The 135,998-nt window shown below is 37.1% G+C and overlaps 1 protein-coding gene across 5 annotated transcripts; it reads left to right on the forward strand.

Annotated features, from left to right (window-relative positions):
• The first annotated feature begins 33,060 nt into the window (after positions 1-33,060).
• Positions 33,061-107,564, forward strand: SHPRH (SNF2 histone linker PHD RING helicase). Of its 5 annotated transcripts, none has more exons than XR_013993095.1 (30): positions 33,061-33,302; positions 41,042-41,712; positions 44,027-44,153; positions 45,993-46,211; positions 48,786-48,864; positions 49,606-49,756; positions 50,867-50,975; positions 51,601-51,857; positions 53,345-54,004; positions 55,212-55,463; positions 56,210-56,288; positions 60,269-60,432; positions 60,543-60,799; positions 61,355-61,476; positions 69,639-69,727; positions 72,062-72,154; positions 74,174-74,281; positions 75,243-75,385; positions 77,691-77,864; positions 78,170-78,232; positions 79,237-79,462; positions 81,402-81,545; positions 82,792-82,893; positions 83,502-83,573; positions 86,345-86,533; positions 97,551-97,638; positions 98,344-98,430; positions 99,167-99,345; positions 104,499-104,579; positions 105,734-106,966. XR_013993095.1 is itself a non-coding variant. In XM_081044610.1 (30 exons), the coding sequence occupies exons 2-30, from the start codon at positions 41,074-41,076 to the stop codon at positions 105,828-105,830; spliced, it is 5,055 nt and encodes a 1,684-aa protein (XP_080900736.1). In that variant the 5' UTR covers positions 33,061-33,302; positions 41,042-41,073; the 3' UTR covers positions 105,831-107,564. The 5 variants fall into 5 exon arrangements, 3 of the variants coding, with proteins under 3 accessions (XP_080900736.1, XP_080900737.1, XP_080900738.1); XR_013993096.1 differs by having other exon boundaries at positions 97,546-97,638; positions 99,231-99,345; positions 105,734-106,534; XM_081044610.1 differs by having other exon boundaries at positions 97,546-97,638; positions 105,734-107,564.
• Positions 107,565-135,998: the final 28,434 nt, after the last annotated feature.

Here is a 135,998-nt window from a genome sequence, read left to right on the forward strand (position 1 = left end):
AAAGGACACAAACTCTATAACTGGGCCCCCACCCCTCACTCTTCCAATCCTACCCCACCCTTCCAGGGACTTAAACTGGCCCCTGAACTGGGGAGTAATGTCAGATTACAGAGAAGCCTCAGTGCTCAGGCTCTGGGAAGACCGGCATGCAGCTCTGACCCAGGGAAGAGGCTGGGAAGAGTGTGATTTTTGCTGGGCTAGGAGAGAAGAGACTCCTCCACCCCCAGCCACCACCTTTTCTGACCTGTGCGGGAAGAGTGTGACACGGCTGAGCTGGGAGAGAGAAGACACCTCTATCCCCAGCCCCTACCCTTTCTGGCCTGCCTAGGCAATTACAACTGTGGAGGCACTCCCAGGGATCAGCAGTAGGTGGCAGTCGCAGCTCTGGGCTTTCAGCAGCTCAGAAATCTCCCGCCCGCCACACACACACACACACACACACACACACACACACAAGAAGTGCCCTAAGACTCAGGAGAACTGGACACAGGGCTGGTGGTGCTACCCTCAGTGTGCATAGCTGCAGGCAGGGGCAGAAACTACAGTTACTTTGTAGAAACTACCATCCAGACCCCTCAGCCCCACGCATCTAAATCTACAGTCCCAATGTCACTCTGGGCACCAGGTGACCGGCTCTGCCTGCCCAATCCGCAGAGGACTCTTTGGTACAGAAGAGGACAACCTGGAGATTACTTGATGGGTTTAAGCCAAGACTGGCGCCTCATTTTTTGTTTTGTTTTGTTTTGTTTTGTCTTTATATCTTTGATATCTTTGCCTGTGCTGAGTGTGGGTTGTCGGTTGTTTTCACAGTGAGTGTATTTGATTTTTTTGTTGTTGTTGTTCTTGCTGTTGTGCTTAGTGATTTGCTTTGTTCTGAATTGCCCTACCAGGGCCCAGTTTAAGAGGCACAAGATTCAACACACCCAGAGGCCAACTCCAGACCAAATCAGAGTACTACCAGGTTTGACCTACAAGTGACACACCCAGAGAGAATTTTCTACAGGCACAAGAGCCCATAGAGGCCAAACCATATTTAAGTGGTCAACCCTCATGCAGCAGAACACCCTGCAGTGGGCAGAGCCAAGTTTCACAACTAGTCAGCCTAGGAGTTAAATCCACCTACTCACAAGCGAAAAGCAATTAAAGATCTTCTTTAACAGGACAATATACACAGCACAAGAGTCACCTTTAAAGCACACGCAGAGGAGAAGAACGAAGTAGTGCAAGTCAAAAATAAAAAACACATACTACATAAGATAACCCAGCAAGAACTAAGAGCTCTAGGGGATCATCCTAATACATCGAAGCAAACACAGAGTCAGCCAGAATGGGGAAACAAAGAAATATGTACCAAATAAAAGAACAGAAGAAACCTCCAGAAATGGAACCAAATGAAACAGAGGTAACCAACCTATCAGAGACAGAGTTCAGAACACTGATGTTAAGAATGCTTAAGGAGCTTAGAGACGACATAAAAAGGATAGAGAAATCATAATAAACAACCAGTTAGGATGAAAGAACACAATTACTGAAATAAAGAACTCACTTGAAGCAATTAACAGCAGGTTAGATGAAGCAGAAGATCAAATCAGCGACTTAGAAGACAAGTTAGAAGAGATCACCCAAAAGAACAACAGAAAGAAAAAAGAATAAAAAACAATGAAGATGGTTTAAGAGACCTCTGGGATAACATCAAGCACAACAACATGCACATCATAGGAATACCAGACGGTGAAGAGAGGAAGCAAGGGATTGAGAACATATTTGAAGTAATAATGTCCAAAAACTTCCCTAACCTGATGAAGGAAACCAACATACAAGCCCAGGAAGTGCAGAGAGTTCCAACCAGGATAAACCCAAACAGGTCCACACCAAGACACATTATAGTTACAATGGCAAAGGTTCAAGACAAAGAGAGAATCCAGAAGCAGCAAGAGAAAGACAGAGGGATACATACAAGGGAACTCCCATAAGACTATCAAATGACTTTTCTACAGAAACATTGAAGGCCAGGAGGGAGTGGCAAGAGATACTCAAAGTGATGGAACACAAAGGCCTACAACCTAGATTGCTTTATCCAGCAAGGCTATCATTTAAATTTGATGGAAAGATAAAGAGCTTCCCAGAAAAGAACAAGCTGAAAGAATTTATTACAACCAAGCCAGCATTGCAAGAAATACTAAAAGGACTTCTATAAATAGAAGAAAGATGAAAATAATCTAACTACAAATTTAAAAATGGCAATAACTGTGTACCTATCAATAATCACTTTAAATGTAAATGGATTAAATGCTCCACTCAAGAGACAGGGTGGCTGAGTGGATAAGAAAGCAAGACCCTTGTATATGCTGTATACAAGAGACTCACCTCAGATCAAACGACACACACAGGCTGAAAGTGAAGGGTTGGAGTAAGATATTTCATGCAAATGGAAGCGAGAAAAAAAGCTGGAGTTGCAATACTTATATCTGACAAAATAGACTTTAAAATGGAGAACATATTAAAAGACAAAGATGGGCACTATATAATAATAAAAGCATTGATCTGACAAGAAGACATAACCCTAGTAAACATCTATGCACCCAACATAGGAGCACCTAAATACATAAAACAGGTATTGACTGACATAAAGACAGAGATCAACAGTAACACTATCATAGTAGGGGACTTCAACACACCTCAGACAACAAGGGACAGGTCTTCCAGACAGAAAATCAATATGGAAACAACAGCCTTAAATGACACATTAGACCACTTGGATTGAATCGATATTTTCAGAGCATTTCACCCCAAAGCTAAAGAATACACATTCTTCTCAAGCACACATGGAACATTTTCCAAGATAGACTATATGTTAGGCCACAAATCAAGTCTTGATAAATTTAAGAAAATTGAAATTATACCAATTGTCTTCTCTGACCACAGTGCTATGAAATTAGAAATGAACTAAAGGAAAAAAAACTGGAAGACACACCAATTCGTGGAAGCTGAATAACATGTTACTAAATAATGAATGGATCAAACAGGAGATCTAGGAGAAATCAAAAGATATCTTGAGACAAACGAAAATGAAAACACAATGACCCAAAATCTACGGGATGCCGCGAAAGCAGTCCTAAGAGGGAAATTCATAGCATTGCAGGCCTACCTAAAGAAACAAGAAAAATCACTAATCAACAGTTTATCTTCACACTTAAGGGATCTGGAAAAAGAACAGCAAAATAAGCCCAAAGGGAGTACAAGGAAGGAGATAATAAAGATCAGAGTGGAAATAAATGAAATAGAAACCAGAAAAACAATACAAAAGATCAATGAATCCAAGAGTTGGTTCTTAGAGAAGATAAACAAAATCCACAATCTTTAGCAAGACTCATTTAAAAAAATAGAGAGGGGACCCAAATTAATAAAATCAGAAATGAAAGAGAAGTGACAACAGACACCGCAGAAATACAAAAAAAAATTAAGAAATTACTATGAACAACTATATGCCAACAAATTTGACAATCTGGAAGAAATGGACAATTTTCTAGAGGCGTACAACATTCCAAGGCTAACGCAAGAAGCAACAGAAAACCTGAATAGACTGATTACCACCAGGGAAATTGAATCAGGAATCAACAATCTCCCAACAAACAAAAGCCCTGGACCAGATGGCTTTACAGGTGAATTTTACAAAACGTTCAAAAAAGAATTATCACCTATTCTCCTCGAGCTCTTCCAAAAAATCCAGAAGGAGGGAAGGCTCCCAAACACTGTTTACAAAGCCACTATCACCCTGATCCTAAATCAGACAAAGATACCACAAAAAAAGAAAACTACAGGCTGATATCGCTTATGAACATAAATGCAAAAATCCTCAACAAAATATTAGCGAACAGAATTGAGCAATACATTAAAAATATCATACACCATGATCAAGTGGGATTCATCCCTGGTATGCAAAGGTGGTTCAATATCCGCAAATCAATTAATGTGATACACCACATTAACAAAATGAAAAATAAAAATCACATGGTCATATCAATGGATGCAGAAAAAGCATTTGATAAAATCCAGCAGCCATGTATGATAAAAACCCCTAAAGAAAGTGAAAATAGAGGGATCATATCTCAACATATTAAGGCCATATATGATAAACCCACAGCTAACATAATACTCAATGGGGAAAAGCTAAAACCATTTCCGTTAAGATCAGGAACAAGGCAAGGTTGCCCACTTTCTCCACTTCTATTCAACGTAGTGCTGGAAGTTCTAGCCACAGCAATCAGACAAGAAAAAGAAATAAAAGGCATCCAAATCGGTAAGGAGGAAGTAAAATTGTCATTATATGCAGATGACATGATACTACATAGGTAGAACCCTAAAGACTCCACCAAGAAAGTATTAGAGCTGATAGATGAATTTAGTAAAGTAGCAGGATACAAAATTAATATTCAGAAATGCATTTGTATATACCAATAATAAAACATCAGAAGGAGAAATTAAAAAAAACAATCCCATTTACAATTGCTTCAAAGACTATAAAATACCTGGGAATAAATTTAATCAAAGAAGTAAAAGCTCTGTACTCAGAAAATTATAAGACACTGAAGAAATAAATGAAAGAAGATACAAATAGATGGAAACACATACCATGTTCATGGATAGGAAAAATTAATATAGTTAAAATGTCCATACTGCCTAAGGCAATATACATATTCAATGCAATTCCTCTCAAACTATCAACTACATTTTTCACAGAAATAGAACATATAATCCTAAAATTTATATGGGACCATAAAAGACCCCGGTTAGCCTCAGCAATCTTGAGAAATAAGAACAAAATGGGAGATATAACGATACCTGACATCAAATTATACTACAAGGCTACAGTAATCAAAAGAACATGGTACTGGCATAAAAACAGACACATAGATCAATGGAACAGAATAGAGTCCAGCAATAAATCCATGCCTATATGGCCATTTAATCTATGACAATGGAAGCAACAATGTACAGTGGGGTAAAGACAGTCTATTCAATAAATGGTGCTGGGAAACCTGGACAGACACATGCAAGAAAATGAAGCTGGACCACCTCCTTACAAAAATAAATGTACAAAAATACAAAAATAAATTCAAAATGACTTAAAGACTTAAATGTAAGATCTGAAACCATAAAATTCCTAGAAGAAAATATAGGAAGAAACTTCAGAGACATTACCTGGAGTAAGATTTTTACTGATATATCCCCTCGCACAAGGGAAGTAAGAGAAAAAATAAACATGTGGGATTACATCAAACTAAAAAGTTTTTTCACAGCAAAGGAAACCATCAATAAAACAAAAAGGGATCCTACTGAATGGGAAAAGATATTTGCCAATGACATATCTGATACGGGGTTAATAACACAAATTTATTAAAAACTCACTCAACTCAACTTCAAAAAAACAAACAACCCAATTAAAAAATGGGCAGACATGAAGAGACATTTTTCTAAGAAGGACATACAGATGGCAAACAGACATATGAAAAAATGCTCAACCTCATTACCATCAGAGAAATGCAAATAAAAACCACAATGAGATACCACCTCACCCCAGTCAAAATGGCTATCATCAATAAGTCAACAAACAACAACTGGATGTGGACTAAAGGGAACGCATGTGCACTGTTGGTGAGATTGCAGATTGGTGCAGCCACTATGGAAAACAGTATGGAGGTATCTCAAAAATCTGAAAATGGAACTACCTTATGATCCAGCAATTCCACTCCTAGGTATCTATCCGGAGAAACCCAAAACTCCAATTCAAAAATCTTTATGCACTCCCTTATGTTTATTGCAGCACTATACACAATAGCCAAGACATGGAAACAACCGAAATGCCCATCGGTAGATGACTGGATTAAGAAGCTGTGGTACATTTATACAATGGAGTATTACGCAGCCATAAAGAAGAAAGAAACCTTACCATTTGCAGCAACATGGATGGACCTAGAGAACATTATGTTAAGTGAAATAAGACTGAGAAAGACAAATTCCATATGATCTCACTTATATGTGGAATCTAAAGAAAAGAATAAGTGAATGAACTAATCAGAAACAGTTTTGGAGACATAGAGGAAAAACTAAGGGTTGCTAGATGAGAGTGGGGCTGGGGATAAGGGGGAAGGTGAGGGAATTAGAAAACAGTTAGTAACCACAAGATGGCCATGGGTTTTGAAAATTAATTTGGGGAATGTAATCAATAATGTTGTAAAGATTTTGTAGGGTATCCGTTGGACACTTGTCCCATTTGGGAGACCACCTCAAGGATCATATAGATGCCTGATCACTGCACTGTACACCTGAAGCTGAACAATAATGAATGCTAACTATAATATTATACATATATGTATATATATATATATATATATATATATATATATATATATGTATATACTTACAAGAAGAGGAGTAAAGCATTAGGAATAGAGACATTGGAAATGTAATGGCTCTGTGTGATGTCAGAGGGATAGTGGATTGGGGTGGTGGGTTCACACATTGTGAGGGATATAAATGATAAACGTCTAAGTATTACTTTGTCTTGTGCACCTGAAGCTAATAAAAAAAAAAGATATTTAAAAAAAAATGAAGTTACCAGTACCAATCCAGTATGTATTAGTATCTGTATAGGAAGATTTGTGGTGTCTGTACCACACAAATTGAAACCTAATAAATTGTTTCCAAGATTTTATAAATCTAGAGATTGAATTTCATCGAGGGATTTTCTACTTCAAAGATCCAGAGGTTCTTTCAATTAGTAGTGTTCCATCTCCCATTAGTCCTTAAATAACATGACACTGTATTTCTAGGGTGATTTAAATGCAGATCTGTACAGCCTAACTCACACCCCACAGTTAGTATTCACTTATCAATGCATCTCTCCACTGTATGCATGAAAGTTACTCTTATTTCTGCCTCATAATCTCATGTTTGTGTTCTCCCTGCCATGCCAATCACATCGATCCTAGAAGGCCTAACACTGGTCTCATCTCCTGCTTGGAGGGTTTCAGAAAACAGTGATCTGATTGATTGCTGCCTTTTATGATCTCTTAGGAGCTGTGTCACTTAAATTTACATCAAGAAAATATCTTTATTGTGCATGTTTCACATGATCAAGAAGAAAGACTACATGATTCTTGAGTTTAAGAATCAGATCAAATTGTACTCTTGTAACGTATGGTACAGATTCATGCATATAATAGATTCAAAATAAAAAGTGTGTTGTACTGAAAAATAGTGAAAGAAATTCTGATAAGAAAGTGGGAGGAAAAACCTAAATCTAGAATACAAGGTATTTCTAGGTTTCCTACCAGATTAAACAAGTGGAGTGGTTTTTAAATGTCCCCCAAATTAAGGAGTTTTTATTTTTAAAAAAAAAAGGATTGCTAATTTCTTTTCAAAATAACACTTGGCTATCCTGTAGATTGGGGGTCTCATTTTCTGACTCCAATTGAGCTAGTGATTTTACTTTTAGCCTTGATTCTGTAACTATACCAACATTTCTATTTTCTTATCTCTCTGTGGGGATAATTACCCTATAAGTGATTCAATGAGTCAAAGTTCTAATAGTACTTTGAAGAAGGGTCTATATAAAGGTGCATCTTCACTGATACAAATAATGTACAAATAACATGTTTTAACTTGCTTTTAACTTGCTTTCCTAATATGCAGATACACAAGTGTATATATCATCGGTTAACCGATAAATTAGCATTTTACCATAACAAAAGTACTGAAAACAGACCATGGGAAAAAAGTACATAACTTAAGCTATATGTAAAAAGAAAACTATTTTCAGAGCTGATTACAAGTATAATAGATTCATTTTAATATTACAGTTGAGATTATTTTACGTAATAAATTTCATGTATTTTATATGCATCTATTTTTAAAATACCAATGCGTGTACTTCAAATGATCAATAACTACTGTTATAAAATATTTTCTGGAAAAAATGTAGTTCCAAATCTACCTTCATTATCAAAGCATAAAAATTCAACTCTTAAAACTACAAAATTTACGTACTATGGAAATATCCACAGAAATCATTTCACATATTCCTATCAGACTATTTTTAGTTTTGCTTGACAAATAAAAGAGGTAAAACTTTAACATCTTTTTAAATATCCTCAGAGTTGACAGTGTAGTAGTCTAGGTCTGTCTAGGGGAATCAAGCAACCCTCCACAAAATAACATCTGACCAGGGTCCTTCAGAGGTTGTATTATTTTCCTAGGTCTGTCATAACAAAGTACTTCAAAGTTGGTCAGTGAAAACAAGAGAAATTTATTTTCTCACAGTACTGGAGGCCAGAAGTTTGAAATCAAGATGTGGGCTAGTTTAGTTCCTTCCGTATGTTCTGAGAGAGAATCCATTCTCTGCCTCACTCCTGCTTTCTGATGACTGCGGTCTTGTAAGTGCATCACTCCAATCTCTGCCTCTGTCTTCATGTTACCCTCTCTCTCTATGTCCTGTCCCCTTCTAAGAAAACTTATCATTGGATTTAGGGTCTACTCTAATCCAAGATAAGCTCACCTCAAGATCCTTACATTACATCCTTACATCTACATGACCCTTTTCCCAAATAAGATCACCTTCACAGATTCCAGATGGACATACCTCTTAGGGGTTACTATTGAACCCATTATAGAGACAATTGGGATTTCAGAGGTGAGAAAATTTTGAAAGGACATTCTAAGTGAGAATGGCGTATGCCAATTCATAAACATTATGAAAGAGCATGTCTTTAAGGAGAAGAGTATGAAGTGTAAAATAATTAGGATGAACCTGGAGAAGGGATGGAAAGTAAGGATTATGAATCAGACTGAGAAGGGGTCAGATTGAGAAGCACCATGTATGCCAAGCTAAGATTTTTTAAAAAAATCAAAACAATTTTGGGTGAGATTTCTATAATAATTTAGAAACTAGGAGAGAGAAGACTGGAGGCTGAGAGACCTTGAAATAGGGGTTGGCGGGCAAGCTATTAAAAAATTTCTTTAAAAGATAATTGTCTAAAATAAAAATAGAAATGAAGTATTATGGGGTTTAAAACAAATGTTGGAAGTAAAATGCATGATAGCAGTAAAAGAAGGGGAGAAGAAAATGGAAATATGTTGTTGCATATTCTTGTAAGGTTCTTACCTTCTATATGAAATGCTACAATATTATTTGATGGTAGATTGTGATATGTTAAAGATGTATGCTATAAACCTTAGCACAACCATTAAATTTTTTAAAAGTAGAATAACTAACAGGCCAAGTAAAATGGAATAATAAGAAATCAAAAGTAATTAATGTAAAAAGAAGGCAGAAAAAAGTAGATGGTAAAACACTAAGAACAGTTGAAGTTGAAATGGGCTGAAAACTTTTATTTTAAAATAGAGCCTTACTTCTTAGAAATAATGACCTGGTGAGAGAAAAAGAAGCAGTTAGTATAATAATATTGTGATCATTTTTGGTAATAAACAGATTCTGCCAGGAGTAACTATGAATTTGTTGGAGGGCATATTATGTGGTAAAAGTTTACTCCAATAGGGTGTAAGACCAGACATACTTTTTTCTTTGTGTTCTTTTATTTTTCACTCAGAATGAAAAAACAAAAATGCTATTCGTAAACATCACTGAGACCCAGGCTGTCATTTACAGGGCCTAGATATAACGAATCACTAATTAGAAAGAATATGAAGCTAAACTAATCTCTCAGGAACTAAAGAACAGTAAATCCAGGGAAAGACAGAGATAAAGAAATGCCTTTAAAAGGCAGAAAGTACTGAAACAGAATTTAAATCAAGTTTCTTGACAGAAAAGCAACATTTAGTTAACTGGACATTTAATTGACTAGAAAAAAAAACAGTTGACAGAAGTAAACTAACTTTGGATGATGAGCACACAATGAAATATACAGATGATGTATTATAATATTGTACACTTAAAACTTATATAATCTTATTAACCAATGTCACCCAAATAAATTTAATTAAAAAGAAAAGAACACCAGCATTTAGAGCTAACCTAAGATTACACTCTCACTTGCATGTTCTATTTCTTTTAAATTTTATAATAGTTTGTATCTCCATTCATTCTTCATAGAAAGGCAAGATCGAACAGATGAATGAGTATCCATTCTGGATTCAGGCAGATCTGTTTTTGAAAGTTATAATTTCTACTTACTTATATGGTAACTAGGAAACCCTGAGCAAGTTACTCACGCCCTGTCAGCCTCCATTTCTTTAATATTAAAATACAAATAAGAACAGCATGGAATCATTTTGAAGATTAATGAGATTGTGAATAAACAGTGCCTATGACTGCCTGTCACAAAGACGACAATCAGCATGTGATTGCTGTTGTTAGAGAAAACAGTTTAAATTCATAGTACTATTCTTATGATTACATTTATAAAAAGCAATAATGGAGTTGAAGAGTCATTTTTTATATGTTATTATACATGGAATATGGAAGCTGTAGAGTATATCCTACTTTTAACACAGTCCTGAAGAGTATCTATCCAAAAGGTAAATAATCCTTTTATCACCAAGAATGATAATCAATTCCTTTATATTCTCTTCATGGACATAATGAATTAAAATCCATTATTTACAACAATGCAAAATTATGCTGTTGACTTGATACAGCCTAGGTAAAAAAACAAAGAAAACTAATAGTTTAGTTAGCCTAAATGACCTTACCTTAGAGAAACAAAACTTCCATTAGACTTATTTTAAAATATATTTCTGGTAGATCACAAAGTCATCTTTGAGGAACCTCTAATGCTTTCAGGATTCCTGGTCAGGAACCACTGTTCTAGTAAACCATAAGGAGGAGAACTTACAAAACCAAATCCTTTTAGTGCTAATCAATTGATAAGATAATCTTAGAAAACCAAATTACCTAAGTGATACATCACTTTGTTTTCATCACTTTCGAGGTTTTTTATTCCAAAATAGGTAGATTCCAAATTCAAGGATGCAAGAAAGGTATAAAACAATGTGAAGCAACATCAGGATGAATGACAATGTTTCATCAAACATATAAGAACTGAGATGACACCTACCATGTTCCTCCGAAAATAAGACCTAGCCGGGCAAAATCAGCTCTAATGCATCTTTTGGAGCAAAAATTAATGTAAGACCCAGTCTTATTTTACTATAAGACCCAGTCTAATATAATATAATATAATATAATATAATATAATATAATATAATATAATATAATATAATATAATATAATATAATACCAGGTCATATATTAATTTTTGCTCCAAAAGATGCATTAGAGCTGATTGTCAGGCTAGGTCTTATTTTTGGGGAAACACGGTAGTAGTGGATCATAGTCAAAGAATCAGAGCCTACATGATAGAAGAGGCAAAACTTGAGCTCAGCTTTAAAGAAGAAAAGGAAAGTGAATTAGTCAAAAGATATGAGGAGAAGCACCTTCCAGTACATTTGAGGAAAAAGAGGCATTACAAGAGTGGGACACAAGATTAGCTTGGAAGAAAAGGAAAACATATATTTAAGAATAAAATCAAGTTAAGTGTTGGTATGACTGGAGAGGGTCAACTGTACTGTCTACTGCTTCCCAGATAGTTCATACCTAAATCATTATGATCTGCTTTTGGTTTTGTTTATTGTTCATTTATTTGTTTTTTTAAGATTTCCAAGCCAGAAATTTTATCAAGTCATGATAGCCTGCTCCAGGGTATGTAATAAAAGAGGGTGAAAGTCTGTAAGGTACAAAGGAGTTGCAATTGGCTGACTATTTTCCCCTGTGCTTGTAATTTTGATCTTTGTTATTGTTGATTACAGATTTCAACACAGAAACAGTCTGCTAAAGAAAATAGCTTCTGGATATATGTTGTTCTTAATAACTGGTTACTAAACATTTTCAGATCTTAATTTTGGATTAGATCCTTATTGTAATTATTGATTTAACTTTGAAGCTTAAAAATAAAATGGTTACTGTGCACACACATACCCATCCTGTATTCAAGTTACTAAAAATCATGTTCTTTTATTAGCCATGTTTTAAAGCATTTGAATAGTATTGCTAAGTGTCTCTGTTTCAAAAGGAAGTCCTCAAATTTTGTCTAACGTAATAAGGGAAAATGCTGGAAAGTCCAGGATTCAGTCCATTGAATGACTAAAAGGAATATATTAATTCATTCATTCATTCAACAAATATTTGTTAAAGGCCTACACACACACACACACACACACACACACACACACACACAAATTCCAAACCCTTTGGCAATGATCAATGACTATCAAACCACGTTTTTGGTTCTAATATGCTAATCTTGAAAAACTAGAAATAGCAAATAAGCAGATATTTAACTCTAAACAAAAGCCAGTTGATCTGCCTTCCTTTCAAAATTAGATTATATACATATTATATTAACAGTACACATCTTTCCTTTTCAAGAGGAAACTACAGTGGAAATGTCAATTTTCTTGTTATTTCATTAATCTCAGATAACCCTGATATTCAAACACAAAATTAGGAACCATGAGAAAAATCCTAAGGGTTCCTCCTAAAAAAACAGTACAATGTTTGTTTTAGGTGATACACTTATTTTTGTAATCAAAATGACAATTGTTGAAGGATCCAAGATGGCAGAGTAGACAAATGCTATGCTTGCCTCATCCCTTGAACACATCAAAATTACAACTAACTTACAGAGCAATCAAACTGAAGAACCATCTGAAGACTAGCTAAACAGAAGTTTTATAACTAAGGATATAAAGAATAAGCCACATTGAGATAGGTAGGAGGGACAGAGATGCAAAATGCACCAGCCCCAAACCTCCGTGTGGCAGATAAAAATTGGGAGGGGTATCTCAGCCACAGAGGTTCCACATGAAGGAGCAAAGGACCCCAGCCGCACACCAAGCCCCCAGCCTGGAGTACTGGTGCTAGGAAGAGGAGCTCCCAAAATATCTGGCAGTGAGTGAAAACCAGTAGGGATTCTGACCATCTGGGTGGGACAGAAAGCTGCAGGAAACCCAGACATGCTCTTAAAGGGCCCACACTAACTCACTCGCAGGCACTCACATTGGGCTCCGACAGAGGGACAGTGACTCAGGGTGCTTTGGAGACAAAATTGGGGCAGACTGAGGTGTAACTTCAGGTGAGGCTGGAAGATAGCAGCAATTTTCCTGGTGTGGGGTCCTCCTCTGGTGCAGCCTGCAGGCAGACACCATCTTTCCTGGGTTGAGTCCTCCCCTACAGGCCAGATCTGCATCTGAATTGGTCTGGTGGACTCCACATGCTCCACCCTGGTGACTCACTGAGACCCATCACACCCAACTCCGTACTGCACAAGGCCTTATCAGTGGCTCACCTTACAGGTGCCAGCAACTGGCAGCAGGCCTCAGTGCATCCTGGCTTTGTGAGGAGCTACCCCGTCCCCAGTAATGGTGGCAGCTGTCCTTAGTGCACAGGGTGGACTCTCCCACATGCCTCAAAGTCCAGTACATGCAGCAACCAACTCTAGATTGCTTTATAGCTCCTACCACTGCCCAGCCGGTCACAGGCAGTGGGTGACATGGACCTGCACTGGAGCCCTTCCCAAGAGGCCCCAGAACCAACATACTTGGAGGTTGTCTTCAGATCACAGCAGAGCACTCCCCAATTAGTCCCACAAATGGCACACACAAGGGGTGGTCTCAACAGGCACCAGAGCCCACTGTGATGAATCCTGCTCTGTGTGGTAAGCCTCCCCCACAGCAGCCTGTAAGGTGTGGATGTGGCCAAACCCCACAGCCACTTAGCCTGAGGGTCAATCCCACCCACTGATATGCCAATAGAAGTCAAGGTTCAATAATAACTGGAGGACACACATAACTCACACAAGGGATACTCTGGAGCACCCAGCACAGGTGACCAGGGAGACTGTGCTACTGGAAAGATTGGGACATGTATCAGATCTACCTAATACATAGAAACAAACACAGAGAGGCACCCAAAATGAGGAAACAAAGAAATACATCCCAAATAAAAGGAGAAAACTCCAGAAAAATAACTAAACAAAATGGAGGCAAGCAGCCTACCAGAGACAGAGTTCCAAACAATGGTTATAAGGATGCTCAAGGAACTTAGTGAGAACTTCAACAAAGTGACAGCAAGCATATAAAGGGATATAGAAACCATAAAAAAGAACCAGTCAGAAGTGAAGAATAACTGAAATGACGAATGCACTAGAAGGAATCACCAGCAGATTAGATGAAGCAGAGGACTGAATCAGCAATTTGGAAAACACAGTAACAGAAAACACCTAATTAGAAGAGCAAAAGGAAAAAAGAATTTAAAAACCATTAAGGATAGTTTAAGACACCTCTGGGATAACATAAAGTGTAACAACATTAGCATCATAGGAGTACGAGAAGGAGAAGAGAGAAAGCAAGGGATTGAGAATCTCTTTGAAGAAATAATGATGGAAAACTTTCCTAACCTGGCAAAGGAAATAGACATACAAGTCCAGGAAGTGCAGAGAGTCCCAAACGAGATGAACCCAAACAGGCTCACACCAAAACACATTATAATTAAAGTGGCAAAGATTAAAGACAAAATCCTAAAAGCAGCAGGAGAAAGGTGGCTTCCATAAGATTTTCAGATGATTTCTCAAGAGAAACTTTGCAGGCCAGAAGGATTGGCAGGAAATACTCAAAGTGATGAAAAGCAAGGATCTACAACTAAGACTACTCTACTCAGCAAAGCTATCATTTAAAATCAAAGGAAAGATAAAGAGATTCCCAGAGAAGAAAATGCTGATGGAGTTCATCACCATCAAACCATTATTACAAAGAAAGTTAGATGGACTTCTTTAAGCCAAATAATAATACTAATAATCGTAAATGTGAATAAAATGGCAACTACATATCATTCAACAATTACTTTCAATGTAAATGGATTAAACACTCCAATCAAAAACATAAGGCGGCTGAATGGGTAAGAAAACAAAACCCTTACATATGCTGCCTATAAGAGACTCACTTCAGATTGAAAGACACACACAAATAAAAGTAAAGGGTTGGAAAAAAGTTATTTCATGAAAATGGAAATAGGGAAGAAAAAAATCTGGAGTAGCAATACTTATACCAGACAAAATAGACTTTAAAACAAAGACTATAACAAGAGACAAAGAAGGACCTAGTAATCCCACTTCTGGGTATTTATCCAAAGAAACCCAAATGCTACTTTGAGAGGACATGTGTATCCATATGTTCATTGCAGCACTGTTTACAACAGCCAAGATATGAAGGCAGTCTGGGTGTCCATCGATAGAAAAATTGATGAAGAGGGGGTGGTACATACTTACAATGAAATATTACTCAGCCATGGAAAGGAATAGGTTCTTGCCATCTGCAGCAGCATAGATGGACCTGGACGGTATTGTGCTGAGTGGAATATGTCAGACAGAGGAAGACAGATACAATGTGATTTCACTTATATGTGGAATTTAAAGAACAAAATAAACAAACAAAACGGAAACACACTCATAGATACAGAGACCATTTTGATGGCTGCCAAATAGGAGGGGACTTGTGGGAGTGAGTGAAAAAGCAGAAGGAATTAAGAACTACAAATTGATAGTTACAAAATAGTCATGGGGATGTAAAGTAAAGCATAGGGAATACAGTCAATAATATGGTAATACCTATGTATAGTGAGTGCCAGGTGGGTACTAGGATAGTCAGGGGGATCACTTCTTAAATTATATAAATGTCTAACCACTATGCTGTACAGCTGAAATTAATATAAAATAATATTGAATATTAACTGTAATTGAAAAATTTAAAAAAGGGGGAAAGGTAAAGGGGAATACGAACTTCAAATTTCCATGTATAAAACAAATAAGTCATGGGTATATAATGTACAACATGGGGAATATCACAATAATATTGTGATAGCGTGGTACAGTGTCATGGTTGCTGGACTTTTATGGTCACTTATAATCACTTCTTTAAGTCTATAAATGTTGAACAACAATGGTGGCACCTGAAACTGATATAATGTATGTTAGCTATATTTTGTAATAAAAATATTTTTTAAACGTGATAATTGTTACTTTATTTCATCCAAAAGGTCATTTTTTAACAATTTTAGAAAACTCATCCGTGGCTCTTCAGCAAGGATGGTGTTGTTGAGGATATTGCCGTTACAGTACACAGTGTTCTTTGGAGACACTAGGGGATGTCGCTTTCTGGTCTTAGTATTAATGATGACCGTATTTTAAAGCAACTATTTAACTTCTATATTGTATTGCCTTGAATCACATATGAAAATAGGCTGCTGCTTTGCATTGGCTCCTAGAAAACTCAAATCTGTGATTGACTCACAGGAAGTAATTAAGGTGATTCTATGCTTCATAAGAATAATGCTTACTCCATGACAAAGCTTCCTGGAGTATTTGGATAAACATTGGTATCCTACTAACTGCGTGAATATTCCCCACAGTTATATTTCTTGGTGCCTGGCTTTTCCCATTGACCTTTGCTTGTTTTAAATAATTTACTGTCCTTTCATATGTTTTCTGTTTTATATTTTGAATTCATAGCTAATAATAAATTAATTCAGACATACCTACCTATATACTTATATAAACACACACACACACACACACACACACACACACTACAGCATAGACGTGACAACCACATAATTGACATACAAACACAACAAACACATCTAGGAGACCAGTTTATTGGAGAGTTCATTGAGTTATAAAGATGAAATAGTTGTTTTCTTTTTTTTTTCCAAAAAGTTATCCCAAATTTCTCCCATTGGACTTCCTTTTCCTTCTGAGGAACTAGTCTCTTATCATCACATCTAGATTATATAAATTTTTAGCTATTTTAGTTATTAGAACAGTCTGATCCCAATTTTTCAGACTTAGTCTTGTTCATTTTAAAATTTTAATTCTACATCTGATTCAAAGACCTTCTGATATCCGCATCCTAACCGAAGCCAGGACTGCAACTCTGGAGGAGGAAATTTAGGCAGGGATAAATTTCACACATCTCCCACTTCTCTTAGTCTCTTCACTGTGTTTGAGTCCTCCATTATTGAGCATACCTGAACCAGCTGAGGAGTGGGGCCAAATAGTAAGAGGGTCACTACTTAGGACTAGAGTCTAAAATTCTGCTTTACCAGAATTTTATTGGAAGCCTGCATGGTAATTGATAATGTGCTACTTGGATGCCAATTCTGCTATTGTTTCTTAGATATTTTGCTTGCGTAGAAACCCAGGGGATAGGTAGAAGGGAGAAGAGATAATCTGGATATTCCTGGGTCCCTAGTTAAAATACCATCAAAATAGCACCAAAGTATATCACCATTATCCTTTTACAACTATACCTCACATTAAGTATTCATAACCGTTGGACACAGGAGTCAATAAAACCATCCTACAAAATAAGCATCTATGCTAAGAGTGCAGAGAATAAGTAAATAATGTGACAAGTATTTTCTATGAACTCATTGGGTTACTTGTATCCATGCAAGAATCCAAAATGGCAGATGTGAGTAGATGTCATTCAGGAGATGAAATTCCTGTCCCCTTCTTGCAGCCATCACTATCTTTAAATCATACTTTTGGGACCTCCCCTTCATTATCCTTGAGGAGAGGGAGAGAAGGGGAAAACCTTTCTTCACAAACACTGTATTCTTTCAAATCCCACCACCTTCTTCCTATCATGACTACCAGAGACAGGACATGTGGGTGGCATCAGAGCCTCTTCTCAGAATTGGCACCTCTCAGCAAGCCCTAAAAGATAATGGCCAGCCCCATCTGCTGGTGGGGATGGATTGTAATGGGTGGAGTACTTTTTGTTTTTATTGCCAACATTGGGTCTTGGCCATAATTCCAGAACTGCAGAAAAAAATCTTACTCTATATCTTGTCAAGTCTTCCCTAACAGAATCTTAGTTAAATCCAGGGAGCTAGCTAACATTCCTTGATTTTGGGCAAGGTAGGCCTTTTTTGCTAGCCCTACAAAATGACTCATGATTGATATAAACTAGCCACAGAAAGCAATCCCATTATCTTATTTCCCTTCATTAGATACTTTTCCCCATATTCCTTAGAACTGGAGGTGGCTATATGACAACAGTTAATGTTCAATGAGACATGAGAGAAAGTCAGCTGAGAAGCTTTGGGGAAGAATTTTGTTCCTATATAAAAAGAAAATCCTTGCAAGAGGATAGTTTTGTATTCCTGCCTCTTTCTTTCTACTCAGGATACCAGTTGAGTAGTCTTGCTGCCTAGAGCTGCAGCAACCATCTTGAGACCATGAAGGGAAGCCCAGTGAAAGCATGGAGATACTAACAAAGTGAAATGTTATCCTTGGGCTGCTGTAGCTAGTCTGTATTCACCTTCCTCCAAATTTCTTGCCTTTATCATTGAAGTCAAAATTCATCGGGAATCCTGTTAATTGCATATAAAATCTTTCCTCGCTGACAAAGTTAATGCCTTTAAAAATGCAGTTCAATTAATAGCCATGCATTTTTCATTAAAAAATTGTATTTATCTCCAGGTAATTTCCTTTCAGATAGTAGGACATGCAAACACATTCTGTCTTGATGACAATCTCCTTACCAGTGTGAGAGGCTAAATATTACTTTCTGAAATACGTAATTACTCATTGGTATCATTATCTTCAATAGTTGCAACTTCAAGAGATTGAAAACAAAGCACTATTTTTTAAATAACTGAACAGGTCAGTATCAAGTTATTGAGTGTCTAGTTCCTATGGTTAGAGCTAGATATTCAATGAAAAAATGAAATAAAGTTCTAAAGCATGTTGCAAATGGAAAAATGAGAGACTAACTTTTAGATTCAGTGTTAAAGTAAATACATCACATAGAAAAGGATCCTATGACTTGAACATCTGTCCTTGCAGAGATATAGATGGTTAAACTTGGGAGAAACTGATGTGTGACTTTAATTCCTACTATTATTTGCTGAACAGGTAAATGCAACAAAGTCTTTTAGAATATCTTACAAGAACAGTTTTATGTCATGTATATTTTTGCAAGAAAGAGCTTTTTAAAATTAAATTTAGGTTATCATGTATGTAAATAATAAACTCATTATATTGATAATATATTTTCAGTTGTGTTATTTTCCATATGCTAACTGATTATTTAAATATATAGTTAATATCTTGCTAGCAACCTATATATCTTCTTTATCCAGGTTTACTTTATATAGAGAGTAGCATATTCCTAAATCCTGAAATCTAATTCTTGTATATTTAATCTTCAATTCACAGCATGTTTTAGCTACAAAACCATGTTCATGTAATTTTATTACACTAATTAAATGTGACAGATAACCATAGGTAGAATTTTTATAATACAATCTCCTTCTCTTTCTGCACAAGGGAGCTATGCTAGTCCATCAGTTGCTTCATAGTCTAGTCTAATGATTGTAGCTAAAAGTAAATGGTTATTCTCTTGTTGGAGATTTGATCTTTTCAGGGAGAAATAAAATATGTGTTTGCTTATGCAGGTTTGAGTAGCTTTGTTTCCCACAAGATGTATGAGGTATTTTTGATGCTATTATTCTCAAACTAAATTTGCAAATGTTTCAAAATCAAAATTGGTTTGGGATTTTCTTCTGTTACCACTAAGGAGTCATTAGGCTGTATATCACAGACTAAATGTGCACATTCCAAAAGAAAGGCCCTAGTTTTCTAGTATACCTATTCTTGTTCATTGTTTTCCTCATATTGCTTGCATGGTATTTTCCCTATTGTATTCTGAATGCATACTCCACATATACACAAATCTGACCATGACTTGATAAGAAAACCAAATTTACTGTCCCTGATCTGGTTTCTTAACCAACCAAACACTACTCTTTGATTATAGTGTTCAAAAAGGGACAGATACAGATGAAATTGTGACTTTGGTAATACTTTTTTTTAATGCTTTATTTTCTTGATCTCTGAACCCATTCTTCCTATTTTCTAGGGCATGATTTCCAGGTACCAGGACGGTACCTGCCCTTCCAAATCCCTCACCCCTTGTTTATATCTGGAATCTAGTTAGAATGTTTCCTAAAGGTTTTGAATTCTATTACAACACACATGACCCTGAAGACTGATGCCATTTAAGTTGTTCTCTATTAACAAATATGTTTACACCTTTGTATACAAGACTGCTCAAAGACACATAGAAAGATGGAGCAAGAAAGGTACTTCTCAACTGTTATCAAAAATGAGTAAATTGAAAGTCAGAAATTAAGTGACTTCCCCAGGATCATAAAATTGATTGGGACAAGACATGAGACTAGAATCTAAGTCTTCTCATTCCTAGTTCAGTGCTTGTTTGGGTAAGATTTGCAGGAGGCACAGAATGAGTAAAACAGAATAGATCCCTATTTGGGAAGTCAGTCTAGTGATTGTAGGTGGCAAAGGCAGGAATGGATATCAAACACAAGGCAAAAATAAGAAAAAGTTGTATACCTTGAACATATACTGCGTTTATATGTCAATTATTCCTCAATAAAGCTGTTAAAAAGTAAAATAATCAAACAATAAAAACATAAATAAAAATCCCTCCACTGACCCAAGATTATTCTTCACCTCCTACTGCATCTCTTTTTACACACAATCAACTCCTACAAAAAAACTATACTGGATGACCACGTTTTTTCACCTTTTATTCCCTCTTCAACCGACTGCAAGCCGAGTTCCCCCTCTACCACCACTTAAGCTCCTCAAACAAAAGCCACTAATGACCTCCTAAAAGATCCACGGAATCTTCTCAGCTCTTTACATACTTGGTTTCTCTCCAGCATTTAAGGACTGCCTGCTCCACCCTTCCCTCCACATTAAAAATCTCTCCTCACTTGGTTTCTGGGATGTCATGCTTTATGGGTTTTCCATCTTATCACTCGGTCCACATATTCTCAGTCATCTTTCCAGCTCTTTCTCCTACATTTGCCCTTGAATGCTGGTGTTCCCCAGGTTTCTATTCTTGGCCCTCGTCACCTCTGGCTTTACAAGCTGCCTCTGAGTGCTTTTTACCCTTTCCCTTAACTTCATCCATCACCTATGTGCTCATCTCTAGCTCCAGGTCAGATATTTTCTCTAGTTCCATTCTCATGTGGTCAATTCAGGGTGCAACTCATCTAAATCAACGGCCTCTTATGTGCATATCTATCCACAGGCATCTAAAACTCAACAGACCCAGGCTGACATTATCTTTAAATTGTACCTGCTGATGTACTCCCGTTCTCTATAGAAGGCACGACCTGGCTCATAGACTGCTCCTCTCCTCTCCATTCCTCCTGCTATGCCTTAGTCCTTCCCGTATCTGAGCTCCCCAGCTGCAGTGGTGGTCTAATGGTATCTCTGTCTCCAAAGTCTCCCCATCCAGTCATCCGCTGTAGCTAGAATTATCTAGGACACAAATCTGGCCAGATTGTTCCCCTGATTAAAATCATTCTATGCCCCCATATTGCTAATTGAATAAATTCCAAATAACTTATCAAGGTATTAAACATTCTTCACAATCAAACTTTTGCTTACTCCCCCATTTCATTTCACTGCTTGCTTTTCCCTCACTATGTCTGCACGTTCACTCATCATTCCACCTATGTCCAACAGTCTGCAATGTCTTCAAATAGTCCAGTCTGCTTCCCATCTCCAGGCCTTCACACGTAAGAGGTTTATTTTACTAAAGATACCTTACCTCCTGTCTACCTCAAACATACCCATAAACTCTTTAATATTTAAGTATCCTTTCCTCTGTGAAGCAATTTCTAACAATCCCAAAAAATAGTTTGTCATTTGCTCCTGTGTGCCCTCACAATAATCTGCAAGTCTATCACAAAAGTTTATTACGTTATTTTTAACATGTCTTTTCTTACCAGACAGTGACAAAATTGACAGGGCGCTACCTCATGCAACTTTATATTCCCAACAATTTATAAGGCATTTGACAAACGGTTCTGTAAAATATTTACGGAACAAAATTTATCATATTTAAAGTTAAAATAGTGTTCCTACATGTGTGATATGTTTATCCAAAGCAATAAATATCTAACTATATACATTCAAATACTAAGGCAGTTGGGAGGGAATATTTTAGAGATGGAGGAGTGCGGAGTTTAGTTCTACATCCTTTAATTATTCTCATATTGCTAGGGCTCCTACTGTGTCTGCCTAGGGGACATCTGCCTCATTGACTTCATAAATTTTTTTCTCATTATATTAGCAATAAGGTAGCAGAGAAGTCAACTCTGTACAGAACTTGGTCTCTATTTTTATCTTTTCTGTGCATTATTTAAAACCTCGTTCACACTAGCAAGGCTTCCTATAACTTTCAGGGAGGTTCTCTAGCAAGCTACAGCATTTTCCTTTAAAATGTGTGTACTGACCATGTTTCTATGAGACTTGATTCCACAGCAGTAAGGCAGTCATGATTCTCCAAGAAATGGAAGGACATTAAATTATAAGGACAAGTTCAGGCTCAGTTGGGAAACCTGTCTGGATTGATACTATGATACTTGCCACAAATTATTTTAATACACCAGGTTTAAAAAAAAAACACTGAAATAGCAAAGGTACCCATATAATAGCAATGAAATTTATTTTTTGTTGCTTGCACATAGGTACATTTATCTCTAATTAGAAAATAAAGCATATGGTACAAAGAAACTAAAAACAAGACACATTTACATCTACATAGTTTTTTCTCCATCATTCATTTCAGTATCTTGAATTTTCTTTCTTTTTCCTAATGACTGTGTAACTGAAGGCATTATTGAAATATTCCATTACATCTCCTTTAAGCTTGCACCATTTAAAAGGGGTGAGGATGGTGTAAAACTTATTAACTAAAACTGGCCTTTTAAGGCAGAGGAACTTCAATAAATCTGAGGAGCTTTCTAAATGCACATCAGTATTCAAAATGACTGAAAACACATTCATAAATATTCTACTTTACTTAAGATGCCTCTTTTGTAATCAGGGTAATAATCACGGATGATTTGGATTTATTTTAAATGCTTGATTAAATATTTCATTTCTGCCAATCTATCCATTATGAATTACCCTCCTTAATGATACAAATTTATGCTTTTCAGGTTAATTTTAATATATCACATTTAGCTGTACAGAAATTGAACAAATATTCTGCACAGGAGAAAATAGGCTTAAAGCAACAGCACTCCTTCATTGGTTTCTGGTAGAACAGGAAAAATATTACCTGTCACCCCTGTCAAACAACATATATAGGAAACCCCATTTGTTAAAAACACTTAGGGTAGGCAAATCATTGTAGCTATTGTCATATTGTTTAGCTAAGAATTTCTTCTACATGGATAATTGCCTTTCAAAGGATCAAAGTTAATGTAATATATACTATTAGGTTGGTGCAAAAGTAATTGCGGTTTAAAAAGTTTAAAAAATTGCAAAAAAATGCAATTATTTTTGCACCAACCTAATCTAATATCTATCATATTACAAACAAGTCAATTTTGATAAGGGCAGTTCAAATTGTTGAAATTTCTCAATTATCACTCTTTCTCAACTTTATTGCATGCATTATTGACAAACATAATTTATATGTATTTAAGGTGTGCAACTTGACGCCTTAATACACATATGAATTGTGAAATGATTACTAACATTAATAAATGTATCCATCACATCACAGACTTACTATATTTTTTTGTATTGAGGACACTTAAGATCACTGTCTTCCAAATTTCAAGTACATAATATAATAACATTTACAATAGTTACAATGTTGCTGTGCATGAGATCCCCAGGACTTACCCTGCAGACCTGAATCTGGGTGCCCTTTGAACAGCTCCCCATCTCTCCCATCCCTCACATCCTGGCAAACACCTTTCTACTCCCTGCTTAATTCAAATGTTTTACATTCTATGAAGTGAGATCATGCAGTATTTGTCTTGCTATATCTGGCTTATTTCATGTAGCACAGTGTCTTCCAGGTTCACCCATTCATTCATGTTGTCATAAATGGCAAGATTTTCTTCTGAGGCTAAATAATATTCATATACATAATATACATATATATGAATGGTATATATATATTAATGAATATATATACATATATATGTAGATGTAGATGTAAATATGTGTATGTGTGTATCACATTTTATCCACATCGAAGGACACTTAGGTTGTTTCCATGTATTGGATATTACACATAACGTTGCAATGAACATAGGGATGCAGGTATCTCTTTAAGATAACTGCACTGATTTCATTTCCTTTTAATATGTACCCAGAAATGTGATTGCTTGATCATATGATAGTTCTATTTTTAGATTTTTTGAGAAACCTCCATACTGTTTTCCATAATGGCTATACAAATTTACATTCCCACCAATACTATACCAGGATTCCTTTTTCTCCACATCCTCACCAGCATTTGTTATCTTTGTCTTTTTGCTAAAAGACATACTAATGGGTGCAAGGTAATATCTCATTGTGAATTTTATTTGCATTTCTCTGATGATTACTGATGTTGAACACCTTCACATACCCATAGGCTATTTGTATTTGCACTTTTAAGAAATATCTATTCACGTCCTTAACCCATTTTTTAATTAGGTTATTTGGTGGGTTTTGTTTGTTTGCTTGCTATTGAGTTGTTTGTATTCCTTATGTATTTTGGATATTAACCTCTTATCAGATATAGAGTTTGCAAATATTTTCTCCTATTCTGTAGGTTTATTTCTTACTCTGTTGGTTGTTTCCTTTGCTGTGCAGAAACTTTTTAGTGTGATGCAATCACATTTGAAAAAAACACAAATCTCATTGTCTAGTTTTGCTTTATTGTCTGTTCTTTTGGTGTCATATCCAAAAAAATCACTTCCCAGACCAATGTCAAGAAGCTTTTTCCCTATGTTTTCATCTAGTTTAACAATTTCAGGTTTTAAGTTTAATTATTTAGTCTATTTTGAGTTGGTTTTTAAATATGCTGTGAGAGAAGAGCCCAGTTTAATTCTTCTCCATGAGGATATCCAGTTTTCCCAACAGCGTTAAAAAGACTGTATTTTCCTCATGTGTCTTCTCAGCACCCTTGACAAAGATCTGTTAACCTTGGAATCCACATTTATTTCTTGTAAAGAAATAAATATAAAAAAAGATTTATATGTCTTTTTTTATGCCAGTACCATACTGTTTGGATATATTTTGTAATATATTTTAAAATCAGGAAATGTGATGCCTCCAGCTTTGTTTTTCAAAATTGAGATTACATATAATTGCTCTATTATTATATAATTATTCTTATATGTTATTATTATTTTGTTGTTGTTTATCTGAGGTTTTTCTTGTTGAAGGCATTTATCATTCTTTATCGCTATGACTGTCTCTCTTAGAACAACTTTTGCTGCATCCCACAAATTTTGGTATGTTGTATTTCCATTTTCATTTGTCTCAAGGTTTTTTTTTTTTTATTTCTCTTTTAATTTCTTCTTTGACCCATTTGTTTTCAGGCGCATGTTACTTAATCTCTAGTATTTGTAAATATTTCAGTTTTCTTCTTGTAATTGATTTCTAGTTTCACACCATTTTGATCAGAGAAGATGCTTGAAATGGTTTCAATCTTCTTAAATTTATTAAAACTTGTTTTGTGGCCTAACATATGATCTATCCTGGAGAATGTTTCATACACACTTGAGGAGAATGTGTATTCTTTTGGTCTAACATGTTGTCTAAGGCTGGTGGTTCTTTATTGATTTTCTGCCTGGATAATCTATCCATCGATGTAAGTGGATTATTAAAATTCCCCTACTATTATTATGTTTCCTTCTGTTTCTTCCTCTAGGGCTCTTAATATTTGATTTATATATTTATGTGGCCCTATGTTGGGTACATAAATATTTACAAATGTTATACCCCCTTATTGGATTGATCCCTGTATCCTTATGTAATATTCTTGTCTCTTATTACAATCTTTGTTTTAAAGTCTATATTGTCTGATATAAGTATAGCTACCTCAGCTTTCTTTTGGTTTCCATTAGCATAGAATATCTTTTTCCATCACTTCACTTTCAGGCTGTGTGTTTCTTTACACCTGAAGTGAGTCTCTGTTAGGCAGCATACAAATGGGTCTTGTTTTTTTTATCCGTTCAGCCACTCTACACCTTTTAATAGGAGAATTTAGTGCAGTTATATTTAAAGTTATTATTGATAGATATGTACTTATTGTTACTTTGTTAATTGTTTTCTGGCATTTTGTAGTTCCTCTCTATTTCTTCTCTTGTTCTCTTCCTTTGCGATTGGATGACTTTCTTTAGCTTCATGCTTAGATTCCTTTCTCTTTACCTTTGTGTATCTACTGTAGATTTCTGCTTTGTGGTTACCAGCAGGCTTACAAATAACAGTTTATATCTATAACAGTCTATTGCAAGTATTGACAAAAACTTAAGTTTGATTGCATTCTAAAGCTCTACCTTTTTACTCTCCCTGACACATTTTATGTTTTTGATGTCACATCTTACATCTTTTTATGGTGTATCCTTTAACTAATTTTGGTAGTTATAGTCCTTTATCTGATTTGTCTTTTGCAAATATTTTCTCCCAGTCTGTGGTTTGTCTCCTCTTTTGATATTATATATTTTCAGAGCAGATTTCAATTTCAATGACGTTGAGCTTATCAATTATTTCTTTCATGGATCATGGCTTTGATGTTGTGTCTAAAACATTATCACCATACACAAGGTCATCTAGATTTTCTCCTCTGTTGTCTTCTAGGAGTTTAATAATTTTACATTTTATATTAGTCTGTAATCCATTTTAAGTTAATTTCTCTAAGAGTAGTTTTGTTATTTAGAAGGTATGAAATGGGTTTCCAGGATTGGAGTCCTAGCTTATAACATTGTTGCTATAGAAAATAAGGTTTTGATTTATATGAGCTTGCTTTATATGAGCTTGTTTTTTAATCAATTAGGTCATAAATTGGAGATCATCTGCTCAAGTGGTTCCCAAATATCTATCTTTGAATTGGTTTCATTAGTTACCTGGGATGCTTGGATAGTTTGGTTTGTTTTTAACAAAATAAATCTCAGGAGCTAATAGTTGAGATGGGGCTGTTACGGCATATGGACACAATTGATCATTATCTGGTACTACTGCATAATATGTAAGGTATGTAAGCATTTAAGTTTATTTAAGGGCCTAAAGAGGAATTCAAAAACTTAACAGGTTTTAGGGGTGGCCAGTTAGCTCAGTTGGTTAGAGCGTGGTGCTAATAACACCAAGGTTGCTGGTTTGATCTCCGCATGGGCTACTGTGAACTGTGTGCCCTCCTTAAAAAAAAAAAAAATGTAGAAACTTAACAGGGTTTAAAGAAAGTGGAACTGAGATCTAATTTCGCCATTGTCCCAAGAATTGACCTAAACAATACACCAATGCTGATACCTGAACGTGGAGCTGCCCTTTTAGTGGATGGAAGCTTTGGGAAGGTTTTTTATTCTCTGGTAATCATCATTTTATTCTATCGCTGTATGACTAAGCTTCCTTGAGATTTTAGACTCATTCTCAAAGTGTTACATCACTATTTTTGTACTTTAAAATGACACATGATAGAGATCCTTAAAATATTCAAAAAAACATTTTACTTGTATTTTTCTCAAAACTGCATAATAAATATTACTTAAGTCATAAGTGTCAGGTGACTCATCTACAAATTCCTATTCCTTAATACACAGAAGCCATACTGACAAAATTAGTTGGAAAACAATGTAATTAGAAAAAGTAATATTTGGGAATGGAGGGAGGGAAGGGGGTAAGGAGATCCATGATACAGATTATGTTACCTTCATTGAGAAACATTGCATAGAATCTCACATCTTTCTTTACCCAACAGACTCAGCTTCAATTTTATCCTTGTTTTTACCTAATTTACAAGGATTGCTTTATTAGCATCCAAAACAAACACTTAGAAAGAAATGGTGAACTCCCTTCTCCTTATGTCATAAATTCATGTTCGATGCAACATTCTGGGTAGAGATTACAAATTTTGCTTTGCAAATTATGAGCTGCAGAAGGGACACAGATTGAGTTTTCAGTTTGCAGGCTGAGCTTGCAGCAGGGGAGACAGAACAAACAAACTATAGACTTTGAAATAAATCTGACCTGCAAATCAACAAGGAAAGATTAAATTAAAAGGTAACAAGCCTATCCATGGTTAGCCTGAGGAAAAGTGCTAACATTCTAAACACGAAGATTTGTTTTCAGGTCATACACTTCCTGCCCCTCAACATATCCTATAGCTAAGCATGCATAATTCCTCTGATACCATTTCTTGTTTGTGTGATCTGACACCACTCCCTTCAGCATAGCTGATCACCCCAGCCAGCACTAATCTTCCAAAACCATGTTTCTTCCTCCCACTCTCTGTTAGTAATACACACATTTTAACAACGGCTTTGGACATTGTAATTCATTCCAGAATAGTGACTTTGACCCTTATATTTTCAATTTGTCAGGAGGAGGGAAAGCATTCCCAAAATAAGTAGGTAGTAGAGGAAATGGCAAAAAAGATTCATCTTTGGAAAAGCTCGATCATACTGTGTGACCATCAACTTCACTTCCAGAGAGCAGGCAAACATAACCAGAATATAGAATGAACTTCTCAATCAATGTTATTAATGATCTTTCTATTAAAGAGAAAACAGTGCTGGGCCTCAATGATCCTTATTGTTGATATGCACAGCCCTGGGTCACCAAATAATTACACTTCTCATGCCTTCCTTTTTCCCATGCCAACTTAGGAAGGCTGGTGACAAATTGTTTACTTTTATTAGATAGACAATATGACTTAATAATGAGAGGCAACAGCTTAGATAGAGGAGTCAAGAGGTGTTCTAGCTCCTCTTGGTCTCTTAGAGCTAAACTGTGGAGAATCACCTAATGTCTCTGAGTCTCAGATTCCTCTGCTGCAAAATGAAAATTGTAAATATCTAATATCATCTGTGGGGACAAAACCCCAAAAAAACAGTTTCCAGGCTCTCGGCCTCACATAGAAAGGTGCTGGCTCGGGTAGTAAATGGCCATCAACTGTGATCAGATGCCAGCAGCTGTGGCTAGTTGGCCGTCAGCTGTAACCCGTAGGCCATGGGCCACTAATATAACGGCTGTGGCTACGCTAGCAGAAAAAAATGGGGGCTAGCAAGAAGATGGTGGCTAGCAAGCGCGGACCACTGTTAGGCAGATTATGTAGATCCTGCTTCCTGTGTCTCCAGCCCAGCCGCCAGTGAGAATATATTGGTTTGACTCCCCTATCTATGGCTCCGTGGGTGTTCCTTTTTGGCCTTACCGTGTCCTGCGTTCTTGGGCGGGGAGTGGGAGCTGAGACCCTCCACGACAAATGGCGCAGCAAGCAGGGTCCGCCGCGTGACACATGGCGTAGTCCGCAGGATACGGTGCTGGCCAAAGCTTTCCGAAGGGCAGTGGAGCAGTTTGTGCGTATGAAAGCTCAGTCTGAGGAAGACCAGGAGGAGCAGCTGCCGGAGAGCTCGATCCCCGTGGAGGTGTGGAAAGATGTGGATGGTTCCCCAACCAGCGGAGGCCGGAGAAAGCGGAGAAAGCGAAGGTTGTTGCCGCCCTGTGAGCTGGGAAGTGCTTGCTGAGGCAGCCTGGATGCGGGACTTGTCCCAGGAGGAAATGCTTGCTGAGTCCTCCGTGGGAGATGAGGATGAGGTCAAGGTCATCCCTCACCCCCAGGACAGCCCTGGCGAATGACTATGGACTATGGGGAATTGCCTTCCATCCCTAATTTAATGGACGCTTGACTGTTTGGGAACATACCACCATGTAGTGGGACTGGTGGATGTATGCTTTTGTGTCTTGACTGGCCGCCATTGATAATATGTAAGCACCTTGATGTGAGCCGCTGTTGTTCCAGCACAGTACCCCGAGAGGCCCAGAGAGAGAGTGGCAGTGCCCTGAGAGCCCTGGCTGTGTCCAGGAAGTCTGGCTGTGTCCAGAGAGAGTGGCAGTGCCCTGAGAGCCCTGGCTGTGTCCAGGAAGTCTGGCTGTGTCCAGAGAGAGTGGCAGTGCCCTGAGAGCCCTGGCTGTGTCCAGGAAGTCTGGCTGTGTCCAGAGAGAGTGGCAGTGCCCTGAGAGCCCTGGCTGTGTCCAGGAAGTCTGGCTGTGTCCAGAGAGAGTGGCAGTGCCCTGAGAGCCCTGGCTGTGTCCAGGAAGTCTGGCTGTGTCCAGAGAGAGTGGCAGTGCCCTGAGAGGCCCTGGCTGTGTCCAGGAAGTCTGGCTGTGTCCAGAGAGAGTGGCAGTGCCCTGAGAGGCCCTGGCTGTGTCCAGGAAGTCTGGCTGTGTCCAGAGAGAGTGGCAGTGCCCTGAGAGGCCCTGGCTGAGTCCAGGAAGTCTGTCTGTGTCCAGAGAGAGTGGCAGTGCCCTGAGAAACTCTGGCTGTGCTCGGGGAGACAGGTGGTACCCTAAGGAGCCCAGGAAGTCTGGCTGTGACCAGAAGTACTGGGATGGTGCCCTGAGAAACCCTGGCTGTGCCCGGGGAGACTGGTGGTACCCTAAGAAGCCCAGGAAGTCTGGCTGTGCCCAGAAGCACTGGTGGTGCCCTGAGAAACCCTGGCTGTGCTCAGAGAGCTTGGCTGTATCCAGGATATTGCATTCACCTCCAGGCTCCTCGCACAGGGACCCTCGCAGAAGACACTTGTCGCGTAGATTGTGAGGCGAGACCCTGTAGGGGTGGAGTGTGGGGACAAAACCCCAAAAAAACAGTTTCCAGGCTCTCGGCCTCACATAGAAAGGTGCTGGCTCGGGTAGTAAATGGCCATCAACTGTGATCAGATGCCAGCAGCTGTGGCTAGTTGGCCGTCAGCTGTAACCCGTAGGCCATGGGCCACTAATATAACAGCTGTGGCTACGCTAGCAGAAAAAAATGGGGGCTAGCAAGAAGATGGTGGCTGGCAAGCGCGGACTGCTGTTAGGCAGATTATGTAGATCCTGCTTCCTGTGTCTCCAGCCCAGCCGCCAGCGAGAATATATTGGTTTGACTCCCCTACGTATGGCTCCGTGGGTGTTCCTTTTTGGCCTTACCGTGTCCTGCGTTCTTGGGCGGGGAGTGGGAGCTGAGACCCTGCACGACAAATGGCGCAGCAAGCAGGGTCTCCTGCGTGACATCATCATTTTAAGAACGAAGGAAAAGTGAGCATGAAAGGGATTTTCAAAATATAAACTTCTACTTATAAATCATCGGTTATACTGTTTCTGTCCCTAAAGGGACTTCATTTGCATTAACTCATCCACACCCTCTCAACAAGTCCTCCTTGAGAACAACTTACAACATTCATTTTTTAAATAGACGACATGAGTTAGGGCTATGGCTAGAATAAAGCTAAGTGTCCCCAAAAAGGAATTGGATCTGTAGCTTTGGCCTAGTGAGACCACACAAGGAACCAAGTGGTCTGACACATCACATTTGCAATTCTAAGAAAAATCAGCTGAACTCTGTGGACACTGAGTCATTCACTGATTGGTTTATATGCAATCAATTAACTCCTACTTGTGGAATACTATTAGATCATTAGCATCCAATCGGTGGGAGTTGTCAGGAAACGGGTATTTCACAAATGGGAGCTTCCAGAGAGCTAAGGTGCAAAAATGAGAAATGTTTCCTAAAATTAGCTCTGGTGATTTTAAGATTGAAAAACATTACTCCATAGAAAAGTTTTTCAAAGACTATATTGGGCACTTTGCAAATACAGGATTGAACATTCCACTGGGAAATTCAAGAGGACGAATTTTGTTTAATTTTAACTGCTGAATGACAGTGTACAGAATTCCATCGCTCTAGTTGAAATTACATCTCCAAACACAACTGGATCTGTAGTTTAACATTTTGCACGGAATAACAATAATTATATCAAAAGATTAATTACCCCAATAAAGGTGAACAAAGATGAAATGATGCGGTACTTATTTTTTTAAATATTTCTGCCTGGCACCAGCTGGACTCAGTGAAACTGTGAGCTTAAATCTCTATTCCAATGGGGAGAAGCGACATAAAACTATCAAAGATAACCTTTTACAGCACAATAAACGTTTAAATACTGAGTTTCGGTTGCACTTCCAAAATAAAGGCTCCATTATGTCTTGTACTTAGTGAAATGATCAGTTCTCCAGGGCAGAGGAACTTTCCTGTTTGCCCCCGGCTCCAGCAATTAGCATTACTTTTTCAACTTCCCTCCTGAAGCCGTGGATAATAAGGTCACTGATTTCCATCGAATTTTATAGGGTTTAGTTTGTGTACATGGCTTCTTTCAGACTATCTTAGAGGTCGATGATGAAGTTCTGTGCAAAGAGGGTATGTGGGCTGTCTCTACAACGTCTCCACAACTACGACGGATGTTCTCCTAGGCAAGACCCTACTTTTGTGCTTCTGGGCGATTACACCTGCAGAGACGCCCCTCCACAGCGTAACGCTGGGTCCTCAGGAGGTGGTCATCCATCAATGAGTGACCGCTGTCTCCTGGGGGTCATGTTCCAGGCTCTTGGCCCTGAAGCCTGTCCGAGTTATCCCAAAGTTAACTAAGCAGCAGCCTAGCTCCGCGGGGAAAGAGGATGCCTCTCAGTGAAGACAAAAAAGACAAGGTATTCGAAGGCCACCTTCAGTATAATACATGTCGTTTTGCTCTCAACTTAAATAATGTACTCATATTCCCCTGGAAAGTCTTTTTAAAATTATTTTTTTGAGGAAGAGAAGCTTCACCCGTACTAATGAATGGCTGCGTTCTAGAAGCAAGAAAAACCGTGCGTTTGCAGAATTTTCTTCTGCCTTTTTATTAAAGCCACAAACGAAACGCATCACTCCCTCACGGGAACCCCGCCCCTTCAGCGGGGAAGCCGCCTGTATTTAATACCTGCTGAGAGCCCGCCTCCTCCTTAGAGGTTCCAGCCAATCCTGTATTCGCTAAAGGCGTGGACCGAGCTATCGCGAGATTCCAACTGCATCCAGTCGTGGCCTTTAACCGTGTGGACTTGCGTAGAAGCGGCTCTTGAAGCCACCGCCGGAGAAAGGGGGCGGGGCAACTCGACGTGCGCGTTCACCTTGACCCCACGCTCCAGAGCGCGCCCTGCAGCTAGGAGCTGAGGTTTCTGGGTCCCCCGGGAACCCCAACACAAACCAGCGTAAAGCGCGCGAGCCCACCTCAGGTGGATGTTCGGTGGGTGGCGACTGCGTGCCCGGGACCTGCGGGAGCCTTAGAGGGCCTTGGTGCGGAGACGCTCAAGAGGCTTGGAAAGCTAGTCTAGGTAGGCGCTCGGGTGATGGAGGGTCAGGGGTCAGAGGTCGGGTCTGGAAGACAGCTCCGGACCGGGACTGAGGTCTCAGGCAAGGAGGACTTGGGTGTTCTGGGGCCCGGGAATCTAAAGGGCTGCGAGTGAGCCGCGGCACAGGTCTCCCCGACCCTTCCCCATCCCAGGCGGGCGGGCCCTTGGACGGCCAGGGCTCCTCCGGGAGAAGGTGGGGTCGTGGGAAAGGAGGACGTGCTTCTCCCCGGGGGCCGGGCCGGCGAGGTTTTGTTCGAGCGTCCGAGGGGCTGTTGTCGTGCTGCACCCTCGGCCTCGCGGTGGCTTGCGTGCCCGGCCTGATGGGAGCGGTCCGTCGCTGACAGCCCTGCCCTGACTTCTGGAACCGCTTTGGGGTCTTTGCAGAAGAAAATCGAGTGGGTATCACCGTTCGCAGCAGGTGACGGCCCTGCAAGCTGGAACTGGGCAGCCTCCTAGCTCGGTGCGCGAGGTTGCAGTGCAGTAAACGGGGAGGCCGAGGCTTGCAAGTTAGTCTGAAAGTTCTCAGTTACCTTCGGCGTCAGATTAAGTACGGTCGCGTTCACAACCACCCTTGCACGTTTTGACTCCATGGTGGTTGCTAGGTTTAGGAACGAACGTGTGTTACCTGATGGTGGACGGTCCCCGTCAGATACACAGTATCGTTCTATGACTATTCAGCTTGTAGTCCTCAAACTTGTGTCTTTTTTCTAAGTGACTTGACGTTGTTAGGCACGGGGTAGAAATTCTAGATGTTTTGTGTTTTCCAACTTGTTTTTAAATCAATTTGAGGCTATGACTGTACAAAATGCAGTCGTTTTAAGTCATTACAGCTATTTGCAATTATTCTGTGGGGTAATGGCAAGAATGGTGAAATTGCCATGAATAGAAATGACCCATGAGATCTGTGTTGTCACCAAAAAGACTCGTTGGTTTATGATCTGTAACTGCTGGAAGCAGAGCAATTGTGAGCAGCAGTGGGATAAGTGTGCCTTTATTACATAGCCTGTACTTCCTAGAGCTTTGCAGGACCAGTTACTAAGTTGGCAGTTGAAAATAAAATAGTTTACTTTTGAAAGATTGTGTATATATATATATATATATATATAAGTTAAAAAGTACACACATTTTAAGAAAGGAAAAGTATTAAAATTGTAATATTCAAGATATACCGAAAGCAAAAGATGAATACAAGTCACGTGTGACTTCTGCAATTACAAGAGGTGCTCAAAGTGGTTCCCATCCGCGTCCAGACACTTCTGTTGATGGCGAACTGTTTGAGCAATGTGGACCAAAGTGTCCACTTGTATACATTTTTTGGCATCCCTGATACATATATGTATGTATGTATATATATTTTTTTCTTTTTGCTCTGCTATACTTTTTGCTCAACCTAAAAGAACTGTACTGTTAGAATTATTAAAATAAATCTTTTATAAAGAGTTTAGGTTAGAAAGATTTAGAGGAAATAGAATTTGCTGGTGAAGAAGCTTATGGAGGGCATGTTTCAAGTTTTTGTGACTAACGTATTTTAGGGTTCAACAGATGAAAATACTCTCCTGCTGGAGTTACCACAATGGAAAAGGATTGTGGTAATGCTAGATCATTGAAAGCTTTGTGTAATGATTGGGCTTCGCTTACATAGGGCTCACGTTGGATGTATACATGTAAATGTATACTCCTATTGCTTTTAATAGCCCAAACCTGAGTCTACCATGGATTTGTAATTCAGGGTTTGTGTCTTTTATTAAGGAGATTATGATTTGGTGGGGGAAAAACCTAAATTTACGTTTAATTGAAAATCATTTGTTGTATTATCTTATTAACTTTACCATTTTGTGCTTATTTTTCTAGCAATCTGTCTTTGTTTTCTATTAAAGATACAGGTCAGTCAGTTTTGTCTGTCTCATTCTGGGCCAGAAATAATAAAGAATAGTTTCACATTACCTGCAGTCTTCTAGAATGTGGTTAAGAGACTCTTGTCCAAAAAGAAACGTGAGTAAAGTACTATTAGGTCCTTAAACAAAGGGAGGATATTCACGGAGCTAGAATCTTTGTTTCACCTTATTTTGTATATCATTTCCATCCTGGCACTGACTTGGCATTGGAGGTACAGTGTTGAATAGGATACTATTCCTGCCCAGCCTTCAAGTATTTCGTAAGTCAAACAGTTAAGTAGCAGTTGAGATCAAGGAGGAGAAGCCCTTAACTAAGCAGGCCTGGTTCTGGAGGGTTTGGGGAGGAAGACCAGGACAGTAACAGTCAGCAAAGTGTGAAGGAACACTCCAAGCAAAAGGCTTTTTACATTTAAATGCAGGATGGTGAAAGTGTGGTCCATACAGGCAACTGCATGTAATTAAGTTTTACACAGACACTGATAGTTAAGAGGGAGGAAGAAGTAGAACCATCAAATGTGGGATTTATATGGCATGAAGAAAACTGGGAGAAGGATTTGGTATGTGATTCAAGATATACCAGTGGCTGCCAATTAACATTATGGTTATAAGTAGCTTTGATGAAATAATATCCTTTTTTGGTTCAAGAAATTATCCCTGGATAGAGATCCCTTAGGAACAGAGTCCACCAAAATAAGTTTTTTGTTTTTTTGGTTTGTTTGTTTGTTTTGTTTTGTTTTTTGAGTAACGAGTGGTAGTACTTGGGCATCGGGATTTTTAAAAGTTCCCACAAGTGATTCTACTGTGCAGTCAAGTTTGAGATACACTGATCTATCGCCTCCCATCCTGTCACGTAAAGTTTGGATATTGTAAAACATCGTTTATAGTATCATCAGGTGACAATAATAGCAATTACCACCTACTGAATATATGCTAGATTTCTGTTACTGTGAAATTATACTTTTTTCTTAAGCACAATTCTGCTATCATCCCTGTTTTAGAAATGAGAAAACTGGCACAAAGAAGTTAGGTAACTATTTCGGTGCCACACAGTTAGCTATTGCCAAAGCTAGAATTAGAATCCTCTCCCATGAGCCACGTTGCTCTGCGTTGCTCTATAGCTAGTTGCTTTTTGGGGTTTTAGAGTAAATGATCCCATAATTACCATGTTAGTAATATTACGCTTGGTGTGAGAGATTGTGTAACTGGCCCAGTTCCCTCCCCACCCCCTACCTCACATCTACTCTCTTTACCATCAGCAGCTCCCCCAGTAATGAAGTTAGTGCATTTTCTCAGGTCTTGACTTGGGTTTATCCATGTGACTTACTTTGGCCCATGGAAATTTAGTGGTTTTGCCATGACCAAGCTCTTTGAAAAGTACCTGTGTGATTGGATTTGCGTGCTTACACCTCAGCCATCAGCAATAGGAATATACGAGGAATATACAAGATGTGACAATTCGTGAACTTGTTGCAACAATGTTGCTAGCATTTTCTGGTACCAGAGGAATTATTCATTAGGAATTTGTACCAACTGGACAAACAGTTAACCGAGCTTACTATTCTTGAAAGTGCTGAAAAGGCTGCATGAGGAAGTTAGATGGCCTGAACTTTTCACCAACGATTCATGGTTCTTGCATCACGACAATGCACCAGCTCACACGGCACTGGAGTTTTTGGCCAGTAAACAAATAATTATATTGGAACACCCTCCCTACTCACCTAATCTGGCCCCCAATGACTTCTTTACCCCAAAATAAAGGAAATATTGAAAGGAAGACATTTTCATGACATTCAGGACATGGAGGTTAATACGATGACAGCTCTGATGGCCATTCCAGAAAAAGAGTTCCAGATTGCTTTGAAGGGTGGACTAGGCACTGGCGTTGGTGCATAGCTTCCCCAGGGGAGTACTTTGAAGGTGACCGTAGTGATGTTCAGCAATGAGGTAGGTAGCACTTTTTCTAGGATGAGTTTGCGAACTTGTCTGATCTCCTATGTGTGTTGCTTTGTGGGTCCCAGAAGGAGGATGACAGCCACATTAAGCAGAGCCAGACTGCCCCTCCAGAAACCAGCCCAGATCAGCCAGCCCTCAGCTATCCTGTAGATCTGTGAGAATAAATGCTTGCTTTCTCAAGACGTTGAGCTTCGCGGTGGTGTTATATAGCATACCTGTGCCTGTAGTTAACCGGTAAGCTGATATAGCCTAACTGCTCAAAGTTGCAGCAGAATGACCAAATTCCAGTATGCTAGCCTGTGTTCTGAGGAGAACTGGACATAGATAAATACTTAGGTTATTAGGGCCTTCCTGTATTATTCTTCCTAGTTAAGAGAGAAAAGAACATGCTTGAACACTCGTAGTTAACTGTCCTCAGGGATTGATGATAGTCTTATCACCTGCGCAGTCTTGAACCAGGCACTGGCTAGGCATGGAACTCTCATGATTGACGTAGGCCAGCACTGTTTGCTAGACTTCTTGCACTTTTGAGAATGTTCTGTATTTGCACTCATACAGTAGCCATGCAGCTATCAAGCACTTACAGAGTGGCTAGAGAGCCTGAGGAGCTGAGTGTATAATATTATTTAGTCTTATTTAAATAGCCACATGGAGCTAGTGGCAACCTTATGGGACTATACAGAGAGAAACAACTTCCTCGGGGCTGCCAAGGAAACCCCCCTTCTTTTAAATCACAAGTCCACCGTGTTCCTAAATAAAGGAAAGGATCTGTCAGCAAGAGCAAGGCAGTGGGGTAGGTCTTAGGTAGGTAAGAAATAGTACATCATTTTCTTTTATGGTTATTGTTCTACTCGGGTTTTGTATGTCTTGGGTCAGTTTTATTCATTTATGTTTTTTAGTAAACTACCCATTTTATCTTAGATTTTTCAAGTTTATTAGAATAAAACTTTTTAATATTCTCTTATAATTTTTAAATCCCTCCTTCACCTGTTTTTTTCTTTTTAAATCAGATTTATTATAGTATAATTTGTATATAATAAAGTTCAACAGTTTTAAGTGTACAGTTTGATGAGTTTTAACAAATACGTGCAACCACGTAATCACCAGTAGAACATTTCTGTCACCCCAAAGTTTTCCTTCCAGCTCCTTTGCTGTCAATCACCTCTTCCCACTTCTGGGCCCAAGTAACCACTAATCTGCTTTCTATCAGTAGATTTTTGCGTTTTATAGAATTTCATGTGAATAGGATAATACAGTATGTAGTCTTTCACATCTGGCTTCCTTCACTTATCATAATGCTTTAAAAATTCATCCATTTTGTATGTTGTATCAGTAGTTTATCATGGAGTAGTATTCCATTTGTTCATTCACCGGGTGATGGACATTTGGGTTTCCAATTTTTGGCTTTTATTAATAAGACTGCTATTAACATTCAAATTTAAGTCCTTTTGTGAATCTGTGTTTTTATTTCTCTTCAGTCAGTACCAAGGAGTGGGATAACTAGGCTGTGCAAGAAATGTATAATTAATTTTATAAGAAATTGACAAACTTTTCCTGTTGGAAAGATTGAGAGTTCAGTTCTGGTTGTTCTGCATCTTCAGTCTTTTAAATTTTAACCATTCTAGTGGATTTGTAATTCCTCATAGTACTTTGTGGGTTGAATTTGCCTTAATGACTGATGACAGTGAAGAATTTTCATATGCTTACTTGCCACTTAAAGATCAGCTTTGCTGAAGTGTCAAATTTTTGTCCATTTTTTAATAAGGTTTTTGTCTTACTATTGATTCGCGAGAGTTCTTTATATATTCCACATACAAATCCTTCCTCAGATAACAGTATGTTATCTCCCTGGGGGTTTAATGATGTTGATTAATTGTATTACAAACTCCTATTTAGATTGCTTCATTTGTTTCCTTTGGTGAAAGTTTGTCTTTGTTGATTTATTTTACTGTTGGAGATCCCTTAATGTTTGATTGTTGATTGTGAGCTCATCTTTACAGTTCATATTCCCAGTTTCACCTTTCATTGTTTCTGCTTATACAATTTGCTTAAGGGGAGGGTCAAAAGCAGCTGCCTTGACCCATTTTATATTGTATTCATTGATAATGGGGGAAACCTCTCCGTAGGCAGAGTCCATTGTCATATGCTTTTTCTTCTGTACTCAGTAACAAAGAATATCTTTCCAGTTTAGGCACTGTTCTTCCCAAAATAGATACCCCCACTATAGCTGCCTTGCCTTTGTCAGAAATTGGGAGGTAAGGGCCTGCAGTTCCTACTTTATTATTCCATTGTTAGCTACAGAGGGTGCCAAAAAAAAAAGTATACACATTTTAAGAAAGGAAAAGACTATATTAAAATTGTAATATAATGAATGACGCTAACATTCATTTGATTAACATCATCTTTTGAGGGAATGTTGTACTACACATTGCTACGTAATTCAATTCAACTTCAAATGTAATACGTAGATAACATTTCTTAAAATGTGTATACATTGTTTTGGCACCGGTATGTTTGTAGGTCTGGACCCACTTTGGGCTCTACTATCGCTCTGCCACCACTGAACATGGAAGCCCTCTTGGTGATACTCCCATCCTTTGTGCTAATACATTTACGCCATCACTTAGCTTTTCAGTTGGATGCCCTCTGTATTCTGTAGGAATGCCTCAAAATTTTTGGTCAACTGAGATTTCCCACGTACTGTTTTTATTTTGTTGTTTTAAGCAGGGCTGTGAATTTCTGAATTGTTTTTTTAAAAACATGTTTCTCATTCTTTCCTAGATTTGGAGCAGAGTAGTTAGAGATGGGGGATTAGTACAGGAGAGGGGTGTAAACTACTCCATGTGCTCAGTTTGAAGAAACCAGAACACAGTTTATTGTCTGTCCTGAATTAGAGACCACAATCTGATTTATACTTACTTTGTATCCTCTCTTAAAATACAGCACAGTGTTGAGTACATAATGGGACTCAGTGATACCTTTTTGGATTTTATTAAAAAATAGGAATATTTCTTGAAGCTAATTTTTAATTATTTATACATCCATTATTTTTAAGCTACATGATTGAAATAGGTTGAAATAGGCACCAACCATCATTATGACTTTATGATTTATCTCTGTGTTATTCTGTGTTTCATACAGAAATTGGCTATTATTTTGGGAAAAGTGTAGTTTGGGGCCTACCACGTATAAGCGCTTTCAGACTAGTGTACTCTATTGAGATAAGAAAGCTTTCTTTTCCTTTTTTCCCTACACTTTTTTCTTCTCTTACTTCCATTATTGTCTCTGCTCCATTCCCCCTGGTTGCCATCACCACCTTATTCCTTTCCCAGCTATCCTTCTTATCCTTTTTATCTCCTAATCCACAAAAAGAAATATATTTCTATATTTTCATCTTCCTCTTTTGAAAGAGATGTATTTGTAGAGATTTTAAAGCTATGTATGGGTCAAGTGAAGTTTTGTTAACTGTTTGGGATTTTAAAACAAAATTGAAATTTTGTAGTGATGATAGGAGTATGTATATTAGTAAAACTCTTCAAATATGTGTTTCTAGGATATTTGAAAGATTTACTTTGCTGTCATGCTGCTCCTTAAATATATTTTTAGAATTTTACTTTATACAACAAATTATCATTATTAAATTTATCCATTAATGACCAGTAAGACTATTAGAATGTATATGATGTATGAGATTATGGTTATGTGTTTCTTAGTTGTGTTTGACTTATTAAAAAAATTATCCATTGCTTTTTGTATCTCTGAAGATTTCGTGTTATGTGTGTGGACTATTAGCTTATGCTGAATTTCTCGTGTGGGATCACTTTAACACTAAAATCCTCTCTTGGAATGCCTACTGTTGCATTTGTCTTCTAGAGTTCACATTTACCAACCAAGAAAACGTGACAATGAGCAGCCGACGGAAACATGCTCCTCCAGTGAAAGTAGATGAAGAAAAACAACAGCAGCTTCGTTGGAACATGCATGAGGACAGAAGGAATGAACCTCTCATCTTAACTGATGACGAATATCCCTGCCCAGGTTCAGATTCCTCTTCTGCCCATTGCATCATCTTAGATGATAGTGTAAAGGAAGAAGTGGCTCACACAGATAAAAAGAGATGCTTGGAGGAGGTGAGTGTCTCAAAATCAATCGATAAAGAAGAGGCTGGTGACAGTGTTTCCCCGTTGTCTGTAAAGCTGAATATTGTGATCTCTCCTCATCACTTCGATAATTCTTGGAAAGCATTTCTAGGAGAATTAACTCTTCAGCTTCTTCCTGAACAGAGTTTAATTGAAAATTTTTCTGAAAGGAGTTTTACATTGATGAACTCAGAGTCAAGCAACCATTTCCTGATCTGCGTTCATTCAAAATGCATAGATGTAGAGAAACAAGAAAAAGGACTCAACGAGCAAATCAGTATTTGTGACAAGAGCATTCAAGTGGAATCGTCCTTCAGTGGTGAAATGTTAGAAGATTTGGGGTGGCTGCAAAAGAAAAGAAGAATAAAACTTTACCAAAAACCAGAAGGAAGTCGCATTATCAAGGTACTCAATTTCTGTGGTGTGTTTTAAGGTTTTTCTGCATTCAGCAGTCCATTTTGAAGTTAACTTGGAAGGAAGGTCTGAAAAGCCAGCCAAAGCCTCCTTATTAAGTTTCAAAGTACACTTTATTTTGGGCTTTCAGTAACTATAAAACATATGTATATGTAAAATAGCTAATTATTTCCAAGATGAACTTTTTCAAGGAGATCTTCCTGATTCTTCCTTTCCAGCTCCATTCTCAATGACTTCTCTTGATTCTCATTATCTCCTCTTCCTGTCAGCAGTCCTTTAACCATTTCCCTGCTTGCCTTTTCAACTCCTTCATCTCCTTTGTCTCTGGAATGGTATAAGACATGTGAATGAAAATGGAATTCTATTCTTTACTGCTTACAGAATTAAGTATAATCTGGAGTGTAAGTAAATCTGATAGGTCCTTGTCTACTTCTCCAGCCTCGTGTTTTCTAACTCTGCTTTTTATTTCGTCCTGCAAATTCCAAATTGATTTGTTTCCTGCACCTTCCCTGCCAGCTTTCTGCGTCTTTGATTTTGCTCTCACAGTTCCTTCTGCCTGGGTTGTTCTTCCTTGATTAATTCCTGGTCCTTCTTTAATATTCAGCTCAGAGTTTACTGCATATACAGAAATCTTAGACTCCATGATTGGTGTTATGTGCCTTTTCCCCATCATACCTGATGCATATACTTAATTTTGCTTTGGTCACATGTCATGTACTTACATTTTAGATCTTCCTCCCTCACTAGTCTTTTATTTTCACAGCCTGGTAAAACATTAGATACTGAAGAGATTTTCAGTAAATGAATGAATAAATTTATAATGCATTTCAGGCTCTGCTATTCACTAGCCAAGTGAATTGTTTGAATGCTCTAAATTCTAGCTTCTTTCTATATGAAATTAAATAATAACCATTCTTTTAACCTCATACAGTTGTGTTGAGACTCAGGTGAGATAATATAAGTAAATGTACTTTTAAACTACGAAGCAGGTCAATATGCTTTCATGCTAAAACTTGAAAGGAAAAATTCTAAAATGTAAAATTCACCATTGTTCAATTGAAAACTGTATCTTATGCATTTCTTATACTAAAAAGCAATTACATTGCAGCCCTATTTGTAGTTTCAGAATTTGTTATTGTAGGAAAGGAGAAAATTTAGAAGCATGAAATTATAATTAATTCTTCCCTGGACAGTGAAAGTCTGCAACCTAACATTCATTCCCTCTCTTTGTTGATCATGAATGCCAAAATGGGCATTCAATGATAACAAGTATGTAAGAATTCATGGCTTGTGGGTCTGTGTTCTGTTCACCTCCCCCACAAACTAAGTCTTGGTCTATTCTGTGCTCCCTGATCTCAATTTTTATATAACTATTTAAACATTTATTGCTGCTATAGTAAGCCATCTCTAAGTGAACATAAGCCAGAGTAAAATGTTAATGAAATATAATCTTTGCCACCCATTCCTCTATAATGCTGGGTTGGATAATTTTCTTTAGTGAAAGAATATGAGAATCTCAGTGATTAGGAAACCAGGTCCAGGATTATAGAGGGAAATGAGAGAAACTGCATTTACTGAGTACCTACCATTAGGATGTTTTAAAATTGCATCATCTCTGCTATCTCTTTATGGGCTTTTCTCCAGTTTGCAAATGACAACATTTGGGTCAAAACAAATCAGTTATTTTGCTTGTTTATTTAGCTCCTACATACCAATGCCATTATTCAAATTCAAGTTTTTCTACTGTAGAACTTCATACTGCATTGCTTCACCAGAATCAAGATAGAAAACATTAATCAAGTTCACTTTTCCTCTATATTTTAATGTTTGATCTAGTAATAGGGATTCCCAAATCTGTGCATAAGTATCTTAGCATATGTGTCAGAATCTTCTGCATTAAAAACGCGGAATCTGGAATTTAGTCAACTAATTATTCTGATGCTCATCAAGTTTGGGAATCATAGACTCAGTAGGTGGAATTGGTGTTCTTGTCACATCTCCCAGGTTTGGTTGCCTTTAGAGAAGTTGTGCTGTTGTTTTTTGTTGTTTGTTTTTTGTTTGGTTTTTTTTTTTTAGCAATTTGAATGGTACATGGAACATAGTAGGCACTGCATTTGTAGAATGAATTTACAATTGAAAGTAAAATTATGTGAAGGAAGTTTGATAGGTATATATTTAGTTTTATGGAACAAATGCTATAAATATCTTTCAAAATAGTGATGGTAAGAAATGTTTTTTTTTATATCCTTATACAGAGTGATGTAATACAATTAAAACTATTTCTATGTTGATTGATTCTTTGTAGGTTGGAATTTATCTTTTGGAAAATGGCCTAGCGAAACTGGACTTTTTGAGTGAGGCAAATTCAAGAATGAAAAAATTCAATCAGCTCATGAAGAGAGTGATGGAAAAGTTATACAATTTTATTCCAGGTAATTTTTAAAGTAAACTTTGAAATTGCTATTACTTAAGAGGTACAGGATTTCCCTAACTCTTATACATAAAAACCATGAAAAGAACTAATAAAACCGTAATAAAAATGAAATAACCTCCATAAAATTGCTGTATGACTTTTCTGAAATGCCTCCACTAATATGATTTGTGTCTTTGTTTGCTTACTACTATGCTTAGCTTATAGTAACCAGTCAAGAAACGTTTGCAGTGTCAATAGGCAGAGTCTAAAGGATCTTGAGTTGATTGGAATTTTTGCAATATTTTCGTGCGTTTATTTTGTCGTGGCCAGAGATTGTTGGCTGGCCTTTATTCCTCCTCCTCTTTGGGGTCTGACAAACTATCTCAAGAGCCTACTTCCCAAAAGACCAGTTACTTTTGCTACTGTTTCTTGGCAAGACGTTGCACCCTTGGTCAGGACTGCTGCTTCAGAGTTGTCAGCCATTGGTTCCCAAGGGAGAGTGAGGCTGGCTTGGGGCAGCCCATCAACACTCCTGGGAAATGGCTCAAAATCTCCAGCCCTGCTCCTGGTGGGCCAGCACTATCTCAGGGGCAAATTTTCATACTGGAATATTTGAGAAATCAGCGTCTGGCTTGATTGTTATTTCCGTAGGACATTCTTTCCAAAGCTTCACAATTCTAATAAAAGTAAATTCTTTTATGTTAAAGTCTTAAAAGGAGGAAAAGTCTCTGGTATCAGAATTGGAAGGAATACCTTTAAATATATCGAGACTTTAAAAGTTAAGATAAGAAATTATTCTGCCATTAACAGTAATTCAATATGAACTTTTCAAAGAAAAATTTCAAAGAATTTCAAAGGAAAACTTCAGTTTAGTTTCCAGTACTAGATTATACAACTATTGGCATAATCTGAAATAACCAAGCATATAACATTTTGAAAATCTTCATAGCATGTTTTTTATTGAGAAACGTAAATTATGTATTTTATGGTACATTTTAGAGCATATGCAATATGTTCTCTAAAAGTTTATAGACCTTTTTGAAACAATTTGGAAATAAATTATTAGCTAAAAAGAGGTTGTAAATTTGATCAAGATTTTGAATTTTGTTTTCATGTTATAGTCAGCACAAATCTTCCACATGGCAACTGTGCCCAGCAAATGAATCTGATATTTTTATAAATTTGGATTAATGGTTTACACATTTACCTCCTAGTTAGCTATAACTGCTACCAAATGTCTGTTTTATTTTTATTTTATTTTATTTTATTTATTCATAAGAAATAGAATGGGAACCCTTGCCTTAGACACGGAGAAATTATGTCTGCATATGGATATTTTTCACATGAAGAGAAAAGTGAAATAAATTATCCTTTTATAAACTGCAAAAGATATTCACATTCCGTTCCTCGAATGTTTACTAACTATCTACGATAGACAAAGCATGTGCCAGCTGCTCTGAGGAGCTATAAAAACGAAAGACAGTCTTTGCCCTCAAAGAGTAATACAGTGCAATGCAGAAAGGACAAGTGCTCATAAATGATTGCGCTACCAAACAGACTGTAGTGCATTGCTGCATGCAAAGTATAAGAGTGTTATATGAGCACAGAGGAGAACATTAATTCCAACCAGGGAAAACAAAAGAAAATACCATGGAAAAAGTAGCAGTTGAATGATCTTGAAGGATGGATGGGTAGATTTTTGATCTTGAAGAATTAAGGATAGGACCTTCCAGTCACAAAACACTGAGTAAAGCCCCAGAGTTGGGAGAGTGTATGATGCGGTCTTGAAGTAAGAAGTGCTTGGTAGTTCTAAAAGGTGGATTGGATTGTTTTGAGTCCACTGTCGTTGGGTATACAGATGTGTTGGAAGAGGAAGAGGAAGATTCAGAGAGTGAGCCAGAGGGACAGGACATTGATGAGCTCTATCACTTTGTGAAGCAAACACATCAGCAAGAAACACAGTCCGTTCAAGTGGACGTCCAGCATCCCGCATTGATTCCTGTGTTGAGACCGTACCAAAGAGAGGCTGTCAACTGGATGCTCCAACAAGAGCACTTCAGAAGTGCTCCGGCCAGTGGCAAGTATAAGATGCCTCAGGAAAGGCTCATTGTGCTGAGGGAGTGTATGAGAGGGAGGTAGGGTGGGGGTGGGGAGCGGAGAAGCATTGACCATTCAACAAGTCATGTGGAAAAGATGGGATAGAATGGACATTAACTATGAACAAAGTCATTTTTTAAGAAAGCCCTCAAAATTGAAGTCTAGAAAAATTCATTTGTGATTTTTCTTATCCATAAAAGTCTGAACTGCTTTTTCTAGCCAAAATAAAGGCCCCCCCTTGATTGGAATTTTTATAAACCAAGAAATGTTTTTGCGTGCCTTTCCAACCAAGAAATGCTTTAGAAACCTGAACTGAAGGGAATCTTGCCAATCATCTGCAAGAGCCCTCACAGTTTGATGGTGAATGTTAGTGACAGAAAGGACGTTTACAAAAGTGGGAGACTTACGTGCGACTATGCTAATGTTTCTAGGTTTTCATTTGTTTTCTTTACAAAGTAAAAAAATAAAATGTCATCTCTTAAATGTTTTCATGGAAGTAGTAGGTTTAAGGGAGTCATTTATGCCACGTCTTTATCACGGTCTTTAAGGGGATGGGCATAACATGAGATTTTTGTATGATTCTAGGAAGTGAAGTGATAACTATTTCTCATTCTTCCTATATTTATTTTAGTTAATGACGAATAGCTCTTATTTCTCCCATGAGTTTCATCTTATATTTTGTAATCCAACAAACTTCATTTTTTAAAACTTTCTATTTTAGAAAATAAATATCAATTCATAGCTAGTGTTATTTCTTCCCACTTCTCCTCCCATACCTTGAATTACTTTGAAATAATAATCTCCCGTGTATCATTTCATCTGTTTAATATTTCCGTTTGTTTCATTAAAAGATAAGTGTTCTTTTAAGCAGGTATAAAAATACATACAGTAATGAATTTAAAACTCAATAATTCCTTAATATCACCAAATCTCTCTTCCTCCCTTTTCTTTCTTCTCTCCTTTTAACTTTCTCTCTCTTTTTCTCTCTCTTTTAATTTGTTCAAGTCAGAATCCAAGTAACATCTGTACATTGGAATTAATTGCTGCCTCTTAACTTTATTTTAATTCATAGGTTTTTATCTCCGCTCTTTCATTCTATTTTTTGTCCTTAAAATTCATGTGTTGAAGAAATTGTCAGCTCTATAGAATTTCCCACAGACTGGATTATTTTTTTTCTCCAAAATGAAATAATGTTTCATTAATACTTAATTTTATTAAGATATATCTTACATACAATAAAATGCATAAACACTAAGGGCACAGTTTGATAAATTTTTATAAATCTATGCATTTGCACAAGCAACAACCTAATTAAGACATAGAACTAGACTTTCCCAAAAGTAACCGCTAGCCACACATGCCTCATTAGACTTGAAATGTGGCCGTCCAAATATGTGCTGTAAGTTAAAAATATATACCAGGTTTTAAATAGTACAAAAACGGTATGAAATACTTCATTAGTAAGTTTTATATTGATTATATATTGAAATGATAATATTTTGGTTCTATTGGGCTAAAAAAAATAAACTGTTAAAATTTATTTTACCTTTTTCTGTTTATATTTCTGGCATGCAGTGCTGACAAAATATTTCCATCACCCCAGAAAGTTCCCTCATGGCCCAGTCAATTCTCCTACTTTAGCCCCTTCGGGAGGCAACTACTGTCACCATAACTTAGTTTTGCCTGTTTTAGATACAATAAATGGGACACTTAGGGGGTTGGGGGAGAGTTGGCTTCTTTCAGCATGTTTTTGAGATTTTTCCATGCTGCATGTATTGGTAATTCATTCTTTTTTGTCCATAAACGGGACTTTGTTGGTTAAATCCTATGTTTCATTTAGTAGTTCTTATTGTTCCCTATGGTTCCCATACTTTGAAGCATTTTATCTTTTAGTCGTTCCATTTTATAAACCCTATATATCTATATTCCTACTTCATCTATTAATCCCTAAAGAAGGCAACAAAAAATTACTTGCTGTTTCACTGGTGGGTAGCGACATACTTCCTATTTTACAGTTGACTTAATATAAAATATTAAGGGAAAGGATAATAGAAGATTCTATCTGAAACAATCAGTACTTTAGTGTTATAGTTTCAGATGTTCTTTCCTCGGTTAACTAAGCCTTTCCTCCCATTATCAGACCCATGTAAAAGGTTAGGTCTGATGTAGGTGAATGCATTAACCTACTAGCATATGTCTGTTGAATTATTTAAAGACTTCAGGCAACTTTTTGAAAGATATATAAAAGATAAGCTTTCTTTTATAAGGTAAGAGTTGGTTCTATGTATAAATTTTCTTCTGCTGTTAATTCTCTGTAATTTGCTATGCTTTTGTTTTTCTGTCTTATCACTTGTTATACGGAAAATATTTGTGCCTAAAGCAAAGGAAGCTAAAGAATAATATGTGAAGAAAAGAATTAAAGGGATCCTAGCCTTTTTCTCATATGTATGTGGCTTCGTAGGGTATACTGTTAACTTATTTTTATTTTAGTATGATTCTCTAGCAGGAAAGAAAACAAACAAAAACTTGTTTTTATGGTTATGTTTCTCTTTAGAAAATGCCCTACACTTTTTATGGCGAGAGATTGTTACATCTGATGGTTTGAAACTCTATTACAATCCTTACACAGGCTGGTAAGGCAAAACTTTGTGTGCTTGGTATTAAAGGTAAATATTATAAAAACCTGTATGAAATTGGTAGCATATGTCTTTAGCCTTGGCAGTACCTCAAGAAGGAATACTAAATTAAAGTCTTATTAGACACTTTTATAGATAGGATAGACGGAATTAATAGTACTTGTCATTCTTCAGTAAATGAATGCTGTACAATAGACTTAAAGATGGTTAGTTATTGCTACTTATATTCAGAAAGTAGAAAACGTAAGTCACAACCCTAAGGAATTTTCCTAACTTGTTTGTTTTTTATCTTTAGACTGTAAAGAAATTATAATTCTAAGTAAAAATATCATCTTATTATGAGCCAGTTTTTATATTTTTGTTAAATTTGTCAATATCTGTTATAAATGAGTTTTAGGAATCATAAAGCTAATTAGTGAATCAGTAGTTATTGCCTTTATTTTTTTATTCACAAATTCATAACATTCACAGAAAGAAGGCAGACGTGCTTCCTTATATTTATAAAAGAAAAAAAATGATGGCTGTTCACCAATACCTCTCTTGTTTCCTGCAGACAGCTGTCAGCTCAGGCAGTTTTTTGATTGTCACAGTTCTTATGTTCGTGACCTAGGGATTTGAATTGTTTCATCCTAAAAGTTTTTTAAAAATTAGACTTTATGCATTTTTTCCAGTTCTCTGTAGGAACAATATAATTTTGTTTGCATTCCAATGATGTATTATTCTTGTTTTTTCTTTTAGCATCATCCGCGAATACCCAACTGCTGGGCCACAGTTGCTTGGTGGAATCCTAGCGGATGAGATGGGTCTTGGAAAGACAGTGGAGGTCTTGGCTCTAATTCTGACACATACTCGACAAGATGTCAAACAAGATGCTTTGACTCTTCCTGAGGTAGGAGGATTCCTGTGGGGCTTGGGAAAGCAGGGGACATATGTTCTCGAAACGCATCATATGTCTAACAGTGGGTTGGCACTTAAGTCAACACTTTAGATTTATGCTGCAGCTAATGATTTACATTAGTTGTTAGTTAACTTCAAGTGGGCCCAGAGAACAGGATGTTTGTGACCCAGTGGGGATTTAAGTGATGTTGGCCAACTAGGAAGGGGATACGCTGTTACTGACCAAGCTGCCTTCTAGTTGGCAGAGAAACTCCCTTAGCAAAGGACTATTACAACTCAAATGTTTTGTCACTGCTACGATTCTCCATCTGACCACTAACTACTTTTGAGAACGATTTTTTTTTAATTGTACAAATCTCAGATATGTAACTCTTAGAATCTAATAATGAGAACTTTGTTTAAAGATAACTAACTTAGTAATTGGAGTGCTAGATGAAACGAACTCTTAAGTCCTTATCCAAAATATGTAATTCTATTTAAACATATAAATTTTAAAGTTCAAAAAACACTCAACGGAGAAAATGTAGCTCATGTTTGTCAATGACGAAATCTAAAATCAGCATATTGAATCTGCTGAAATGAGGCTACAAGATAAGGATATGTCTGTAATTACCTGTAGAGCCACCATGCTCACAACCTTAGTGATTATATAATCTTTTGATAGGGTCAAGTTTGCAAAGTTAGTCTTTCAGATTTGAGTAGGTAATAGAAAATATTTATTTCCTTTGTAGAAAAAGGAGGAGGCGTATACAGTTGACATTTTCTGCTCATCAGATATTTAATTCTAAGTTATTTTTCGTATGATTACAAATTGAGTGCATTAATTCCATATTTAAACAAGCCATAAAAAGTTAATTGCAGAAGTCCCAACTTAACATTTAGGTAATTTAAGATAATATGCATAATTTTAAAAGGTGATGGCGAGCTGTAAGCCCTGAAATAAAAAAATGTTTGTATGTATGAATAGCATATATACCCCTTTTTTCCATAATTTTGTACATTTCTCTTCTATCTCCTTCATAGAAGGAGCGTTAATTTTAATAAGCAGCTCAGGATGTTGAAAGCAAAACACTGTGTGACCACTAAATGTTGTTTATATCAGGGAAAAGTGGTGAATTATTTCATCCCATCCCATTATTCTGGAGGAAAAGTGAAAAATACAGAAACTCAGAATATGGAAATTGAACCAAAAGAAAAAATTCAGTGCCCCCGTAAGTATGAAATCTCTTAAAACATCTTTTTTACAGTATTGTGTTATAGTTCTTGTAATTCTTATATAGCAGTATCTTGTAATTGTTATGAATAATTGTTTTTATAGTTGTTTATACTTTGCATAAATGGGTCGGTTATAAGTCATATTATCTAACAAAAGTAAGATTTATTTTTTTTATTTGACTTAGTTAGTCCATGTGGTTCTTGCTCCATCTGTTATGTTTAAATTTCTTTAGCTGACACTTTAAACCAGGTTTTGTTTGTTCTCAAGTCTAGCTGCTTCAAATTCTGCTAAAAAAATGTATGTTTCCCTTATTAATGATAGCATATATTAATACATAGATAATTGTCAGAGTTTTTTAAAATAACTTAAATATTTGCTTTGTCAGATTAACAAATTTACAAGTAATTCTTAAATTATTTCCATTACAGTAATTTATGTGTTAAGATAAATTTTTAGTATGTATTCTTCAGATTAACGATATACAGACAACATACCTTCAATAAATCTTTGATTTACTTTTTTTCTTAACTTGGTCCTCAGTGTACATTAAGATTAACTGAGTTTTATTTTCTTTTAATTTGAACTATTTTGACTGAGTTAGCATATCCTTTTGCATTTAGCTACACGTGTGATGATCCTGACAGCTGTGAAAGAAATGAATGGAAAAAAAGGAGTTTCCATCCTTTCCATCTATAAGTATGTCAGTTCTATATACCGATATGATGTTCAGCGGAACAGGAGTCTTCTGAAACGGATGCTGAAATGTTTAATTTTTGAAGGTCTTGTGAAACAGATCAAAGGCCATGGTTTTTCTGGGACTTTTACATTGGGGAAGAATTACAAGGAAGAGGATATATATGATAAAACAAAAAAACAGGTAACAGAGCATTTATTAAGCTATATGTGATGCCTTACAGAATGAGTTGACAGATCCCAACTTGACACTGCAGTTTTTACAGCCTGACAATAAAAAAACAAACCAGTTAGGAAAATCCCTTATGGTTATGATTTATGTTTTCTACTTCCTGAATATAAGTTCCATCAGAGTAGAAACTTCACTTTGGTTACTATTTAGCCCAAAGAAAAGTGCATGGCAATTATAAAAATAGTTGTTTCAGCATACTAGAAAGTTTAAAACAGCTTCTCTCTCCTCATCGTGCTGTTGTCGGCAATTAAAAAGTTTATTCCACACTTAAAAAAGATTAATGATACTGTCCTTTTGCATAGCTCTTTGTATACATTTTGAATCTTTTATATAAATTCTTTTTTCCCATATCATCATTTTGTACAATTTTTACATTTGGTTATAAAACTGTTTTTTGGGGGCTATTAATTTCAATTTGCTTTCAAGAAAATAGTTACAAATTTATAAACATTAATCAAGAAGAGACTAATGACAAGTCCAAGCGTGGAGCTATCAGCTTGTATACTGTGAAAGAAATGGCAGATAAAAAATTCATTTCCTGGAATAGGAAGTCTCCAACATTTTGGGGGAATGTCCAACGTTTTTCCCCAGCCAGGGTAGAAGACTACAATAAACTTCTGTGCTTTTACTAATCCTCTGTCACTTAAAAACAAACAAACAACAACAACAAAATAACCTCAATTAATTCCATTCATTCAATATTTATTAAGTGTCCCAACACCTATGTTCAACCTTGAATCTGACGTCATTTCTTGGAGACTGTTGCTGGCACCTACTTTCCCATCATAGCGCCTCTCTGTTATATACTGCTCATTTCCATTCCTATAGCACCGTTTTACTTTTTACCGTTCTCTCGTTTCCAACAGACCCCTTTGAGATCAGGGGCTAAATATTCCTCATATTTGTATCCCCAGCATCTAAGACGATGCCTGGTGCAGAATTGGCATTCAATAAAAATAGCAGGAGGGGAATAAAGGTAGAAGGGAGGAAAGAAAGAAGGAATTTATTTGCTAATTGCAATAACTATTAGATTATCTTTCACTTTCTGTAAATGCTATAGTTTAGCACTTGGTATTTTTATAATTGTCCTAGTTTGTATATTTATGTATTATAAACTACTAACCTTTCATTGATTTAGGCAGACCATAAATTATAAGAGGTTAATACCAAAATATCAGTAGCTCCCTTTATCTTTCTAATTTTTGTTCTCTCCAAATCTTACTTGTACAGTAGTAGAGCCTTCCTTTTATTCTGTACCTACAGACTACAAGGAAGGTTCTCATAGGAGGCAGATTAAAAGCCACTGATCAGGAGTGATTCTCATCAAGGAAAAGGGTAGCAAAGACAGGTTACTGGATTTTTATATAAATAAACTTGGGAATTTAATTTAAAAAATATAACTATGTTGGAAAAAATAATTAAATAATATTTTCTCATAGGCAGTGTGGAGTCCAAGGAAAATTCAGAAAGAATCCAGAAAATCAGGGAGTAAAGACACAGATTCTGAATACTTGCCACCAAATACCTCTGGTGATGACAATGATCCTTACTATTATTACTGCAAGGCTGGGAGAAATAGTAGTAAAATTAGGAAAAAGCTCGTTCCATCCACGGAAAAGGGAAAAAGTCAGCCTAACCTTGATCTCAATTCAGAAGATCACTGCCCTGCTACCAGTGACTCTGGAATGACTGATGCTGCCACATCTGAAAGTACATGTGTCCTTGAGGTCAGGCAAGAACATGCAGCAGAAAACCAAGCCGAGTCGCTAAAACCCGCTGAGGCTGATGTGCCGCATTCTAACCTTGTGAGTCCCTGTGATTCCTCTGGTTATCGCTTTGAGTGCATATGTGGTGAAGTGGACCAGATGGACCACAAGCCTCGCGTTCAGTGCCTGAAATGCCACCTATGGCAACATGCGAAATGTGTGAATTACGAAGAGAAGAATCTGAAGATTAAGCCTTTTTACTGCCCCCACTGCCTTGTTGCGATGGAGCCAGTGTCAACAAGAGCGACTCTGATCATCTCGCCAAGCTCCATCTGTCATCAGTGGGTGGAGGAAATCAACAGGCATGTGAGGTCGTCGTCTCTTCGAGTGTTGGTAAGGCAGTCTGGGCTCTTTCCTGGGGTAGGAAGACACATTGTTACTTCTTCAGGGTAGCTTTTATAATCTGTGTCACTTTATTGTTTATCCCAAAACTTAATTTAAAGAAATGATAATAGTAAATCAGAACTTGAAGAGGACACTGAAAGTAAAATACAGAACAGGGAATTGTTTATTCTTTTCTGGCATCAGAAGTTCTGAAGTTAAAGCACTTTAAGTGGAAAGATGTGAAAGCTTTTGAAAAGAACTCATCACGTAAATGAAAAAGTCTTTGTATAAGCATGTATTCTTTTACATAGAAATGCACTCCAAAGGTGGTATTGTGTAATAGCAGCTACTTATCGCATCTGCCACCTCTTAGCTCCCAAATCATCCTCTGTGGCTAGCCTCAGTTACCTCATTTGTAAAATAAGAATTTACACATTCAACAAATATTTATTGAGCACCTATTACGTGCCAGGAACTGTGCTAAGGTCTGAAAATGGTATCCACTCACACACCTATTGTGAAAATTAAATGATTTGATAAAGTGCTGACACGTGGTCATTCAGTGTTACTGTTCACTAATGTTAGTGTTCTTCTTTCATTCTGTTCTTCTTTCCTTCTTTCCATTCAAATGTTATTGAAATGTTATTTCAGCCGCTGTCCTGGAGGGACAATCCAATTTGTCCTGGAGGGACAAATCCAATGGAGGGAGAATCCAATAATAAGTAAAACGCCGTCCTGAGTATAGGAGATAAAGTTTAGCACAGTGCCTGAAGCATAAGAGACACTCAGGAAATACCAGCTCTTGCTGGTACTTTTGCTCTTCTAGTTTTGCCGTTGTGCTTTGGCATATGCTATTGATTCCATCAACCTCCCTACATGCTCTTTTCCCTTTTTCCCCACTGTGAGGAGAACTCACTATTCTTCCAGACCCACCCCAAATTTTAAGTCCTCTTTGAATTTACCTTCTCTTGCCATAGATTTGGTCTTTCCACTGTGATGCTGTCACGTTGACTTCTGTGACAGTTCCTTTCACATTGCTGACATTGGTTTTCCACACTAAAATGTGTCTTTCTCTAGAAAGATGTGGGATGTATCTCATAGCATGGTTGGTCCTAAACAAATGGAAGGGCTCTGTGAGGGCCTGAGTGAATGCTTATTTCAGCTGTCTTTGATAAGCCTTTCTGCCATAGCTACATCTGTGCTGATTATTCCCTAGGTATATCAAGGAGTGAAGAAAGATGGCTTTTTACAGCCTCACTTTTTGGCAGAACAGGATATAGTCATTATCACCTATGACGTCCTCCGTTCAGAACTGAACTACGTAGATATCCCGCACAGCAACAGTGAGGACGGCCGCCGCCTGCGCAACCAGAAGCGCTACATGGCCATCCCCAGCCCCCTGGTGGCCGTGGAGTGGTGGAGGATCTGCCTGGATGAGGCCCAGATGGTCGAATGTCCTGCCGTGAAGGTGAGGATTTCTGCCGAGTCTCCCAAGGGCCGGGGAGGAGAAAAGGGAAAGGGGTTGGGGGAAACTGTCCATAGAAAATTTAATAATTCAATGTTGACATCAGGCAAAAGCTTGCAGTTAATCACTCCTCATTTCCTATTCTCGTGTGCTGTGAACTACGTAAGCCTTAGGTACGCTGAACCATTGCTCTGTACGCAGTGCCCAGATATGTTTGAGTAAGATGGCAGTTTATGTGTGTTAAAGATCAAAGTCAAGTCTGCTGAGGGACTTTTGTAACCATTTCTGCTAGGCGGAAAGCTTATGTGGGCTCTGCTAGCTTGGGGACAAAGCGGGCTTTCGTGGTTTTTTATCAGAGAGACTAGATGAGAGCAAAAATGCTACTTCAGAAGATAGAATTGTGATCCAGCCTTTGTCATATGTCTTTATTGTCTTCTTTGGCCAGTCTGTAACCTGTCCTGAATTTACAAGTCATGTCTCCTAGTATAGTGGTTCACATCTGAATGATGTATCAGTTGTTCAGGGAACCTTTTCATTCTGCACACACTTGCACATACTTCCTCTTGGGTGGGGGCGGGGGCACCTGTGACGTCCTCCTGCTAATGAGAAGCACTGGGCTAGAAGTTGGCCGACTGTGACAATCAACAATGAGTGAAGCGTAGCTTTTTGTGGCTGTTTTCATGCGTAGATGTGTTCCTGACTTCTGCACTTAACTATGTTTCTTTTTTATTCCATATTTCTCTCATCAGGCAGCAGAAATGGCTCAGCGCTTGAGTGGGATTAACCGATGGTGCATCAGTGGCACTCCAGTACAGAGAGGATTGGAGGGTAATGTGTAGATGGTGTCCTCACATGGTGCATGTATTTGAAAAGCTGGCATTGTTTAAAGCAAAAGTACTGTTATGTTTCACCTTTGCTGAAATCCTTATTTAAGTGATAGTACATGTACTTATATTTGAGTCCTAGTAGTTTCAAGCATTTATCTTTTTTAAATGGAATCAGATTATTTTTGGTTTTATACATGGGGTAGATCTATAGTGGGTAGTCCCGTTGTCCTAAGTTGAACAGTTGCTGTACCCACCTAAAGAGTGTAGGCAGAGGTTCCAAAGTGGTAGGTAGAAAACAGAACGAACCTGACAAGAATGAGAGAGAGACAGAGACAGAGAGAGCGAGAGAGGAAAAAGGAATTAATTTCAATTGGCTGTGTCCATAAAAATAAGGACCATAATTTTTATTGCCTGAACCCATAGGCATAAATAGGGGGACCATGATTTTACCAATTGTAACAGTTATAAAATGTTAGTAGGCTTTATGAGCTCACACCAGATGGTTATACCATTCTTCCATCAACCCTTCCTCTTTTTGCACATTTAGTTCGTGTCTAGTTCTCCTCTCTCTCCCACACACACAGTGTAACTCAGGCTTGTACATAACCTCATGCATATAACTTACTTTCTCCAAAGAGCAGACAGTGCATTTTTAAAACTTTAAGTTGTGAATATTTAAAACTAAAAGTTTAAGTAAATGTTGTTTTACATAATAAATTTTTTGAAAAGCTATCATTAAAATGTAGTTAAATTATAAAATATAAATATTCTTGAACTCCCATGGCAAATACTCATCTTCAAAACTTACCTTTCTGAAAATTCAAGTTTTTGTATATTGTTTGTTTTCAACAGGATAACATCAGTCTGCTAAAATAAAAATGTCAGCATCCATTGCTGTGACCTGAAAAACAATATATTTTTGATGATTATTTTTAGGAGGAAAAGCATTTTCTATGAAGGTTTTATAAGTACATATTTAAATATTCATATAATTTTAGTAAGTTACATTAAGATACATATTATAGAATAACAGGCTAATTAAACTGCCAAATTTAGTGGTCTGCTGTTACATTTGGAAACTGCCCAAATTGTAGGTATTTTAGATATGTAGGTGTTAATAAGATGTCATTCAGCTCAGGAGTTAGCTGAGAGGGTGCAGAAAAATGACAATAACTTCAAAGTTATCTTTTTTCTAATTTTAGAAAAATATGAGCAATAATTTCTGTTACCTGGGTGGGTTATTTTGGATACGTAAGATGTTGGTAGGTGTTTTGAACACTTGTCACCATTCATTCAATAAATTCTTGAGAACATTTTTTTTAAAACAGCTTTATTGAGGTATGAATGACATATAATAAAACTGTAAAATTTGTAAACTTTTGACATGTGTTCTGAACCTGAACCTGTTCTGAACCCATGAACTTGTTTCCACAATCAGGATAATCACCCCCAAAAGTATCCTCCTGCCCTAGTTACCTAAAAAAGAACTTTTCCAAACTTTCTGGAATTTTAGTTTATCTTTCCTCTGCTTCCATAACTCTGACGTGTTTAACACTATGATTCTTACAGTGTGTCAGTTCTTTTTGTAGTTGTTGCAGTGGGAATGTTAGCCTGCCACGATTTATTATGTCATATTTGGAAGTGGAAGTCTCATTTGTTTTCCTTTTTGTGTTAGACCAGCATTTCTCAACCTTGGCCCCACTAACATTTTGGGCCAGATAATTATTTTTTTTTTGGCAGCTGTCCTGTGCATTTTAGGATATTAGCTTCTACCCACTAGATGCCGGTAGCATTCCTGCAGTTGTGACACCCACAAATGTCTTCAGACATTGCAAATGTCCCCTGCAGGGCAAAACTGCACCCCTCCACCTCAGTTGAGAAACCAGTGTGTTAGACTGATAGAGATAAATCAGATTTGATGATTTATTAATTAGCTACAACCCAGAGGTCTTGTGCGTCCCAGATTGGCCACATACTGAGCAAGGAAATAGGCCAAGATATTTTCATTCCATAATTTTCCAGGCCTTTTGTATTTCTACAGGCAAGCTGAAATAATGTCAGTCTGCTTAGAATGTCAAACAGGCAAGAACACTGCCAACCCCTCCCACCCACTACACCCCACATCTATATAATATACTTATTTGTATAGTTATATACAAAACATTGGCTTTGGGGGATATACAAACCTATATTCACATACTGAATTACCAGTTGTATGTCCATAAACAAGCTACTTAAATATTCAAATTCTTATTTTCCTTATTTGCAAAATAAGGTATTTTAAAGATTAATTACAATAAAGTACTCAAAGCATTTAGCACAGTACCTGACAGATATTAAATATTCAGTGAGTGGTAGCTGCTTCGATTGCTGCTTTTGTTGTTCTTACTTTTCATTTATCTATTTATTTATTTTAGTTTGGTTTTTTTTTGTTTTTTTTTTGAAATGCAGACTTTAAATAACTTAAGTATTTTGTGGTGCGTGTACTGGTTCATTATTTATTCTTTGCGGGACATAATAGTGCTCAAAAGATAGACAAGGTCCCTGGCCTTATTAAGCTTACAGCTTAGAGGGGAAGATACGTTTATTAAATACTTAGACAAATTTAAGATTACAATCAAGATAACTTTCATATATGAAATAAATATAAAATTCTACCTATAGTATGTTTCCAAACAAGATGTCTGGTTCTGTGACATCACATAAAAGGGATGCAGAAGGAAGTGACAACTGCACCAAGATCTGAAACATTAACATTAGGGAAGAAGGAAGAATTCTCTAGTATGAGGTGTCTAGTATTGATTTTGAGGCATCTTTGGGGCCTCTGGGTAGCATATAGGCAATTGGATTGGTTTGAACAGAAAATATAAATCTCTGGATATCTGCATATAGGCAATTTTCAGATGTTACTAAAACTCAGGAACCAGTAAAGTAACTCAATTCAACTTAAATATTTATTGTCATCTTCAGAATATTCTTTTATTTTGTTTTGTTTTTTGTTTTTGTGTTGTTTTGTGTTGTTTTGTTTTTTTATAGGTTAGACTACGTGACCATTGTGAACATGTTTATCAATATAGAAAAATGTAAGGAAAATTGCACTCAGCCATAATCTTCATTTGAAGATATAACCACTGTTCCAATCTTTTCCATATTGGTTTATATATATTTGCACTCATACTGCACGCATAATTTTATATATTTTTTCCTCTTAACTTTGTATCCTAAGCAGTCTTCCATATTTAAAAATTCATAAATATATGGAAAACTGCTTATGGTATATATAATGTTAAGTAGGCAAAAGAGAGGAATATAAAATTGAGTGTTTCCAATCAAGAGATATATAAGAAGTATCATGTTCTAAAACTAACAAACACGAGACCTGCTGGATCAGGGGGAGAAAAGTTCTTATGGGGGGGGTCGGTATCATAATCATTTATTTACTTGAGTCACTTTTATTCTGTATATTGTTGCTATGAATATCACTGTGGGTAAATATTGTCTCTTTTTTATTAGTGTCTTAAGCTTTTTCCTGAAGTAGAATTATTTGATCAATGGGTATGAGGAATATTGGTTCACTTTTGTGATTAGAACTTTTGCTTTTCTGATTCAGGTAATGTTGCATCTATTAGTTTAAGTGCGTGGTACTTCTTATATATTTCTTGATCAGTCACACTCAGTTGAGTGGTTTTCTTGTTTTACTTCTGATGGAAATTTCAGGCTTTTGAATTAAGTACAAACTTTGTGTAATGGTTCTATAAACTTTAAAACATTTTAGCTTTTAGCATAAAACCTAGAGCAAAATAAATAGTAAATGTGAGTTCAATCAGAATTGACTTTCAGATTCAAGAACCTGTAGAGTCTGCATTTTAATTCATAGAAAGTATTATGTGCAATGTAATGTCTGTGAAAGTGATTATTCAAAATAGTAATAAATACGGATGCAATTATTCTAAATGTGCTTTGTTGTGTTTCTCTTTTCAGATCTTTTTGGGTTGGTGGTCTTTCTGGGGGTTGAACCTTACTGTGTCAAGCACTGGTGGGTTCGACTCCTATATCGCCCTTACTGCAAGAAGCGCCCTCAGCTGCTGCACAGCTTCATTGCCAAGGTTCTGTGGAGGTCTGCAAAGAAAGACGTGATTGACCAAGTCAGTAGGATAAGTTTCTACTGATTAACAGTATTAAAAAGAAAAATAAGCAGAGTTGGGATGGAAAGTGACATTTCCAGGTGAAATCTTCTTTTCTCTCCTCTCTGCAGATCCAGATACCTCCTCAGACAGAAGAAATCCACTGGCTCCACTTTTCTCCTGTGGAAAGACATTTCTATCACCGTCAGCATGAGGTGTGCTGCCAGGATGCAGTAGTAAAACTCAGGAAGATTTCCGACTGGGCTCTGAAGCTCAGCAGCCTGGACAGAAGGACTGTCACCTCCATCCTGTACCCGCTGCTGAGGCTCAGGCAGGCCTGCTGCCACCCGCAGGCCGTTCGCGGGGAGTTCTTGCCACTCCAAAAAAGGTTTTATCATCAGTTTCCTTCTACTGCTGTTGATAATATGGTAGTGATAGACAGTATTTAAGTAGTTAGCTGCCTAGCTCACAGTTTTATTCATGATCTTGTGACTGAGTTGTCAGTTATTTTCAAGTGTGGTGGCTTTTCTTTGATATGTGGAACCCCAACTATGAAAGAAAATCACATCAAAATTATTTTTAACGGTTTTGAGCACTTCTTTTAAAATTAGGACTATTGTGGAGTTTTGTTGTGTTTTTTGTTTCTTTGTTTTGTTTTGCTGCACTCCAGACACGAAACGCTTTTGTCCTTCTCTTTACATTTTGTTGGTTTATAGGGTTGGGTACTGTGGTTTCAGGCATCTCCTGAGGGTCTTGGACTGTTATCCCCGCAGATGAGAGGGGACTACGGTAATTAAGTTAAAAGTGATAGTGATAAAAATGGAGGTGAAGAGAAAGATGCTGAAGTACCACAGACTCTGTAAGAGTCTGATGATCTCACGTGATATAATAATCTCATTTAGGACTTTCTTCCTAGTTCTGAACAGTCTGCCTCTTCTTTCAGCACCATGACAATGGAGGAGCTGCTGACGTCGCTGCAGAAGAAATGTGGAACTGAATGTGAAGAAGCTCATCGGCAACTAGTTTGTGCCCTCAATGGCTTAGCAGGCATCCACATCATTAAAGGTAGAAGGTGATTACTTTGTTACCTGGGACTCTTCTAAATACTGAATGACGAAGATTAGGTACTGTAGACATCAAAATCCCCCGAGAAAAACCCTCTCACAGGCTACTGGTGGTGACTTCCCTACGTTCAACCTAAGGGAGAGCCACTGTGCAGGACATCTCAAACCCTTCACAGTCTCCCTGGGCTTTTACCAAGGAGTTGCACTTGTAGAGTTTTTGTTTTTTGGTTTTTTGGTTTTTGTTTTTTAGGGGAATAAGGATGTGAACAAAGACTTGGCTATAAATTATTAATCTTCATCTATTATAGTGAACCACTGAAAACAACCAAAATGTCTGGAATTAGAAGAATGGTTAAATTCTGACACATTCAAGGGAATACTGGTCATTGATTTACAAAAGCAGATTCTTTGTAAATTCATTCTTTCCACAAATATTAGAGTGTCTGCTGTGTACCGGGTATGATCTAGGTACTAAAGGTGATACCATCAAACAAAGTAAAGTCTCTGATCTTGTAGACCTTAAATTCTTAGCAGTGGGAGACAAATGCACACACGTGCATAATGTGTGTGGAATAGTTATGGCGTTATATATTCACAAAATTTAAGAAGATTAGAAAGAGAATCTTATATTTTGTGGAAAGATGTTTACTTGGTGTTACCCATCTCTCAAGGATCACTTGTTTTGTTGCCTGATGTCTGATATCTTACAAACTATTATTTCATATATATTATATGTTATTGTAATTGTTTCAGGAAGGAGAGTAAATCTATTCTCCATTATTCTGTCTTAGCCAGAAACAGAAATTATTTAACTGGTTCTTTCAACAAGCACCATTTAGTAAATACCTTTCCATGTGAATACAAGAAGCATTAGAACTGTGTTTCATAGGTTCAACAGTAAAGACTAAACATGGTAAGTAGAGACATTGAAACAAATTCAGGCTTCTATAAATGCAAATTTCAGTGTCTAATGTGGAAAATACACTTAATAGCAGATTAGACACTGCAGAAAAAACTACCAGTAGCACTGAAGAATAGAATAGCAATAGAAACTATCTAATATGAAAAAACAAAGAGAACACTAAAGATTTTGGAAAGAGCATCTTTGAGCATCTTCAGCTGCAACAACAAATGCACTAAGTCTGGGAGGGGACAAATGGATATTTAATGTTGCAAAGTTTTCATATTATATATGAAGTGGTATAATATCACATGGCAGTAGAATGTGATAGTCACAGAAAGAAATGTGCTATCCACCATAAAGGTACCACTGAAAAACACCACAAAGTGTTAGAAGTAGTAATCCAGAAGGGGAGATTTTAAAAAATTCTCAGTCTGAAAAAAGGAATGAATGACTATAACACATTTTATTATTTTATTCTATAGAAAAAAGAATAAAAGGAAGCAAAGAACAGATGAGACAAATATAAAACAAATAGCAAGATAGTAAATTTAAAGCCAAGCATATCATTACATTAGATGTAATCACATTAGATGTAATGGTCTAAATGCCTCAGAGGTTTTCAGAATAGATTAAAGAAAAGCATTTTAAAGCAGTATCTAATAACATGCCATGTAGAAGAAACTTCCTTTATGTTTAAAGATGCAAATGTAAAAGGATATAAAAGGATACAGTGTGTTAACACTAATTTTAAAAAAAGCTGGAGTGGCTATATTACTGTCAGACAAAGAATCCTACCACAGATAGTGTTATTTCATCATTGGAAAATAACAATCCTAAATGTTTATGCACCTAAACCAGAGCTTCAAAATAAAACAAAAACTGATAGACCTGCAATGAAAAATAGACAGATCCATTATTATATAGTCAGAGATTTCAACAACCCTCTTTAACTATTGCTAGCACAAGAAAAAGAAAATAAGGAAGGACATAGAAAACTCAAACAACACTATAAACCAATTGACATAATCAGCAGTTATAGGACACTTACCCAACCAAAGAATATGCATTCTTTACAAAGTATATATGGAACGTTAACCAAGACAAGGCATATTCTGGGCTGTAAAACAAGTTAATAAATTTAGAAGGGTTCATGTCTTACAAAGTATATTCTCTGTCTTCAGTGCAATTAAATTAACTATCAAACAGAAAGATACGTGGAAAGTCCCCAAATATTTGGAAACTAAATAACATACTTCTAAATAACGCTTGAGTTAAAGAATCAATTAATTCTGTAAAACATCGTCAACGTCTCACATTATGTGTTCACCACTCAGTCAGTTCTACCATCATCATATATTTGACCCCGTTTACCCTCTTGTACACCTGAGCTCTATGTAACTTTACTAACAATTGTCACCTCAATAAACTTTCATTAAAAAATTAATTAAAAGGGAAACTGGGAAGTATTTTGAAGAGAATTAAAATGCAAACACAGTTTATCAAGATATGTGGAATGTAGCAAATTAGTAATTAAAGGGAAGTTTATATGACTAAACACCTATATTAGAAAAAAAATGTTTTAAGTCAATGACTTCAGCTGATACCTTAAGAAACTAAAAAATAAAAAGCAAGTGAAACTTTTAGAGGAAAACAAGGAATAAAATATTTGTGAATTAGGATTAGGCAAAGATTTCTTGGCTACAGCACCAAAAGCACAATCCATAAATGAAAAAAAATACTGATAGATTTGACTTCAAAATTAATAACTTCTACTCTTCAAACGGCACTCTTAAGAAAATAAAAAGAATAAGGCATTGAATGGAGAAAATACTTGCAAGTCACAAATCTGAGAAAGGACTTGTGTCCAGAATATAAAAAGAACTATTAAAAACCAATAATAAGAAAATAGCCCAATTAAAATAGGCAAAATATTTGAACAGAGACATCAGTGAATACAGTAGTACCTTGGTTTTCGAACAGTAGTACCTTGGTTTTCGAACGTCTCCATTGACGAACATTCTGGTGTACAAACGTCATAAACCCTGAAGTAAATGCTTAGGTTTTCGAACACACCTTGGAAATCGAACATGTCACGCGGCTTCCGCTGAGTGCAAGATCCTGAGGCCTAGCTGTCGGCTGTTTTTGAATGTGTCAGTATTTGAACGGTCTTCCAGAACGGATTATGTTCGAAAACCGAGGTACCACTGTATATAGACATAGCAAAAGGCACCTGAAAAGATAGAAATTCAACATCATTAGTCATTACATATATGCAAATTCAAACCACCAGGATACCTCTGTGCCCTTATTGGAATGACTCAAACTGATCAAATATTGGCAAAGATGTAGAAACAGCTGGAATTCTCATACACTGCTGATGAGAAGATAAAATTATACAACCAGCTTTCCATTACTTCATTTATTCATTAGCTTCAGTTTTATGTCCTCAATTTACTTTTATAGTAATCTTGGAATTAACGCAGTGCCTCTGTCTTTGTGTTAGAATCGTTTATTCTTTGCAGAAATTTATTCTGGATTTCCTTCATGGTAACTTTTCTGGCTGACTCAAGTGTTACTTTTTTGCAACTTGAATGAATCACTGAGTGCTCTTTTCAACAGCTGCTTCAATCTGTTATTCCGTTTGTAATATAATAAGAGATGGTATAGTTTTGTAGCTTTTATACCATAGTGACTCTTAGAAGCTTTCTGGTAATAGTGAGGAAATTACTGATGTAAAGGTACTTTTTTAAAAGCTGCTTTTAAAACCTTCTCTAATAGCTTTGGTTTAGAAAATTTGATTTTTGTCTCTTTAAAACTAAGTGGGATATAGCCCTTGAATTCATATGACGATTTCATTATGGTGAAATAATGTACAGTTTTAAGCACTTTGATACAAGTGCTTTATTTCTGTATTCCTCACAAAATCTTTGGAGTTAGCTCCTCATTATAATGTAAGATCTGGAAAAGCATTTCATGGTAAATCCCACTTCCTCCAACCTTCCCACCAAGGTTCCATTATTCTACTTGGGTACACAATCACATAGAGAATGTACCGTTCTCATGTACTTAATCAAACCTTAAAGAAATCAGATGCCCGGAAAAAATTGTAGAATACAAGGATATGTTCTAAGCCTCTTTGAATGTAGTGGCCTGTCTTTATTAGCTCTTCAGCATAATAGAGCCAGAACTAGTGTCTCTTATTGTCCCGGATACCTGGGTAGAGTTAGAGAAGCTGAACAGAAGTAGCTCTGGACAAGAACTGAAAAAGATGAGGCTTCTTATTTGTATAGTTGTACTCCTGTGAACTTGAGTATATCATTCAAAGTTTTTGAGTCTCAATTTCCTTATATATCCTATATTCCTATATAGATAATACCATGTGCTTTGAAGTATTGCTCTTAATATGAAGAATGACGTTACTGATTGTGATAATATTAAGTGACCACAAATTCTTACCACTTTTCAACCGGCTCACAATGCAAATTTTATTAGTAACTAATAATAGGAGAAAAGGGTATATTATTACATATTCATGATAAACAGTTCAAATACAGCACATGCACCTTTGTGAGCAAACCTTCCCTCTAAGACATCCCTTAGGAAATCTTCAATTTAGCTGGCGATGTTTGCAAGTTTGGATTTTCTCTAATGATTCTTAATCATCACCGTCATCATCATTACCATCTCAATTGCGAAGTATGCTTGAGACTAGTATTCCAGGCATCAGTCTAAAATCTAAAATGGTCTGTGCTTTACAGTCCATAGTGAACAACTAAGTGAGGCAACTTTTTAATAGAAAATAATATATTATTTAAATTCTCCTTTATTTCAACTTGGAAATAACTAGGCAAAAATTGGGAAATCATGTGTCATATTTAATACCAGTTTCTCACAGTCCCAAATTAATGGAGTTTCCATTCATTTATTTGTGATTAAAATCTACAGAATGCTTGACTATCTGATAAGCAATATGTGGGCTTGGTCTTTAAAGTACATGAATAATAAATATTCTGTTTAAAAGATTTCAGTTTCTTTGAATCCAGCATCTTATCTGAGAGATGATCACACAAGCATTTTGTATTATGCATAACACTTTCATGTAAATATTCCATTTTATCCTCATAATTACCCAATGAGGTTAATTACCCAATGAGGTATTGTTATCCTCATTTTATATAATATGAGAAAACTGGAATTTGAAAGGCTTAATTGCTTTCTCAAGATTGTAGCTAATAAATAACAGAATTTGCTATGGATCTTTACATTTCAAATCAAATATTTAATGTTTTCATCACACTATGTCTGCTTCTTTATCAAATACACGTTTGTAAGCTTCAATAGTATGGTGTCTTTGTAGGTGGAAACTCACTATCACATATTTCTGAAATGAAGTGATATGTTAGTTGTAGATTGTCACAATAATAAAAATAAAATTCAGATTTCCGCTCTTGATTCTAAAACTGCATTTCTGATTTTGTTCTGTGTTGTTAGGACTCAGAAGCTTAGACACTTAATTTCTTCACTTGGCCTAATTTCTCATCTCCTATTCAGATTTATTGTCTCCTTTTCCTTGCTGTGAAGTTATACATGATATGGGGATTGGTAAAAAAAGGTGTTTCATCTGATCGTTTCCAAACACTGTAGCACGCCAGCAGGATCATCATGTAGTTGGCTCCTATGTGGCGAAATACCATGCTATGGCATGACAGGAGGTGGATCCGTGCCCTTTTCAGATGTCTCCACTGCATTCCCTCTGTATTTCTTGGTCTTTCTGTGGATGGAAACTATTGCTAATTGTTAAGAGAAAGTCCTATCAGAAAGTCCATTAGTAAAGTGTATGTCCATTCTTTATTTAATTGTAATGAACTTAATTGTGATGGATTTGTTGCTTTTAGTTTCCATTGCTTAACTTCACAGTGGTATGTTAAATAATATACATGCATTTTGAAAAATAACGTTACATATTTCACTTAAATAATTTAATCTCTTCTAATGCAAAGATCAAACAATGTAGCTCTGACTTCTAAAAGGGATCTAAAATTAATTTCAAACTTTACAAGGATTTACTTATATGCAAACGTACATAAGTATAATGCATATTCTAAGTCCTCACTGATTATGGTATTAAAAAGATGGTGTTATTCCAGTTTTGTACAAAGCATTTTCTATTTTGTACAAAGCATTTTCTATACGTATTTTTTGGAGAAAATAGGTTGGCAATATCAAATCCAGTACAATTTGTTTACTTAGGTATGTTAGTGCCATCAAGTGGCAAAGAATGAATATTTCCAAATTTGGCTTAAACTTGTATAACTTATTGAATATGCATAGTTTTGTGTCTTTCCCAGAAAGCATGTCTTCTTTTAATAAGCATAAAATAAGTATTACAGTGAATAGTTCAAATTCAACTGCTTAAAGTTTAGTCACTATACGTCTTTTAAAAGGTATAGTAATTATGAAGAGAGAATTATTAAATGAATTATTCTCTATAAGTGATCATGTAAATAATAATAAAATCCATATATCTTTTGAAAAGCTTCACAAGAATCTTCAAAATTAATAAAAGGGAGCTCATGGTGTGAAGATAATTGAGTGTTACTCCTACATTATAATGTGACTTTATTATTGTGGAAATAGTCTTTTTTTATCAAAGTGAATAGAAATTGGCTGGCTCTAAAATACTATGAAAACGTGTGCTTTAGAAAGCTTTCTGTTAGATCACTGGTAGAACTAGTTATAAAGCAATGGTATAAATGCAAGTGTTTTGCACAGCAGTATAAATGTATTTAATATCACTGAACTAGATACTTAAAAATAGGTGAAATGGTTGAGATGGTAAATTTTATGTTATGTATATTTTACAGTAAAAATATCTTTATATATAATATAAAATATATATTATATATACTTATATATAATTTTTAGTGGTTTTCTCTTTTTTGTTAAAGCTGATTATATATAATCAGCTTTATATAGAGAGGAAACTTGGGATTCTGTCCTATTAATAAGCACCCTGGGTTACTTGCATATATATATATATATATATATATATATATATGGAAAGGAAACTCATTATGGCTCTAATTAAAGTCCTAAATCCATGATATTAATAAAACTAGATTGAAGTTTTTTTTTAAAAAAAGCAAGTGTATGTGATGATCAGGAAATAAAAGCTTTTTTTCCTCAATAAACTGAAACTGGAATGAAACTAGAACATCTCTATACCTTTTTCTTTCCCTCAAAAAAAAAAAAAAAATCACATTTCTCCTTTCCTTGAGGTGTCAATTAAACATTTTCTGAAAGAACCAGATAATAAATATTTTAGGGTTTGCAACCCGAAATATCTGTTGCAACTACTCAACTCAACTGTTACAGTGCAAAAACAGCCACAGACAAATCAGTATGGCTGAGTTCCAATAAAACTTGATTCATGGACCCTGAATTTCATAAAATTTTCACAAAATTCAAAATATTGTACTTTTGAATTTTTTTCAACTATTTAAAAATATAAAAAATAGTTGAATTTTTTTCAACTATTTAAAAATATTAAAAAATACATAAAACCCATTCGTAGCTCATGGACCCTACAAAAATGCAGACGATCAGATATGACCCATGGGCCATATTGTCAACCTGTACTTTTAATTGATACTTTTTGAATTAATTTATTTGAATGAGCTGCTAAGTAAGAATAACAAAAACCAGCATAAATCTCAGATTGTGATTGGTGTAACCAGAAATGGAAAGAAGAGTCCCTTAGTTGAATGTAGTTTTTAATTACAATCCATTTTGGCCACCAAGAAGAACAGTACCTGTCAAGAAGAGTATATTGTTTTTCTACGAATTATGTATAGGTTGGTCATAATTTTAAAAATACTTGTGTATAAATACCTGTAATTACCCCAAATTTGTCCTTAATTTCAAGCATTGTGATGACTACAAATTGATGCACTCTTATTTCAATAAGAGGAAAACCATTTGTCTAAATTAGTTAATCCAGAATTTCTTTTTCAGCATAATTTTAAAACATGATAAATATATTTGATTGGTATTCTATTCTATAGAATTAACAAAAAAGGAGCTATCAACTTTTTCACTGGGGCAATCATTAATACCAAGCCAAATTCCTTTTCTCAAAATAATAGTGAATAGTAATTGTTAAGTTGTATTTTTACAGACATTTTTTAACATAGATAACGATCACATTGGGAGCTAACTACATAACTTTCTTATGCTGTAAGTACATTTTAACTCTTCAGGTGAATATGCATTGGCAGCAGAACTGTATAGAGAAGTGCTGCGTTCATCTGAGGAACACAAAGGAAAACTCAAAACCGATTCACTCCAAGTAAGTAAAAACTAAACAGTTTAAGGTGTATATTTCATTTGTTTTTTTAAAAAAACAATTTTTCTGAATATTTAAGAATATAAAGGGTAACAAATGGATGGAGTCTTAATCTCTGGGAATGAAACTTGGCATTCTGTCCTATTATTAGGTTGGTGTAAAAGTAATTGTGGTTTAAAAAGTTGAAAATAATTGTAAAATCCTCAATTACTTTTGCACTAACCTAATAATAAGCACCCTAAGTGATCTGCGGATATAGTCTTCCCTCAGTATCCTGGGGGGATTGATTCCAGGACCCCCGTCTCTTCCCAGGATACAAACATCTGCAGATGCTCAAGTCCGTATATAAAGTGGCATGGTTTTGCATTAACCTATATTTGCATATAGACTACAGCAGGATATGCCTACACATCACTTTGTGTGGAGTCAGCATAGTGCTCAGTGTGTGGCAAATTCAAGTTTTGCTTTCTGGAATTGTCTGGGATATTTTTTTCCCAATATTTTTGATTCATGGTTGGTAAATGTGCAGATGTGAAAGCTGTAGATATGGAGGGCCGACTGTACACGAAAATTTGAGAATCACTACTGTTCTATATGCTCCGGTCAGTTTTGGCACAAGACTCACTAGATAAATCTCACCTACATTAGAAAAACAGCTTGAAGTATTTTTTCTTCAAAGAATGAGATCAATTTTATCCCTTTTGCACATGAACATCAATATATTTATTCACACGGTTTTCAAAAAGAAAAGAAAACATGTTAAACTCAGCAGTGCAACTAAGTAATAATAAAACCTATCCAATGATCTTCTAATTTAATTTTTGGAGGCCTTTTCAGGAGATTTGGATATTTGAATGACAATGTTTAATTATTAAATTTCTTCCCATTCTTGGTTCTGCCCAGTGGATTACATAGACAAGGCTCTAAATGATAAATAAGGACCACTTTTATTAATCTTAGTAAGTTTAGGCTTGAGTCCTTGGTGAGACTTCTTTACCATTCAGTGTTTTGGGGGGAAGTGTGTTTAAGGGAGAGGAGGAGAGGAGAGAAAATTAAATACAAGTCTACTTTTACTCTGCTTCAATAAGGATTGTAGAAGGCAGGCCCTGGACCTTAAGCCAGTGTGTTTGCCTCCTTGGAGAAGGAGGAAATGAAAAAGTATGTTCCTGAATAAAAGACACAAAAATGAAAAAGTAGGCAAGAAGACAGTTTGAGAGTAAGCAGTTAGCCTGGTTCTCAAACCCATGTACTGGTAAAGTTTGGCCCTCTGAATGTCTTCTTCTGTACAGTCAGATTAGCCACTCTGTTCCCTGGGGATAAAATGTGTAAGGCGGTGGAGAGACAAGTATTCCTCCCAGTCTCCGCCCACATTGTGCAGAAAGCACAAAGATCCTTTGCCATGAACTCACATAGATAAGAGCAGCGAGTTTCTACTGCTTTGTTTCTCAGTGTTATTTACACATTTGTTGTTCCTACTAAATCTGAAAGTATTACTGATTGTATTATCTAGGAAGCCATGTTGAAAAGACCTGAAACAGTTGAGTAACTCATCAGAGATTTTCTCTACCAAAATCTGCACCATGGCCCTTAAACTGTAACCAAACAGTAAACCTTTGTAGTTTCAAATCACTGGCACCAAATCAGATCTTACTAGAAGGACTCTTTCCTGATTATCCTTTAGCCCTAATCCATCTTCCCAAGTTAACAGATAGAAGTTACTTTCACTGTATTTCTTCTCATAGTGCTTGACTCCAGAGGGAGTCTCTAACCAGTTGCAGACGCAATATTGTAGTAAGAAACCTGACTTATATTGTATACAGAGATATGAGACAGGGTTTTCTCCTTCGTACACCATCTTCACCTCCAGCTCCTCCCCTTTTCAGCTCGAAGTTCACCAGATCCAGGTCAGAGCCCTGTTTTATCATAATTGCTGGGCTCTTCCAGACTCATTTCCCAAGAGATGAGGAATCAAGTCTATGCAGTCTACCTTTTTACCTTACTGGACTTACTGGCATATTCATTGTTCTACATGTAGACCAGTGCATGTATACCAGAAGCAATATACCTATGTTACATATCCTGCTACATGGATAGTCACACTTCATAAGACTATATTTTTAATTGAAGAAAACGTAGGCCATTATGAATTAAGGCCTTTACTATAAAACTGATTTTGGTTTTCTCTGAGAAAGTTGGTACTCAAATTTTAGAGGAAAAGTGGAGTGCTCTGCTCTGAAGTGTGGTGCCAGCGCTCTCTATGATGTTATTGATAGTAAGTTCTCTCTGTAGAGTCTCCTGCATTGGCTGTCGTAGTTACTGCCTTTTGTGTGTTTGTAGAGACTTCATGCTACCCATAACTTGATGGAACTGTTGGCAGCCAAGCACCCAGGGATACCTCCAACCTTGCGAGATGGCAGGCTTAAGGAAGAGGTAATTGCTCTTTTTTTCATTCTGTCTGTTAAAGAATACTTTTCTCAGACTTCATGCTCAATCTAATTCATAGTTCATAAGGTATACAACATTTAAATAAAGGTAATCATGTTTTCCTGCTTCTCTGACATTCCAAACTTTGGTGCAGTGATTTGGGGTGGCAGGGAATGGCAGTACTCCCTATACATGTTGCTTCTCTGGTGACCAACTTGTAGCTATATGGTAACGGCTTGTTGTAGATATGGTTGGTGGTAGTCAGCAGCACAGGATGTAACTGAACAGCAAATAACCAAAGGAGACCTTGTTGATGACATATCTGCAAAAGATGTAGTTTAGTAAAAATAAAAAGTTTTGTACTTTCTCCTCCTTTCTGTGTATTAATTATGGCTATAAGCAAACTCAAATTTTCAGTGGTATTTCTTATGTCCTCTCAAAGAAGTTCCCTCAGCAGTGAGTATTTCCTCTTGTTGGAAAAGTGATATTATAAATTATTTCACTATAAATTGTTGATAAGCTTCTTATGCTAATTCACCTACGGATTTTTGCCTTTTAAAGATCAAAGAGAGATGGCAAAGCTTAAATCTAAAGAGTGGTGGATGTGTTTGAAATGTATTGAACCCCTAAGTAGAGCCTTTATTTAAATGAACAAGATAAAAAATGAGATTGTATAAGTATGTACAGTACTTTCTTGATGTGAGATGGCAGTCTGAGTGCTGGAAACTTTCCAGTGAAATTTTGTTTCCAGTGTAAGCATCTAATCTTTGCATATAACCATTCACTTTGTTTCAACGCCTTTAGTGATAGGAAACTCTGGAAGACTGTACAGTCTATTAGTCGATGGATTTAATGACCATGTAATTATTCCAAGAAATCATGTATTATACTTCAGCCCCCACTTTTTGTAAATGAAGTGTCCAAAGCACAGGGAAGCAATTTCTTAACCTAACAGATGTGTCTCTTCAGTCAAACCTCATGAAATTGCCATTTTTATAAGTTAAACGTGGTCTAGTATTGGTAATTTCATCTGGTTTATGAGAATAAAATTTTTCAGTATTTCTGTTGCTTGCAAATTTTGTGACCCTTCTTATCTTGGAAAGTTGAAAGGGGAAGAATTTTGAAATCCTTGTTGTGTTAATCTGCTAGGGCTGCCATAACAAAGTACCACAAACTAAAAGGCTTTAGCAACAGGCATTTATTTCTCACAGTTCTGCAGTCTGGCCGTCTAAGATCCAGGTGTCAGCAGGGTTGGCTTCTCCTGAGGCCTCTCCTTGGCTTGTACATGGCTGCCTTCTCTCCGTGTCTTCACATAGCCTTTGCTCTGGATGCTTGCATCTCTGTTGCCTCTCTTTTTTCTTTTAAGGAGACCGGTCACATTGGCTTAGGGCTTCACCCTTATGATCTCATTTAACTACATTTACTCATTTCATCACCTCTTTAAAGGCCCTTTCTCCAATATAATCACAGTAAGGGGTTAGGGCTTCACCATATGGATTCAGTGCATAACACCTGTGTTACTGTATATCCTCAAGTATAATATTATTTCTAAGCTGGAGTAGAGTAATTCCAAGAAATTGTAATGACTAAATCGGATAAATTCTAAAAGGTATCCTTGCTTTGCCTCATAATTTGAAATGTTACTGTTCTCCTCTCTTTCTTTCTCTCTCTCTCTCTCTCTCTCTCTCTCTCTCTCTCTCTCTCTCTCTCTGTCTCTGTCTCTGTCTCTGTCTCTTTCTTTCTTTCTAAATGAAAAAGTTAGAAATTTGGGGAACAAACCCTTGGAATTTCTTAAATTTTATGACTTACAGGTAGATAAGTTAAATATGTTCTCTTCAATATGTATCTTAGGAATTTGCAGCATGACTTTTATTATATTGTCTGCAGTATACTTGTAGAGTTTTATGCTTAAGTTGAGTTAAGTAGCTTTAAATATATAAAATAACCCTGTCATTCTTAAAACATCGTATCAGTTATTTCCTAGACCTGGAGTGAAGGTTTACATGGCTTCCCGTTTTCACACAGGCCAAACAGCTGCGAGAGCATTATATGAGTAAGTGTAACACAGAAGTTGCCGAAGCCCACCAAGCTTTGCTTCCTGTGCAGCAGACCATACGTGAGCTCCAAAGAAAGGTGTGTCCCCAGAATGACTTTTCTTCTCTTTGTCTCCACATAGCATTTTGGCTTTTGTTGTGGTGTGGGGAGAAACTTGAACTTTCTTATTCCTCTTGGAATTTTAAGCCCGTAGCATGGTGTTTGTCCAACAACAAAAGTTTATTTGCTGTTTGCAGTGTTTATTGAGCGAATGAACAGATGTATAGCTAAATCACCTATCTCGAGGTTATTCTTTTTCATTTCTTTTAAGCTATTGTGGGTTCCTGTTACCTTGGGTATAAAACAAGTTGTCTTTGAAGAAAGTAAAGACTTCCATAACTTCCTTTTGATCTTAGATATGTATGTTACCAAAAATCTTTTAAGATATCAGAACATTAAAACCACAAGTATTTTTCTTGCGGGAAGCGTGCATTTTGTCATTTCTAAAATTTCTCTCATGAAATCAGTAGCAAAATCTAAAAGAGGAACTACACAAAATGCACACTCATTTGCTTTTTTATTTTAACCAGTTGCTCCACATTTTATTCTTCCTGATTCATTAATTACTTAATATTCAGGCATGTAATTCTGTTAGTTATCATAAATTATTCATTGAGTAGAATCCAGCTCAATTAGTTGAGTATTAGCATGATGTCTTTATGCTGAGAAGAAACCTGTTACCTTTTCAAATATATGGAGTGAGGTCCAAATTTTCATTTTGGTCAAGTATTTGTTTAGCACAACTTTGTTATACAAGTGTATACAATAAATTTTCATTAGTCTAGTGAAGTCAGGAATCAGGTGTCCTTTAATTATATATGCAAGAGTTGTGCTCATCTCACCCAGTGTATATAGAGTGTATATACTTGTCTCCCCACTATTATAATTCCCTTGAGTAGCATTTCTTGCTTCCTTTGAATTTTTCACAGTACTCTTCCAAGTGCTAGAAACATACTGAGTGCTAAAAAAATGAATTGATCAGCTATTGTCTTTATTACAGATTTATTCTAATTCTCCTTGGTGGCTAAATGTGATCCACAGAGCGATAGAATTTGCTATTGACGAGGAGCTTGTTCAACGAGTGCGAAATGAAATAACCAGCAACTACAAGCAACAAACTTGCAAACTTTCTATGTCAGAGAAGTAAGAAAATAGTACAAAGTAGAATAACTTGAGTAGTCACCTCAGAGATTCAGATCGTTTGGTGTTAAGAGGTGCAATTAAATATCAGAACATGCTGTGGTTATAAACATCTGGATTTTACATATTGTTAAGAGTACATTTTGAATCAAAATATGAGGTACAAGTCTAAATGAGAAACTTTTTAATCTATGTATTAGCTATTTTAAAATAGTCTGTTTTTAGTGCGTTAAAAAAATATTTTTAAAAACTGCTTAAGGTATTTTCTTTGTATCTTTGTTGGTCAAAGTGGCTTTAAAGCCAACAACTTTCAGCAAAGTTTTAAAATAGAGTGTTTTGTAGAATTTTGTCCTTGGGGTAAGGCATTTATACTTCCCTATATAATTCATTCTCTAAGTTCTAAGCATCATAGTACCACGATGGCCCAAGTTTTATATTGTAGAGTTAACCAGCTCTCTGTTCCCCATCTTTCTTCTCATCAGTATTCACCATTCTTATGGTCTTCGTGGGTAAATTAGATTATTGCTCCACTAATCCAATATAAATGGTGACTGATTTTTCCCAAAGAACAAATTTGCTCTTATTCAAAAGTACCCTCAGTGCATAACCCAAAGGAAATGTTATTAAATGTGGGAATTTAGGTGTCGTGTCAGAACTGTTGATTCTAGGTAGGAAGACAGAGAGAATCTTTTATTTCTTCTCAGATTGCGTCCCAGTATATGATCAGCATTGGGATTAATGTTAGTTTTCAGTGAAAAATTCATCATAAAGATATCTTTGAAATGTTTTTAAATGTTTTCATTTACTCTTCCCAAAGTTTTTCCAAGTGTCTGCTAAAATCCTAAAGAGATATGTTACATTTTCCATCTGTCATTATTGACTTGGATGTACTTTATTGCAGTTACCATCTTTTTCACCATGTAGAACCTGATGGGCTTCTTGTTTCTGAAATATGTAGTATTTTGCACTCTTGATTTCACTTCCTTTTTCCCTGATAAGCTCAAGAATCGCTGTTCCAGAATAAGTTGTATTTAAGTCATGGTTCTTTTCATCCAGTTTAAAAACTATATCCTAATGTGTTCTGCCAGCATCTTGGAATCAACTGATACAAAAATATTTTAAATACCTTGAACTTGTTTTTCTTAAACCACACAGAAACTACTTAAAAGCTGTGAATCCCCACGTTAGAACATATTCCCTATTAAATGTTTTGAGGCCCCAAGGCTGTAAAAGGACCAATAGGAAATGTGAAATGTACCATTCATTATGCAAACATTCTTTTAAACAACATCAGACATAAATAGAAAGTAGTAAAACACATGTTAAAATACGTAAGTTACCCACAGGTAAGTTAGCATTGTGTGTGTGTGTGTATAAATATATATATATGTTTATATGTATATGTGTGTGTATATATATATACACACACACGTACATACATACACTCCATGGACAGAAAGGACTATAGATTCGTATTATGAAACTTTGGGGAAACCTTCAGGAAAGAGAGTTGGCTCTTTTGAACAATTTGAAGAGAAAGGCATATGATATTTTAGGAAGGGAAGGATATACACGTAACTTAAAAAGCAAACAAATCACGTTTGTATTTTCCATTTTCTTATTCTATACTTTTTTTTTCCTTTCATAAACCCTTATACACACATCCATACATTTTTTTTTCTTAGCCTATTTCATTCACAATTTATCAGAATAGTTAAGAGTATTGTGTTTGGATTTAACTCCTAACTCTGCCACATAATAACTTAGTAACTTAATATGTTAAGCTTTATTCATAACATGGACACAGTAGTATCTATTGAGATTTTACCGGAAAAGTGTTTGGCAAAGCGTCTGGTACATAGTAAATGCTTAATAAAAAATATGTGTAGGTAACAAGAAATATAACTCTTGGCTCTTTTTCTTCCCAATTTTCTGTCTTTATTTTTCATCCTGTAGTCAGTCACCTATCCACATAGAGGTAGAATTTGAGGAATGACATCTGTAGTCAGCATTAAAAAGAAAGAATGTGACAGTCCTGATCTTTCAAAGACATCTGAGAAAGGGACAGAGATTTTGAGTACTGTTTTTTCAGTTCCTGACAGCAGGAACTATCACAATTTTTCAGTAGACAATCCAGTGTTATTACTCCTTGTCTAGTAATAGATACCAATTGAATACATTCCTAACGTAAACTCAAATGTGAATAGGTGAACTGTTGCACCGTTTCTTTAACAATGTTTTTCTGAATTTGAAGAAATTGACCTATGCGTTTCTTTGTGTTGTGTGTGGTGCTGGTGATGGGAATCAGGTTCCATGACTGCAGAGGTCTTCAGTTCTTACTTACTACACACATGGAAGAGCTAAATAAATTCCAGAAGCTAGTAAGAGAGGCTGTAAAAAACCTGGAGGGTCCTCCATCTCGTGATGTTATCGAGTCTGCAACAATCTGCCACCTCCGACCAACCAGGCTTCCTCTCAACTGGTATGTAATAGGAGAACTCTTATGATAAAAGGGCATCTTTCTGTTAAGCAACATTTCTTCTGAGAGAAGAAACAATGGTTCATATGATAAAAATTTTTTCATTTGAATTCAGACAGAAATAGAACTGTATTATTAATCTAACGTTGAAAATGAAACTCTGAACAGCAACATACTTAAAACCATATAATTTTTTTTTCTAAAATGACATATTTATTAAAAAAGTGAAGTATAAAATACTAACCCTTTCTTAGAAATTACCTGATTGCTGGTTATGTTTGTGTCTCTGATAATTTCTTCTTTTCCAGCTGTGTCTTTTGTAAGGCTGATGAATTGTTCACAGAGTATGAATCGAAGCTATTTTCTCACACGTAAGTTCTCTGATCATTTCCCATCAGGGAAATGAAACATTTATAAGACTTGGTGTTTTAAATTATAGGAGTATGTTTCCTCACAGTCACCTTCCTATGTTTTTTCTTATTAATTCAGAAAATTTGGCTTTTGATCATTTAATGGGCTCAGTTTGACTGATACAGAAATTTACTCCCCAAATATTCACATTAGGTAGTCAGTAAAGTCTAATTGAGACAGTTCAGGAGAGTAATGGACTCTCGAGTCCAACAGGTTTGAACTCAAATCCCCACGCACTTTTGAGCAAATTACTCTTCTAAGCCTCAGAATCCTCATTCATGAAATGAAGATAATAACAGTTACCTCATTGAGTTTTCTTAATATTTAATAAGAATGTACGGAATTGCTTAGCATACATAGTGTTTGATGCGTGGTAAGTGTCCTATCAAATGTTAGCTCTCATTATTTATTAACATACTTTCTCCAGAACAAATTTTGAGTCTTCATCCTGTGTCAGGAATTAAGCTACTTAGTGAATGCAGATAGCTGTGGCATTAGCAAAGCTATTTCTATTTTACAAAAATGGAGATGGAGGAAAGACTAAGTCCTGATTGCCCTTCCCCCATCCCCACTCCCAACCCCCCCCAAAAAGTGTACTTTTAGATTATCTTGTGGTTTTCTAGGGGTTTTGTTGTTGTTGTTGCATTGTTTATTGTGATGGTAGTTGGTGTTTTGTACTCTTTTAATTCTCAGAGTAAGATTTTAGCCTGGAATTTATAGCCATTTATTATGCCAGATGGCTGTCAAGAAACACTGGTCAAATTATGATGCCTCAAGCATTTTCAGAAGTGCTGTAGTTTTTCCAAAGACTTGCAGGCATGATGTTGAATGTAGACATGACATTGAAAGTTGGTGAAATTGTCATTGCTGACCTTGTTCCCTGTTGGCTGTGCCAATATGACTTTTACAGCACTTGTTACTCACCCATAGTAGTTACTGTTATTTTGTTGTCATATGTGTTCAGAGTCAAAGCCCAAACTGCAATATTTGAGGAGATGATAGAAGATGAAGAAGGACTGGTGGATGATCGAATACCTACCACCAATCGGGGTCTGTGGGCTATAAGTGAGACAGAGCGATCTATGAAAGCTCTACTATCATTTGCAAAATCACATAGATTTGATGTTGAATTCATTGATGAAGGAAGTACTTCAATGGATCTTTTTGAAGCTTGGAAGAAGGAATATAAGGTACGGTATTTCAAAACTTCCTTCCAATATCAAAAGTTCTCCTCCTTTACATTTATTTTAATTGCTACTTTCCTTTTTCTCTCTTCATTTTTAAAAAATCTACTTAGAGACTGGCTGTGTCATAATTTCTCTTTCCGTAAAATGTAATGATTATAATGATGACTAATACCATGTTTCCCCAAAAATAAGACCTAGCCGGACATCAGCTCTCATCCATCTTTTGGAGCAAAAATTAATCTAAGACCTGGTATTATATTATATTGCATTACATTATATTATAAAGACCCGGTCTTATAGTAGTATAGTAAAGTAAAACCAGGTCTTATATTAATTTTTGCTCCAAAAGATGCATGAGAGCTGATGGTCCAGCTAGGTCTTATTTGGGGGGAAACATGGTCAATACAATAATACTGAACAAATAAGGAACTTCTATTTATTCAATTACTAAAAGAAATCATTATTACAATGACATTTTTATTAAGCTTTTTATTTAGTTGTGAAAATGGTCATTCTGTTCTTTGATCTTACATTGCTATTCTGTGAAATTAGAGTAGGGTCTTTTTTTCATTTTTCATTTTGTTACACTTTTGCTCTCAGCAACCATCAGCAACCTTGAAGACTGGAGAACATAGTATTTCTCAACATATTAGTCTGGAAACCATTGCAATTAATAATACACAAAGTGACCCCTCATATTAATACTTTAATAATTTCATCATAACTCTGTCCTTTAGAGATTTCAGAATTCATTAATTTTGAATTATTCTTTGTATTTGGATTTGTTAGTCCATCTTCCTACTTTGCAGGTGAGATGGGTGAAGAAATGAAAGAAATGTTTATTTATAAGTTATAATTCCATTTACTATGTTTTTTAAAATCTAAAGTTCTTGCCTTTCAAAGCAGGATAAAAATTTCTATCCAGAAAGAGAAGATATGCTGACTAAACCCTTAATTCACATGTTTGATAAATTGGGGAATGATACTTTTATAATGTTGAAATCATTGGTTCATAATAATGTTTTTCTTTTCACAATGCTATTAGACATGCACAAACACAGAAACACAGTGAGCTATAGCCAGCCGTGGAAAAAGTCAGTACTGTATAGTGTCCCTTTCGCTCTAGATTCTTCCTCTGGGCTCAGTTTGGCTACAAGCTGTGGGTCAGAACAGCGCTTATCAAGTAGTTCTCCCAGAACTTTGTGTATTTTTTTCACATAACGCTGCAGACTAAACGTTGACAGCAATGTAAATGAATGAGCTACTGCTCCACACATCAGTCATGGTCTACCTCAAAGTATGGTAGTGAAGAAAGCATGTCAAAAATTTTATACTGATGCCATTTCCAAACATTTCAGAACCACATATAACCAGATTATTAGTATAATTTCAATGAAAAGGACAGAATCATAAGTCCAATTCAGAATAGTGGGTATCTGTTTGTTGGGGGTTGAAGGAAGACTATATGAGGAAAGGGGGTGATAGAGTTGAGAAGGAACACAGAAACTTTCTAAGGAATTGGTACTGGCCTTTTCCTTAAATTGGATGATGGAGACTCAATTGTGTGTTTTAGTAGTCTGGTTTTCACATATACATATTATTTTGAATATGTGAATTATAATAAGAAGTATTTCTTTAAAAAATAAATCAGATTTCACCAGCCTAGTGTTAATCTTTAAAGATCTTCGGTCCTACCAAGAAATCTTTGGGTATTCTGTTCCTGAGAATCTATAAACAGGCAGTGCTCTGCAGTGTCCTATGGAGATTGTCAGGGGTACTTCCTCATCCTAAAAATGGCCCAAGAATCACTTGTACCTTAGAAACTTAATGAAAAAATGTATGTGTCATAAGACGTCACTGAAGACTTTGACCAGGGCACCTCTGTTTTAATCAGTTTTAATTAAGTGCTTTGTCACTGTCTTTGTCTTCTCTGGTCCTCCAGTTGCTTCATGAATATTGGATGGCTCTGAGGAATCGCGTATCTGCTATTGATGAACTTGCAATGGCTACAGAACGACTAAGAGTCCGTCATCCTAAGGAGCCAAAGCCCAGTCCTCCCGTTCTTTACATCATTGAACCACATGAGGTAATTTGCAAGGAAATCACAGAAAAGAGCACAGCAAATAGGTACCAAAGAAAATCCAAGATCCATAAAAGAGAGATTTCAGGGAGTGGTCTCTTCAATCAATGTGCATATGATCTCACCTCTTTCTGTTTGACCCATACGAAATTTTTTAATGTTGTTGGTAAAAAGTAGTCAAAGATGGGGTTACCGGTTAGCTCAGTTGGTTAGAGTGTGGTGCTAATAACACCAAGCTTGCTGGTTCGATCCCTGCATGGGCCACTGTAAGCTGCGCCCTCCTTAAAAAAGAAATAGTCAAAGATGAGCAATTTCATATCTAATACTTGCTTAAAATTCACTATTTTGGAGCATTTGTTTGTTTCTCTCCAGATTGCATATTAATCTATTTTTGAGCACCTTCTACTTACCAAAACCTAGATATTGTTGGTTAATATCTAAATATATGTCCTATTACCTCAGCTTTTTCAGAACTAGAAAAATCTTCCCTAAGAACAACCAAAAACTTCTTTTGCAGTGTTTGTCTTTGCTAATGATGATATTGACAACTTCTAATAAATCCCTTTGTATCTCAGAATTAAAAAGTAACTTCATCAACCTTTTCACTTCCATATTGAAAAATACTATTTTCCTTATAATTTATTTTTATTCCTTATGTGTGTTTAATCTTTTAAATCTTTGTTTTTCTATAAAGCTTGGAGACTATAACTTCGAAAAACTTAGAAATATTCATTATATACTATTCATATACTATATACTATTCATTATGTACTATTTCACTTAATTTTTAAAATAGAATTCTCAGTAAATTTTCCCCATGAAAACAAATTCCTTATTTTTATACTCCTTTTCTGTCTACTGTATTCTACTGCAGGGGGCCAGAAATCTTTGGATTTCTTAAAGTCACTCTGGCCAGAGAAGCATATCATTTCATTTTTCTTTATCACATGATGTATTACTTAAAAATGATGCACAAATAGAATTTGGGCTGATTTTTATCCAACATGAAGTGTAGAGAGAAGCTTTCTATTTAAAAGAATTCTGCATTGAATTTTGTCTTCTATGAAGCAAAAAATGTATATATTTTCCTTTGAAATATATTATCTAGTATCCATTTTGCAAATTTGAGTTTTCACATGTAAATGAATTTTCTTAAAAGAGGACACATTATTGAGGAAGTATTAATTATGCATGTTTAATATAATTTTACAATCGTTCTGAGAGAGAATAAAGAAGTTGTTTTGTTTTTTAGGTAGAACAGAATCGGATAAAGCTACTAAATGATAAAGCTGTTGCTACTTCACAGCTTCAGAAAAAACTTGGGCAGCTTCTTTACCTAACTAACTTGGAGAAGGTATTGTTTTAAAAGATACTACTTTTTCCCATGCCATGTTATCACTAAACCACTTGAGTGACTTCTTCCATTTAATCTGTTCCATAATTAATGGTGCAGATGATTTTAATCAATCTTTTATTTGTTTGTGTTAATTGTATGAGTCAGAATACTACCTATGTCTACAACAGGTACACAGATCTCAAAAAGGTGATGTCTATAGAAAATATGTTGCACAGATATTTTTATATAAAAGTGTACACTGTAAAATGTACAACAGTGTAAACAGACTGCAGGTCAAAAGCTTGAATAGTGGATGTATTACAACATACCTCTAGGCAAAGATTGCATTATATAATATATATTACATATATATTATATATGTATGTATGTATGCATTTATTAATGCATACGTAGATTTTTTTTTTAATTTCTTATTTGAAACTGTAAGATATGTTTGGGAATCCCAGGAATGATAGTGTTCGGTAATATATAAATTATTAGGTCATCTCAATTATCCGGTTATTTAAATTGTGGTTGCCAGCATTTACTCCTATAAATGAGTTGTAAAACGTATCAGGTTTTCAAATGCAACCAATAATATTTTTCAATTCTTCTTTTTTGAATAGTCTCAAGACAAAACGTCAGGAGGTATTAATCCAGAACCTTGTCCAATCTGTGCTCGGCAGCTGGGAAAACAGGTGAAATTACAATAACAATCACATGCATTTACAAAACACTTAAAAGTTTCAAAAGCTTCTACATACAGCCTCTCTCTCAATCCCCTGCCCCCAGTCTCTCTCAACAGCTTTGTATGTAAGGCAAATATTATCTCCACTTAACGGTAGGGCCAAAGGTTAATGATATGCTCAGTGCCACATTATATTTGACTAGTGTTTTTCCTTAAGTGATAGGTAAAACCATATTTCTAGGATAACCCCATCGTCTTCATTAAAGATGCGTAGTTTTGAATATTGTTTCCAGTCACAAGATTGGGTCTGAATAATTTGACTTTGTTGGTTTGACATGGTTATTTGGTAATTGCATAAAATATAATATAGCACACCTACACTTACTTAAGTATTACTAAGGTATAATAACATAGTTTGTAGTTAGCATTATTAATATCCAATGCCAGGCTTTAAAGTACAAATAACAGCAATCCTAGGTGAATTTAGACCATTATAGCAATTAAATATATTTCTTTGTGAATATTAGTATACAAATGTCCGAAAACTTGATGGCACCATATTACTTTTTGTCAGAGATTACTTTTATCCTACCAACTGTGATTTATGAAACTATAAATTCCTACTTTGTATGATAAATCAGTAGGTATGATATCAGAATATTCATTGCTTTTCAAATTTGAAAGACAAGTGAATTACTATTAAATGAGTAAAAGTATTCTCGGATTTGTTTTTTTTTCCCCCAATGGAACTGAGAGTAGAAAGTTAAATATATATGAGTTCTACATTCTGTCCAGCAACAATCAGAAAGAATCTTTTAGTTTCTATAATTTATGGAGAAGGTGTGATTTTAAAGGAAACTTTATTGATAATAAATCTTAAAGGGATAGATATTACATTGGAAACAGCAGAAGAATAGTAATGTACAGATACTGATGATTTCTGATAAAGTCAGTAATAAAAATGTGATAGAAGTTATGATAAAACTGGAAAGGATCATGATGTAAGTAGTTGCTTTTAGTTTGGATGAGATTCATGCTGCTGGATTGTCTCAGAAATGGTATTTAATTTTGTCCTAACATTGCCGGTTTTTAAAGTTCTTTCATGTACATTATTTCATGTAACTATGTAACCTGACTCGCCTACACTTAGGAGAACATATTGATTGCAGTAAGAGTAACAAAGTATTACTTTTCTAACTGTTTGTATCCCAGATCTTCAGGAATTCTAGATCTTTCCCCTTTAGCCTCCTAGTTCCGCTCCAGTCCTCATGTACAGACTGTGTTGGCGATAATTCATACACTGGCTGCTGTCCTACAGGCGTGGCCGTTTCTCTTCTGTTCAGGCCTTTTCAGTCAGCTTCCCGTTTGTCCTGATGCTGTGGTGCCAGAGGCCTCCGATTTCTCCTCCATTGCAGGTGGACCTGTCTTGCTCCTCAGCTTGTCTGTTCTGAGCTCTCACGAGCGGTACCAATCCTCTCAAGTGGAGGAAGTGCCCTGCGGCACTGGACATGCACAGGATAGGGCCTCTCTGTGCCTACAAAAATGCTAGCGAAACAGTTCTTCCATTTTCCTGCAGCCTCAGCTCCTGAGGACTCTGGCACAGTCCTGCTAGCGGCCTGAACAGCACCTGCCAGTAAACCCAGATAGCCTCCCCACCTTCCCAGTCATTGTTCTAAAGCAGGGGTGTCCAAACTGCAGCCCGCAGGCCAACGGCGGTCCACAATCCATTGTTAATTGGCCCGCAGCAAATTCCAAAAATATATTTAGTTTACTTAAATAAACCAGGTGAGGTAATTCGTACTTCACCTTGAGTGAGTGGCCCGGCTGTTTGTGTTTGGACACCCCTTTTCCAAAGGGAAGCTCATATGCTGCATTTTCTTTCCCCTTAGTGTGAGTTCTTTTCCAAGGGTTTTTAGTTTATCCTACAAAGCACCTCGGGAAGGCCCATCACATACCTTTCCATACTAGTCCATACACGTCCAGATCCTAGAAAAACACAGCTGAGGGCTTTGGAGCCTCGTCACTCAGCATCACTCAGTTTTTATTGTAGTTATTTGTTGCCAGTTATTTGTTAGCGTAAGATTCTATAGCTTTTAGAACGGACACCTGGATTAAATCTAATGTTCCTCTATGTGCCCCCGTTGCCAAAAGGGGAGAAGTCCCCACAAGATGCTCCAGAGAGGATTATTGTCCTTTTCTTAAAATAAGTCAAGGGGTTTTCAAAAATATATTTGTTTATTTGGGAGTTTTTTTCCCAGATTCATTATTTTAAAAGAACTACTTTTAAAATTTTAAAAGAACTACTTTTAAAATAAATCTGAGACACTAGTCCATCTCATTCTCTGTATAATAAATGCTTTAACATGTGAAAATGTAAATCTGTTAAATAAGTTGTATGGAGTATATTGAGTATGATATTTTCTCCAAAATAATGTTGTTCTTAGTCCCTGTATTATGTCTGCCATTAGAATGCTGAAGGAGTAGTTTGCATTTTTCCTAAATACTGAAATGATAACACTAACTTCTCCTAAAATAATGATGACCAACTGTGTGCCACTGTTGGGGTGAGCAGAACTAAAAATCGAAAGCTTACTGTGGTTAGACTTTAAAAAGAGTTAATTTTAAAGTACAACCTACCTTTTTTATGACTTGAAGAATATTAATACCATGAAATATTTAGGAAGTGAAATTATGACTGTCTTCTCCTTTTATGCATGTATATTTGGAAGGCATCTCTGCTAGCATCTCACTGAGGTGTGTTCTGTGTGTTTTCCTTTTTAGTGGGCAGTCTTGACCTGTGGGCACTGTTTCTGTAATGAATGCATTTCAATTATTATCGAACAGTATAGCGTGGGGTCTCACAGAAGCTCCATTAAATGTGCCATTTGCCGCCAGACCACATCTCACAAAGAAATCTCGTATGTCTTCACCTCAGAGAAAACCAGCCAGGAGGAGGACATCCCTGTGAAGGTAGGTTAAGAACGCGTAGAAGCAGTCAGTGTTGTATTATAGGAATCGGTATCTGGCAGTGAAATCATCAAAATCAGAACCGGGCTGGCACAGTGAACAGGTGGAAACCACTGCTGTCTGCCTGTGGATACACTGCCTGAAGGGCTCAGCTTTACCTTCCTCCCTCTCCTTATGGGAGGAACACAAGAACACTTTTTCCATCATCGTTAGCAAGAGTCATGCCATTGTGGCAGAAAGGTAACGTAGGAGAATTCCAGTTCCCTATTATTTTCTATATTGTTTTTGTCTACTACAGAGTTCTGGTTAAACTAGAGATTTATTTAAAGAAAGCTTTTCCTTCATTCTTTCATTTAGCCCTGGATATCAGGAGAAAAGGACATGTCCAGCCAAACTGAAGGAGAACATAGGTTGGGTATTGAAGTTAGTGATGTCTGTCACAAGGAGGCAGTGTACTTCTAAATGGTATGGGTTGATATTTCAGTGTACAGCCGAAACTTGGCTTTATCTTCCTATATGTGTTTTTTCCCATGCTTCATTCAGAATTTTAAGAAATTAGGGAGGAGGCTGCCAGACAGAAAAACAGTATGTGACTATAATTTGAAATCCAACCAGGATCTGTAATTGGACTGTCTGCCTAAGGGACATTTATTTAATGAAAAGCCTTTAGTAGACTTTTTTTCTTTATTTTCCTTAAACATGCTTTTTTTCTTTATTTTCTTTTTTTTTTCTTTTTAACCTAACCAAACTTCGACAAAGGACAGGTCAGTATATATGAATGTGATAGGGAATAGGCGCCGGAAGGAGTAGTCGAGAGAATGGTACAGTGGCTCTTAAGCAAGACGTGGTCAAATCTTTTTCATTAATTCCTTCTTCTGGATCCTTGATGCTCTCTTTTCACTTATGTTTAAGGATTGTGTTTTGTGGGTAGAATTAACTACATGTTGTTCAGATGTTAGGCAGTTGTTAGCATGCCCCCCTCCCGAGAAAACACAGTTGAATTAAAGACTATCTTAGTGCTATTTGTCCCGCCTGTTATTTCAGTACAACTGGAAAGTATCAGTCGCTTTGCTCTAGTGTGTTGAGATAAACAGAATCCCAAAGTTGGAATGAACTTTCATCCATTCATTCTTTCTGTACGTGCTCATGAGACACATACTGTGTGCCAAGGAGTGTGCTGGGCCTCACAGATGCAAGCAACTCATGAATAAAAGAGATATGATTGCTGCCCTCATGGATTTTATAGTGTAGCAATGGGGGAGGAGTTGGAGTTGAGGCAGGAAGCACAGATATTAGACAGTCAGTATAATTATAAAGTAGTATAATTGTGAGAAGCACTGCAAAAGAACATCAAACCTGCTTCTCTGAGAGAATGACAGTTAAGCAGGTATCTAAAGGGTGAATGGATTAGCCAACCTGGGTAAAGGGTAGAAGTTATCTTTTAGGGAGGAGGCTGCCAGACAGAAAAACAGTATGTGGAAAGGTCTGCCACAAGAAGGAACTCAAACAGAACTGAGTGACTATAGTGTAGAGAGTGGGATGAAATGAGTCTGGAAACCCAGGAGGGGCCAGATGTTAAAGGGCGATCTGAATATTTGAGAACTTTCTTTTCATATAAACAGCCATTACATGTTATAAGCAGAGAAGTATTATGATCAGATTTGGATTTTTAAAAGATCCTTCTTGCTGCAGTATGGAAATTAGATTAGCAGGAATACAAAAGAAAAAGTAGAAAAAAATCAGACCAGTTTAGGAAGCTACAGCAGTAGTGATAGTGGCTTTGGTTAGATTGTTGCCAGTGGCAATGGAAAGAAGTGGATATATTCAAGAGATATTTAAAGTTAGATTAGCAAGAGAATGTTGGAGGGGTGATGAAGGAGATTTCATAGGTGACCCCTCCAGTTTCTGTTGTGAAACATCAGGTGGATGATGGTACAGTTACTGATATAAAATATGTGGAAGACGGGGATATTTAGACATACTACCTTTGAAGTGCCTAAGACATCCAAGTAGAACTATCTAGCAAAGTGTTACTATGTGGAGCTGGAGATGTAAAATCAGAGTCATTGGCATAAGTGATCTTTGAAGCCATGAGAGTGAATGAGATTACCTAAGGAAAGAAGCAGATGTTAGCTTTAGATCAGGTCCTGCAGAATTCTATAGCTTTTTAAAGGTGGAATAAAGGGAGAAGAGCTGGAAAAAGAGACCCAGAAGAAGCAACTAGCCACAGAGGCAGTCCAGGACAGCATGCTGTGAGCGGAGGCCGCGGGGAAAGCTGCTTCGGTGAGGGAGGAGGCAGTTATCAGCCGTATCCAGTGAGGCTAAAGGTGGTTCAGCTACAGCATGGACTGATTGGCTAATGAAGGTCATTGATGACTTTAGAAGGAGCTCTTCCAACACGGAAACCTAGAGGCAGAATGCTCATTGGGAGGGAATGAGGAATGAATAGGAAGTGACTAAGCAGAGAGAGAAAAATGCCCAATTCTTTCATAAACGTAGTTGTGAAGTAGAAAAGGGAGGGTTGTAAGCAGGAGATAACGAAGTACAGAAAGACTTTTGTGTTGAGTTGGTGTTTTTTTCTTTTGGTGGTATTTTGTTCAAGATAAAAAGATTCTTGAGCATGTTTACTCTCCAGTGAAGAAGGATAGATTGAAGATAGAAGAGAGAGAAGGGATAATCTATAAATTTCTTGAAAAGTCATGGAGAGTGTTGATGTAGAGAGAGATAGTAGCGATCTCATTGAAATCAAGTAATGGGTGAAGGCTGGACTGTGGAACAAAGAAGCCTAAGAGTAGGTGTTCTTAGGAGAGAACAGGAGATCATAGTCATTTGCAGGTTCAGTACTCCAGATGTGGCTGCAGAAGTGGGTGACGCAAGTGAGGTGGTGGAGAAAACGTTCTAAAAGATGAGCAGTGAGACCTCCGTGTTGAATGGGTTGTCTGAGTGGACAGTATATAGTATCTAGAGTTGGTTATACTTTATCCTACTCACCACACAAAGAACGGCTTTCCTTCTGAGTCGTCCTCTCCCCCTTTCTTCCCACTCCTGCAGTTTTTCTCTCCCTTTCCTTCCCATAAAAAGAGTCTTTCTTAGCCCTTTCTTCTTTCTCTTCTATCTCTTCCTCTGGCTGGGGCATCCCAAGGGCCACAGATGGCATTCGTAGCTAAGAAGGGCTGCTGACTCAGATGAAAGCATTCACAGTACAGAGAACAAGCATAAGAAGGAACTGCTGTGTCAGGCTCCATGCAGTGAGGTTTAGGAAGTGATTGCTGTGGCTACCAGTAAACAGCACGGCCTCTGTGAAACTGAGTCACGGAGCTCGTCCAACCCACACACCTGTTTATTCTATGGCAGCTTTCCTGGGCACCAGGAGAGAGATTAGGACAGTTACATTTGTTGTCCTGTTGGGGAAGGGATATCAGTGTACAAATGTGGTTATTATGCTCTGACTTCTTCCTATCTTTCATGAGGAGTGAAGAACCCAGGAACTAATGAGGCATCTTATGAAAAACATAAAAGATTACAATATTTACTAATATTAATTCCTCTTTTGTCATAGATGCATATATACTTGTGTTTCCTTTCTATTAACAACCGTGTTTCCCCCAAAATAAGACCTAGCCAGACCATCAGCTCTTTTGATGCAAATGCTTCTTTTGAAGCAAAAATTTATATAAGACCCAGTCTTATTTTAATATAACATAAGACTGGGTATAATATAATATAATACTGTGTCTTATTTTAACATAAGACCGGGTCTTATATTAATTTTTGCTACAAAAGATGCGTTAGATGTGATGGTCCAGCTAGGTCTTCTTTTCGGGGAAATACAGTATTTTCGGGGAAACACATGACTGAATGTCGTACCTATTATGCATACAAGTTTTATCCCTCTTCCACATTCTCACCTTGCTTTTTGCTGCCTTTACTTTTGCTTCTCACTGCATTTTCTGGAACCATTTGTGTCTGCCACTTCTGCCTCTTTGTGCCTGTCCCCTTTGCTTACTTCTGTCATATTTCTGCCCTAGTGTCTGCCACCTTCTCTTTGAAGCATCTGCTTATTGTTTTCTCAGACTCTCACTGCACTTTTCTGGCGATCTAAAACTCTCCTACTAAATGGTCATATCATCTATCTTGGAATTGAGGGAGGGGTCGGACAGAAAGTAAACAGTGCTCCATGGGAATAGTGAAAGCATAATTTTGAAATTTTGCCAATGCCAGTTTATACTATTCCTAAACTTAGGGCGTTTTTCGTTTTATTGTTAATTATCAAATCTCTGATCTTTGTTAAACAAGCCTGAGAAGTAATTTTTTTATTTCATTAAAATTTTTGTAGTATATGAAATGCTTATTCACTCTAAGCAGTATAATATCATATATAGTGCTTAATTATATAGCTGATCTCAGATAAAAGATATTTGGAGAACGTAAAAATAGTATTAAATAACATAAGACATTTTTTCTACTGATTTTTCACAATGTAAGGAATTCTATTGACTGACCATAGAAATAAAACGGACGCTGAGATCACAATGTTCTCTGTGGTGGATGCATTTAAGTTAAAGGCTGTATCCACCCAAATGCGTGTGACAGTATTCCTAAATGACCCTTGGAACCTACTGCGCATTTCACAAAGTAAACAAAATTCCCCTTGCAAGTTCTGACAACTGCCAGGCATTTTGGACGGTGAAGTAGGCCTCTTGGCAGAACATATGCCCCACGTGGCATGTTCTCTGTGTCCTAAGTTTGGCTGGGTTTCACACAAAGTATTTTTCTCAGTGGAAACCCTGACCCTGTAATGGACAAGCTTCTTATGTCATGAGAAGTTTCTGTCCAGGAGAAAATATACCACACGGATATAGCCACAGCAGAACAGCTTCCTTCCTGCCATTCCACACACAGGCACAATGCTTCATCTTCCCACTTTTGAGGGTCCGTTCGCTGGCCTACTTTTTAAAATAAAGATTTATTTTGGGGCCCATTCCCATAAATTTTGATTCATGAGATGTGGGATCCAGTCTAGGAATCTGCATTTTTGACAAGTAAATCTATTGATAATAGAGATGTTTTATGCAGTCTTTTCATAGAGAAAAAAATATACTGTTTCTGCATTCAAACTCCCAGAGAAGAAATACCATATGTCAAATTCTACTACGTGTAGAATCCTGTTGCTTCCTTTCTTTTTGTTTTTGTTGTTGTTCAGTTGATTAAAAGGTGACTCATGAAGTCTGTCTTGTACTTTCTAAATATAATTAAAATAAACTTGTGGAGAAAAGCTGGAAAATTATGACTGAGTTTAGAGTTGGCATAAAATAATTTGGTAAATATATTTAAATATACTTATCTAAATATTTTATGTAAAATACTTGTACATGAACATTAATAGTAAATTTAAAATGCAATTGTGTACTTTTGTTATAAATGTCATGAGTAAATATAATAGTAATTACAAAAAAAAATGTATTCATTGGCCAAGTTAGACTTGCAATTCTGAACTGTTAGTCTAGTGTTGAAGTTAGCAATAGTTTGCAATCAATTTAACATGCCATGGAGACTTCTAAGAAATAAGCCATAAATCATCTTTATGAAATTACCTTTATGAAGAACTTATACTTCGTGGAGTGTAAACTCCATTAAAATGTGGAAAGTGCTTGAGGTGGGGACTTTTATTCACTACTGTGATCCCCAGCATCTAGGACAATGCCCGGCATGTAACAGTGCTCAGTGAGGGAATGGGTGGATGGATGGATGGATGGATTGAATGTTATTTACATATAATATCCCTCAAAGCCTTTGGGTCCAAATAAAATTTAAAAATTTTTGCACTTACAACTTATCTCTTTGAAATCCGTATGCAAAGTGTTTAAAAGAACAGGGTAATATTTGGTGGCCTTGTGCACTTCTAAGATTTCCCACCGCCTACGTGGAGTTTCCACTGAGCCTTATTCAAGTGACATGTGAATGCTTAACGAACCCAGCACTTGCCCCAGGCATTTGCTTGAAAAGTATTCCTGCTTCATGAGACAGTCATACAAGCTGCATACTGCACTAAGCTGTATCTGTCACTACCAACGTGGGTTTTTAGCATGGTGAACAAGTGCAGACAGAAACAATACAATGTGAACAGGTCTTAGCTGAAGGTACTATGAACAACACAGACACATTGAGAGAGTTAGCTCTACTGCAGAAAGAAAGGGCAGAATAAAAGTAATGAAAGTCGTAAAACACTAAGACAGCAAATGACTTCTTCTGAACTGAGTAATAATGGGAAACATTCAAAGTATTTGCAACTTACAAACTACCGAGGAAACGTAAAGAAAAATCTATTACCTATCACCAAGTTATAATCCAGGTGGTCATATGACTGATTAGAGAACATAGTTCTCTTTTAGGAAGGGGGAGAGCTAAGCTGTGTAAATTTGCCTTCTTTTAAAGTGATATTCTTCAGCAAGATGAATCTTTAAAGTATCTCAAGACCTTTCATTCTTGTAGTATGTTTAAAAGATTGCAAAAATAAATCCAAGAAATAATTGGAAGATTCAAATATGACCTGTGCTCTGTTTCAGAGGTGATTTCCCGCCTCTGATAAAGCTGAAACTCATCACCTGGCAGGTAGCACAGTTAGGCATCCATTTGACCCTAGAGCAGCAAGAGCCACGCAGGAACAATAGCGTGCAGGACTAGCCTAATTCCGTGGTTAGAAGACCAGTGCACTGTGATCAGCACAATCTCGATTGTATCATTGAGGTAATAAGTGTAAAAACTCCAAGAATTACAGGCCTCCCAGCCATTCCCCTAAAGCCCTGTTCATCTATAAGGGCAGACAAAACATATATTTATGTGTAGTAGAAATAATTCACACAAAAGCACACAATGTAAAGTAATGCTCTCTTCCGATATCCCTTCCTTGCCTTGCCACCGTGAGCCATTTCTGGTTTTAGTTATAGAGATCACCTACATGACTTTCAATAATATTCGTAAATTTTATTTCTCAAAATACTAGCGTTAGACAATGTATGTTGACTCCTCACTTTAAAATATGAGGGAATTACTGCATCTATTCTTCTTCAGTCTTTCTTCTCCTCCACATTCTGATTTGTGTTATATCATTTTTATAATTTTTAAACATTTACATTTTATCTCATTATAGACATGTCTTCTGTATCTAGAGAAAATCAGTCAACAGTATTTACAATATTATAATATAAATAATATTCACTGCAGAACCCCGTGGGGTTTGCTGACTTTGTTAAGTTCCCCTGTAGCTGCTGATGGGTAGGTGGAAAAAATCAGTGTTGATCAACTGAATGAGATGACTCCACCCTCCAACTGATAGCTTCTTTTAAGACCAGTTCCAGTGATTTTATTATAGAATACTAAGCACCAAACCCACCTATAGCCTGCTGTGTGTTAGATCAAACCCCGTCTTTCACGACTGCTCTCATCTGAGTCTCTCTAATCTTTAGAGGTGGAAGAGCTAAAGATTAATTGCAAGATTTTATTTGCCTGTTGTTGATCATTCTGCATGATTAAAACATATGTCGATGTCACCCCAATAAACTTTAATTAAAAAGAAAAAAAAATGTTGAAATTTTTTAATTGTAGTTTAACCTTTTATTTTTATTTTGTTCATTCGTTTGTTTTTCTCAGTCATGTTTGGGATCAAGAACACTAAAAGTAAATTAATTTTTTTACGTTAAATAAACTTATTGCCTGGGTACTGTGTACAAAGGACCATGCCAGGCTCTAGGCAATATACAATAAATGCCATTTGATCCTTGTTTTCCAACAATATATTGACTGGTGAGTACTCTGAAGTATGATATAATTATCATATGAAATCATACTAGATAGAACCATGGCAAGGCAATTAATTGAAGAAAAGCTATTCTTCTCCCAAGTAAAATTTCTCATCTTTTTCTTATGAAAGACAAATTTCATGTCAAGCACAGAAAAATCCAGTAAAATAATAAAGTTGAAGAATACTTAGCCTTTTAAATCCAGATGCAATTCATCAAGCATTTGTGAGTTACTGTAATATAGCACTTTTGCTTACATTATAGTGTTTACCACAATTAAATGTGAACGACTACCGAGGTAGGGAAATATTTACAAAAAAATTAACATGTACAGTATATAAGAAGTCCTACAAATACGTGAGAAAAAAATAAGCCAGTTTTTTTAAAATTTCAAAGGATATGAATAGACAGTTCACAGCAGAGGAATTCTAAATGGCCAGCAAATGATAGTCAAGCTCACTCAGGAAAATGCAGGAAAATTTGGTTCTTCATTCCACCTATCAGATTGGCAGTAAATGAAATTGTAACAGGTGTTCACATGTTATCAATTTAATTGTTGATAGCTAAAAGTTTTAGCATTTTAGAGGGCAGTTTAGAGAATCTACCAAAATCCAAATATCTACAGTTTCTTTAACCTTTGGCCAGTAATGCTACTTTGAAATGCCTACCCAACAAAAATACTTATACGTGTTCCCAAAGCTGGAGTCACTCAAGTATTGTTTGCAGTGGCAAAAAAGAATGAAATCAGTATAAGTGTATATTAATAAGTAAATAAACTGTTGTTCCCTAAATATTGTGCAGCCGTTAAAGTGACATAAATAACAAAGGTCCTACATGAAAAGGTGGCGAAAATACAATGTTAAATGAAAAGCCATGTTATAAAATGTTGGTGGGTTGTGTGTGCATTTTTATGTAGGCTTCCAAAACGCATAAGATCTAACAAGATAAATGCCAGATTCTTAGTGGTTTACAAAGGTTGGGGCATAAAAAACAGGTGTAAATTTTTAATCCTGTATATTTCTGTTAGCTTTGTTGTCCCGTAAACATATGTTGCTTTTTTGTAGTTTTTATAAAAGTTACCCAAAAAAGTGCCTGTGATATATGTAGCAAATAGGACAGAAACCAGATCCTTACCTAACTTTATTCAGTTTCTCTGCAGTTTACTCCTTTTTCTGTGTTGCCCTTTAGATAAGTAATCCTTTGTTGTATGTAACATTTTCTTTTCATTTAACAATAAATTATGAATTCTTATGAAGATAGACTCCTAGAGACAGTGGATTTTCAACATAGCACCTTGTGATTTGAAGCAACATTTTTAATGATAATTTATGATAATTTAAATGTCTTCGGTCTAAAATATAAAATCTTTTGTCTTGTAGAAACTGCCTTAACGCATTGGTCTAACATAGGGATTGTGCATTTACTGGATTTGTTTTCAAAAATTATGCAGGGAATGCATACTCAAACCAAGAGCCACAGCTACATATGGGGCACCCCCTTCTTTCTCCATTGTTCTTGTTCTCGGTAGCCACTTGCTGTGCTTCTGGAAGAAAAGGGTATTTAAGGTCGTCTCACTGCCTATGTGGGTTCTGCCAAGCAGAGCTTTGGATTTCTAGACTTCCTTTTCTTTCACGGTGGGAAGTAACTGGACAGGGACCAGATGGTTCAGAACTGTGACATTTGGAAGGCATCACTGAGAGCTACCATTGAACTGGCCAGACTTTGATAAAAGGGAAGGTTTTAGTGCATAGAATTAGCACTCCAGTTTGGAGTGTTGCTTATAAAAGATTGTTCTGTTTTCTTTGTAACTTTTATAAGAAGCAGCTTAATAAATTGAAGGGTCCATAGTTATCCTGGTGTTCCATTTGCATATCTGTTTTAAAATAAGACCTTGCAAGGAACATGGCAGTTTCTGTCTAAACTCCTAAATGATCACTTTATGCTAATTTTCTGTTTTATTTGAGATAAATTTGCTCTTATTAAAATAATTTTTAGACTGAAGTAGCTTCCTTATATTTTTTAGCCTTTCAAATATAATCCGAAGTCTGCATGTCCAGAGGAATACATGTAGAGTCAGTATTTTAATATGAGAATTTTGAAACTTTCCCATAATTCTGTCTTGCTAACTTGAAATTAGTACAGCTTTCTTTCTTGTTTTGTTATATTTTTACCTTCGAGTGCCTTTTCATATAAAAGTGATGAGGAGGGGTGGTATTAGAAGAATAATGCTGCTGCGGGAATATTTTTATGTTTTTGATTAGATCTGCCTCCCTTGTAGAATAGTCTGCCATTATCATGCTCATTTGTAATGTCTCAGAAAGATAAGTTATTGAATGTCTGCTGTTTGCCAGGTTTTGGGCTAAATGCTTTGTATGCATTTCTCATTCAACCATCACAACCACCTTTGGAAATATTAAATATTATCATCCCTGCTTGACAGAGGAGGAAACTAAGGCTTACAAAGGTTAGAATTTGACCAGTGAGATGCAGAACTGGCAATGAATTTAGAATTGTCTCACTCAAAATCCTACACCCACCTCATACCATCTCCCAGAGCATTCTAGGGCATAGTAGACAACTAAACTTTCTCAATGAAGGCTCTTAAGAACACTTGCTTTATTTCATTTTCTCATTTCTCCTTTTTTTTCCCCTCATTTCCTTACTCTTCTGATGGAAATGGTTATGCAAAAAGCACTCCCTAAGTATTTATTTTTAGCTTCGTGTAAATCTGCTCAGTTTCAATGGATGTCATTTGTACCTTTGTCATTGTCCTTCGAAATGCCATTGTAAGAAAAGATTCTTCGTGGACTGGATCCTTCAGTGTTTGCTTGCGTTGAAATTTTGATTCACTGTATTCTTAACATTTCCAGTGCCATAATGTCTGAAGTGAATGATGGTTTTGAATATAAATTCTGCCTATCAACAAAATTTTATAACTACAAATGTAAACACTTAACTGAAAAAAATCTTATCTTCAGGGTCATATCACTGGATGACTTCCTGGTGTGCTTTTACATTCATTTCTCTCAGAGTGTAAATTCCATAACTTCTACAATTTCAAGCTAAAGGAAATCTCTAGCAAATAAAACATAAAAACAGATAAACGCATATGTACCTGTCATATAGTTTTGATAATAAAAGTGTTTTATATTGGTTTTCCATTCCATTGTTTACTAGATTTTATTTGGTAATATGTTTTATTCTCCGTTTTCAAAGGGCAGCCATTCTACAAAAGTGGAAGCTGTGGTCAGAACTCTGATGAGGATCCAGCTTAGAGATCCAGGGGCGAAAGCACTCGTTTTTTCAACGGTATAATTAGTATTTCCATCCTCAATAATAACACAAACTGGCTTTCTCTAATCAGTTTATATCTGAGAACTAATTTTAATGTTTATTATAATATAGGTGAGATTTAGAATTACTGATAGATTTTGGCCTGCCAGATTTTTTTTTTTAATGTCTATAGGAGAGAATTATTTTAGAGAAATTTCATGATGTTCCACAAGACAATTTCTTTAGCTACATTTCATGTTTTCATATTAATTTTACTTAGGGATTTTCTTATGTTAATATTTTTTAATTAGAATCTATAACCTTGAAAGTCTCATTTCACAAATGAAGTTGGTTGTTTAAGAATAAGAAAAGGAATCGACTAAATAAAGTATTGAGAGTATTGAGTAAAGATTCTAGTTTTCAGGTTTAAAAGATAAGTGACCACATCCATTAAGCAGTCCATTATTTATTTTCTATGATATCTATCTTAATTCACTTCTCAAAGGTGCTCATGTTTCTTACCCTATCTATAACCATCATTTGATTTAAAAAAAGAAAAGGAAAAAAAACGCTACTGTTTCAAGATAGAGCTAAATAATATTGATGGTACTTCCTTTAAAGATTTTGCTTTTGTGTTTACTTATTTCTGATGTACAAAAGTTATTTTGATTTAGTTCCTTTTCAAATTTGCTGTATGACAGTTATGTGTAACTATTTTCCTATTGTTTTATGTGTTCTTAGTGGCAAGATGTGTTAGATATTATTTCCAAAGCTCTCACTGACAACAACATGAAATTTGCACAGATCAGTCGTGTCAAAACATTTCAGGTATGTCAAGAAGATTTTACTCATGTTTTCTGAAGTGGATTGAGCGGCAAATTGAAACGTCTGTTAGCTCACTTGCCTTTATTGTCTTGTGTCTTGATTAATTATAAAATTAACATTCAAAAGCAAAATAGAGAAACTAGTTATTTTCTTTCTATTCAGTTATACCGGTAGCAAGATTCTTCTCACTTGAGGTCCATTTCTTTACTATAGCAAAAGATGGCCTCTGACATACTGTTTGAATGGACAGGGGTCTCATGCTCCTAGATTTAGGTTCTAAAGATACTGCATCAGGCAAAACTGCATGTGGTCAAATTGTCCTTGCATCACACTCAGCCCAATGACAGGTGCACACCCTAAGAGACAAACACACACAAAAAAAAGACCCAAGTGAAAATTGAGCAGACTTATGTTTCTTGCCTCATACTCACTAACACATTCTTCACTTTCTCTCTTTTTCCTCTAAGCTCATATAGTTTATTTTGCATGCATCACACACATGGATCTTGTGATTCCACTGTATATTATAAATAACAAGAGAGCTTAAGTGACACTTTTCCTCATGAAGTCAAGCAACAAGTTTACATTTTCTAAAATTGGTAATTTTACATTGAACTTTCTTAGCTATTGCCTTTCACAGTGATCTGGATACCGTTAGGCATAATGAACACGAGCTATAATATACTGCTCTTATTTTTAACTGATCCAGCTAAAATGAATATGTACCTTTCTTTTTTAGGAGAACCTTTCAGCATTTAAACATGATCCACAAATCAATATTTTGCTGCTGCCCCTGCACACAGGTTCTAATGGATTAACTATCATTGAAGCGACTCATGTTCTCTTGGTGGAGCCCATACTGAACCCTGCCCATGAGCTTCAGGCCATAGGAAGGGTGCACCGAATTGGACAAACCAAGTAAGGACTTCAGTTAACATCCGTCGCGATTGCTTCAAGTTTCTAAGACACAAATCAGTGTTTAAATTCTTCGTCGTAATAACCTATTCATTTTTAATTTCTTCCTTATTTATTACATGTTCAAATATTCTTATTTCACCAAATGACATTTTCAGAGATTTCCAACCCTTTCTCCCCTCCAAGCAACAAACCCCCAAATTCTCCCAGATTTTGGTCTTCCTTCTGTCACAAACTACCCTGATCACTTCATCAAAATTTCTTAAAATACTTAAGATAACTGCAGAATTGAAGGCATCCATCATAACTCTGAGAAGAATTGATTTTTGATTGTTTCAGGTAGCCTATATTTAAAAGAAGGCATAATTCATACATGACCAAAATTAAATATTTCCTTTTTTAAATTCTTCCTCTTAGAAAAACATAGCCCCCACCCTCCAGGTCCCTTCTAAGAGATAATTAGCTTTAGTTCGAGGTCCAGAGCAAACCTAACAGTGAATATTATGTAGTCCGTACTACTTCTATTCAAATGTCAGAATGGGCCGTTATCCTTACAAGGCCTCTCAGATGTATTACCTCCTGGGTATTAGATGCCTTGAATGTTTTTTTCTTTTTAAATGCATCCATACTAAGTTCTAAAATAAATAGTGATTGAGCACCTACTCTATGTCAGGCATTGTCTGGGTACTGAAGATGCAAATTAAGACAATCTTTTCCCCCAATGAGGTCACATGTAGTACAATAAACAGATCATTAAATGTATCATAGTAGAGAGTGCAAAATTGTAATGAAAGTGCCAGGGTAACAAAATCAGGGAATGATCAGTTTGAGCCCTAGAGAGTCAGGAAAAGCTTCATTACTTTGAATCTTGAAGGAATAATTATTTCAAAGCTGGGCTAAAACAAAAAGTGGTGTTCACGCAGCCAAAGAGACAGTCTCCGTGTTCAGAAACACAGGAGACAAACAGCATGGTATTTCTAGGAACTGTACAGAGTTTGCAGTTGCCGCAGTATAAAATATGAGAAGAGGGCAGGAGATGAGATGTTCCGTGCCATTCTCAGAAATATGGAGTGCTCTGTAAGCAACAGCTGAGAGAACAAATGGTGGCTTTTAATTTTAAGCCAGAGAGAGACATGTTCACCTAACAAACCCTTAGCAAAGTATGACAAAGTAATATAATTGTAATAAATGCAAGCTTGTATGTACTAAGGTACTGTCACATATCATTTAAAATGCAATTATGTCTTGTTAGGTTGGTTGGGTTTTTTTGTGTGTGGTTTTTGTCATCGTTGTTTTGTCTTATATTTTTAAACATTCACTTCCTGTCTCATCAATGTTTTCTAAAGCATACACTGGACTCTTCTCAGATGTAAGGCCACAAGTCTAAAAAGGCCATTTAACACTACTGGACACTCCTACTACACTTCCCTAGTAAATAGACTTTTCTGCTTCCTGACGAAAATATCTCAAGTCTCCTGCATCTCCCTCAACCCCACCGACGAAGTCGCCTCCCAGGGAAAACAGATACAATCAGATTGGAAGGACCTCTTCTTCCATCACCAGCTTAAACAGTCCATCTGGGTTGATATCTCCATATTCACTCAATAAATTTTTATTGAGCACCTTCTGTCTGCCAAGTACCATTCTAGGTACTTGAGATGCCCTCATGGAGCTAAAATTCTAGTTGTAAGGGTTAGTAGAGAGACAGATGGTAAACGATAAACATAATAAGTAAAATCCATACTGTTTTAGGAGCTGGAAAAGTACAGTGGGGTGAGGAGGGTGAAGAGTGCAGGTAGCTGTTGGGAAGGCATGGAAGGTCTTATGGAGAAGGTAACACATGAACAAATAGAAAAGAGAGAAAGCCATGCAGATACGTTCATCCGTAGGGAAAAATGTCCAGGTAGATGGTACACTCAGTGCACAGACCTAAGTCTGGACTGTTGCTGAAGGAGCCAGAGTTGCTGAAGTAGAGTGAGCAAAGAGGAGAAAAACAGGAGAAGAGGTCAGAGGTCTTGGCTGGGAGGCGGGGCTGGCGAGGGAGGGGGTATTGTGTACGCCCAGGAGGCCATTGGAAGGCTTTGAGCAGGAGGGTGAGTGATCTAACCTAAGTGTTGCAAGAACTATTCTGAGTGCTGTGTTTGGGCCTGCAGGGAAAGGAAGCTAGGACGAGTGTAGGCAGGGAGACTAGTTAGGAGGCTAGTGCAGTAATCCTGGTGAGAGTTGAAGGTGACCTGGACCATGTTAACAGCAGGGGAAATGTTGAGAAAGGGTCAGCTTCTGGACTTCTTTGGAAGGTAGAAGGTAGTATTTGTGGACAGACTGGACATGGCATGTGAGAGAGTCAAGGTCAACACCGTGGTTTGGGACCTGGACAACTGGAAGGATGAAGTAGCTTTCTGTTGAGCTGGGGAAGACTACACGGAGGATATATTTCATGAGGGAAAGACAGAACTTTATCTTAGATATAAGTTTGGTATTTTTACTAGACATCCAAATGGAGATTTCTATTCCATAAGTGGGTATAGAAGCCTGGAGTTCAGTAGAAAAATCTGGGCTAGAGAGATACATTTGAAGTCACCAGCATGTAATGGTATTTTTAAGTCACGAGACTGAAAGACTTATCTAGGGAATGCATGTAGATAGTGAGGCGGGCCTAGGACTGACCTCCAGAGCACACCCAAGTGAAAGGCTCTGGGAGAAGAGGAGGAACCAGCAAAGGGGACAGATAAAGATCAAACAATGCAATAGGAGAAAACCAAAGAGAGAGGTGTCCTGGGAGCCAGGTAAAGAATGTAACTCAAGGAGGACGATATGATCAGTTGTGTCATGATCGCCACTTTCAACATGTCAGTAAGGTAAGGATTGAGAATTGATCATTAGATTGAGTACCGTGGAGATCAGAACCAATTGGGGTAGAGTGGTGGAGGCAGTGGCCTGATGTGAGTGTAAGAGAATAAGACTTTATTTATTTATTAGCACACACTTATGTAACAGAGAGAGGTTAAGTGTCTCGTCCAAGGTCACATGGTGGTAAAAGTGGTGGCAGGTTGCAAACAGCCACGCTGCGTCCACAATCCATGCTTTTAGCCACAATGCATGGTGTCCTCTATATGGTCGGTAGGATGAGTATTTTGAGGAGTTTTGCTGCAAAGAACAGAAAAAAGGAAGAGATAGGACCATGATTCATTAGAGACAGAAAAACTAGTGAAGCAAGGGAGTGGGGAGAATGCTGGAATGATATCCTTGAGTCAGGAAGAGGTCGAAGCCTTATGTAGAGACTGGTTTCAGGGAGGAGCATGGATAGTTCATGTGCAGTAATAGGCAGGAAGACACAGTATAATTTTTCACTTTTATTATAATGGAAGAAGTGTCCTTTGTCTTTCAAAAGCCAGCCATTCCATTTGTCCCATTCTTTCTCATATTCTCAAGGATATTCCTCTTGTCATATCTCCCCACATAAATATACCTTAATATTATCTATCTTTATAGTCATTCCCTACATTCTACCTGCCACTCCACTTCTTACCTTCCGTTATCTCTCGACCTTTCTGGTTGGGTTTTTATTCCCACCTTGCCACTGAAGTGGGACTCAGGGTGTCATTAATGACCTACATCTTTCCATGGTCCCTGCGAGTTATTTTTCTTCTGTGTGTACCCCCTAGTTGAGCTCATATGTGGATGACTGTCAAATGTCTTTCGCCCAGCCCAGACATGTCCCTTTAGCTCCTGTCCCACATGCAATTTCCAGTTCTATCTCTGCACATGTATCTGTGGAATCGGCACCTCCCTTGGATAGAAAACTCAAGATTAACCTGGGAAAACAAAGCTGTATTCCTACTGGACTCCCACCCCACCCCCTCCCCTACCTTACAACGTGGCACTGTCATCCATAGTTTCTTAGACCAGAAATCCAGGACCCTTTCGTAGTTCTCTTTTCATACCTCACATCCAAACCATCCTTTAAGTCTCTACCTCCAAAAGAACTCCAGGTCTACTGACTGCTTACTGTCTTCGCTGCCACCATGGCACAACCCACCCTCTCACCTGGCCGACTGCAGAACTTCTCAGTTGGCTTCTCTGTCTCTACTTAGGCTGCCTAACAGCAGCCAAAGGGATTGCTGAAGTGTAATCAAATATAACTCAAATCATGCATAAAAGCCACTGATGGCTTCTCATTTTAGCCACAATATAATCCAAATTTCTGCCATGTCCTACAAGATCCTACGTGATTTGAGCTATGCCCACCTCTCCAATCTCATTTTCACCTCTCCGCCCCTCATTTACAGTATGCTTCTGTCATGCTACCCTCCTTCCTGCCCCTTGAACATTTTAAGCTTGTGCCAAGCATATTCTCTTCCTAGGCCTTTGCGTTTATTTACTGTTTCTTTTGTTTGCATGCTCTCCCACTCCTTTATGTAGAGGCCTCACTCCCATCAGTTGTGTTTCAGTTAATACATCAGCCTCCTCCTGGCATTACCTGTACCTCAGGATTTCCAGACGGGAATTCCCGCCAGTTCTCAGGAATTTTTTTTGCTTTCCCGTTCCCGAATCCCGAGAAACTTGGTCAGGAAATTGGGAAAATTAGCTCCTTGAACCCAGTTATACCCACAATGGGAAATAAACGTACTACTCGCAGTGTATCTCTTAGACATTTTTCCTATTTGTTGCTAGGGTTTCCGGGCGGGAATTCCCACCCGTTCTCGAGAATTTTTTTTTTACTTTTCTGTTCCTGAATCCCGAGAAAAGTTGGTTGGGAAATCGGGAAAATCGGCTCCTTGAATTCAGGTGGTTGGTAGTATCAGCTGTCACTTTGTGAAAACGATTCATCATGGAAAACAGAAAACAGTTTATAGATCAGGATTCGGGAATGGGAAAACAAAAAAAAATTCCTGAGTACGGGCGGGAATTCCCGCCTTGAAATCCTAACCTCATTACATCTTGTGTGTGTGTTTATTGCATGTCTGCCCTCATTAGAATGTTAGTTCACGGAGATTAAATTGTTGTAGTCACTGCTGACCACCCCCCCACCCCCAGCACCTTGGTTAGTTAGTACCTTGGCTACCAACTGATGAATATAGAGCATATAATAAATGGAGATTGTTCTCATTTGTTTTAAGACGTTGTTAAATTTACAATTATTACATATCTTCTAGACCCACTATTGTACACAGATTCTTAATTAAAGCAACAATAGAAGAAAGAATGCAAGCAATGCTGAAAACTGCTGAAAGGAGGTAGGTAACAATTTACTCCAAGTCAGTGAAGAAGTTTTCCTGTTTATGTAAGGTGGTTTGCTTCAAACTTCTTTATTGAGATAACCACCAAGTCTACCAAAAGATAGAAGGGCAGATACTTTTTAAAAGCAAGATATGACATTTTACCTCCCCAAAATTTTCCAGTGAATGGTCTGGACAGTCCATGTTTGACTTAATAACACAGAGATTGTAATATATAAAAATACTTAAGCTATCGTACAGATCTTTGCCATGTTGGATTACTTTTCAAATGAAATCTGTCTTCATGCCCGACCTAAAAGCCTTAGTCTGACATCTGTAAAACAACCTACAGCACTGCTTTGTAGTTCGCATGTGTTAGTCACACTCAGGTAGGAAGAGCTGAATTTAACACTTTGCTGGCAATTGTGGCGTTAATTCCAAAGCAGAACAGAGCAAAGAGAACAGAGCAACCTTACTTTTAAAAACTCAACTTTGGAATCATAAAACTTCCTAATATGTATTCCATAATTTATTTTCTTTAAAGTCATTTTGAAAATATAAACAAACGTCTTGACCTCCTGCATCCTTGTGAGATAGGTATGATTGGAAGATACTAACAGTGTGAGATGGTTTCCTTAGAAGGGATTATTTCCAAAGGGACACTGTGCATGGATAGCAGGGAAGCAATTTGAAACTGGAAATCATCTTCCATTGGTGGTTTAAGGAAGGAAAGATGCTACCACTAGAGTTTTTTGCCTCAAACATGAGGCTTTTGTTGTTGATGTTGTTTCTATATGTAACAGAATTCAGCATACTATTTAAGCTGCCTCAATAAAATAGCAATTAGAAGAGCTATTGAAATGCTCTTGAAACAAATTAACTGGCTAGTAAGAAGGCAAATGGTAAGGTGAGAGCCTTAGCAGCAGTTGGCAGGCTTTTGTTTCTGTGTTTTTTGCAGAGCAAAAATATTTTATAACAAAGCCTGAAAATAATATATACAGGTCTTCAACTAATTTTAACAAGATGTAATAATGATCACTTTCTTTTGCAAGTTACTTATGGCACAGTTACAAAAAGTTAGGAACTAGAATTTAAGACTAGACTATATGACAAGTTTAATCATTTGTTTCTTGGGGTTTCTTTCTGACTTGCTCACCTGGAAAATCCTGCAGTCACACAAATTCGTCGGTGAAGCATTCAGAGGCCTCTGTGTTGACTGTGGCTGACCTGGCAGACCTCTTTACCAAAGAAACGGAAGAACTTGAGTGAAGTCCACTTGATTCAACCTGCAAACTTTAATGTATTTTAAAACTCATAGCTTGTAGATCAAAGTTATAAGTAAAATATCCAGTAGATGTCAGTACATACTATTCTTAGTTGGATGAATTTCTTTCTTTCTTTCTTGGTAGATATTGAGTCCTTTTCAATATACTGTTTCCAGAAGATCTATAAAGATTTTTAATTTTTCACTCCTAATGAAACATTTATTTTTGTTCCAAAGATTATCTAAATTGGAGGGAATTAATAAAGGTAATGTGTACTTTTCTTTTGATAAATTCAGTCTTAAAAAGAGTTGGAATAAGAAAGAAAGCTAGACCAGTTTTCTATGACCTGTTCTATTCAACCAACAGAATCTCATTTTTGGAAGGGCCTTCAGTATCTAGCACATGAGTCACCAATTCTTGCTAGTAATATTTTAAGTAGATGGGGAATTACATTAACTCCTAATTATTTAAGTAGGTTTATACTGTAACTCCATACATAGTAACTTTACAGTAATACAACTCCTAACAATAAGTTAATATTAGGCAATGATTTCTTTTCTCTGTATCTTGCTACAAAAAAAATGAAACACTGATCACTTCATGTTTGTATTACATGTTACAAGTTGTTTCAGTGTAAGGAGTTAACTTTAAATTGCATTTTTCAGTATATTAATGTTTACCTTAAAATTAAACTACTTTCTCTACTTTTAATTTTTCTTATTTATTTTTTTTACATATCTTAAGATTGATGTATCTGTAAATACTGCAATTTTTGTAATTTTAGTTCTTATCATTATAACATGGAAGTAATGGCAGGCTTTTTTAAAATCATTATTATACTGATGTCTTCTTTCTTTTCCCATGTTCTCATGTAGCAGACGTTTAACCACTAATATCTAAATTTATGGTAGGGTTTGTTATTTTCTTCCACCAGTACTTCTCTCAAGAACTAGTACTTTATCTTTGGAACAAGAGAATGTCATATTTACATAAGCAAATAATTGCAAGTGATAATAACATAGTGTTTCTTCTTCTGTGAAGAATTAATGGACTTTGAAATTTCTAACTAAGGAGGAGCTTACTGTATCCTAGCTGTTCGATGCAATACAAATGTTCTTGTTCTGTTTTCTTTGAGCCTTCAAAATTTTAATGACCCTCAGGACTCATTAGCGTCTCCTTAGCTACCCAGAAAACCGTAATAGAAACATCCCCTGGATCACATTTGTCCGAGAGGCTTTGGTGCTCAGTTCAGGTGCATTTTCCTATTCTAGGTTTGACATAATTCAACTGAAGAAAATACACACACATTTTTGGTGCTTGTTCTTCAGTTAAAGGAGATATGCATTGATTCTTTTATATGAAATTAAACAGAACTATTAATTTTGTAGCTCTTTAATGTATTATAAAGAGCTTTCCTGTATATTCACATGTTTAATTTGCCCAGCAGTCCTGTGAAATTGATATAATCATCATCATTCCTGTTTTAAACGTAGAGAACTGAGGTTCAGAACTATTGAGAAACATGCCTATGAGACGTAGCAACTTAAATACTGGAGCTCGGGTACCCTGACTCCAAATTTCACATTGTTTTTCTAACTCATCTGTCCTACTGAGATTCAGAAGGTCAGTAGTTGTAATTTCTGAGCATATTTCAGTATTTCTGTTTGTTTCTTAGTATTCCTTTCTGAGCTATGTTTTAGGGAAAACAATTTGATATGCTTCAATTTTGTAAAAAAAAATATATATACATATATATGTATGTATGTATATATATACATATATATATATACACACATATATATATATATGCCTATCTGTATTAGAGGGAAAACTGCTCTTATTTATTTCTGTAAGCTGTCATCAATTAAATAAATATTTTAGTGGAAGTTGAAATTTGGGGATTTATTTAATTTCTGAGCCATAGGACGTAACAATGTGGTTGTTTTTTGTTTTTGTTGTTTTGTTCACTTTGGCCTCTCAACAGAAGATGTCAACATTGTTTATACTACAGAACCCCATATATTACAGGCATTTGTTATTTCTTCAAAATGATTGTGGCTGTTCTTTCAAATAATTGTTCCAAACAAATACAGATCTAACCCCCATGTCTTCTTGGCTGCAAAGAAAGGACTTTTTTGTTTCCTTCTTCCATCATTTTATATTCTCAGAAATATAACTGTGCTTATAAATCATTCTTCTTAGATGGGTGCTGTCCTAATGAAACAGTGAGAAAAAAATGAGGTAGTTCCAATTCTTAGCTTAAATGTGTTTGGATGGAGGAACCATTCTCTGTTAAGTGACTCAGGTGAGCTTATAGGACTGAAAAGATTTATTTATATACAGTGTAAAATACATATACCTAATTCCAGAATCTTTTGCTTGAAACCCAGACAGCTTTACTGTTTATTGCAGTTTTAGCTTCTCTTTTTATATGTGCTCTCGGCAGAAGGTCCAAGCATTTGATTTTAGGGATTGGTCTCTTTCATATCACATACCCTGTTTCCCCAAAAAGAAAACCTAGCGGGACAATTAGCCGTAATGCATCTTTGGAGCAAAAATTAATAAAAGACCTGGTATTATATATTATGTTATGTTATAATTATAATTATACTTGGTCTTATAGTTAAAATGAAACTGGGCCTATATTAATTTTTGCTCCAGAAGATGCATTAGAGCTAGGTCTAGCTAGGTCTTATTTTCAGGGAAACACAGTAATAACAACAAACTAAAAACTCTTGAAATGACAAATTCAACATGTAAACCACAAATACTTTACAAATAATTAATTAAACCTAACAGTTATTATCAAAATACTTAGGAACTGAATTTAGCAATGCAAGATTAATCATCGCCTCAAGCTACCCTTTCAGGTGGACAAAGGAAGAAATTGTGTTTTTAAAATCTTCTCCTGCTTTCATTTACTAGTTCTCCCAACATTTATGTGCTAGAGTTCTTTATGTTTATTAAACCACAGGATAACCTTTGAGAAATGTAAAAATCACCTATGCGGAGTGACCTCAGGTTTAGCTGAATTGAATAAAAAGTACCTTTCAGTTTTTCTAGAATTTAAACAAAATCCCACAATAATATGCCATTTCATAATTTTTAACTGGCATGTCAATATAAAAATGAATCGTCATTAAAACAGTACAAGCAATACACATTAAGCCTGGCTGCTCTGATAAAGGAAATCTAATCTTCAATAATGTTTCTTCAAAGTAGGATCAATTAACTCTGTATTTTATAAAATTGTGTCAAATGTCTGAGAATCTCCGTGTATTTCCGTTACATTGTGCAGCCATATGAATGTTATGACGTGTAGAGTAGAAAAAAATGAACCCCTTACAAGCCTTCCATTAGAGGGAGGACTATGAGTGATTGATGACCCCAAAGGGGATTCAAGTCTCACGATAGGTATGTGGTGTTACAGGGTTATAGAGCAGATGGTGTCACATACGGAAAGCAGCAGGAGAACATGGCAGGGACCAAAGGTGCCGTCTCTAGCCTTCCCTTGCCTTCAGTCAGCGTTTCAGGGACTATCATCTTTGACAGTCCCACACCGGCCCTTGGATCCTACTTCCTTATTTAATATCAGTGACTCTCAAGACTGATGTTGTTCATTGAAACTGATTTTGTTATGTTGAAACCAAATCTTTTGTACTGGAGCTTATGCTTTTTTCTTGCAAAATAGAAATAAAATTTAACCTCCATTGTCGGTGTAATGGTCCTTTGTTCAAGGGACTGTTGTTATGAAATTGTTCAGTAACTTTCTGCCTGTCAACATTCCATTTTTCTTAAAGGTCTTCCCCTTCCAACCCTTTTGGTACCTTTGTCTCCTGGAAACCTGCTCTTAGACTCCACACCCCTGATAAACACTATCTGAAGAACAGTTTCCTCCAAGGACATATTTTCGACATGTGGGATGTTTTCAGCTCTGTGAGTGGTGTGAATGACGATTCTGATCACGTGACCCCTCCAGTGCCTTACGGAGCAAACATTTATGCCCAAATTTCCTTAGAAATCGAGTGTCTCCTCACTTTATTAACTTATTTAGGGTATATCTACTGAGATTACCTATGTTTATTTTCTTTCAAGACTATTTAGTTTATATTTCCCACATCCCTAATTCTGTACTCAGACCTATAAAAATTCCATGTGACCCTTCTGTTTCCCAGCTTCCAGTAGTCAAGTGAGTGCTATGACCAGTTATTTCTCGACTCTTTGTAAAAATTTCCATTGACTAAGATGAGAGCATTACTGCCTGTTGATCATGTTAAATCTGTTTTCCTTTGGCTGTCACAGAATGATGTTTTCTCTGGTAAATGCAAACCTATGTTTTAAAAGGGAGTGTGTTTTAGTGCCTGATCTTGCTTTATTATATCAGATGTTTATAAATGGTTAGCTATTAAAGTGTTAAGCATCATTATAGAATATTGTATTTACTTAAAACTTCCTCAGCGCCTTTCACTTTTTAAATCCCTAATTGATAATCGGGTCACTGCTTATATTCTGCAGGTAACCATTTCTACCCTGCACTCAAATGTTCAGCTTCCCAGAGCATTGACTATCAGAAGATACGCTACAAAAAATACTTTGCATAGCACTTCTGTCTTCCTGCTAAATTGCGAGTAATGACTCAATAGCTGACATCTATCTTATGCAGGAGTTGTTTTTAAGGGGTGGTTGTTTTCACTCGTAACCTTTGTGCATACAACAAAAATAGGAGCAAATTTCCTTATTTGGTCTTTCAAGCGTTCAAGTAAAAATCTTTTCTGAACAAACCACTTTTAATTCTCTCCTTCCTATCTCTTAGTTTCCTCCTGGGTTTTGAAACTGCATGTGTAGGTACTGGAAAAGCAGTTTATCCACCTTTGCATAAAAGTACTTAAGAGACCACCACCCAAGCATTCCTAACCTGGGGTCAGTGGACTCCTGGGTGGGGAGGAGGCTCCTCAGATGAGCTTCAGAGGGTAAAACCTCCAAATTGTGTCCAGTCTGCAGCTCCCTGGAGAGAGTCCACCTGGTCTATAGAAGCCCAGACTAACAAAGACATAACCCATTTAACAAAAGCTCTCTAGGGTCCTCAATAATTTGGATGCATATAAAGGTCCTGAGACCAAAAAGATTGAGAAGAACTGCAGTAGCCCATTTTTAAATTATCTTCAAGAACAGGACAGGGAATGGGCAATATTTTTCTAGCCATTCTTGTAGTAAGTTGCTCTGCACTTTTTTATTGATCATCGTCAAAGGCCTGTTGTAGAAAGAAATTGGCTCACTCAGCAGCAGCAATATATACAAGTTCGGTGGACTTTATTATATATAACAGGGAGTTCCATTTAGTTTTGCATCTTCCACTTTGTTTAAAAATAAAAATTACATTATGGAAGTTGCATTTAACAGCTGACTTTTTAAACCAAACACTCTGAATGTAAAAAAAAAATAAAAAATCTGTGACCACGGAGAGACTTGCCACGTGTGATGGTCAGTTTCATGAATCACCTTGGCTAGGCTATAGTCCCAGTTAATCAAACACTTATGTATGTGTTGCTGTGAAAGTGTTTTGTAGATATGATTAAAATCCATAAGTGACTTAAAGAGATGTTATTCTAGATGGCCTGGGGGGGGGGGGAGCGGGGCAGGAGGGGGGCTTGATTCAGACAGGTGAAAGGCCTTAGGAACAGAAGTGCAACATCCCAGAAGAAGAAATGCCACCTGTGGACAGCAGGTTCCGCTCATCTCTGAGAGCTCCAGCCTGCCCCTCCTGATGGCCTGCCCTATGGATTCTGGATTTGCGTAACCAGCTGCCACTATCACGTATGGCAATGCCTTACAAGCAAGCAATCCTTTAATAAACCCTGAATCATATACCTTCCCTGGGGAAGAAAAGGGTGATACTCTTTATGCTGCCACTTTTAAATAGCATGGTAATGTTTCTAAGAAAATACCCCCCCCCCCAGTTTTTAGACATAACCTAAACGTGGAGAATAACGATTGCACCAAAATAAAACAGAAAGCAAGCTTTTGAAATGAGTAGCACTGGTGTCCCTTAGTAGCTTCTCATGTGGTGTGTACATATTCCAGGAATAGTCAAGGAGATCCATTAAGGTGGGGGGAGAAGATACTGGAATGGACGTTGAGTGTGGGATTATTTATAAAAGATAAATTAAGCTTCCTCATTTAATATGCAGATCAACACTAACGCCTTTATTCCCATCTATTTAGATGGCAGTCACATGTCTTAATGGACATGGGAGCTACTCATACTCAATATCAAGCAAATAAAAGGCATGAAGAATTTCATCCTTGTATCAAGATGTCAGTGAGGAGGGGCCTATGGCATCCAGTACAGTTTTGATTATCCATGAATAAGGAATTTTAGAAGACAAAATGAGTTATCAAAAGAGCAAAATCATTTCTGAAAAATTTTAAGAAAAGGTAGGATTTTTTTTCTCCAAGTGCAAATGAACTTTAAGTCTCTTTTAAGTCCTGTAGTTAAAAAACAAAAACTGGTATTTCCCATTTTAGGTTGGTTTTTTATTCTTTTTGCCAAAATGTGTGGTTGTTAAGTTCCAGAATCTCTTTAGCCAAGTACATAACAAATACCAAAGAGGGGGGCTGCTATTTCCTTTTCTAAAAAGTTAGCCAACATAGAAAATAGAATTGTTTCTTTTTTAAAATGTATTGATTTTAATGAATTCAGTATAAAAGGCATTGCCTTCCCTTGGGTGTTCAGTGAATCGTTGTTGAACTTAATTGTTTGGAATAACTAATGAACATGGTTTACATTAGCAGAGATGTGTGGGTTACTAAAACATTTTCAAAGTCCTGTACTAAAGAGACTAGCTAATAAATCATCTGCCGTTTCTCCTATAACTGTGCTATCCCTATGTGTTTCATTAAGGAGTGCTATTTGATTCTTATTCTTTGATTTTGATGTCAGTACTAATTGTTACAAAAACTGATTAACTTTTATTTCCAAGATTTATGTAACATTGCCTAAAGCTATTTGTTTCTTTTGGATTCTCCTATGAATCCTGCTGCCAAGAAAAGTGGTGGCTCTGTCCTGAAAGTCACAAGGCAACTCCATTGACAGTTCCCACATCTAAAGGGACACTGAGTCCGCTGAGGAGGCCATCCTCCAGAATCATCACACAGCGTTACAGTGTCTCTCTCATACTAGACAAAAGCATGGGTGGTTTTTCTCTTCAGTCGGAGGCAAATACCCCCTTAAAAAGCACTGATATTAGATAATTAAAAAGACAACCCAATTTTTAAAAAGCATTTGTTTTTTTAATAGAAATATTTATTTTAAAATGAAGATGTTGAAAGCATAAGAAATCTAAAAGTTCTATAAAATTACTTTTAAAAATCTTGTGTGTTTTTTATTTTCCCAATATAATGGAACTAAACATGTGTACCCTCAAAAATGATTATCAAGTAGTCACTGAGATAGTAGCCATTTTAACTTTATGTTTTTTCCAGCTTTAATGAGGAATAATTGACAAATATATCTATATATTTAAAATGTACAAATATAATTGTATATATTTAAAACGTACACATGATGATTTGATATACATATACATTGTAAAATGATTACCAAGATCAAGATAATTAGCATATCCATCACCTCACATAGTTAACACTTTGTGCATGTGGTAAGAAGGCTTAAGATCTCAGCAGATTTCAAGTATACAATACTGTATCTTTAGAGTCACCATGCTGTACATTAGAGCCTCAGAACTTACTCATTTTATAACTTTGTTCCCTTTGTACCAAAGTTTGTAGGCTTTGACCTCTATCTCCTCTCCACCATTGCAGTTTCATACCATATGGTTTCACTGCCCTAAAAATGCCATGCTCTGCTTATTCATCCCTCTCTTCCCTATCCCCAGCCCCTCGTTATGATTTTGATTCACATTTCCATAGGGACTAATGTTGATCATCTTTCCATGTGCTCATTAGCCACTTGTATATCTTCTTTGCATATATTATTAAACATTGTCAAAACCCACAGAGTGTACAACACCAAAAGTGAATGCTAATGTAAACTATGGCCTTTGTAAAATAATGATGTGTAAATATAAGTTCATCAATTGTAACAACAAATTTACCACTGGTGCAGAATATTGATAGAGCAGAGATTGGGGATCGGTGGGTAGAAGGTAATATAGGAAATCTACTTTCTGCTCAATTTTGCAGCAAACCTAAGCAGCTCAGAGAAATAGTCTATTAAACAAAATGCACACAATGAGAAACCATTTCACACCCACCAGAATGACTATAATCAAAATACAATAACAAGGTTCACAAGGATATGGAAAATTGGAACCCTGGTGCATTGCTGGTGCAAATGTAAAGTGGGACAGCTACTTCGGAAAACAGTTTGTCCATTTCTTAAAAAGTCAAACATACACTTAGCAGCTATGCCACTCCTCTGTTTTTACTAAAAAGAAAACATATCATACAAAGACTTGTATACGAATCTTCTGGCAAGTCCACAAACTGTTAAACCGTTACGATAAGACTCAGCAATTCCACTCCTAGACATATACCTGTATTAGTCAGCTAGGGCTGCCATGACAGAGTACCACAGACTGGGTGGCTTAAACAACAGAAATGTATTTCTCATAGTTCTGGAGGCTAGAAGGTGAAGATCAAGGCGCCGGCAGGTCTGGTTTCTTCTGAGGCCTCTCTCCTTGGCTTGCAGACGGCTGCCTTCTCCATGGCCTGAGTCTCTCTGTGTGGATGCGCCCTTGGTGTCTGCCTTCTCATAAGGACACTGTTGACGTAAGAAACGGCCAAACCTGTAGAGAACTTTTATGAGTTTATTTGAGCCAAACTGATGACACGTGGCAGGAAGCAAAATTTCAACAGATCAAAAAACTGCTCCAGAGAACTGCAGTTTTGCAGTTTATTTTATACATTGGAACCAAAGGAGGAGACATAAAGAGAGTTACATGAAATCTGGTGGTAAAGTAAGGGGACAGAAGAAAGCAATGCGGGGAGATCGCTGGGATTGGATAAAAAGTAAACCGAAGAGATACATACTTTTTTCACATTGGTGGGTACGGGGTAGTTAATAGTGAACATTTACAGCACAGAGAGATGGTATTTGGGGAACAAGGTAACAATGAGGGGTTCTGTGGCCTTGTGCTGTGGTGGGAGTTTGGGTCCTCAGGGGTCTGTAAAATACTACTCTGGCGTCTCAAAGTTAGGTTATCTTAGATGTAAAAAGACAATAGACAGGCTCACTTAAGCTAAAGATGGACCTTTGTCAAGGAAGGTACAGGACTAGGATGTGACTACCAGCCATGACCTGTTTTTAATTAGGGATTTTTGTGTTCAGACCATCTTACATGGTTACTTTTGGTCTCTGAGTTTGCAGGGCCCACCTTGCTGGCCTCTCTCCCATGTCAGGTTTTTATGTGGCCCCTCTGTCATCCACAACATCATCAGATTAGGGCCCCACCCTAAAATTTCTTCTCATCAGCATTATTTACAGGAGGCAAAAGTAGAAACAACCAAAAGGTCCGTCATATGATAAATGGATAAACAAAAGTATATACTTACAATAGAATACTACTCGGACATAAAAAGAAATGAAGTACTGATACCTGCTTCGAAGAACAAAAACATGCTAAGTGAAAGGAACCAGTAATAAAAATACTGTATGTTTCTATTTACATGAAATGTCTAGAACAGCCAAATCTATAGTGTCAAAAAATACACAGTGCTTGCCTGGGCCTCGAGAAGAGGCTGGGGTATGTGGAGTGACTGCTAGTGGGTATGAGGTTACTTTATGGGATGATGAAAATTTTCTAAACGTAGATTGTAGTGAGAGACACTTGCACAATTCTGTGAATATACTAAAAAACGTTGACTTGTACACTTTAAATGTCTGGATTTTGTGGTATGTGAATTATATTTCAACAAAAGTATTTTAAAACATTTTTAACATCGCACTGTTGTGTGTGTGTGTGTGTGTGTGTGTGTGTGTGTGTGTTTGTGTGTGTGGTTTGAGTCATTTGGCATGCAAAAGCTTTGCCAGAGCCCATTCTAGACTAAAATGAGACAGATGGTCTTCAAAATATGTCACACATTCTACAGAATGTTGTACTCAGGGCCTCTGAGTCCCATTGGAATCAGGCAGCCACAGGTAATATACTGTAGCATCTGGACTCACTAGTTGTAATTGACACTCAGCTGCACAGAGCCATGGGACGGGAAGGATGAAACAATGCAGAGCGTTCTTAGACATAAAACAAAGGTCACTATTATCTCTCCAAACCTCATTAATCCTCATGCTATTCTTATGTAAAGCCATAATCTGGCATACTTACCAATTTCTAATCAAGAATCAAATGGTCTTCCAACTCAAGTAATGACTAACTCACTAGGTACAAGACATGTAACCTCAAAGTAATGTGTCCTTGCCATCCTGGAAATGTATGACAGTGGTCGTCTTCCTTTGGCACTCAAATATTGAGTTGAACAAGTGAACTGTAAGGCTCACTTAAAAGAATGCAATTGTGACATGAACTGTGGAATGAACTACGAGCTATGGCCTAAGTCAGGTTCTCAATCTCAGCACTCTTGACATTTTAGACCAGATCAATCTTTCCTGTGGGGACTTTCCTATGTACTGTAGATGTTTAAGAGGACCCCTGGCCTCAATCCACTAGCACACCCCGTTATGACAACCAAAAATGTTTCCAGACATTACCAAATATCTCCTGGCAAACAAAACAGAGAACCACTGGCAGAAGTCAAGGAGGCCTTTACATGTTCCATTAACCAAACAATAGCAAAAATCCATATGTTTAATTTCTAATTCACTTGTGTAAGCTCTGTTGATTTGAAATATTCAGACTATTGGGTAAAAAGCAGTTTTATGGATCTTGGTAAATTGTGGTGACCATGTTATTTGCCGAGTTTATGTGAAGATTTTTATAATTTGCTCTAAAACTTGAATCTAATGGCAAAATGCCAGCTAGGAGCCACAGAAGGAATGAGTTGTTTGTATTATAGTAAAAGCTTACCCTCGAACTCTTATGAATGGAAACACTTCAAAGGACTAGAAATGTAATTTTATATTCAATTTCAGCACGTAGTAGGAAGGGATTTACTGTCTATTGACAGAGTTTGCAAATACTGATATGTTTATCATTAAGGACCCCAACTTAGCGTGGGAGAATTCATCCTCATCGTCTTTCTAGCCTATCATTTCCATCACCTACGAATGAAGCATGTAGTCATTTCAGGTTTGACACATTGCACTTCAGGGGTTTTAAATGTGAATTTACTGCATTCTGGAACCGTGGTGTGCATGGCATCTCCCCACCCATTTTGATGTGTCATAATGTTAATCTATCACTTTGTGCCATGAATTTTCCCACTGAAAAGGCTTCACCTGCCCCAAGAGGACTGGAAGTGGACCTGATGCCTCTGCCTTTTAGAAGATGGGGTAAAATGGTTCCTGACGTTCTCTCCTTCCTCCCTTCCCTCCTTCCTTCCTTCCTGAGCAAGCATAGCTGAGATTCTAAAGCTAACATCCCCACCCCCCTTTGCAAGCCTACTGCATGGAAGCGTGGACATGCTAGCCTCTCTTAGTAACAGGATGGCGGTTTTACCAAGAACCACCCTCGCACCACAGAGTTCCAGCCACGGTGTTGCCTACAGATGCCCACTAGAGAAATACAAGATCATTAGTGGTAGAGTCTTTTCCCAGAACTTGAAAAAATAAAATGAACTTGTTGATAGGAAGTTTGGTTAACTAGCGGTGTAAGAAGAAAGCCACTGGTTGTTTTCCGTATCTCAGTGAATGGCACTCCAGCCTTCCCTTGCTCAAGTCAAAACCTTGGAGTCATCCTAATGCCTTTTCCTCTTCTCACCCCTCACATCTAAGCCATCAGCCAGTCAATACCACCCTCAAAATACATCTGGACTCCAAGCACCCTCATCACCTCGGCCGCGGCCACCTCGTCCCCTGCCATAGTCACTCTTAACTGGGTGTGGGGACAAAGCCCCAAAAATCAGTTTCCAGGCTCTCGGCCTCACATAGAAAGGTGCTGGCTTGGGTAGTAAATGGCCATCAACTGTGATCAGATGGCCATCAACTGTGGCTGGTTGGCCATCAGCTGTAACCTGTAAGCCATTGGCCACTGATATAACTGCCGCGGCTACGGAGGGGAGCCGAGGAGAGTGAAGGAGGAGACTGAAGGAGAGTAAGGAGAGTCGAGGACAGTCGGTCGGTTGGCAGCAAAGCGGACAGCAGGTCGCACGTCGTGTAAACCCAGCCTCCAGTGAGACCATAGTGGTATGACTCCCCTACCTATGGCTCCGTGGGTGTTCCTTTTTGGCCTCACCATGTCCTGCGTTCTTATGTGGGGAACGGGAGCAGAGACCCTGCAGGCCCCGCCGGACACCCCGCACAACACTGGGCTACTGGGACAGCCTCCTAGAGTCTTTTCCCAACACAACCCACAACCACCTGAGTGATCCTTTTAAGATCTGTGCAAACTCCTTCCATAGTTATTCAACTCACTCAGAGAGAAACGGAAATCCTCATGAAGGCTGGTTGGCCCCAGCTGACCGGGCTTCTGCAGCCTCACTGTCCTCATCACTCCCCCTCTATACCCCTGTTCCATCCTCAGGGTGCTTCTTGTACTTAGAACCCGCCAGGCACCCTTCCTCAGGGGCTTTGAAATGGCTGCACCCTCTGCCTGTATACTTTGCCCCGCATACTCTTGAGGCCCACTGCCTCTTTTTTTCTTTTTTTTGGAGCCTCTGCTCCAATGGCAACTTACCAATGAGGACTTCTTGAACATCCTACACAAAACTGCACCCTTCCTTTCCACCATCGTCATTCTGCCCCCCTTATTACTTTATTTTCTCTCAGTGCTTATCACCATCTGACATATATTCTTTTTATACATTTTCTCTGTCTTCTTCAATAGAAATAAACGCCACAAGAGCTGAAATTTTATTTTGTTTACTGGTTTAGCCCAGTACCTGGAAAACAGTAGGAGCTCAGTAGATGAGTGTTGAAAAGATAAATGCAACCGATCTTATTTTACCATATAATAGATGGAGTAAGGATTAGTATAGTTCCAGAGACTTCCCACAGAAACTGTTGTTTTAAAAAATAATAATAATAGTTAAAGCTTATAATTTATCTCATTTGTGCATAAAGTAGAATGGGGGACTCATTTTAGATACCTGTGTATTCCAGTTTTTTGGGCTAGCTGCTGCTAGTCAAGCCTTGTAACCATGCCTTCAGCTTCAGCTAAGACATTGATAAATGACCCCCTCATTTTTATTTCTACTCCTTAACTCTCTTGCCAGCCCCAAACCCTTAGTTCTAACTTGCTTTGAATAGATCCAGCAGCACCTAAGTTTGGAGTAAGACCATCTGAGCTCTTCACTTGATCTATCACAAGCTGCGTCTCCTTGAACAAAACATGTTTTCTCTTAGCTTCCTTATGTGTAAACCAGAGAGTTGGATTAGCTCATCAGCTCTCAACAACATATTGCTGTATTTGGACCACATGAGAGAGTTACGATCGGATCAGAATTATGTCTAACCAAAACCTTTATGTTCTGTACTCTAGCTGGACAGTGTAAAGCTGCAAACAAACAGGGCCTGAGCAGGCTGGAGGGAGGGAGGCCAGTGGGGTCAGATCATTTCTTCTCCCAGCTCTCTCCCTCCTGAAGGCAGAGACCACAAGGAATAGCTGCTTTCCTCCACCAAAGATCACATCACTCATCCTTCCCAGTTTCCTGGAACTGTCCCTTCTTCTTGCTCCATCAGGCTTTATTGAGGATTTTTCTGAGTTTTTCGTTTTGCTCTGTTTTTGGACTTTATTTTCAATATTTGTAACAATATCTGGCAGATAGTCTTTAATAAATATTTGTTCAATGAACGATGTTATGTTCGGGAAGTCTACCCATTAACAAACATTTCAGAATATGATCAAATTCTTTAAGAAAAAGAATGATATCTCACAAAACATATATGAGAGGCATTATTATTTAAGAAGAATAAAAACTGTTAGGAGGCAAGATATGTTACTTTCTCTTAAAAATAACTGATAATTCATGGCAGATGTTTCTGTTTTTCCCAAAATGATATTTCAAGAAATCAGTTATAAGAATGATTGCTGTACAGCAGACTTTTTAAAAATATTGTAGTGATTCTGACTATACTAGGCTCCACCTTCTTCAGCTTCAGATTGAATTTACTGACAAGGAGATAGAGGGATGAGATAGAAAAAATGAGACTTTTCTAAGACAGCTCCCTAATCTTCCTTTGACTTCTTTTCATTGGACTCTTTATATTCTGAAGTACAAATGTTAGAAGTTCATATATGTCAGTCTGCCTTTAGTTTCATAACGTACACCGGGGGTCCTCTCATTTCCATTGACTGTCTTTCTGCGTCTTAGTTAATTTTGGTATCTTTATCTCCACCTGACTGAAAACTTTCTAATGAGAAATAATTTTCAACATAAGTTAATTCTACCTAAAACAATTATGGGGACAGAGCCAGGAGTGCAGTTTCCAGGCTCTCGCCCTCACGTGGAAAAGTGCTGGCTCAGGTAGTAAATGGCCATCAGCTGTGATTGGATGGCCATCAGCTGTGGCTAGTTGGCTGTCAGCTGTAACCAGTGAGCCATTGGGCACTAATATATCTGCTGTGGGTACGCTAGCAGCAAATGGGAGACTAGCAAGGAGATGGTGGCTGAGCTAGGAAGAGCGGATTGCAGTTAGCAAGTGAGGTTGGTTGGCAGAGAGGAGTGGACAGCAGGTCGCGGATAGTGTGACTCCTGCTTCCTGTGTCTCCAACCCAGCCGCCAGCGAGACTATATAGTATGACTCCCCTATCCATGGCTCCGTGGGTGTTCCTTTTTGGCCTCTCCATGTCCTGCGTTCTTATGTGGGGAGCGGGAGCAGAGACCCCGCGTGACACCCTGCATGACAACAATTTTGTATTATTATTACTTTTAAGAACTCAGTAGTGGAGTCAGAGGAAATTGATTTCCAGTCCAAGCTCCCAGCTGGACTTGATCAGCTGTGTCGGATTAAGCACGGTTTGGGGTTGTGGTGTTCCCTCATGAGTAGAAATGGAGATAATGCTGTTAACCCGTATTATGGACTGAATTGTGTCCCCCTCAAAATTTACATCTTTTTCAAAGTCCTCCTCCTCAGTACCTCAGAATGTGACTATTTGGAGATAGCACCTTTACAGAGGTAATTAGGGTATAATGAGGCCATATGGGTTGGCCCTAATTCAATATGCCTGACTTGCTTACCTATGAAGAGGAGGGTAGGACACAGACATGAATGTGCGAAGGAAGACCTTGTGAAGACTCAGGGAAGTGATGGCCATTTATAAGCTAAGGAAAGAGGTCTCAGAAGAAATCAACCCTGCTGACCTCTCAATCTTGAAATTCTAGCCTCCAAAACTGTGATAAAATAAATGTTTGTTGTTTAAGTTACCCCGTCTGTGGTTCTTGGCTATGGCAGCCCTAGCAAACGAATACACTTGGCAAAGTTGGGGGAGGGGGTTGCCTTTTGTTTTTTAAGACTCTACAAGAGAGTCTTTGTGTTTGTGTAAGTATCTGTATTAGTTTTCTGTGGCTGCTGTAACCAATTATTATGAACTCAGTAGCTGAAAACAAATGACGTTGATTCTCTCCCAGTCTGGAAGCCAGAAGTTTGAAATCAGCTTCACTGGGGTGCAATCAAGGTGTTAGCAGGGCTGCACTGCCTCTGGGAGCTGCAGGGGAAAGTTTGTTCCTTGTCTCTCCCAGCTTCTGGGGCTGCTGGCATTCCGGAGCTTATGGTCATCTCAGGTCGGTCTCTGCCTCTGTGGTCACGATGCCTTGACCTCTTCTGTCTGGGTCAAATCTCCTCCACCTCTCTTTAATAACGTCGCTTGTGATTGCATTCTGACTCTCTACTGGTAATCTAGATAATCTTCCCTTGTCACAATCCTCCACTTAATCACTTTTCTGAAGGACCTGTTTCCATATAAGGTAAGAATTTCAGAGCCCAGGGAAGAGGCCCTGATATGTTTGGGAGCCATTATTCAGCCTAATGCCACATCTGACAGAGAAATGCTTTCAAATACTCTGTGAACCCGAGTTGCCTTCCTCTGAACCTGTGCCTTAGGAATGTTTGATGAACAAGATGTTTCATGTACCTGTTCGTTATGAGATCAGGGAGAGATAATGAGCAGAAAAATGAACCTAAGAATCCTGCAACTCTTAAAAATCATCACAGAATATTTCCAGAGAGACCTCAATTTTGAACTTTAGCTTTCTATTTTAAAGTCTTCGATTTTATATTTTGGAACTGAAATAAGTAATTTGATTGTAAAAAGTAGGATATAGATCTAGTCAACAAGTGTTGGCAATCCTTAGGTGTTCTGACAACTCTATATTCACTGTAGGATTTTGCATGCCCACATTCCTGCTCTCTGCCCCATCTGTCTATCTTTCCCCCTCTGCCAGCGCAGGCAAAGGCCCGGAGAAGTGACAAGTAATAGTGTGTTAGACCAGCTGACGTTTGCATGGAGAAAGCACCTTTGACCTCTGAGTCCCTGGGGGCAAAGGGCCCAGAAAGGAAGAGGCAACTCTTAGAGTCTCCTTTAACCCTTCTCTGCCACTGGTGGCCTCTTCCCTGGAATCGGAAACCAGTAGGTGTACCCATGTCCCCATTTGCCCAGCACGTGAGCTGGGCACCTTACACTCATTGAGTGCTACCTAAGATGAACCCTCTGGCCACTTTCAAAATGAGGTCAGAGGTTGCTGCCTCCTGTGCTGTCAATAAGGTCTGACAATAACAACAATACCTCCTATTAGTCTAGTATTTTATGATAAAGAGCACTTCGGGGCAGATTCTTTTTCCCAGATACTAGGAATACAAAAGGAAATAAGACACATTTTCAACCCTTAGGGATCATTTCAACCCAGTTAATTATAAATCGTTCAATCCCAAAAACTCACAGAGGAAAGTGGGAAGGTATGCTCATTTTCCAAATGAGAAAATTGAGTGTTAAAAGCTAATTTTCAAAGAAAGTTACAATGGTGACTTTCATAGAGAATATTTTTTAATGGACATGTGATAATTTTTTGTTTAACTTATTCGATGAGGGAAGTAAGTAGATGTTATAGCTGATTCAAAAAGAAACCAAGAAGCATGAATACTCATAGAATAAAGATGTGTTGAAGAGAATTGCAAATGGCAGCAAACTCCCCCACACACGTACACCACATACTGGGGACAGGGGCAGAGGACAGTTAATAAAACTCATACAGGCAGGACAGGATTTGTATGCCCATCAGTTACTTACAATGTACATAGTTGTAAAATATCTCCCATGGAATCAAAATAAAATAACTCAAGGAAAGATGTATAGACAAACCATGGGGTTTCCCAAACAGAGCCTGCATGTGAATTTTATTCTCTCTGGCAACCAAATTCAGTTTGTCCTATCTGCCAGTGGTCCCTGCTCCTGAGAAATGTACTCCTTTGATGCCTTGATTAGGTGAAACAAAGTTACCCCCACAAAATTACAAATGAGAGCATAAAAGGAAAACAGGTTAGAGATGTCCTGCTATTCCCATTCAGTCCTGCTTTGCCTTGATGCTCATTGAAGCTGCCAATAAACCAATATGCAGACGAACTGGGCTCTTGTGGAGGGTGCCCACAGCTCTCATACCAGGGGACCTCTCCTCACACCAGGGCATGACTGTCCTCACACCAGCACACCTCTCCTCACACCAGGGCACAATTCCCGAAATGAGTGGCTTTGGAATTCGCATTGCTTCTCACTGGGGTTTGTATAGCAGCTTGAATTAGAAAGAAAAGTAGCCATCTGCTTGCTTCCCCCCACATTCAGGCGGAAAGAGCATAGAGGGGTCAAAGGCATCCATATGCGAACTCAAATGGACTTAAGTCAGGGATCCTGGGATTGCCCTAATTATTGGGAAGAAAATATTCAGCCCAGAATAATAAAATGATAACAGTTTACAAAAATGTGGCAGTTTATGCTTTTGAGCGTTCCATACTAGAAATAAGTATAAAGGCACCACACTAACAAATTTTGTTTATGTTTTAAATTTTATTTGATGCTTTAGATTTACTAGACTAAAAAAAAAAGTGGGGAGGGGATATTAACAAAAAATAACAGTGGTATTAACAAGTTTGCCTTCTACTAATGACCTAAAAAATGTGGCTACTCAAAAAGAACAATCATTTCAGTGTAGACTGTCCCAGAAATCTAGGACATCATCAAACCTTGTTCCCTTTGGGCTTTTCACTTGGAAAGAATGCAGTGCCTTTTTCTTTCTTTCTTTTTGTTTTTACTTGCCTTATGCTCCAAGTCTTTTAAAATTGTGTTCATAAGCTAAACGACCTTGAAGAACTCACACCCATCTTTACACCAGATAGCGAAGCACTACCTGTTTACAAAAGGCTTTATAGTTTTTTGGGCTGCACCTCAGTTTACTTACCTGTATTGTGAGGATGTCTATGGTCCATTTCTGTATTAGCAAGGCCACTTCCCTTCTGCCCCTGTATACAAAGGGTCACAGGTGACAATAAGTATTTCCAAGGTATAAAGTTGGAGCATAAAGAAAAACCTACTTTTTTTCCCCCATTTTCACACAGAAGATTGAGGGAAATTAACAGTCAAGTACAACCAAAACGATGTCTAGGTGTAAAACCTGCAAGTGTGGGTAAATGCTGGAATCCCTGGAGGCAAGAGGCCAAATAAAACAGTGAGATTTTATTTTTGGGCGATTCTCAGTCTTTGATCTGCCCCTTAACTCCCCGGGTGCAGGGCCTCCCCCCACATTAAAAACCTTGGGAATTATAACAGAAACCTTCTTAGTTTTTACCCCATAAGACACTTGTACTCATATGCTGATCAAATAAATTTAGCTCATTTGACTAAAGAGAACTGTTACCTTCTAAGCCCCATGTGCTAAGCACATAGGTGGATGTTTTCAGTTTTCACAATCATATACTATAGTGTTCCCTTTCTAATCCAAAAGACACGTAAAATAAAGCCACACTCGATGTGGCATCTACTCAGTTACTTTCTTATTTTCAAGTTAAATTCTTCACCTGGGTTCAGATCATTACACAAGAAAAAGTTGAGAATATGGAATATTACTTATGAAGAATTCAACATGAAGCTTTTCGTGGTATATTAACTTATTTTAGTCAAATTTTAGGCCTATATTGTTCCAATTTGAAAACTTGCTGCGGTATCCTTCTTGTAATGCCAGTTTTGATGTCATTTGCAAAACCCTATTAGTGAAGGGAACAAATAAGAAAACAGACAAGTACCACACAATATATGAAGCACTGTAATAGAATACCTAAATCCAGTTTGGGGAGATTAAGAAACTAGGATATGCACTGGAACCTGAACAATGATTGCGGATTAGCCAGATTTTGGCAGGGGTTGGTGGAGACAGAAGGAATAGCATTTGCAAAGATTTCAGAGGCAAAAGAAATCAGATGGTATTTAGGGCTGAGGATAGTTTGGAGGGATGAGAGCAGATAATGGAGAAAGATTGGAGAGGCAAGTGGGACCAGATCATGAAGGAAGGACATGTTTGTTGAGCCTTGATTTCTAAATATTTTCCACATATATAGTGGATCTTCATTAATTCTCTCTCTCTCTCTCTCTCTCTCTCTCTCTCTACACACACACACACACACACACACACACACACACACACACAGGCTTAGAAAGTGTATTGTCATTTTTATCAAAGAGAAATGAAGTCTTAGAGTAAAGTGATTTGCTAACATTTATTTAATAAATATGCTCTCTATTCTGTTCATGAGACTGTCCCCTTGATGCTGAAATGTGACGTGGTTGGAGGAGGAATGTCAGTAGCAGGTGTGCTTTTGTCTTTCATTCTGCAACTCACAAGTTGTTCCTAAGCCACAGATGTCCACGCCCTTCTGCATAACCCGTTAGGAAATTCATCCATGGCTCTTGTAGGATTTAGACCTTAGAATGAGTCCCTAAGGGGTCGTTGGCAGAAATAAAAAGTGACTCATTCAACAGAATTAGGATCCTGGGATTCTTGCTTCTATTTTTAAAGGAACTAGATCCGCAGAATTCAAGTTATAACGACAAACTTTCTGGGTAAATTCACTGAGTAAGAATGACAAACCAAAATTTCCATAGAGTGTAAGTTGCATAGTCACTACAACTTGGCATGGTTAGGAACAAAGCTGTACAGTGACTGAATAATGTGGTGACCTGGCTGTCCTCTCCATATGAGTGACTGGTCACCCGTGGTGACATATGATAAGCTTAATTCAGATAAAAGAGGCTTTTACGTATTATTAAAATAACATGAATTCTATTTGGTCTTTGCATTTATTGCTCATTTGTCCAAGGGTCGTTGGTTCAGCCTGATAAAACAATGCTTCAGACATTGTAAGTTAGTTTGTGGCAACAGCAAAATTCCTGATTTTTGATCAGGTATAATCCATGGCTTTCTGTCTTCGCGGTACTTTCTAGGTGCCCTCAAGTTGGGAAGGATAAAACACTAATGATGAATGAAAAAAATCTAGAAAACAAATGCAACTATTCAGATAGGTTGAGATTTCTTATAGGGATCTGAACTCCATATAACAGTTCAACTATATCATTGTTCTGCTATTAGCAAATTGGTAAGTTCTCATGTAGAAAAGGTTAGGGGATGGGGGTGCAAAAAGAAATAAACATCATTCTCAGAACAAATATGACTGTGTGACACTGCATTTCAATGAAAAATGAATGGACATATTGGAACTTTCTTAAAATTAGGCTAGAAATCTGTCTTAAACCAAAACCACCTTAAGCTAAAAAATAAAAATAAAATGAAAATTGATTTTTTTAAGAACCTGGACAGTCCATCTCAGGTCAGCTGTGAACAGATTCTGGAGACCATCCAATGTCACCAGGCTCTTTTCTCTGTTCCTTTGTATTGTCCTCATTCGTAGCTAGACTTTTTCAAAGTGCTGGCAAAGATGGTGCCCGGTCACTCTAAGCTCCATTATATTCAAGGTTTCAGACCCTGTAAAAGGGAGCTCCTCTCTTCTTGAAAATTAGAATTACAATCAATAACCTAGCTGGAATTACCTGCCCATCGTTGAATGGATTGCTGTGTGCAGGGAAGTGAAGATATAGCCAAGGGAAATACCACCTTGAATTTGGATAAATGGGACCTGGGAAATGGGTTGGTTTTCCAGAAGGAAAAAATGCAAAGCAAGTGAAAATATAAATGCAAAAATAAGTTGCAGGTGTCCTCTACACAGGCAAATCAGATAAAGAAAATCTTTCCTTATAGAGAGCCAAAATAAAGCATCTTTAGAAAATAATTTTCCACAATACTTTCCACACATTTGAAGAATATGTTATTATACTATTAAAAGGAAAAAGATTATTTGTCTCTCCCTTCTACCACCAAAGATTGTTTAAAATCACACACACACACACACACACACACAAATTCCCAGTACACTTTAAGTATTAAAACATTTTAAAATTGACTTATTTAATTTAAATTCAAATGACTATCAACTGACATATTATTTCCAGTGAAAACAAACAACAACAAAAAGAAATACTTTGCTCAAAATATATCTTAATGGAAGTTAGCTGGCTGATATAGCAGGCAAAAATAAAAACTCAAATAAGAATCAGAATGACATTTTGTAAACTGACTAAATTAAAGGCTAGTCTGATTCAGCAGTTGATATGAGTACATTGTATGATATGACTAAAACCCACTTAGGATCATTCAAAACTTTCTTTACATAAGGTACTTTTAATAAAATATTGACAAACATATCTTTATACATACTTTAAGGGGAAAAGCCTTTATTCTATTACTGTTAAATAAATATATATTTACTCTTAATCTATTGTTCTTGTAGCTGATTTTAAAAGTGGAGGCAAGTGAGAAGCAGGGGTGAAGGGGGGAGGGAAAAAAGGCTGTAAAGACAGAGAACAACCAGTTATTTCTGTGTTAGACAAGAAAGAGAAAGAAAGGGGGAAAGAGAAAGAAAGGGGGGAAGGAGGAGAGAGAAAAAGAAGGAGGGAAGGAAAAGAGGGAGGGAAAAAGAAAGGAAAGAAAGAAAAGAAAGGAAAGAAAGCTGCATAGTGTCAGACCATAAACAAAGTGCCTTCCAAAGTAGATTGTATAAAAGGCATTTCACAAGTTAAACAATCCCCTAACCGTCAAGGTTGTGAAAGAGAACAGAGACTAAAAGAGGAAGCAGTCTCCCTTCTTTCTGTGTTGGTTAAGGTAGAGATTCCCAGCGTCTCTAAGGCTGAATCTATCTCATCATGAGCTGGATTCTGTGGCATACTCTCCAACCCCCTCTTCTTCCTAGAAGTGTGATATACTATCTATTTTTTATGAAATGATGGAAATTTTATTTTTAACACATTTTATTCCATCTTTTGATTTAATTGGGCTACACTGTGGACTCTCCACAAACACACCATGAGATTCATTGAGCTAGAAGATGAGAACTGGAAAGGAACTAACTCCTGGAAGGTGGGCTGCCCCTTCCACCCCCACCCTCCCCATGGGATAGACCTCATGATCTTAACCTATCATTTCCCTCTGAGCTTCTCTAATCAAAGAATGCTTTCTGGATCAGAAACATCCCACTGCATTCTCTGAGGATGTTATGCAAATATAGGCTTTGATGATTAGATTTTGTCTTTTATTTGAACAGTTCTGAGCAAAGACAGTTGGGTGCTTAGATAAAAATTAACCACAATACCCTCTTATTCACAGAGCAGCCTTATGGTATTAAGAGAAATGTAGCCAACAGTGGAGAAAGTGGGAAAAATAAGTGCCTAATAACTGGTTTGCCTTGAATAATTATTAATATTGCCTCCTTTTACTCTCAAGAAAGTTTCCAGTGTGGATGATACATTACATGGTCACCCCACAAATAACCTATATTTCTAAAGGTACTGTTGCAGCAGACATGGTTACGTACAGTGATATATAGAAAAGTGCCTTGATAGTACGTGATTAGTGGAATGTCAATGAATCAAAAGTCTGAAAACTTTATATTAAATAATATCGATCCATTATCTTGTTCAGTTCTACCCTTCCACTTGACAGGCATATCTGTGCCCCTAGGCTTACTGCAATGGACAGTGGGCACACAGGTGCCCAAGGAAGACAGGGCTGGTTGGGAACCAGGGAAAAGCTCACACCAATCAGAGGAACTGGGAGAATATCAGCCACTGCAAAGGAAGGCACATGTTTCAGAACATGGTGGTCATTAAAAAAGTGATGAGCAAGGAGGAATGGGGAGGAGTGACAGAAAACCCAAAGCTGCCTTTGCCTAGCTCTGCTCCTACCCCTCTTGTCACATTTTGTGGTGAGGAGTGGGGAAGTCAAACACACTTGTGTTGCCTCAGTCAAGCTCAGAGCATAAGCTGCCCACCATCACACCAATTATCCAGGACAAGTTTTCTCTCGTGCCCTGCATCCTGCTCCTTCCATTTGTTTACTTACAGCAGTAGAAGGGGAACTAAAGTGCAAGTATGTAGATGAGATTCCTGGGAAATGAGTTCCTGATAGAATGATGGTCATGTCATTGGATCTCTTCTGTTGCTAAATTGCAGTTGGGACACTAACAGTCTCAACCCAAACCATGTGAACTTTTAAAACCATCCTCATTGCTTGAATTGCAGTGAGGGAAAAAACTCATGAGATTTTGAAATACCTGTTAACCTAAAGGAACGATCACTGGTCAATATACATGCAATTACCTGCTCCGTAGCAGGAAATCCTGATTTTTTTGAATCAATCAATTAATCAATAAATAAATCAATAATTATTCCTGGCTCAAAACACACTACTTCCCTTAGTGTTGAATATATTGTAACACATTATAAAAGCAGATTCATAAAACACAATGTCGACCTGGCATCACTCCTTGTGGTTGTACAGATTTCACTGACCAAATAGGTTAAAAGGTTACAGAGGTTGCAGTACTAATCAGGATTCTCCAGAGAAATAGAATCAATAGGATATATACATATACATAATTTTTATGATAAAAAATATAATTTTGTGTAATATATAAAATTGTATATATAAAATATAAAATTATATATAATCTGCTATACATCTTTTGATATATATATATGTATGTATATATATATATATATATATATATATATATATATATATATATATATATATATATATATATATCAGGGAAGCAGAGAGAGAGATTTTGAGGAATTGGTTCATGTAATTGTGGGGTGCTGGCAAGTTCAAGATCTGCAAAGTAGGCCAGCAGGCTGGAGACCCAGGGAGGACGTGCAGTGAAAGTCCAGAGGTCATCTGCTGACAGAACTCCTTTTTTTCCAGAGGTCAGTTTTTTCTAATAAGTTGTTCACCTGATAGGATGAGGTCCACCTGCATTAAGGAGAGTAATCTGCTTTCCTCAAAGTCTACTGATTTAAATGTTAATCTCATCTATAAAAATACCTTCCTAGAAACATCTAGAATGATGTTTAACCAAATGTCTGGGTACTGTAGGCTAGCCAAGTTGACACAAGAAATTAACCATCACAGTCACTGTCCCCAGTATAATGCTACTTTGGTCTTGTTTGGACTTTCAAAGCCCAATTAGCAATAGTAAGAAACCCAGAATATTGGTAGCTGAGAGAGTACACTAATAATGCAAATAAAAACAAAACACCTATGGAGGATTATTTGAAATTAGTAACGCAGAGAATTCTTTCCTAAAGTAATGGAAAAAAATAAAGAAATTAATTCCCTTGGGCTTTTGCCCAGGTTTCCTGACCTACATTTTGGAGGATACCACTTGTAGGAAAATAATCAATCATGTGAATTCATTCCTTGCAACTGAGACATAGTCATGAGATGCAGATAAATAAGGTAGGTGAAGGTTACACTGACTCATTCAGACTTGCATCTTTTGACCAACTAAGACAATGTGTGGTTGATTTTTCTCAGAAAATTGTCAGCAAACAGTTTCTGGAATTTGGAAATGCAAAATGTCTTTTTGTAAACCTTACCTGTAAGGATATGGAAATACGTGTTACCACTAGAACGTACTTTCTCTTTTTAATCAAGGATAGTTTCCTAGTAGTCAGTAACCATTATTGGATGCAGCACCAAGAGCATTCTTGGAGTAGAATGGGGACCAGAAAATGAATGTCCCAAGAGGTTCTCCAGGGACCAGAATATCGGAAACCAAAATAAAGGTGCCTGGGCTGGAAGATGGGCTGACAATGGCACAGGATACTTTAAGTAGAAACTTGGAAACTTCTGTCCTAGAAAACCTTCCTGGCTCTTATTTTTCTCTCAGAGAAAAAAAGGTGTGTGTGTGTATATATATATATATATATATATATATATAAGATTTTGTAAAAAAGAGATATAGAAAGACATTTACAAAATGAACTTTTTTCTTAGGTAAGTTATCTCCCTTTAAATGCAAGCCATCACCCTGAGACTAAGGGTTACTGACAAATGAAATAAATCTGATTCCTGGAAATGAGAACAAAATACCATTGGTGGTGAATCATTTCTATTTACATTTTATTTCTGGTAGTAAATAAGTATTTCCATATTTTTATCTCTTGAGTTTTAGATCAATGAAATATGTGAAGCATCCATTCAATGACCTTTTCTTGCTGTGCTGAGGATAGTCTCGACAAACACTGTTGCTCATGCATTTATTCCTTTAACATACATTGAAAACTGTGTATTAGCATTGTGAGACATGCTGGAGGCTGGCAGAGGAGTGACACACAGCTTCTAATTTCAAGGAGCTCCTGTTGTAGTAGGGAAATCAGGCGTGGAAACCAGTGTAGGCATCATGAAACTAGAGGAACATAGACAAAGGAGGGTCAAGCCTTCTTCAGAGAGAAGAAAAAAAGCCAGGACGGTCTCAGTCAACAAGAAAGATGTTAATTCTCGAAATGTCTGTGTGTCCAGCCCAGACATGGCCTTCCTTTGTCTAGTGGGGCCTCAGCAGTGGACACCCCAAATGAAACTGCAGAAATGTTGGCACTGTGGTTCTTCTTCCCAGACAGCAGGAAAAGGGCTGTGTGGAATGTGGGGTCTGAAAGAGAGGGCGCCTCTCGGAAGTCTGACTAGGAAAGAGAACAGAAGCTCCAATGTGTCGCTGCTGCCTGAATGGAAGCTGGACACAGTGTCCAAAAACCGTCAGACACTGGGCCTGCTATGCTCATACTCCTGGCTCGGCCATTCTCCATGTTATCATTGCTGAAAAAGCAGGGGCCTTTATTACACGCATTTTTCAGACCTTGCAGCGTAGCGTACTTCCAGAAAGAATCTGAGAATGCCTGCAATATGATCGCTAAAATAATAAATGTTAAGTAATTGAGGAGGTAGTGAGTAGATAGGTTAACCTAGTTGTATGCAAGTGAGAATTAAGTTTAGCTCTATTCTCTCTGACAATCAAGGAGGGGAGGGAAAGGGAAAGACAGAAGATGGGGGCAGGCGAACAAGATGAGTTCACACAGCTTTTGTCATTAGATAAAAAAGAAAACCAGCAATGGAGAAGTGTCTGTATTCTTCCTCTAGGGAAAAATCCTAAGAGGGATATATTGTAAGGATATTTCTATAAAGGGAATTAGGTAATAGTTGTACAAAGGATGCAGAAACACAAATACAGCTTGTGTGTGTGTGTGTGTTATAAAGGCTGAAGGCAAATTGTTAAATCTCTCAAAATGTCTTTCTATGGGAGCCAACAGAGTGCTAATAGCTCCCACATACTGTATGCTGACACTATACACATATTTTCTCCAACAACATTCTGAGGTAAATGCTAGTGTTCTTTCACAAGTTACCGAGGAGGGAACTGAGAGAGACGGAGGAACTTGGCCTAGGTGTAAAGCTAAGATATGGATCCTGATCTACAGTCCATATTCTTTTCACTCTACCCACTCAGACGTGTAGAGTTTTGTTAATTGAATATGGACCTAGAAGGAGAACAAGCTGGAAAATGCTAGTTATCATGTCCCTACATCTCCGATAACCATGTGCTAGTTCAACTTTTGTACACACTTGGGAGAGCAAACAATTCGAGTTTGAGGTGACTGACAAATACCTGCAATAGTGGTACAGTGCAAAAGAAAATGAAAATATTTTATACACCAGATCTATAAGAGGCACAGCTGAATTTCTGTTAAATGAAAATTAGAGCCAGATATACACTTTCCAAGATGAAGAGTAAATCATGTCCGTGCAAAGGTGGGCTGTGGGGCTGCCTAGGATTAGGGCCAAGCTTCTCTTTGTAAGCAGACAGATGTTCCAGATCCCACACCATAAAGCTTTCAAGAAACATACATCAGTAAGGACCCTCGCTTGAAAGAGACAGAAACCCAATTTGAGCCAACATAGGAAAAAGGGAAAGAAGCAGTTATCTTACAAAATCTAAAGAAGGCATGAGTATCCAAATCATGTGAAAAGCAGATTTAGTTGGGTGGGGAACCGATGGAACAAGGGACTTGAGTGCTCCCAGGTCTCTCTCTCACACTTATTTTCTCTTTCTTACTTGCTATCTCTTTGCTCTGGGCCAATGTTTTCTCCCACAGAGCTAGGCTTTCTCCACGTGGCAGGAAATCTGATCACTTCCAGTTTCCAAGTTTTACATCTCAGTTCTATCACAGGATAGGATTGCCTCATATGTACTACACGCTCCTCTTCAACTAACAAACAACAACCCAAGAAATGCCTGACGAGAAAAGCTTGATTTGGTTGCCCATCAATACTTCCTAGGAGGCAGAGTTGGTCAGAAAACTATAAGATTGCAGTGGCAAGAGGAACAGCTTCCAGAGGAAAGAGTTGCTTTTTTCCAAAAGAGGGCAAGAGTTAGGTGGCAGAACAAACAGTAAATAGTATACTCTATGGCATTGTTTTGTCTCCGTGGCTTTTGAAGCAGATACTTCCATCTTGTTAAATTCCTCTGTACTATAAACATAACATTTTATTTAACTGATGGATTAAAACTTTTATTTCTTAATACTCTATCTTATTGAAAGAGATTTAAAATCACTTAAAGGGATATGTAAAATATATTAAGCTACCAATAAAATATGCTAATAATTCATAAACTACAAATTTTATGAGCGTGGAAAAGGAAAAATAAATATGGGGGACATAAAACAGAATGAATTAATTGAAAAATGTAATTATATTGTCATTTTGAGCTACAAATTACACTCTATGACAGGGAATGTGAAAAGGGAAATATGATCGGTAACACAATTCATAGTATCCATAAAATAAAAACAAATCAATTTCTCAACATACGCAAGACTATTCCTGATACTAGGACCGGGAAAGAAATGTTATTGAAGAGCTTCATAAAGTAGAGTGTAAATTCTAACAACATGAGCTCCATAGGAGAATTAATAGAGCAGTTATCAGTATAATCCCAGGACATCATACGAAATACAGCTCAGAAACAATAATTCTTTAGGGAGAAAAACAATATATTATGGAAAATATCTCTTAGCTCTTAGAGACTTAATCCAGGGATAGATTTCATGCACTCATTCAACTAACAAATATCATGGAGTACCCCTAGCCAGACACAGATGTTGGGAATAGAGTGGGAACAAAATATGAAGGAATGCATGAAATGTGTCTCTTGATGAAATCATCCATGGACATTGTTTCTCTTAGTTGAGCTTTTAATAGATACTTGAGTAGCAAAGAATTCAAGAGTGTAATTTCTGGTAAGTAGCTAGCAGGTCTTCTTAGTTGACAATTAAGGACATAATTATATGACTCCTGCAGGGAAAAGCTAGGGTTAGGATGAATAACTTGTGAAAAATAAAGCACTTAAAGACATTTTTTCCTGAAGCCATTCCTCTTCCTTTTGGAGGTGAGTGAGGGAATTTTTGTAGGCAGAACCAAAGTCATCATACTTAGAAAATAATGAATGTCAAAAGTTCCCAAATATTTCTTCCAGATAATTTTACAATTATTTTAGTTGACAAAAAATTAGAAGGCAGTGTATGTGAATGTCAATATCCACATTATAAGATCCCGATGAAACACTCAAGAACACCAAGTTTGGAACTACTCTCTGATATAGCCTCCAAGAGGGACTATTTGTCAAATCTCAGTCAGTGGAAAAAGAGAAATATGCTACATAGATTTCTAATAATAGTTTCAACTCTGACCTGATGTATCATGACAATACTGAATTATTATTATTATTATTTTTAAGGTGTGATAGTATTGTGGATGTATTTATAGAAATAGTCTATATCTTTTAGTGATACATAATGAAATGATACAGTCCTAGAGTTCGCTTCTAAATCATCTTCGTGGGCAGAGCAAGGGTACTAATGAAACAAGATTGTCCACAATGTTATAATCATTGAAGCTGTGGGATGGGTAGAGGATGGGTTTAGCATTCTAGTCGCTCTGCTTTTCAATGTGTTTGAAATTTTCCCTAATAAAACATTTATTTTTATCTTTTTTTAAAATCATGGATCTCTTTTATTTATACCAATATATCTATTAATAATAGTTCAATAATTCTTACAAATGCAGGCATGCATTGTATATTGCTTAACAAAGTAAATATACTTATTTAAACAAATCTAAATTGCATTACTTTTTATGATTCAAGATTTTTACTAAATACTGAGTAATAACTCAATTCACCCTTTTGAATAGTAACTATGATCTTTCTGCCAAAGCTCTGAGTATTGCTCCCCACAGCGAGGAAAGGAAAAAATCATGGATTGACTTTTTTGCATAGATGGAACTTAAGGGTTTGTTTGTTTGTTTATTGTGGTAAGAACATTTAACATGAGATCTACCTTTTAACAAAATTTTAAGAGCACCATAAATACAGTACTGTTACCTATAGAAACTGTGTGGTATAGAAGATCTCTGCAATATATTTGTCTTGTGGAACTGAAACTTTATACCAGTTAAACAGTTCCCCATTTCCCACGCCCCCAGCCCCTGACAACCACTTCTGGGTACATATCCAAAATAATTGAAATCTGTATCTTGAAGAAATATGTATATTCCCACGTTCATTACAGCATTATTCATAATAGCCAAGATATGGAAACAACCTAAATGTCCATAA

This window comes from Rhinolophus hipposideros, assembly GCF_964194185.1.
Source record: "Rhinolophus hipposideros genome assembly, chromosome: 3".
Classification (NCBI taxonomy): Eukaryota; Metazoa; Chordata; class Mammalia; order Chiroptera; family Rhinolophidae; genus Rhinolophus; species Rhinolophus hipposideros.

Excerpts from the sequence above, each read along its gene's own strand:
- SHPRH (XM_081044610.1), top strand. The coding sequence starts at position 41,074 with ATGAGCAGCCGACGGAAACATGCTCCTCCAGTGAAAGTAGATGAAGAA. Across the intron at positions 44,154-45,992 it reads GTTATACAATTTTATTCCAG|ATGTGTTGGAAGAGGAAGAG; the intron begins GTAATTTTTAAA and ends TTGGGTATACAG. Across the intron at positions 81,546-82,791 it reads ACATCATTGAACCACATGAG|GTAGAACAGAATCGGATAAA; the intron begins GTAATTTGCAAG and ends TTTGTTTTTTAG.